General features: G+C 35.6%; 10 protein-coding genes, 1 long non-coding RNA gene and 2 pseudogenes across 16 annotated transcripts; 4 read left to right on the forward strand and 9 right to left on the reverse strand.

The window, feature by feature from the left end:
• Window positions 1-1,186: 1,186 nt before the first annotated feature.
• Window positions 1,187-7,880, reverse strand: LOC145558759 (uncharacterized). Its single transcript, XR_014092608.1, has 2 exons — window positions 6,715-7,880; window positions 1,187-1,454 (listed from the first exon to the last, which is right to left on the reverse strand). It is a non-coding gene; the product is annotated as an uncharacterized LOC145558759 (long non-coding RNA).
• Window positions 7,881-28,471: 20,591 nt separating this feature from the next.
• On the forward strand, window positions 28,472-30,149 carry LOC145557945 (AAA-ATPase At2g18190 pseudogene; annotated as a pseudogene).
• Window positions 30,150-30,665: 516 nt separating this feature from the next.
• Window positions 30,666-32,402, reverse strand: LOC145557946 (F-box protein At5g51380-like). Its single transcript, XM_081619119.1, has one exon. The coding sequence runs from the start codon at window positions 32,400-32,402 to the stop codon at window positions 30,666-30,668; it is 1,737 nt and encodes a 578-aa protein (XP_081475245.1).
• A 1,294-nt stretch (window positions 32,403-33,696) lies between these two features.
• On the reverse strand, window positions 33,697-35,784 carry LOC145560154 (uncharacterized). Its single transcript, XM_081621416.1, has 3 exons — window positions 35,561-35,784; window positions 34,437-34,480; window positions 33,697-34,352 (listed from the first exon to the last, which is right to left on the reverse strand). The coding sequence occupies exons 1-3, from the start codon at window positions 35,699-35,701 to the stop codon at window positions 34,010-34,012; spliced, it is 528 nt and encodes a 175-aa protein (XP_081477542.1). The 5' UTR covers window positions 35,702-35,784; the 3' UTR covers window positions 33,697-34,009.
• A 1,904-nt stretch (window positions 35,785-37,688) lies between these two features.
• On the reverse strand, window positions 37,689-44,917 carry LOC145558761 (uncharacterized). Its single transcript, XM_081620093.1, has 10 exons — window positions 44,504-44,917; window positions 42,704-42,769; window positions 42,258-42,438; window positions 41,664-41,860; window positions 41,404-41,454; window positions 41,221-41,312; window positions 39,529-39,647; window positions 39,299-39,393; window positions 39,065-39,169; window positions 37,689-38,014 (listed from the first exon to the last, which is right to left on the reverse strand). Exons 1-10 carry the CDS (start codon window positions 44,852-44,854, stop codon window positions 37,877-37,879), a joined length of 1,395 nt encoding a protein of 464 aa, XP_081476219.1. The 5' UTR covers window positions 44,855-44,917; the 3' UTR covers window positions 37,689-37,876.
• Window positions 44,918-47,411: 2,494 nt separating this feature from the next.
• LOC145558760 (F-box protein SKIP2-like) lies at window positions 47,412-52,353 on the reverse strand. The gene is made up of 3 exons (XM_081620092.1): window positions 52,260-52,353; window positions 51,805-51,917; window positions 47,412-49,331 (listed from the first exon to the last, which is right to left on the reverse strand). The coding sequence occupies exons 2-3, from the start codon at window positions 51,853-51,855 to the stop codon at window positions 47,562-47,564; spliced, it is 1,821 nt and encodes a 606-aa protein (XP_081476218.1). The 5' UTR covers window positions 51,856-51,917; window positions 52,260-52,353; the 3' UTR covers window positions 47,412-47,561.
• Window positions 52,354-64,893: 12,540 nt separating this feature from the next.
• On the forward strand, window positions 64,894-65,625 carry LOC145557947 (uncharacterized). The gene has a single exon (XM_081619120.1). It carries the CDS (start codon window positions 64,894-64,896, stop codon window positions 65,623-65,625), a length of 732 nt encoding a protein of 243 aa, XP_081475246.1.
• Window positions 65,626-70,760: 5,135 nt separating this feature from the next.
• Window positions 70,761-72,515, reverse strand: LOC145557948 (F-box/LRR-repeat protein 14-like). Its single transcript, XM_081619121.1, has one exon. It carries the CDS (start codon window positions 72,513-72,515, stop codon window positions 70,761-70,763), a length of 1,755 nt encoding a protein of 584 aa, XP_081475247.1.
• Window positions 72,516-73,334: 819 nt separating this feature from the next.
• LOC145560156 (uncharacterized) lies at window positions 73,335-76,083 on the reverse strand. 2 transcript variants are annotated; one of them, XM_081621419.1, is made up of 2 exons: window positions 75,946-76,083; window positions 73,335-75,292 (listed from the first exon to the last, which is right to left on the reverse strand). In XM_081621419.1, the coding sequence occupies exon 2, from the start codon at window positions 75,288-75,290 to the stop codon at window positions 73,443-73,445; it is 1,848 nt and encodes a 615-aa protein (XP_081477545.1). In that variant the 5' UTR covers window positions 75,291-75,292; window positions 75,946-76,083; the 3' UTR covers window positions 73,335-73,442. The 2 variants fall into 2 exon arrangements, with proteins under 2 accessions (XP_081477545.1, XP_081477544.1); XM_081621418.1 differs by having other exon boundaries at window positions 73,335-75,296.
• A 1,377-nt stretch (window positions 76,084-77,460) lies between these two features.
• Window positions 77,461-79,161, forward strand: LOC145557949 (F-box protein At5g51380-like). The gene has a single exon (XM_081619122.1). It carries the CDS (start codon window positions 77,461-77,463, stop codon window positions 79,159-79,161), a length of 1,701 nt encoding a protein of 566 aa, XP_081475248.1.
• An 807-nt stretch (window positions 79,162-79,968) lies between these two features.
• LOC145557950 (F-box/LRR-repeat protein 14-like) lies at window positions 79,969-81,738 on the reverse strand. The gene has a single exon (XM_081619123.1). It carries the CDS (start codon window positions 81,736-81,738, stop codon window positions 79,969-79,971), a length of 1,770 nt encoding a protein of 589 aa, XP_081475249.1.
• A 3,243-nt stretch (window positions 81,739-84,981) lies between these two features.
• On the reverse strand, window positions 84,982-93,786 carry LOC145558762 (protein TOPLESS-like). Of its 4 annotated transcripts, none has more exons than XM_081620094.1 (27): window positions 93,569-93,786; window positions 92,937-93,078; window positions 92,600-92,779; window positions 92,393-92,506; window positions 92,150-92,308; window positions 91,506-91,683; window positions 91,294-91,417; window positions 91,064-91,173; window positions 90,781-90,946; window positions 90,579-90,688; window positions 90,370-90,439; window positions 90,183-90,256; window positions 89,989-90,084; window positions 89,798-89,893; window positions 89,567-89,694; window positions 89,215-89,449; window positions 88,948-89,109; window positions 88,763-88,867; window positions 88,436-88,582; window positions 87,348-87,458; window positions 87,080-87,259; window positions 86,842-86,970; window positions 86,668-86,763; window positions 86,319-86,507; window positions 86,042-86,208; window positions 85,348-85,615; window positions 84,982-85,184 (listed from the first exon to the last, which is right to left on the reverse strand). In XM_081620094.1, the coding sequence occupies exons 2-26, from the start codon at window positions 93,014-93,016 to the stop codon at window positions 85,402-85,404; spliced, it is 3,420 nt and encodes a 1,139-aa protein (XP_081476220.1). In that variant the 5' UTR covers window positions 93,017-93,078; window positions 93,569-93,786; the 3' UTR covers window positions 84,982-85,184; window positions 85,348-85,401. The 4 variants fall into 4 exon arrangements, with proteins under 4 accessions (XP_081476220.1, XP_081476221.1, XP_081476223.1 ...); XM_081620095.1 differs by having other exon boundaries at window positions 93,557-93,786; XM_081620097.1 differs by having other exon boundaries at window positions 93,667-93,784.
• Window positions 93,787-133,901: 40,115 nt separating this feature from the next.
• LOC145557951 (transcription factor bHLH25 pseudogene) lies at window positions 133,902-134,885 on the forward strand (annotated as a pseudogene). The gene is made up of 2 exons (XR_014092342.1): window positions 133,902-134,189; window positions 134,451-134,885. The product of XR_014092342.1 is annotated as a transcription factor bHLH25 pseudogene (transcript).
• Window positions 134,886-136,627: the final 1,742 nt, after the last annotated feature.

The following is a 136,627-nucleotide window of genomic DNA, read 5'->3' on the forward strand; positions in this document are numbered from 1 at the left end:
TGGCGTGGACGCGTGGTGGTCGCTCTAATCGTACTTGTAGATTGTACTACTATAGACCTATAGTAGTCTAGTTCCCTAATAGGAGGCTAAAAGGATAAATTCTGTTTTCTTTTGGGGCTTTTAATAAGGTTTTTGGTCGTAGGTCTTAAGTAAAATTCATACGAAACCTTTTGTTTGATTTAAACTTTTGACATGCAATTTTAAAAGATGATTAGTGAAGATAAACAAGCGATTTTATCAAAATAATTTTAGTATGTGAATTAGAGTAGGGTTTGGTATAATGTGTAAATATTATTTTGAATAATTTATGTATTCATATTATATATCTCAATCTCTAAACGCGTGAACAAGACTGTGTTACAAGTAAATAAAAATGTAGGAAGTATTTTCAATGGAATATCATTTCTTTATACGAGTATTGAAAATGTTTTGCACCACCAATCAGAGAGGAAATTTAGTCTAGGATCATCATAAAAACTAACCAATTTTCAAATTACAAAAACAACAGGTAGCTGAAGCCTATACAACAAAAATAGGCGGGGGGAGGAGGGGAATTGGAAATATTAAAAACCTTTAAACAAAGAGCCAATTTACAATTTACAAACAGTCATGAAGCAAATCAGGTACAGTTGGGATTTTAGGCAAAATCCCTTACGAGGACCGTGCGGTAGAGTTCGGGTTGCCGTTGCAAAGTACATCATGTTATGAGATGGTTGCCTTTTGGTTAGGGAACCAGGATTGGTTTTAAACTCTCATAAATAATGTATAGACAAAGTAGATTTGTTCGGATTTGGTTTTAAACTCTATCATAAACAATGTGTGGACAAAGTAGAGTAATCCGGCCGTAACTGAGTTCATGGAATACAGTTATACTGCTGCTCAAGATGCTCGGGACTCTTATAGTTTACCTTAGACAGACCAGACACAGAAACTTATCCACAAGAAAACATCAGAGGGTTAATTACTGTGTTCTTGTCTTCTTAACATCTGTTAATTCTTTCCTTCTTCCAAATTGGCACGCTAATTACATGGTAGCTCTATAATTACACTCAGAGTAGCAGCAGACAAAGGTGTGGAACATTTAGGTTCAACACAAGCAACCAAAGAGCATTTCCCACAGATTCATACTGTAATACTTAACAGAAAGAAATGAAATCCTGGATAAAATGCAGATGAACAGCAAGCATAAAAGTTTAACACATACATGTTTATACATTAAGATACTAGTTTGCAAGAAATAAAATTACACTCAAAAGGCAATCGTTGATAGAAACCTAGTACATTCTACTAATATATAACCATGCTAAGATACCTCATAAAACACAAGCTAAGATTCTTTACTCTGCCCATTATCTTCATTCTCATCATCCTAAATTAAACTCTTTTAAGGCACGAAGAAACCATGTCAGACAGGCTGTTTAGCATGAAAGGCGAACTTACCAAATTCTTCATAGCTGCAAGGCACAAAAGAAATCAAATCAGACAGGTGATCTTTTAACTCGCTGTAGCTGCTAGTTAGCTAGTCTGCTACATTGTAAGCTAAGTTGACTGATTTCGTAATTATAATAAATATGCATACATAACCTGCATGTATGATACATAATGAAATCTAACTAGTTCTCTTATCATAAACAAAACAAAACTAAAAGATTTCATCCCTCCAATAAGTGTAGATAACTTATGTAGCTATTTTAAACAAGTGAAGAATCACCATCTCACTTGTGAAGAATCAAGAGTTACGACACATCAAGATTGGCTAGTACATTACCAAAGCACCCAAACAACTTATATAAGAGAAGTACTTGCATTAAAAACCCTTATGCAATGTCCGATTCACCAAGCATCGAGTAGATAACAGTGGTATAAATAGTAAGGAAAAGAGAAGTAAGATATCTGCAAGTTTTAAACAACTAACAGGCAATCTATATTCTATAGTGTAAATATTGGGCACCTAAAGGAAAAAAATACTTAAAGATATGGATTGCCACCTTAGAGCTACTTGACTCGGTCATTATAGGAGTTCCATTTAACACCTAAAACTATTGTTCCTTGTAGGTTGTCATCCGAAAATTGCCCAGAAAGAACAATAAATTTTAAGAACAGGTTATAGTATTGATGTTAAAATCCTCTCATGTTCTATTAAAGCGGGATAATACCATAAAAGAATTGCTGCCAGGGTCAGCAGATTAAAAAAAAATAAATAAGAGTGGCCTTTAAAGTTGGGAACATGGCGTACCCACAGAGAGCTTAATTTGTGGTTAATTTTATACAGTAAGCTTCTACAAAGTACATATACCAGGTGAATTTGAGATTATGGATCATTGCACCTGTTATTTCATGCTGGTTTTCTCAGAGGATTTATAACATAGTCAATCAATCAATCAATCAATCAATCAAAGCCTTAATCCCAAAAGTGGGGTCGGCTAACATGAACCAAATTTGATTATTCCGTGTAGTCATCAACATAAATCTTTCTCCTCCATCCCTTACGATCCAAAACTTCATCCTCACGTAAATCCATGCACTTCATATCCTTCCTCACTCCTTCCAACCAAGTCATCTTTGGTCTCCCTCTTCCTCGTTTAATCCCTCCATGGTCCCACTCTTCCACTCTTCGCACCGGTGCACCCTCGGGTCTCCGTCTTACATGTCCAAACCAACGCAGACGATTTTCCCTTAATTTATCTACAATGCCCGCCACACCTACTTTCTTGCGAATAACCTCATTTCTGATTTTATCTCTTAAAGTGTTTCCACACATCCACCTTAACATGCGCATTTCCGTAACCTCCATCTTTTTAATATGCTCTTTCTTAGAAGCCCAACATTCTGTACCATAGAGCAACACTGGTCTTATGGCAGTCCTGTAGAATTTTCCCTTCAACTTTAAGGGAATGCTGCGGTCGCATAGCACTCCCGTGGCCGCTCTCCATTTAAGCCACCCTGACTTAATCCTGTGGGTCACGTCTTGATCAATGTCACCATTCTTCTGGATGATCGACCCTAGGTACTTAAAACATTCACTCATGGTCAAATCCTTTCCATCCAAACTCACCACTTCATTGCTTGTCCCCCTCTGAGTGCCAAAACGACATACCAAATATTCAGTCTTACTCCGACTTAGCTTAAACCCTCTAGATTCCAACCTTTGCCTCCATTGCTCCAACTTGACATTAACCCCATCCTTAGTCTCATCCACCAAAACGATATCATCTGCGAACAGCATACACCATGGAACCTCATCTTGAATTGGTCTAGTTAATTCGTCTAGAACCGTTGCAAAAAGAAAAGGGCTTAATGCAGACCCTTGATGCAATCCGATTGTAATAGGGAAATCTTTTGTCAACCCTCCGCATGTCCTCACATTTGTTGACACATCCCGATACATATCCTTAACTAGGTCTACATACCTTCGTGGGATACCTTTCTTCAACATTGCCCACCAAAGTATCTCTCTTGGCACCTTGTCATATGCCTTCTCTAAATCAATAAAGACCATATGAAGATCTTTCTTCTTTACCCTATAAAACTCCATCATTTGTCTTATCAAATGGATTGCCTCCATAGTAGATCTCCCAGGCATAAAACCAAATTGGTTATCTGAAATGCTTGTGCATGCCCTCAACCTTTGTTCAATCACCCTTTCCCACAACTTCATAGTATGGCTCATAAGCTTAATTCCTCGATAGTTAGAACAATCTTGAGCGTCTCCTTTGTTTTTATAAACCGGGACCAAGGTGCTCTTCCTCCAATCTTGTGGGATCCTTGTAGCCGTCCATATCTTGTTGAAAAGGTTTGTTAACCAATCAATACCAATCTTACCCAAACACCTCCACACCTCTATCGGTACCCCATCAGGGCCAACCGCCTTCTTAGGTTTCATCTTCCTCAGTGCAATCTCCACCTCTACTCTCCTAATCCTTCGCACATACTCCATGTTGATTTCTTCATCACTCATAGAGGTATCTCCTATCACAACTCCATTACTTCCATTAAATAATTCATCGAAGTACCCCTTCCACCTGTCCTTGATGCCCTCCTCTTGCACTAGGACCATTTGGTTCTTATCTTTGACACACTTCACCATGCCAATATCCTTCCTTGCCTCTTGTCTTCTCTTTGCCATCTTATAAATGATCCTTTCTCCCTCCTTGGAATCAAGCTTTTCATAAACCTCCTGATATGCCTTTTCTTTTGCTTGGCGAACAGCTGCCTTTGCCTTACTCTTAGCCTCCTTATACGCTGCAAAGGTTTCATCACTCCTACATTTTCCTAAGGCTTGATAGCATTCCCTTTTTTGCTTAATTACTGCTTTCACCTCTTCATTCCACCACGAAGTATCTCTCTGTACCGAAGTTCTTCCCCTTACTTCCCCTAAGACCTCTTTGGCCACTCTTAGGAAACAGTTCTTCATTCGTAACCAGGTCATGTCCGGATCCACCTCTCCATCCCAATCCGCTTCTTCAATTACCTTTTCTGTAAAAACCTTAGCTTTTGCATCCCTTAGGGTCCACCATCTTATCCTTGGTTCTTCTTGTCTAACTTTTTTCTTCGCCTTCTCTTTCAGACGAATAGTCATTACCAATAGCCGGTGTTGGGTGACCACACTCTCCCCTGGGATAACCTTACAGTTTATGCAACTTTGTCTATCTATGCTCCTTGTGAGCAGGAAGTCTATTTGAGTTGCATTTGCTCCATTCCGAAAAGTTATCAAGTGTGAATCCCTCTTCTTAAACCAAGTATTAGCCAAAATTAAATCATATGATTGGGCAAAATCCATAATAGCTTCACCACCGGCGTCCCTCTGCCCATACCCAAAGCCTCCATGGACACTCTCATAGCCATCTCGGCTCGCCCCAACGTGCCCATTTAGATCCCCTCCAATATATAACTTCTCTGAGTGGTGGACACCCTGCACCACCTCGTCTAGGTCCTCCCAAAATTGTCGTTTCTCTTCTGCATCTAAACCCACTTGGGGAGCATAAGCACTGATAACATTCACAATCTCCTTGCCACATAGCAACTTCAGCCTTATCAACCTATCGTTCTTCCGATAGACCTCGATCACCTCTTTTGCCAACCTCTCATCGAGAACCACACCAACTCCGTTCCTAGCTCCACCATTCCTTGTTCTGTGGCTCGTTTCTTGCCCAACATACCATACCTTATACCCCAAAACCAAGCCTCGAGCTCCTTCTCCTGTCCATCTTGTCTCTTGGAGGCACATGATGTTCACGCGTCGTCTTTTCATTACTTCTACCAATTCTGCTGATTTTCCCGTAAGAGACCCCACATTCCAAGAACCAATCCGCAAACTAAATTCTTTTCTCCCACGCTCCCTCCTGATCCCAACTCCAAGTCCTTGATTATTTGACACCACAATTGGGCAATATGGCGCGTCGCTTCTGGGCGACGACCTAGCAACCCTTACATACTTATCACTGCACCCGGGTCTGGGAAGTGCAGCGCGTCGCTCAGTAGGGAACGCCCCAATGGCACGCCCTTGCTCATTTGACACCACACTCGGGCAATGTGGCGCGTCGCTTCTGGGCGACGACCTAGCAACCCTTGCATACTTATCACTACACCCGGGTCTAGGAAGTGCAGCGCGTCGCTGAGTAGGGAACGCCCCCACGAAAATATCTGTTTGGCTCATGTCATGGGATGTGACGAAGTTTTATACTGGCTGTCACTGGCCTACCGTAACCCTCCTCCTTTATCCAGGCTTGGGACTGGCAGCGGGAAACCCACTGGCGGAGTTAGAGGATTTATAACATAGTGCTTGCAGAAAAAGGAAAATCCTAGTTGTTTGTCTCTAGAATGATTTAATGAGAAAAATGGAGGATAATGCTCTATCTAAGGGAGCGTGTGGTTAGTGTATTTTTTGGATTGGAAACGGATTCGATTAAACCAATACCGTTACTGTGTCTTTGGTTAGAACACATAGTTTAGTTTGTTACCTCTCAAAAACTTGGGGTAACAAATACCCTTACCCTCTTCTTCACACATACCTTTTTCATGGTTAAACCAAACAAATGAAAATGTAATAGTTAAATGATTCTTTTCCCCCTTCTTATTTGTTTCCTTTCCACTCTGTTTCCATTTTCCAAACCAAACGCCCCCTAAGAGTTACTTTACCTCAACCAAGCTAGAATATTTGATTCTTGCAGGTGTCTGATAGTATCCTCCAATTCTATTGGAGCTGGAAGACAAGCGGATAGGAGGAACATAATAAAAGAGGACTATCGAATTAAACGGTCAAAGGGAATATTCATATAATGAGCAGATAGAAGATTGAACCAACAAGTACAGAGCTTGACACAGAATTCTCTGCTCAAGATATACATGACTCCTAGAATAATGTTGCCAAAGAATAGGTACAGGGAGTTAATTAATTGTTGACAAGAGCTTAACCACATACAGCATTTTTTTTAAAAACTTTGTTTGTCATTACAAGACAAGGTTTCGCCCATTACCCACCTCAACGTAAAAGCACAATTCAAAAGTTCATAATTAATTTTACGAACCCTATCATAAGTTCATAACACAAGTACACAACCAAAGATAAAGTCCAAGTTATCAAGCAAAATAGTAGTGGATGGATACCATCACCAACCATCATAAAAGCAAAGGCAAATCATACATAAGCAACAAAGCATAATATAAAAGGCCAATGCTAATAACAACATAACAATAGGAGGAAATGTTAATTACCAAAATGAGTGTGTTCCCTTGTCTCCGTTGGCCTTAGAAAGGCGAAACTAAGCTTTCAATATATCTTTTTGATTGAACAATGCTGTCATCATTATCGAAAGCAATACCCCCTTGAGACATCTGTGGAGTCTCCCGAGTCGGGTCGAATACCCTGAGTTTCCCCTCAGTGTGTAGCAAACACTTGCCATTCTCAGAGAAACCAAAGTATTTCACATTACTATGATTGACAGAAAACAATTTCTCCAAAGAAGTCACATCACTAGGATCCTTCAACATCCAAACATCATCTAATTTAAGATTAGCAGTAGTACAAAGCAACAACAAGCACCCTCCCAACTCCGACAAACCAACACATCTATAGATATTCAACCAATCCATCCGCGGCAATTCCTTCATCTGTTCTGTACTCAAATCAAACTCAATTATAGAATCCCGAAATTCAAGCAACATGTAAATAGTTTCATTGACCAATACAACCTCCTCAATCTCATCTGATACCACACGAATACCACACGAATATCTAACGAGTTAATCTGTCTCCAATTTCCAGCACTCAAAGAAAACACATAAAATTGAACATAATCACCTTCAAAAGACGAAAACCCACCAAAGATTTTATAGTCATCCGTTGATGATTCATAGTAAAAAACAAAAGAGTGGACGGAACTTACATATAAACCCTCAGGGATCATGATCTTTCGATAGCGGCGAGTAGCCGGGTTACCGATAAATAACGCCTCCCCCTCACCGGACTGCTGCTGTACTTGCAAAGACACAAGGCCATTACAAGAACCCAAAATATGGAAGGATTTAACTGGACTATTACACACATCTTCTAATTCCAATTCAACAAAATGGTTAAGCTTGTAATTGTTGTTTTCATCGTAATCTAATAAGTAAAATTCTTCTCCTGATGCACGATTTTGGCCAGCAAGTACGATTAATTTGGGGGGTGGAGAGGAGAGTTGAAGGTGGGTTTTTGCAAATTGAGGGGAGGAAATAGTGGAAAGCCATGATTTGGAAACAGATTTGAAGCGAAGTAAGGATTTAACTGGGAGTTTTGGGAGGATTTTTTCGAAAATTAGATGGTTTGGAAGAGTATTGTTCATGGTGTTCAGTTTCTCTGTTTTACACTGTAAAATGGAGGGTTTTGTAGTGAAATTGGATGGAATTGATTATTTGAAGTTGGATTAGAGAAGCGATGATTTTAAGGAAGAACAAGGGTCAAGTACTCTAGTAGTGTAGTACAGATAGTACAGTAGTACTCCCTAGTCCCTAATCCCTACTCATACTTAGAGTTGTCAAAAGTTTACCCGACTCGAAATACCGAATCAAACCTGATTATTAACCAACCCATCTTAATCCGAAAAAATAGTGACCCAAACCCGACCTGAAACCAACCCTAGACCCGAGTATGTGAGACCCGAACATAAACTGACCTTGAGATGACCCGACTCGAATGTAACCCGTAAATTATTGACCTGAACCAAACCTGTTTTAACCCGACTTGTTACTAACCTGACCTGAATTCAACTCGACCCAATCCTAACTCAACCCGAATTTAACCCAACCTGTAACAAACCCGACTTGTTATTGACCTGAGCCAAATTCTACCCGACTTGTTATCAACCCGACCTGAATTTTACCAGACCTATTACTAACCCGACCCAAAAATTCAACCCGTCTGTTACTAACCCGACTCGAAATCAATACGACTTGTTATTGACACGACTTAAATTCAACCCAAATTATTCCTGACCCGATTTCAACTCACCTTAAATGCAATTTAAACCACCTTATTATTGTTGATCAAAGCATTTTGTCTTGGGAGACCAAGTCGGTCTAGGCCAGCAAAAAAAACGGAGCATCATCCTCATATTTAAGAGTTAAATATAGTATATATTTGTTGTATGGTCAAAGGAAATAATTATCTTCCTAAATTATAAACTATAGCTCCCTAGTATACTGCCATATATATTATAGCCAAAGGAAATAGTTAGCTTGATAAAAATGATAATTATCTATATATAGTTAGTTGAACTCGAATATGACCTGACTTGGAAATGACCCGACCTGATTGTAACTTGCAAATTATTGACTTGAACATAACTTGACTTGACTCCGAGAATGACCCGACTTGGAAATGACCCAACCTGATTATAACCCACAAATTATTGACTTGAACTGAACCCGACTTGAACCCGAGAATGACCCAATAACCTGATTATAACCTGCAAATTATTGACTTGAACAGAACCCGACTCAAACCCGACCTGATTCTAACCCGCAAATTATTGACTTGAACCAAACCCAACTCGAACCCGAGAATTACCCTAACTCGTTTTAACGTGTGAAAACCCGAATTAAGCCCGACTTATTGTTCACCCGACCCGAATGTAACCTGACCTGTTATTAACTCGACCCAAACCCGTTATATAAGAAGTATGACCTGACTCAAGCATGACCCAACCCAAACCCGGCCCGCATAGGTTATGGAATTAATCTGAATTGACCCGACCGGAGTTGACCTAACACACTCTTACCGACCCAAACCCGACCCGTTTACCCGAATTGACAACTCTACCTGAAACCTCAAAAATTTCTTAAAAAGCGTGGATATTAGCCTTCAATTTTGGAATTTTTTGACTTTTTTTCACCCGGAAAAAAAAAATTGCCAAAATGTTTGTCATGTTCCCTAATACCCTGTGGGAGTTTAATTGGTTGGGTGGAACCATCCAATTTGCCTTAAAATGACCAATTTACCAGTTTACAACTTGCACCGATTTCATTAACTCAAGTTTACCACGAACATTTATGACAACATATAATGATCACATATGGATCCAAACGGCATTATATGACCCCGAGATGTATCCCCTAAAATCTCAATGCTATTCGACACGGGGCCCCGAAACATTCTAAATTTCTCAAAAGGCGTGGATATTAGCCTTCAATTTTGGAATTTTTTGACTTTTTTCACTCGGATATAAAAATTGCTGAAATGTTTACCATGGAACCAAATACCCTCCGGGAGTCCAACTGGGTGGGTGGAACCATCCAATTTGCCTTTAAACAACCAATTTACCGGTTTACAACTTACACCGATTTTACTAATTCAAGCCTACCACGAACATTTATGACAACAAATAATAATTCAAATATGGTTCCAAACAACATTATATGACCGTACCCCAAGATGCATTCCCTAAAATCTCATTTCTTTTCGACACCGTGGTCCCTAATACCCCCAGGGAATCCAATTGGGTAGGTGGAACCATCCAATTTGTCTTTAAGCGGCCAATTTACATGTTTACAACTTGCACCGATTTTGTTAACTCAAGCCTACCACTAACATCTATGACAACATATAATGATCATATATAGTTCCAAACAGAATTATATGACCCTCAAATGTATTCCCTAAATTCTCAAGACTTTGCGACATTGGGCCCCGAAACCTCCAAAATTTCTCAAAAAACGTGGACATTAGCCTTCAATTTTGGAAATTTTTTACTTTTTTTTGCCAGAAAATAAAAATTGCCGAAATGTTTACCATGGTCCCTAATACCCTCCGGTAATCCAATTGGGTGGGCAGAACCATCCAATTTGCCTTTAAACGACCAATTTACCGGTTTACAATGCAACTTTCACCGATTTCATTAACTCAAACCTACCACGAACATTTATGACAACAAATAGTGATCATATATGGTTCTAAACGACATTATATGACCCCGAGATGTATTGTCTAGAATCTCAAGACTTTTCGATACCAAGCCCCGAAACTTCTAAAATTTCTCAAAAAGCGCAGATATTAGCCTTCAATTTTGAAATATTTGACTTTTTTTCCGCCCGAAAATAATAATTGCCGAAATGTTTACTATGGTCCCTAATACTATCTGGGAGTCCCATTGGGTGGGTGGAACCATTCGATTTGCCTTTAAACGACCAATTTACCTGTTTACAACTTGCACCGATTTCATTAAATCAAGTCTACCACGAACATTTATGACAACAAATAATGATCATATATGGTTCCAAATAGAATTATATGGCCCCGAGATATATCCCCTTCAATTTAAAGATTTTTCGACACCGGGCCTCGAAATCTTCAAAATTTCTCAAAAAGCATGGATATTAGTCTTCAATTTTGGAATTTTTTAACTTTTTTTTCGCCCGGAAATAAAAATTGCCAAAGTGTTTACCATGGTCCCAAATACCCTCCGGGAGTCCAATTGGGTTGATGGAACCATCCAATTTGCCTTTAAATGACCAATTTAATTACCGGTTTACAACTTGCACGAATTTCATTAACTCAAGCCTATTACGAACATTTATGACAACATATAATGATCATATATGGTCCCGAATGGCATTATATGACCCGAGATGTATCCCCTAAAATATTAATACTTTTCTACACCGGGCCCTGAAACCTCCAAAATTTCTCAAAAAGCGTGGATATTAGCCTTCAATTTTTAAAATTTTTGTTTTTTTTTTTCGTCCGGATCTAAAAATTGCCGAAATGTTTACCATGGTCCCTAATACCCCCCGGGAGTCTAATTGGGTGGGTGGAACCATCCAATTTGTCTTTATACGACAAATTTACTGATTTACAACTTGCACCGATTTCATTAATTCAAGCGTACCACGAACATTTATGACAACAAATAATGATCATATATGGTTCCAAATGGCATTATATGATTCCGAGATGTATCCCATAGAATTTCAAGACTTTTCGACACCGGACCCTGGAACTTCCAAAAATTTACAAAAAAACGTGGATAAGCCTTCAATTTTGGAATTTTTTTTTACTTTTTTTGGCCCGAAAATAAAAATTGCCGAAATGTTTAGCGTGGTCCCTAATACCCACCGGGAGTCTGTGTGTGTGGAACCATTCAATTTGCTTTTAAACGAAATATATATATATATATATATATATATATATATATATATATATATATATATATATATATATATATATATATATATATATATATATATATATATATATTTATATATATGAAAATAATTAGCTTGATAAAAATGATAATTATCTATTTATAGTTAGTTGAACCCGAATATGACCTGACTTGGAAATGACCCAACCTGATTGTAACCTGCAAATTATTGACTTAAACATGACCCGACTTGAATCCGAGAATGACCTGACTTGGAAATGACCCAACCTGATTATAACCCGCAAATTATTGACTTGAACCGAACCTGACTTGAACCCGAGAATGACCCAACTAGAAAATGACCCGACCTGATTGTAATCTGCAAATTATTGACTTGAACTGAACCCGACTCAAACACGAGAATGCCCCGACCTGATTTTAACTCGCAAATTATTGACTTGAACCGAACCCGACTCAAACCCCGGCCCAGAATTACCCTAACCCGTTTTAACCCGTGAAAACCTGAATTAAACCCGATCCGAATGTAACCCGACCTATTATTAACCCGACCCAAACCCGATCAGAAGTATGACCCGACTCAAGCATGACCCAACCCAAACCCGACCCGTATAGGTTATGGATAATCTGAATTGACCCAAACTGAAGAAACCCGACCCACTCTTACCCGACCCAAACCCGACTCGTTTACCCGAATTGACAGCTCTACTCCTACTCGCCTTATATTGGCATACGGGTAAAGCCCGTAAAGGTATATTGTTAGGGAGTACAATATTAAGAATATACTCAATCCGTTTCAAAATAACTACACAATCGTGAAAAATTTCACCACACACTCGGGTTTACCATGAGCATGGTACACTCGGTCATAATACAAGGTTATTAAAAATTGCTGAAAGAACATTGCGTACAAATTAAAGTACATGAGTTAAAAAAAAAAATTCAAAACAATTCCCTCCTGATTTAAGGTATTGATTTGTTATTTATATTCTCTGATTCATGAAATTGATTTATTATTTACATTTTATATATTAATAGAATACTTTTGGTGAATAGAAGTTTATTTTTTTTGTTAACAGAGAGAGATTGAATTGATATAGAGAGAGAAACCATGGTAAATTTTGGATTTCGAAGTGATTCAATGTTATAACAGAGTTCATTTTATCATTCCAATATAATCTCTTAATGATGTAATTGATTAATTCGTTGTTGAGAGAAAAGATATTTTTTTTAATTTTTTTTCCTTGTTTTCGTGCTATTTTCTGAGGTTGAAGACAATGTTCTTTGTATTATGATAAATGTTATTTTATCATTTCTTGATACATATTCTTTTTTTTTTATAGGAATGTAATATGTTCATTAAATCAGATCAATATGTTCTTTGCATACGAAGTTTATGTTCTTTACATTATAAACATTGTACGTACTTTAATATATGTAGATAAAAAAATGTTCTTTGTTGGGTTTCATTCATACAAGTCAAGTTCTTTTAACTTAGGGCTTGTTTGGCATCATTTTCGGTTTTTAGTTTCCTATTTTTTAAAAACTAAAAACCAAAAACAGGAAACAAGAAAAAAGTGTTTCCACTTTTTTGTTATCAGTTTTCAAAATTATTATGATTCTAATAAGTTTAAACAATTTTTGATTCATTATGTGACATATATCATATACTTTTATACAACAAAAAACCAAAAAACAGAAAACCACAGCAATGTCAAACGAACCCTTAGATAATATGTTCTTTTATATTAATTTGCGTTTGCTTTAAACCTTGTTTTATTTTGGGTATTATATATATATATATATTTTATGATTGCGCTCTCTTGTTTTATCCTTTATATTTTTTTTGGTAACGGTGAAAAAATATGAATAATTTTTAATTTAAATAAACTATATTGAAAAATGAAATTTTAAATTTTGAATTTTTGAAAGTTAATTTGAAAATGAAATCTTGAATTATTTTTGGTAGAAAATAATCTTAGATAAATTCTGGAAAACCAATATTTTGAAATAATTTGACACTAAATGCATGGTAAAAATCAATTAGTAACTATCTATTACCATTTCATAACTTACCATGTTCTTTATATTTCAATTATGTGTTCTTTTATAATTTAATGATGCTCTTTACATTTATAAGCTATGTTCTTTCTTCTTTGATCCGAGTGTATCATGCTCATGGTACACCCGGGTGTACGAACCAACCATTTCACAATCGTACAATTGTTTTTGGTGAAGGTTAGAGAGGGGCACCACATAGGTGGAGGGAGGGGGGTCAAATCAAGATTTATGTAAATTTTTTTTTAAAAGGTTAATTTTCCTCAAAAGAAAAACAAATGTTAATTAAATTATTCTAGCCGAAAAATTGTATGTCATTGATTTTTTGTAGCCACAAAAAAAGTTCGCGTTTTAGGAGTCATTTTAGATTTTATAGTATATATTGAGTTTTCTTGTTAAAAAAAAAAGTCTAGATTGAGGGCATGTTCTGTTCCGTTGAAATTCAGTTCAGTTCAGTTCAGTTCAGCTCAGCTCTTAATTTTTGTCTAATGATATTGCTAATGATATAAAGCCAAATTTCATTCTTTTAAGCTCTTATTACAACGACCACAACAACAAAAACAACAACAACAACAAAAACAACAACAACAACAACAACAACAACAACAACAACAACAACAACAACAATAATAATAATAATAATAATAATAAAATAATAATAATAATAGTAATAATAATAATAATAATAATAATAATAATAATAATAATAATAATAATAATAATAATAATAATAATAATAATAATAATAATAACAACAACAACAACAATAATAATATTGATACAATTCATTGTTCAAATGGTTCTATTTTTTTGATACATATTTCTCTTTATTTGGGGTTAGAGCATCTTTAATTCTTTATTTGTAAGATTTGTTATTAATTAAAGGAAAAGAGAGTGGGTTAGGGTGTTGGGCCGTAGCAAATTTTAGCTTTTCTTGTTGGTTCTTTTTTTTTTTTTTTTATTTTATATATATATATATATATATATATATATATATATATATATATATATATATATATATATTAGTTTTTTAAAAATTTGTTTAAATGGGTTAGATACATGTAAGTGTTTTGTGTTCTTTTGTCCTAATACTATTTTATTTTTAAATTAAATAGTATATGTGTTTAAAATGTTTAGAGGTTTCAAGTTTTTAATATATTTTCCATACATTTTATAATATATTTTCCATACATTTTATAATTATAATTATATAGTATATTTTTCGTAAATATTTTAATATGTACATTTGTATATACACATATGTATAGTAATAAATAATCAAAAAATAATCAAAGATCACTAATCCGTAGTTAAAAATCACTAATAAATAAGTTCAGTTCAGTTCGGTTCAGTTCAGTTCAGCTGAGTTCAGTCAATTGGAACAGGCCCTGAGTTCTGTTTGGGCCAAGTCCATTGTCTTAGGCCCATTGACCTGAAATTACGAAAATACCCCTCCATGATCCAGCCCATCATTAGTCAGAGTAAAGTACATATTTATCCCTAATTTGTCTAATTAAGTACAACTTCTGCCACCTGAAAGTACTTCTATAAATAGCTCTCCAATCATTAATGATGGTAACTTTTTCCTAACTCTCTAACCTTCTCTCTCTACTTTCTCTCTCTAAAATATTCTTTCTCTCTCTACTTTCTCTCTCTAGAAAGTACATTCACTGACTTAAGCATCAGAGGGGTTTTCCCGGGTCACACCCCCGAGGCAGTTAACCTTCTCTCTTTTGCAAGCCTAGGTCTCGGACAACAAGACATAGTTGAGGAGAATTCGGACATTCATTGGACCTAGTTCTAGGACATCTTGATGTCATTACCCGAACACTGAGCAATATTCTGAAAAACAAGTTTGAAATTTAACAAAAAAAATTATTTAAGGGCATGGTAGACTACAACTATATTGCTGTCCTAACCAAACACAACTTTTTGAGTTTTTGATCCAATGACTAATTAAGGTGCTTGAAATAAGGAAACCTACCAAGAAAATAGTCATTACAATTTACAACGGCTAGTCAAGGAGGTCGAAATGAAGGAGGTAGAATAATTAGACGTTTCTTCTTGATTACATGATTAATGTTAGGTCGTTATACATACAGTTTTGTCCACTTTTAGGTTTGTAACACAAATACAGAATGCAAGAAGAAAGGCATTTTTTAAAGCTAGGCTACCAAGGCTGCAGCAAGTGTGGTACGGTAAGCATTGCCAGGAAAGCAGTTTAACTTTCAAATGCCGTTACTGCTCAAAGCAGGGATGCACATTAGCAATCAGGCATCACATAACTTATCCAAGTATATTAATCAGTTTCAACCAACTTTATTCGCTCACTTTACCTTTGATTATAAGCAATAATGGTACTGGGACTCTCCGCTTAACTGCATTCGTCTAGGATTGTGAAAAGATCCCAGCCTTGCTGACTCCAGATCGAGGTTGTTGAAAACGCAACTGTTAGATTTTGGGAAAACTCCTCAAATTGGAGTGTGTACCATTGATCACTTTATATAATGTTACAAGCCTATTCCTAATCACGTTAGGAATCTAATAAGATAATTATACAAAATATATACAAATATATCCGACAAATATTATCTAGAAAATAATATCTATCACACCCCCACAGTCGAAGCGGTAGGAGGGCGTACGCAGAGACTGGATCTGAAGTCTAAAAATAGCTCCCTTGATAAGCCCTTAGTGAAGATGTCCGCAAACTGAAATCGTGAAGGCACATGTAGAACCCGAACTTCACCCAACGCAACCTTTTCCCGAACAAAGTGGATGTCCAATTCCACATGATTGGTGCGTTGGTGATGGACCGGGTTGCTAGAGAGATAGATTGCGCTGACATTATCACAATAAACAATAGTAGCCTGTCGAAGGGGACAATGAAGCTCCAATAATAAATTACGAAGCCAACAAGCTTCAGAAACCACGTTCGCAACGCCTCGATATTCCGCCTCTGCACTTGATTTAGACAAAGTAGGCTGACGCTTTGCTGACCAAGAAACGAGGTTGTCCCCAAGAAAACAACAATAACCCGATGTGGAACGACGGGTGTCGGGACAACCTCCCCAGTCAGCGTCAGTATAAGTAATCAAGCGAGTAGGAGCTGAAGGATATAAATGTAAGCTGTGATCAATAGTACCCTGAATATAACGCAGAATGCGTTTTAACGCATCAAAATGCGGCTCCCTGGGATCATGCATAAATAAACACACCTGTTGTACCACATAAGCAATATCTGGACGAGTGAAAGTGAGATACTGAAGTGCTCCTGCAAGACTGCGATACAAAGTAGGATCCCGGAACGGAGAACCCGAATTGGCACTAAGTTTAGACTTAGTGTCGACTGGTGTGGCGGCAGGTTTACAGGAACTCATACCTGCGCGCTCTAATATTTCATGTGCATACTTCTGCTGAGACAATAACATATAGTTGGGTGTGCGAGTAACCGCAATCCCCAAAAAATAACTCAATGGCCTTAGGTCGGACATAGGAAATTCCATCTGTAAACTAGAAATAATTTCCGTGCGCAACCTGTCAAAAGAAGTGACTAGAATAATATCATCAACATAAAGCAGTAAATATGCCAAGTCATTCCCTTGCCGAAAAGTGAAAAGAGAAGTGTCACTCTTAGCAATGACGAACCCCAACTTGATCAAAAAATTCGCAAAACGTTGATACCAAGCCCGAGGGGCTTGTTTCAAACCATATAGAGCCTTGCGAAGACGACATACATAGTCAGGCTTACTCCGATCATAGAAACCAGGAGGTTAATGCATATAAACTGTTTCCTGTAAGTCACCATGCAAAAAAGCATTTTTAACATCTAACTGATGAATGGACCACTTTTTAGCCATGGCTAAATTGAGTATTGTGCGAATAGTTGCTGATTTAACAACCGGACTAAATGTCTCATCACAATCAACTCCAATTTCCTGCGACCTGCCATCACATACAAGACGAGCTTTGTGCCTTTCAAGGCCACCATTAGACTTGTATTTATGCTTAAAAAGCCACATGCAATTAACCACATTCACCCCCATAGGTCTAGGTACCAAATCCCAAGTTCCCGTTTTAATTAAAGCACTATATTCATCAAACATCGCGGCATTCCAATTATGGTCTTGCAGAGCTTGTTTGTGATTTTTGGGTAATGGGGATTTATGCTCAATGGTCAAATGGGCATATTTTGGATTTGGTTTAGAAATGCCATGACGAGATCTCGTCTGCATTTGAGGTGAGGAAAGAAGGTTGGGTCTAAAAAGCATGGCAGATTGGCGATTTGAGGTGGAAGGAGGTGGGCTAGAAGTGTTGTGATGTGAATGGGCCGAAAAAGGGGAAGGAAGCCCAGCAGAAGGGGGGGTTCGGCCTTGGGCCGCTGGTGGTCCAGCGTCTGCTGGACGCGGGCTGCCATGGTCTGGACGTACTAATCTACTATCCCTAGCCTTAAGCTTCCAGCCGGACTCCATTTTACCTTGTATTAGTTGCTGATGTTTTAGCCTAAGCTTTGGAACTACACCTCTTTTACTCATACATAAAACCACAGTCTAGCTGCAAATAATGCCTGTTGTTAGAAATACTAGATGTAAGCCCGTGCGATGCACGGTTTTTAAATATTTCATTTTGTATATTTTTTTTGTAATTTCTTAATATTTTTTGTTTTTATTTTCTATTCTATTATTTTAACATTAATTTAAGGTAAAATATTTTGTTAAGTTTTAAATTATTCCTATTCAAATTTTACGTATATAGAACTTGAATTTATAAATTGAAATAAATATTATCTCATTCATCGGATAGTTAGATAAAATCATTAAATCAAAATATATTTTTTAATTTCTAATTATTTGGTAAAATAATATAAATCCTAATGTAAAAGATAATAAAAAAGATAATTTTGTTTTTTTTTTTCATAATTTAAATCTTAAATTACTATTTTTTTTGTTTTCAATTCTCAAATTTCATTTGTTAATTTTTTCTTAAATAGCGATGAAAATTTAAATTCTAAATTAATATATAAATCTAATTTTTCATTGGTCGAAATATTACTTGCTTATGTGGCGTGCGATGCACGAATTGTTATATACATTTTGTATATAAATATTTTTTTGGTGATCTCTTAATTTTTTTTTTTTTGCATTATAAGTTTTAAAATTTTGTATGGAAATATCATATCATCGTATATTTACATAAAAACATTAACATCAAATGATAGTTTATATTTTTTTAAATATCAAAATATAATATTTAGTTTTTAAATAATATAAATCCCAATATCTAAAGATAATTGTTAGCTTTGTAACAAATAAAAATGATAAAATTTAGTGTTCTTAAATAATTAAAATCTTAATAAATTGCTATTCGTCGTTTTTACTTACGTGGCAAAAATTTAAAATTTTATTCGTCACTTTTGTTTAAGTGGCGGGTGATTTTTTTAATTCTAAAATAAAATAGATATCTAATTTTTAATTGGTCGAAAATATACATTTTCTTATGTGGCGCTCCCAATGCTCTCCAAAAATGCCTACTTACGAGAAAATACAAGTTTATCAATATGATAAACAAAATTTGTTTATCAAATGGCAAAATTGTAAAAACTTTTTATTAAATATGGATCTCACTGTTATTGATATATTTACGAAAATGCCATAATAACTGGGTATTTATGTTTTTTTATTTACTCCCTTCGTTTCAATATGATAGTCCCATATGGAATCAATCACATAAAATAAGAAAAGGTGAATATTTGGAATCTAGCATTAAAGTAAAAAACAATTCATAAATAGTTTGCCTTATTTAATTTTTTTTAAGGAAAGCATTAGTCATAATTGCATAAATCAAAGGAATAATTTATTTACATAGAGTCATGTTATTAATTCACAATCAATTAATATAACCACTCATAATTTATTATGTATAAAATAGGAAATAAAAACTAAGTTAACAGTGGAATACATTCAATATGGGCAGATCTTTTCGAAACGCCCAAAATAGTATATGAGACTAACAAATTGAAACGGAGGGAATACCATTTTGCCATTTGATAAATAAATTTTGTTTATCAAATTGATTAACTGGGGCTTCCTCATTACGAGAAAATAAAAATGAGGTCCATTGATCTATTAGGACTATTGTGGTTAGATTAGATATAATTATATATTCCTAGACCCAAGTGTATGTATCTCTACCTACACCCCCAACTACCTCCATTATCTACGCCCATCAAAAATGACATGTTTCAAAAAATCAACGAGACCGCGCACAAATAACGATCCAACGTACAATGATTCCTCCCAAAATCTACTCCCACTGCTCTACCTCAGCAACCCAGTCGACGCCGGAGTACTTTGAATCCGCATCGCCGGCAGTGGCCGAGATGAATGTTCGTCTGCTTCACTTAGAAGTGTGTAATTTAATGAAGCATTTTAATGAAAAATTATTCAATTAACCTCAAATCTCTTTTATTTTTCCCGTGAATTTTTCTTCCTTTAAATTTTTAATCTCTAAGATAGTGAGATACTTTCTCTTTCTAATTAATTGGTATCATAAGTATAGTTAACCTTCTTTTTCTTTCACATTATCAAGAAAGAGGGGAGAGAAGATTATTTGTAGTGATTCTCAAATGAAAAAAAAAAATAAATAAATAAAAATTAAGTAGTACTTCGTATTTATTTTAATTATTATTAAAAAAAAATCTATTATGAATGTTCAATTTAGATAGGCTTTATGTTCATTTTTAGAAAGATTAATATTCTACTTATAGTAACTAAAATTAAAGAAAAATTATCTATTATAAATGTTAAATTTAGATAGGCTTTATGCTCCTTTACATATTATGTTTTTTTTTTTTTGAAAAACATTTACATATTATGTTGATCATGTCAGTTTTTATACTTTTTCATGTTCATTTTTATGTATGTATTGTTTCATTTTATGTACTTATTCATGTATTATGTTTCATGCATATCATATACGTTTTATGTACTCTAGTTTGTTTTCTATTCTTTCTTCTGATACATTAAGAATTCCCCTCATGAGGAGGGCGTTCTAATGTTTACTTCTTCTTACCTTCTAAAAAAAATAAATAAATAAATATAAATATACAAAGTATATATGTAGAGGGCAAAATATTCAAATTTAATAAAATTAAACTGCTTAAATACAACTTATAAATAAATTTTATTGTCTTATCAAAGTCTTGTGCTCATGTAGCCAATGTAGGTACTTTAAGTTCATTTTGATATAAATATATGTTATCTTGACCATGTACTTAAAAGAGAATGAATCTCCCTATCTCTTTATTCATTCTCTTAAGTACATTGTCAAGATATTGATAGATGTTATTTTGAATTTAAAGTAGATGTTTATTCGGATATATATTGCAATGTTCAATCCCATTATTTAGATGCATTGCATGGTCAAGATATATATTATTAACTTTCTTTTGAATTTCATAAATCCCTAAAGATTCTAATAATGTTCATTTATATATTAGTATATGATCATTCACATATTAGTAGACGATCATAATTAGAATTTTGATAAATGTCCATATTTTTCCATCTTTTTTATTTTATATATTTTCTGTATATTTAATAAGGAATTTCAATATAATAACAATTTGTAAATTCCTATATTACATGGAAGTAAGTGCGTAATTTTTATAATTATAACTGAATTATATTTTAAGAATGTAAGAATGTTCCAAAATTATAACATAATTCAATTAAAATTGTTAGTCTATCATAAATGTTCATTTTAAAATTTAAACTTGTTATTATGTGATTTTGGGCTAGTAAATATAATCTATCATGCAATAATGTACATTTTTAGATGGAATTCATGTTCATTAATATATGATCATTTTCACATTAATATATGTTCAATTACATTTGATACATGTTCATTATTCTCCTTGCATTACTTAGCTGGTTCAATCTCATATTGAATATTCATTATTATTTGAAATTTAATACTACTCAATCTCTTATTAAAAGATGTTCATTTATATTTTAATAATTGTTCATTCTCATATTGAATTGTGTTTATTTTTTAACAATGTGTTCATATTTGTATACAAAAATGAACAATTACGTGTACAAAAATGAACAATTACAAATACGTACTAATACTTCTATGGTCATTTACATGAAACATATTGAATATTGAATTTGCCATCATGAGCATCTATCACTACCCCACAAAAGTTTTCAATAATAACTTAATTAGTGCAAATAAATATAAATTTAATACATTTTTTTCATCTATAATAATGCTGCACAATTAAATGTTCAATTATAAATCATTATATGCTCATTTAAAAAAAAAATCATTTGTTCAATTAGAAATAAGTACATGTTCATTTATAATAAGCATTAAATTGTTCATTTACAAAATATTATATGCACACTTATAAAAACTATGAACGATGTATTGTAGGAAAAAACAGTAACTTTTTTTTTTTTTTTCCAACTATTATTGTTACGTGGCCTTGAAGCTTTAATTTATCTCTCCTAGTAATCCTACACTCCTACGTCCTACCACAAGAATTCATGAAAGGAGTCAACTGCATACCCAACCACAATCCTTATTACACTATAAGAAAATTAGATCCTAGTTATTCACTCTAAGAATTTTATCATCACTTTCTTCAATCGAAGGGGGCACCTCAAAGCTACCACCTCTGACAACCAAACACATCTTCAAGTGAAAAATTTGTAGATTAGATAGGAGGTAGTAGAATTGGACTTAAAGCCATTTCGTTTGAGTGACGTATTCCATACAGTCTAATTTGCCAGAAAACTTTGTGGCTTCTAATTAATAGGAACAAGGGAAGCAGGTGTCTTTAAGTCACTTGATCATCATGTTTAAGCCATATAGTTTGAACCGCCGAAAGAACGTATTGATCATCAGAGTAAAAAAAAGCATATTCATTCCAATTAAAAAAAAGGAACATATAGAACAGAAAAATAATAAAAGAACATTTATAAGAATCCGATCCATTAAACATCATCTTCAACCTTAGAAAATTACACAAATGCATAAATAATGCAAGAACTAGATTTAATTGAAAATTACATTTTTTTTTTCAATAATAAATCCATTAATTGTGATTAATAAACAAATAATATAATAATCTAAAAATCATCATCATCAACACCAAAATTATGAAATTTAAATACAATTACCTTCTCATTTAGTTACATATCATCAATCATTTCACATTCATTCTAAAAAAATCATTCTCGTAAGCATTATTAGCAAATCTTCAATCGAAATCATCACAAATTCACCATGCATGCATTGCATTTTCTCAATTCTCACTGTGCAAAATTATTTCTCTAAACAATTTTTCCCCATATATATTTCAAAAATTGAATTATACTTCTTTTTTCTTTTTTTTTTTAAATGCGTCACTTGAGTTTTTACACTTATTGATACACAACATTAACCATCAATATTTTTAATTAGATTTTAGTAAAACTATTTTTAAAAAATTATATGAAAGTAAACAGTGTAACATACAAATCCAACCATATATTACATGATTATGTTAATAAAGTATATAGTAGTTAAAAAATTAAATAAGTAAAAAATAACGTATTAATATATTTTTTTTCATGTAAAAATAAATTTACACCCGGGTCACCTTGGTGTGCATTAAAATTTCCAAACATCAAGAGTATTCAATGGTTGTGTAGTCATGCATCATCTTTATTTTCAGGTTTCATGGCTAGTGATCTAATATATACTATTTATTTTTATTTTTTTAATTGCAACACTTGCCAATGTATTTTTTATACAATTAATAGTTTTAAATATATTTAAGTAAAAATAATAAGTTTATTTTTGAATGTTTATATGTTGAGACAATTCTAAGGGTCTATTCTAATTTACTAAAGTGGGCTGAACTGAACTGATTGGATCTGAAATGAACTGATTGGATCTGAAATGAACTGAATAGAGCTAAAATAAATTGTTTAAGAGATAAGAAAATTAGGTGAATTGCAATGAATTGATTGGAGCTGAACTAAACTACACTGAAATAAAGTGAAGTGAACAGAATTGAACTGAAATTAAGCTAAAGAGAACATGCCATAACTAGACTCATATAATTATGTTTTTCCTAACGTATAAATCACAAAAGACGGTCAAAAGGGATTGTCTAAATAATACTCGTACATAATAATGTGATTAAAGTTCAACACGTATCAAAAAATGAGAGAGATGTGCCTGGACTATCTCACTATCCTCCTTGCACCAATTGTTTCAATGTCATTACTCCGTATTATATAACCCACCAAGCTACATATTAGAAGTTAATATTTACAATATTAGAAGTATAATATAGGATAATTTGTCAATTACTACCGCACATTTAAAAAGTTGTGAATTACTACCGCAAAAATTTTTAAAATGTTGTGATTACTACCAAACCCCTATTAAACCCAACTATGACGTCATTATATATATATATATATATATATATATATATATATATATATATATATATATATATATATATATATATATATAGAAATTATTTCTCATGAGCGCATTTTCGTGAATTTTTCATTGTTGTGGGCTCTACAATTGAATAAAGTTGTTGGTTTATTTACGAAAATGCCATAGGCTCCACAGTTTTCTCATTTTATTTCTCACTATGAGAAAGTGATGCATCTCCTACTTAAATCTATCGAACCCCAACTTCTATTTTTATTTCCAATTTTTTTTTTTTTTTTTATACATACTATACATTTTAGTAATTATTTTTTGAATAAACTTTCAGTCAAATGTATGCATGTCCAAAATCAGGTTGTTAATTAATAATTAAGGAGCACAACTATAATGTACTTGTACTAGCACATTGCTTGACATAAAAAAAAGTCACTCGATTTATTATTTTGCTAATCTTTTAGGGGGAATTTTTCAATATTAATGCGTAAAATAAAGGTTCGGTTTTAATTTTAGTTTTGAATGTACTTAAACAACTATGTGCTACTACGCTATTCCGATCATAATTAAAAATCCTGAATCCGCTACTGGACGTGTTAGTGTGTTACATGAGTAAGGTACTACTCCCTCCTTTTTTAAATTATTGCTCCACTTTCCATTTGCGGCCATTTTTAAATACTTGCTTTATTTCCTTATTTAAAAAGCTTTTACAATATTTAATCAATTTCTCTCATCTAGTGGTCCCAACATATATTCTCTATCCTCCAAGGCTCCAATTCTCTCCACTACTTTTGCTTTCTATAATTTTTTATTCTTCTACCAACCCCACTACCTCCATACCCTTATTATACTTTATCTAAGTTTTCCTATAACTCCGCGCATGAAAAAATAGAGCAAGTATTTAAAAACGGAGGGAGTAATACTTAGGTTTTTCTAGGATAAACATATACTTCCTATGATAAAGGCATATGACATAAGATGTACTAGTAGTTATTAGTCTAGTGGGGTATCTGTAAGGCATAAGGTACTAATTAATTTAAGAAGATAAATATCGTATGGAATTATGAAGGCGACAAAAAATTGTTATTACCAGAAATTAAATAATTAAATAAAAGATCATAAGTCGTCTATGGAAATGGCAAGGCTTGCATGCTTGCAATCTAATTATCAGCATGTCGATGTCATAGTATTAGTTACAACCTCCATAATATAATTATGTGGAACAAAATGATGAATATTTAAATATTAATCACAAAATGCATGAGTTTAAGGTTTCGTCAAAAAAAAATGCACCGGTAGATTGTCAGTTAGGTTGAGGAGCTAGCGCACCAACCTAAGCTTCTATAAATAACAAAGATAATGAAGGCAATTAAAGCATTGTTTAGCTAATAAATCTAAATACAAATAAAAGACTATTTTGTTTCAGAAAAAAAAAAAAAAATCTTTTTATTTGGGTTCGAGTTATAATGATGAAGGTCTCACCCAAATTCTTTGTTCATGCTATTTTAGTAATGATAGTCATGTGGTGTGCTGCAACAGGTTACTATTATATATACGAGTAGTAAAATTCTTTAAATTTATATGTATTATGCATATAATATTGTTTAACTCATTGATTCAACAACAAACTAGGCTTTTTATATAATAATAGAAATGTTAAAAAAAAAAATCCGACTTTTCAATCAACCAATCACCATGTACAAGTGTACAACCTAAAATCTTTTTTCCTCAATTCTACATAATCTATATTTCATGCATATCATTAGCATAGATACATTATAGTTCCATATCTCATTTATGAATTTATAATTTTTGCATTCATGAACAAAAAAAAACTTTATTAGACATGCTACATGCATTAGACACGCACTTTTTATAAACGAACCGCGTATTAATTTTATTTATTTACTATTGTTTTTCATATTTATGTAGCTCTAGCACTTGGAAACCAGAAACAACATTCTAATGTATTAGAGACTTTTGGGGGCGAAAACAAGAGAATTGCAACAATAATGTCGTCGCCTTCTATGGAAAAAGATTTGATGTGTGCAGCCGTAGGCGCGTATTGTAACCCTACATTTGGACCTGGTTGTTGCCCTGGTAGCACATGCGCGAATCCGGTACCTCTTACAGGTGGTGTGTGTGTGCAGCAGCAACTAGTAAACCTATAATTGATTAAGGTATCATCTGCGCGATTATATTCCTTAGATTTCAGCTAGCTCTATGTATGTTCAACTTTAAGAAAAAAAAAAATTATGTTCAACTGTTAAATACGAAAGCTAAATCAGGCCAAATTATTGTATAAGAATTGCAATTAAGGTTGTAATATACAGTTATTGATGAATTGTTGTTAACTTGTGTTTGAATTGGTTGAGGGGTATAATTGTCTTTTAAAGTATCAGTGGAGGGGTATATGCATCTTTTTATGTACTAGTTGAGGGGTACATGTGTAATTTCCTCACCAAACAGTAAAAGCAAAAAACAAACAGTAATTGGACAGCTCACCAAAAGTACTGAATAAATGACCTTGCTTTTTCAATATATTTACAAAAATGCCATCAAATTAACAAAAATTCGTTTATCTGGCAAATTAACTTGTGTTTTACCTTGAGTATATTGATTGATCAGGTATTGCCTTCTTCTTTAAATTTCATTAAAAGTGAATTTAGTATGAGATCAAATTTACTACAGTATTATTATTATTTTTTTTTTAAGTGCGTATGACCTCATTTTGACACACCACACCCCTTATTACTGACATCCCTTAGGCAAATTTGAGTTAGTTGCCAGTTTTGCGACTTTCCTCCAATTGGAAACTGCTAACTCCAAATAGCAGTATTGTGCTTTAAAAAAAAAATATTGATTTATGCCCAAACAATAACGTGGACGCGGTAAATTGGGAAATTATAAAAGAGTATGTAATCGTATTTATGGATTTGGCATTGCAACTCTTCTTAGCATTTTAGGGAAAGTGTTTAATCCATAAAGTCTCATTCACCATCATTTAGTGGTCTTGTTTGGCAATTGGATGCAGGCAGTTGGATGTTGACTGTCAGCTGGTTTAACTGGCTGTTTGACTTTTTATTAGTCTTAAACATGTTTGGTAAAATTGGTTGTTTAGATGTTATTAGTTACTTAGGTAGCCAAAAGTCAAAAGCTAATCCAAGTAGCTTTTTCATTTTGGCTTAAAAGCCAGCTTTTCAGCTGACTGAAAAACCCATTTACCAAACATAAATTTTGGATATTTGACCAAATGAAAAAGCCAAAAGCCAATCAAAAAGCCAATAAAAAACAATTTACCAAACAAGCCCATTATTTTATTCACTTTTTATAAACCAAATTTCATAACTAATTATTGTTTTGTTTTGGAAATTATTTTATTCACCATCATCTATTATTTTATTCATTTTTTTAAAGTATTTTTTTTTTAATTACTACCTTGTTTATTTATTTAATTTTAATCAACCAATAAGGCAATAACCCACTATGGAGTATATATAATTCCTATCTTACTTCTTTTATTCAGTCACTTAGAGATGATGGAAGGAGTACAATTCACAGCTTCTGACCTGGCATCAAATTAGACACAGCCTTAGCCCTTAGGAAATTTGATGATGTCCATCACCGATAAGTTTGTTAGACATATGGGAGATAAGAAACTATATTTGTATGACCAACTCAACCCAAAACTTTCTCACATTTAAAATGTGGATGTAACATACACCCTCCGCATAATACTCCACTTGAAAGTAGGGTGGATAAGATTTGAATCTGTGAATTTTGTGTCACGATGGCACCAATAGTATGTTAGTGGACCAACTCAACCTAAATATACTCTATCATTTTTATCATATAATTTTCATATTGATATTATAATATAAATATTTTTTAAAAAAATATTTTTAATTAATGCTAAGAAATGATTTGCTAATGAATACGAGTACTACCTACTGCCCACCAAATTATCCTCCTCTCCTTGTACTCCTATTTTGGTAACTACTTTTCCTTGATCTCCAAGCCCTTTTTTCTAAAAAAAAATTATTATTATTTAATTTTATTTACAAGAGCTTGGCCTCCAAGTATTTGCTTAAATTAACTTTCTAAAAATCTTATCATATATTCCCCTAAATTTATCTTAGTTTTAGGTTTCCACAAAAAAAAACAAATTGGTGCCTCCTCAGTCCCTTACTAAGGCGGTTTAACACACACTCTATAAATACAAGTTGTTTCTTCATTTTTTCAAGAAATACAGCTAGTGTTACTAGCTTTCTTTTCCTCCCTTTCTTTTCCTCCAATTTCTACCCTTTCGACTGAAATCTCTCCGATATTTTAAAAATCGGAGAGAATATCATCACTAGAAAAACCCTAAAAATTCCTATCCTGGCTTAAATCATGGAAACTACATTTAATGTAGGTTCTATATTCGGGTACTATGCCTCTTTTTCGGCTTTTTTAACCCTAAGCCAACAATCTTACAATCAATTTGTCCCTCAACAAATACGTGAATACATTAATGAGAAAGTCTTGAATTGGTTCAAGAAACCATCAATTTTAGACCCCAAGATTTTTACATTAGTTGTTCGAGAGTGCTACAAAAACGAAGGCTACAATTGTAGCAACGGTGTATACAGGGCTTGTGAAGCATACCTTGCCAACAAGCTCAAGCCTTTATCGACACAACTCGAGGGATGTCGTAGGGACGAGGACCACGGGCACGACGTGTACTACCACCTATCGCAAGGGGAAGAGTATGTCGAGTATGTAAAATTAGACGAAAATAATGTAAATGTAAAATTACATTGGGAGTTTTCTTGCAAGAATGATAAAGGAGAGAAAGAACAGCAGATTAATGCCTCTAATGTCCATAAATCCTTTTTGTTGAGTTTCGATCCTCAATACAAGGATATAATTCTCGGTAGCTATATTCCCTCGGTCGTGATGAAGAGTTACGACACCATGATCGAGATGAGTAAGGATATTTTTCTGTACACGTATCAAGGCGGGATGTCATCGAGACATTGGCACCCCGTGTCGTTTAAACACCCCTTCACATTCGATGCTTTGGCGTTGGATCCGGAGTTGAAGAAGTCGATTGTAGATGATCTCGATAGGTTTATAAAGAGGAAGGAGTTTTATAAAAAGAGTGGGAGAGCTTGGAAGCGAGGGTACTTGCTGTATGGACCTCCCGGGACTGGCAAATCTAGTTTGATTGCAGCTATCGCGAATTACCTTAAGTTTAGTATCTACGACTTACAGCTTTCTGGCATCGAAAAAGATGCTACCTTAAGGAATTTGATGATGTCCATTACCAATAAGTCTATACTTGTGATCGAGGATATCGACTGTGCCACAGGGTTGTCGAAGAAGGCTCCTCTTACAAGGGAAAATCATGAGTACAATGGTTATACTTCTGATGAGTACGATTACAATGAATACGATAATGATGATAGCATTAAAGTTCAACCAGGAGGTGAGCCTACTTCCAATGATGTAGCCGAAGTTAGCAACACTTTATCGCTTTCAGGGCTATTGAACTTTATCGATGGATTGTGGTCTAGTTGCGGAGATGAGCGGATCATCATCTTGACAACGAATTATAAGGAAAGGTTAGACCCGGCATTGTTGCGTCCAGGACGTATGGATATGCACATTCACATGTCTTACTTGAGAATGCCGGGGTTCCGGATCCTGGCTTCCAACTACCTTGGCCTATCAGGGGAGCATCCTTTGTTTTCGAAGATTGAGGAACTACTAAATACAACAGATGTGAGTCCTGCTGAAGCCGCGGAGGAGCTTATAAGGAGTGAAGATCCTGATATTGCCCTTGCCGGAGTTGTTAAAATGTTAAAGCAGAAGAAATCAGATCAAAGCTCTCAAAAACAGAAGAAAAGAAAGAAGAAGAGAAATAAGAAGGGTAGAAAGGCAATGAAAAGGGAGAAAGTAGATGCAAATGTAAACAATAATGATGAATTAACTAGTCAAGTAGTAGAGGGTTGAATTTCGCGGTATTATTGTAATTTAACTCATTGAAATATGCCTAATAAAACATTAAAACTCGATTTCAGCAGAAATTTGATTTTCCGAGGTAGTATATACAAGTAATGACCGGATTTGAGCCCTGAATGCTAATTTTAGATTAAGCGAGATGACCAAATTTTCGACTTTTTAAACAGGCAAAGCATGGACTGTGTGAACATTTAGACAGTAAGAGACATTATTGATAAAATTCTATATTTTAGGATCTTGCGGGTAAAGAGCACATGGAACAGAGGAAAAGCAGCAACTTATAATCACACATTACTCTATATTTTAGGATCTTGCGGGTAAAGAGCACATGGAACAGAAACAATTTTTACACTAATCTATAAGAAATAATATAGACATATGAGATCATGTTACATTTGTCGCGTAAATAAAACATTCAGATACAGGGAATTGCAATAATAATCTACTAGTGTACTTATTACAATAAACTCAAATTAAAACTACACAAATTACATTCAATCAGATTCTTCAAGGTGGGTTTGGATCCTTGAGGACAAGACAGCCTTGCTGCAGGAAGAGTTTCTGGTTTTCGTCATCTGGGTATATGCGAGATGATGACACCAGTTTTCTCAAGGATGGTCTGTTTGTCACTATCCATGCTATTATACTGATATCCAAATTCCAACAGGAACTTATGCTCAAGTATCTCAGTTGTTTACACGATTTCACCACTTCCTTTACTCCTTTTTCTGTCACTAGAAGGCAAAACTCTAGATCCAGGTGAATCAATCTGGGGCACACCCTCCCTAACTTGGTAAGCAATTTATCATTTATATCTCTAAATGAATACTTCAAAATCAGCTTCTCTAACACTGGCAACTCCATGTCTTTTGCAGTTAAATCCTCGATAATACCATGGGATCCTCCTATATCCAGTTTCACAAGCTTCTTGTTGCACTCTAGTATATCAGGAACATTCAGTTTATCATGGCGTACGAATTTACAATGACTTAGGTCGAGCTTCTCCACTTCGGGAAATATGGTAAGAAGCCTTTTCAGAACTGTAAGGCTAAAGTCATGATGAAATGCTAGGTTCAAGTACTTTACTGCACGGTTCTTCATCAGGCCATCATAATTGTATTCTTCTGTTCCGAGGCTTGAACCAGTCATCGCAAAATGGCACAGACGAGGGCATCTTTGTGTGATCATAACAAAAGCTGAATCAGATAGATTGGAACAATTAAAGAGCTTAATTGATGTCAGGTTTTGGAGAAAACAGGACAAGTACTCTATATGCTCATTTGTGAGGAATTTTGCTCCCATGAATCCCCCCAAGTCTAAAGACTTGAGAGATTGAGAAGTTTTCAGCAGGAGCCTTGAGATCCCAGTAAACGTGTAGCTTTCGCAATCTATTACAGCCAAGTCGGTAAAAGAAATTTGTGCTTTTGCTATAGAAAAGAGAAACTCATCCGATATGTCAACGTCGTAGAGCCTTAGAGATCGTAAGTTGGCTAGGAAATTAGAAGAGTCATTGACTCCAAACGTATCAATCTTAAGATCTTTATATATGTAAAATAATTTCAAATGATGGCTATTGTTAACCAGGAATGATATCCCTTCTACTGTCACTTTATTATACTGATAAATTTTAATATGCTCGAGTAATGGACAGTTTTTTGACAGAGAAACAAGGGACTTATCTGTTATAAATGCTCTGTTCGAAAGGTCTATCTTACGTATTCTTTTGAGCTTGGATGACATGTAATCCACCCCTTCATCAGTCACAGTAGTAGTATACTCTCCTTCATGATCGATATAAAGTTCTTCAAGATTAGGAAACGAGTCTGCTATTCTGGCAAGATCAACATCTCCACGTCCACCTGAATATTTGAGTACTTTCAGATTCTTCATGTTTGAACTCAGCTCCTCATACCAAACTGCTTGTTTATATTGATCGTGTGACAAAGCAATCAACTCTTCCAAGTCCAAACCTGACCGTGCAATCAAAGTAACAGCTTCATTCAGGTCTCCTCTAAAGTTACAAAACTGTATCTTTTTAAGGTTGGAAAATCGCTGCATTAGCCTAGAGATGGTTGAGATTGGTGTATAATCTGAGAACTTTATGCTAACTCGTAAGGAATTGTTGATTGATAGGAATCTCTTGCAGACTAAAGAGATTGATTCTTGGTCCCTTTTATGATGGAGACGATCAAAGATCATCTCCCAGCATTCATCGAGCAAATCTTTGCTTTCTTCTTCTTCCATTTTGATCTGCACTAATGGATGGAATTGAATCAGATTATTAGCAACATGAGACAAGATATTATCAAGCCACTGCATTTTGGTTTCCTTTACATAACAATGTAATCTTTATATGCACCAAAAAAAAAAAAAAAAAAAAAAAACAAACAAACAATGTGATCTTTTCGAATTTGACTGGTTTTATGTACAAAACAAGGTTATTATCAAGCCAGTGCATTTTTTATTTTTTTTAACATATATATTATGCTTTGACATAGTTTCTAATAGTGATTGATCACCTAAATCTGAATACAAAAATCCCCTTTAAAAACTTACTCAGTCCTGAAGTTTAAATTACTTGATTTTTGCTCAACTACACACAACGTGATAGGCTAATAGCATTCAGCCATTCATATGTAGATTCAATAAGCTACGAGATGGGATTCATTCAAAGACCAGCTGAGCATTATTAATGGTGATTGAATTTATGTACCAATGCTATCACCCAATAATGTCAGTATTTTTGCTGAGCAATAATAAGTGAACTGAACTTCACAAGAACAGAGTAACTTTTTTTTGCAGTAAATTTCTGTAACCAGATTTAGGTGATCAATCCACCGAGTATTTGAAACTATGTTAATGTATAGTATATTAAAAAGTAAAAATGCACCGGCTTGATATATGATAACCTTGCTTTGTAAATAAAACCAAAGTGTCAAAACTAAGATCAAATCACATTGTTATGTAAAGAAAACCAAGTCAAATCTCGAAAAGATCAGATCATGTTTTTATGTAAAGAAAACTAGTCAAAACTTGAAATGATCAAATCACATTGTTATGTACAGGAAACAAGTCAAAACTCGAAAAGGTCAATCATGTTATTGAAAGCATAGTGTTAAATTCGAAAAGATCAAATTGTTTATGCAAAGGAAACCAAAATCAATCAAATAACACTACAATTTTTCCCAGAATTGCATTCACATTAACTCATCCAACTCAAGTATTACACCAGGAATATGATATTTGTGTTGCTAAAACACAACTAGTGTATTAGAACTGGTAAGAAAAATGACAATTGATTCTACTTTATCTTACATACTAGACTTTCAGTTGATTATATGGCACTCCTTACCCAAAATCTTTTCTAAGCACGGTGCACGTAAATCTTAGGCGCTCGCTCTCTTATGCTTCTCTGCATTGACAGACTTGTGGTGCTCTGTTTTTCCTCTGTCTCAACAAGGTCTTCATATAGTGAAAGAAATTTTATAATTTTAAGTTTGTTGAACATATAAAATCAAGTTAAGGACATAATCATGAATTTGTCAATATGTTCTGTTTCTTGGACTTCCATTTCAAGGGAAATCATTTCCAATGTAAAAATTATGAACTAAATGAATTAACATAAAACAGATCTAACGAACGCCTAATACAGAGAACTTTGATCATTATCAAAGGACATAGATGAATCTTCCCCCATCTACATAAACAAACTTTAAACTATCATGAAGACATTGAAACTAATTTTGTCTACCGAAATCCTAAATAGAGACCAAAGACCCAAAAGCCCCACCAATGACAATAACTAGAGAAGAAAGGGAAGAAAGGGGGAGAGTAAATACAAACATTCCATCTCACTTCTTTTTTTTCTGCGGCGGTTGCTGCTTTTCATCATCATCGTCTTCTTCTTCATCGTCATCATCTTCATCATCATCGTCACCATCGTCATCATCGGAGTCGTCATCATCGTCATCATCATCACTACTGTCCGCACCACCGTTTGCCGTATCCTCTTCAGGATCTCCATCATCATCACTCTCCTCACCTCCTGAGAAGTCCTCATCATCATCGTCGTCATCATCACCACCATCACCATCATCATCATCATCATCTTCTTCATCGTCGTTTTCTGAATCACTGGCATCCTTGGCCTCACCTTCAGCTTTCGTTACTTCGTAAACGTCAGACAAAGAAATCCTGCCAATTCAGAGTAATCACCGGTCAACTAATATTCCACACAGTACAACAGAAATTAAAAAAATGTGGAAGGTAAGTAAATACCATTTGTTCTTGAAAAGATCACTGTCTGCAAGATGTTCTGCAGTCTGTAATGGTAGAGTAACAGGAGAAAAATCAGATTTAGCATAGAAAACTTAACATGATTCACTATTCTTACATAGCTAGTACCTAAAAGAAGGGGAAAAAAATCAATAATCCAAGTCAACAAGACCAACAAAGGGCAGATTGATTAATTGAAACATGCTCAAACATTATGCTTCTTAGAACTGTACACTATTTAAGTAAAAACAATCTCTCAACTCGAATATGAACCAAACCAAAGCACACCATCCAGTGCATCCACCAAAATCTCAACTATGTAAGTGTTTTTCTCCCAAAAATTGATCTCAATCATATAGAAAGAACTCGAAATTGAACACGTATTATAGGAAGTTCAACAAAGCCAAAGCACACCAGCCAGTGCATTTACCTACATCTTAATTTTTCCCATATGATGTATGAATACATCTTATATGTCACAGAACCAAGACGCAAAAAACCGACTAAACCTAAATATAAAGGCTCAAATGCAACATGACTAGACTAGCAAACACCATCATTGCCAAAACAAAACTGCACAATTGGGAAAATTACAATGAACCCATTTTCAGGAACATCAGTCAAAGGTCAAATAATTGGAAATTAAGATAAACTCAACAAAGTGTCAAAAATCTTCGCACAAAAGTCAGCTACTATAATTGATAAAAAATCAATAATGACCATTTTAATCCAAAATTAGAACCCAATTCTGAAATTTAAAAGAAACCCATTTGCAATTACTGGCTAAAATACAAATTCAACAACAAAATACCCTCAAAAACACAATAAAGTTCATAAATTGACACATTTTATTCATATGCTTAACAAAGCATTGAACTTTTTCACCCAAATGCCAACTGCAAACAGTAAATAAGCAGGTTGAACATCAAACAAAAAATTGAAATCAATTCCACATTTTCCTTAATCACAAAAATGCACTAAACCCAAAAAAGAACTCAATTCTGAAATTAAAAGATACCCAATTGCAATTACTCACTATAAACAAAAACCCAGAACAAAATAGCCTAAAGAAACCCAAATTCTAGCAAATATTAATAAAAAAAAATGAAAAGGGTTGAGAAAATTACCAAACAAAGGAGAAGAAATCTCTGGAGAAAGGCAAGAGATTGAAGAGAAGCAAGAAAAAGTTCAACCTTGAGAAAATCCATCAAAGAGGAGACAGAAGCCTCCATTGAAGCAGAGCAACTGAGAAGCAAGTGTGTGTCCATATTGAAGTGGAGTTAAAGAGAGAAAAAGAGACAAAGATTGAGATTGGTCAAAGGGAAGAAAGTGAGACTAGGGAAGAGTTAAGAATCAGGGGAATTCAGGGTTTTTAGGGTTTTAAGATTGTCTGGGCCGGGTCAACTATATCTACAGTGATTGGCCAATGGCATGTGTCATAGACTCATAGCCCATAGGTACTGTAATACACTAATACGTATCAATTTTGTTTTTGTTTCTCTCTTTTTCTTTTTTATTTTTGTAAGAAGCGATTGTTACATTGTTACATGTAGTCATGTACCGAGTGGATAACGGGAATAAGCAGTGACATACTCCCTCCATATCTTATTATGGTACTTGCTTCATTTCGGAATTTTAGTAAGAGTAGTAAAAATTACTCCGTAATAAAGTATGATGAAAATGATGGGGTTAGTTGAAAGATTAAAACAATCTATAAAAACAAAAGTGAGTATAGTAAGAGGAGAGATAATATGAAAAAAAATATTTATATAGTTATGATAAAACCACTTGTGCCCGTTGTGGGAAGGAAAATAGTAAAATATTGTAATTTTTTTCGAAAAAAAATAATTAAGTAATAAAATACGGCTAAAAAAAAAGTAGAGCAAGTAATGAATTTTAAAGAGAGCAACAATTTATATACTCTAGGGGGCACAATCTATTATAGAAATACTAAGGGTCTGTTCTCATACGTTTATTTTCAGTTCAATTCAGCTCTAATAAGTTCAGTTCCTAATTTCCTTATCTTATAAAATACTTTCTCCGTTTCTTTTTAGTTGACATGTTTCTTTAGTCACGTTTGTCAATGCACTTACTCAATCATTAATATCTTTAATTATTGATAAACAAAAATTATGAAAAGTTGATATTTTGAAAGTATATAATGTGACAAATCTAACAAGATCCCACATAACTATATTTTTCATTACGTATAAAGCACAAAACACGGTCAAGGGGAGGTGTGTGAATAGTGCTAAAGTCAAAACATGTCAACTAAATAAAAACGGAGGTAGTATTCATTTCAGTTCAGCTCTAATAAATTAATTTCAATTTAGTTCAGCTGAGTTCAGTCGATGAGAACAAGCCCTAAATCGATTTTAAAAAATTACTGGTATATCCTACTTAATTATTGTATAAAAATATCATTGTTGGGAAAATTTTTTATTAAGGTGGAAAAGTTTTTTTTTTTTTTTTTTTTTTTGACAAGACGAGCTAAAAAACAACGAAAAAACTCAAAAGGAAAAAAAAAAGTAGAAGGACCACAACAACAGACGACGCTGACGAGCTTGAGTTGCCAACCAATGAGCCGGGACCACCCACTGACGAGGAACCTTCCGAATTACACAAGAAGAAAACCGAGCAACTAAATCCTTGATGTCCTGAAGCAGCCATAAACAAGAAATATCCCGACACCCCTTGTTAGTAAGGAAAGGTAACAAGGTAGAGCAGTCCGTATAGATCAGCAGACGGCGAAAACCATGACGATCAGCAGCCTTCAGGGCCCACAAACAGGCTTGCAACTCTGACTGAAAGGCCGAAGATGAAATGAAAGCTCTAGCACCGCCACCAAGAACTGTATCAGAATGTGGATATCTAAAAATCCAACCAGCCCCTGCTGCATGATCTTGGGAATTATAAGCACCATCGAACACAAGACAGATATCAGCAGGAGAATCTGAAGAGCCCGTGAGATAACATGACGAAAGACGAGCAAGCTGTCTAATAGGATAAGAGACAACCCCGGACAAACGAGCAGAGGCCTTAAAATCCTCGGCCGCAGAACTCCGAGAAACCCAGTCTTGCATAATATGAAGAATGAGACTAGGAGAAATAACAGCCTGGCGAAAGACCTTGTGATACATGGACGAGCTATGTTATTTTTCGCAATCACCATACTGTTTTCCATTTACCTACACAGCAAATGAATCCCCTACCAGTAACATGCAAACCATTTATCAGAAATAACGATAATGAAAATGAATTTATGAACGACATGATCTTATTAAATATCAAAAATGAAATAGTCACAAACTCACAATTTTCTTGAAATTTGAAGTGTAACTTCCCTAGTAACAATGAACTCAGAGATATAATGTTACAACAAACAATGACAATCTAATGGGCCTATGTATAGTTTTCTTATGTATTTTCTAAAATACATTACATCACAATAAACAAGTTTTGAATCCCTTTTCAAGTTCCTGGCCATCCAAGTTCTTTCCAATGAATACAATTTTGTTGATCCTTGGTTCATCGGGTCCCCATGGACGATCTGGTGAACCTTGGAATATATCATGAACTCCCTGGAGAAAGAAGAAATTAACAGCCATTCAGAGATACAGCAATATAATAAAAAATATATATACAACTAAAGGTGTGATTGGCATCATGGCCATTTATAAATCGCTCAACTTGCAGTCTTGCACACATCATTAACAATGAGTCAATAAATCAATAACTAGTTTTTTTTTTTGAAACAATAAATAATAAGTTTTGTTAACTGCTGGAGTAAAGATTAGATCAAATAAAGAAGCAAATTTTAAAGATTGTGTTACACTGAGAAAACATATTCCACATCATCCATTGGTATCACGTGTATAACTAGAACGCATGAACAAAATGGGGAAAATAGAGATGAAAACTCTGGTGTTCCATGCAGATCTTTCAATCAATAAAAACTTGTAGTGCTTAAAACCAATATTTAGCAATCAATACTCCTTATGAAAGCCTTAAGGGCTTACAAGCCTAGAAGCTACCAAGAGAATCAATACAAGAAAATTGGGATGGGATCAAGGAGGTAAGCATTGGTGAAATAAGAATGTCAATTCTGTTTCATCAAGGAGTTGAACTCGGTAAAACTGTGAAAGTAATAAAGTTCTAATTGGTGGTAGCCTAACAGTACGAGGGGAGGAATAATAAAGCATAAGAAACCATGTTGATAACAAATAAATTGTAGTGGGCACTGGAAGTGTTACTGGACTAATAAAGAAAAGTTAGATTTTAGGGCCCATAATGTATGCATCAGGACTCGAGCTTTAAAAAAAAAATGATTCTTTTGACACATTGAATGGGAAAGGATAAATTAAGAATGGACTGAGCTTAACAAAAATTTATGAAGCCATTTGGTTGATATAAACCCAGCCCCTAGAGATATTTCAGAGAAGTCAAGAAGATTCTCCTAAAGGGCTTCACCAATTTGACCTTCTAGGCAAGAAATTCTACTCTATATAATTTCCCTATGCAAACAATAAGTTGAGATAGGTCTTCTAACAAAAGAGCAGGGATTAGTTTGCCATGAGCAGAATAATAAATGGATGTAGCCTTTCAAATGACAGTGTGGAAGGGCTTCATACCTGAAATACAAATCTTTCATCCATACCCTCAACAGACAAAAGACCTTTCATCCTATATATGTCTTCGCTTCTTTCCAGTAATAGAGTACCTAGCCACATGTTTGCCTGAAATTTAAGACAGCAGTTCTTAGACAAACTCAAGAGTGAATAAGCAACCAGAACTGCATTGATAAAATCACAGAAAAGAAGAACGTCAGCATAATGGCTGAAAGTTGCTAAACCCACAAACCTAACCTTATCAAGGTCCAGGCTCCCTTCACAAACAATGCTGACAGAAGAAACTCCCGGATCATGTGTGTGATCATGGGAATGATGATCATGATGATGTTCTGCAGTTAGTGACAAAATTGATTCATACAAATGAGACATTGTTATAACATAATCGATTTCTATTATGAGGAACAGAGTCCCGGATATTAAATGACATAGTAACAAATAAAGTCAGAAAAATTATCAACATTTACCATGCTCGTGTTCATGTTTGTGTTCATGCTTGTGCTCGTGGTGATGTTCATGGTCATGATCATGATCATGACATTCATGATCTTCTTTCGAGCTTTCTTCTGTAACTGCACTCTCTATCCTGTCAATTATTTGACAAAAAATCAGCTTCTATAGACCAGATTAATCATGCATTTCCAACAGAAATCTTTTTATACCTTCTTGATATGAATTTATTACCCTCATTCATTTTTCACTTCTTGAGATAAGACTTTTTAGGATTTTGTATATGTATGTGCCTTAAATGAAACTTTTACACTTTGTTTGGATAGGAAGAAATGGAAGGAAAAGAAGAGAAGAGAAATGGAGGGGGACAAAATCTCTTGTTTGGGTAAAAGATTGGGGGAAGGAAGGGGAAGGAGAGGGAGGGATCCATTTTCCCTCTCTCTTTAAAAACCATAATCTCTCCAAAATTGGAGAGATTTGGAGGGAAAATGGAGCTCACCTCCCCCTCCCTTTCTTTTCCCTTCCCTTCCTCCATTTTCCCTCCCCTTCTTTTCCTTCCTTCTTTGCTATCCAAACAAAGCGTTAAAGCATGATTGTTAAACATTAACTCCTACTTATATTCCAATATATATATACACCTCACAAAGTTCTCTCCTACCCTCTCTCTGATGTTGAACACCTCCCCCCCCCCCCCCCCCCACCCCACCCACACACACACACCAAAAAAAAAAAAAAAAAACTACCAATCACCTGCCATAAATCACTCTCTACCCACACAACTGCACCACCAGTAAATTAGTTTACTTCTTGCAGGTTGTTTGGATAGGCACAACATTCTCCAAGTAAATAGATCTACTGCATGAGGTATAATGACTAAAACTGGAACCTTGCATCAAGTACATAGATCTACTTACAATAGCTTATACAATGTTATTGGTTCTCCCCTCTCGCACCAACCCAAATTTTTTTTTTTAATGATATTAGCAAAAGAATCATTGGATGCATGTAGTACCAAGTTATTGCCAAATAAAAAGGATAATTGGCGATATTGAAGGTTGTGTTCAGACTTTTTTTTTAGCATATTGTAATTATTTTTTTACCAAAATTAGATCTAAAAATGAACTTTAATACGGAGTACTATAAATAATCCAAAGTTTTTGACATAATAAATTCACTACTATAGATAATATTAATTATAAAGGTCGAATTGTGACATATGACTATTTAGAGGTACTTTAAAAATTATAAATATCACTAATCTAGCTCATTTCAAAACATAATCAAGTAGCTTAAAAACTGTATCACAGTGTTATTTAACTTCCTTTTGACAACTTGCTATTTAGTTGTCAAATTATGGTGAGGTTTGTCAAAATGTGAATGATACAAACTTAAGCCATCTATTTGTGAGGTCTTCCTTCCCCCAATCACATTAATGCTTTAATATCCTAGTAGATTATTTGCAATTCCACATATATGTCTAATCTAATATCTCTTGCAGCATTTGCATTGTCATGATGACTAGAAATTTAACTTAAAAATCATACAAATACCTTTGACTTGAGAATCACCACAATACGAAGTTCATGGTATAAACCATTCTTATCATTAAACACTAAGAAAAGTACAACTTTGAAGAATTCCTTAAATAGTTAGAATTTTTTTAAAGAAAAAATCACATTATATGTAAAAATTCAGGGAAAGAGCATCACCTTTCTAAGTCAAAACCTCCAATACCAAGAACATAATCTAGTTCAACATTTCCGAACTGTGTTTGCTTTAAATTAGCCATACGATTTATTTTCTGCACAAACCACAATCAACAGTCCCATTATAAGTTTGAAATTTATCTAAGATAAAGATAAGGCACTTATGATGTTATAAAAGAGACAAACCCTTATTCGTTGTATCAAAGAATCAATATCTGGTTCATTGACAAGATCAGTCTGTGAAACAACTCATAGTTAGAAGAATATCAAAACAAGCAACTAAGCAAGACAATTGCAAGTTTCAATTATTTTGATATAACAAACAAAAGGCAGATAAAAAATAATGGGGAAACAAATTCAAAATTCTTTCAAATGCTTTTGCGGTATGTAAACAAATTTAACACACACTCAAGGAATTATATTAATTTTTAAAAAGACAATTATACCTTATTTACTATTATACGATCAGCATAGGCAATTTGCTCTATAGCCTCATTTACTACTCCATCAGGCTTAACCTCATCTAAGTGTAATGTCGCATGTTTAGCATCAACCAAAGTGACAACACCATCTAGCTTCACATCATTAAAGATAACATCTTCCGCATAAAATGTTTGAATGATAGGAGCGGGGTTTGCTAAGCCTGCAAATCAACACAATCATAATGTAATCAAGAAAAATACATTGCTTAGCCCATCATATTGCTTAGAAACAGCCAATTTTTTTTTTCTTTTCTTTTTTTTTTTTTTTTTTTTTTTTTGAAACAACAACTTGACCTATGGACAGGATAAGCATTATTAGCTATTATCTTTCTGTACAATTAAAAAATTTAATTTTAGCTTATAAAAACAACCCTTAGGGCTAGCATTCCCACAAGTCAAAACATGTAGCATTGGTTCAGTCTAAATCCAAAGGCACAAGTCCTCCCTTTATTTCTCCACCCACCAACCACTAATTAGACATAGATAGTTAACGACTTTATGGAAAACTGTACAATCACTATAACACAAATTTTTATATACTTAATAAATTACAGGTACCTGTAGTCTCAATTACAATATGATCAAAATTCCCTCTCTTCTTATCTACTAATTCTCCAATCATCCTCACTAGATCACCCCTCACTGTGCAGCATAAACATCCGTTATTGAGCATAATAATGTCTTCAGCTCCAATAGATTTAGCAGCAACCAAGGAACCATCAATGTCTACTTCACCATACTGACATTCAAAAGGATCATCAGAGGGGAAGAGATCAAAACATATTAGTACTTGATAGCCCAAACTCCAAAGTGTATCATTTACAAGAAATACTCTTGATCTACCAAAATTGAAGCTGAGTTTCAATTAAGAATATATATTTATTGACATTCATTAGACAAGCATTACACAAATTTGGAATAATTCTATTTCCACAAAAGATTTTGGAGATTCAAATATCATACATTTACTATAGCAATCTAGAATGAAAAGTTGAAAAACATACCTCGTTTTCAATTACTGCAATACGCTTTCCATGATCAGCAGTCAATATATGGTTCAACAATGTAGTCTGTCAATAAAAATGTAAATCAATTTCAGAAAGAAAGCATACATAGTGAATCCACAAAACAAGACCCGATCTGAAACAATCAAAATCATGATCTAGCTCAAAGCTTCATGGACTTCAAGGTAAAACATATGCAGAATAAATGTATACATGGCTACAGGCACTTATCAAACTAGTAGTAAATCGATGGTACAATGCACTCCAAACACTATTACCTTGTTACCTATATACAAAATTTAAAGCCAAAATTTGAAAACCTCGACCTATATGTGTTGATCAAATTCTTGACAAATAGTTTTGAGAAATAAACTTTAAAAGTCTAACTTGTAATCTACTTTTTGTGCAATATAAAAGGTTAAACATTGCTGTTGAAGACCACTAAAAATTGAAAGTAGGAAGATAAATCATTGATATAGTTACATACATTCCACTCATATAAACCAAAAAAAAAATAAAAAATTAAGGAACCAACAATTCTGTATAATAGATTGATTAATAAGATTTATCCATAGATATATAGATTACAAATTTACAACTATATTTACATTGAGATAACCATAAATTCCAACATAAAAGGTATTCCCTAATCCAATCAGAAGCTACAACAATAGTGCTTCCATAAGACTCTCTATGATAAGATATATTTGACTTTTATTTACTCCACACTAGATATGGAGAGGCTTATATAAGTATCCTTTATGCAAGGGGCGACCTATCAATGATCATTTGAATATGGGGTGCTTATTAATGACAATGAGGTAGTTTTGACTGTCTTACTAAATAATCCTGTCACTAATTAACTAGATCCAAAGTTACAACTTCACACCAAATGTGCTACATGAATGATTAGTTCAACACTGTCATCTCGAATAACATAATTACTTAAAGAACTTACCTTTTTTCCATAAGAGACAATACTTAATAAAAATTTATCTAATTAATCAGCAAACTAATCAAATTGAAACTTACAAGTGTATAAATATAAACTTAACCAATTCAACTAACAAAAAACGAGCAGATTGAAACAAACTAGTAGTATATTAATTAAAATTAACAAACCCAATTGCAAGTTAAGCATTAGTACTTCAAGAATCTAAACATACCAATTCAATTAGAATTTAAGCAATTTAAAACAAAACATTACCATGAAAAATATAAGCCTTAACAAATTCAATTAGCAAAATAATCAAACCGAAACTAAACATAGTACTACATCTGTGAATTTAAATTTCACCAGTTCAATTAGCAAATTAATCTTAACTTATCCGATTCAATTAGTAATTTTAGCACATTAAAACTAATCAAAACTATGAAAAATATAAGGCTTAGCCAATTCAATTAGCAAATTAATCAAACTGATACTGACTAACTATAGTATGTGAATTGAAACTAACTAATATATGAATTTAAACTTAACCAATTCGATTACCAATTTAAGCAAAGAAACTAACTAATACTGTAAAATCTAAACTTAAACGATTCAATTAGTAATTTAAGCAAATTAATCAGTACTATGAAAAATATAAGCCTTAACCAATTCAATCAGCAAAACAATTAAACTGAAACTAATTATAGTATGTGAATTTAAACTTCACGAATTCAATTACTAAATTTAAACCCAAACCAATTCAATTAGCAAAACTAACAAGTATGTGAATTTGAATTTAAAATTAACCAATTCAATTAGTAAATTAAAACTTAAACAAATACATTAAGCAAAATACTCAATTGAATTACCTTTCCGGAGCCCAAAAATCCGGTAATAATAGTAGCAGGAATACGATTATCCGGAGGAATTTTGGTAACAACATCATCTTCTTCCGTAAACTCCGCCGTCGACGACGAAGCAGCGACGGAAAAACTGCGGAGATTCCGACGGAATACCGGCGATTTGGAGGAGAGAGAAAGTGGTAAAAAACGGTGGCGAAGATTGAAGGAGAGAGAAGTTGTGGTAGAGTGATAAGGTTTATGGTGAAAAGGGGTGAGAGGAAATTGGGGCTTTCGAAGAGGGTGGTGGAAAGTATGCCTAGTAGCTAGGGTTATGAAGGTTGAAGCTTTGGCAATGTCGATAGAGAGATATGACGCCATTGTTGATAGGAACAAAAACTGGTGTGGTTAGTGTTGTTGAATGGGGGTTTATGAGTTTTATTTGATGGAAGAACCAAGAGTTTTTTTTTTTTTTTTTTACAATTATTTTATTTTATTTTTTTTTTTTTTTTTTTTTTTTTTTTTAAGTTTAAGAACCAAGGAATGATTTCCCATAATATTGTTGAAATAAAAATAAATTCCCATAATACATTGATTTAAAAATAAATTCCCTACATAGTGTCCACGTAGGATCGTTTTTTTTGCTTTAGGTTCAAGTTAAAACCGTTAATGGTGATAGCGGTTTTTAAAAAAGAGACCGCCTCTAACAATAACAGGTCTCTTTGCGTCCTTGGTTAATTCACAAGGCGCACGCTACAGGAAAATTATTTCAAAGAGACCGCCTTTCAATACAACAGGTCTCTTTGTGTTAGCCCACAACAAGAAAAGAGAGCGCTGGCAATTACACTTATAACTTCAAAGAAACCGCCTTTCAATAAAAACAGGTCTCTTTGACTTTATTTTACAAAAATTGCAAAACCGCTAATACCGTTAGCGGTTTTAAGTTGAACCGAAAACCAATCCTACGTGGACACTACTTTGGGAATTTGTTTTTAAAACGAAGCATAATGGGAATTAATTTCTATTTTAACAATATTAAGGGAAATCGTTCAGAACCAAGAGTTATTCATCAAGCAAAACCCACATAAAAAAACTTTTTGTTTTTTACACGGGTGGAAAAATACAAGTTAATAATCCCTTTATTAAGATAAGTTGTTTATTATACATATCATTGTTACGAGTTACTCTATACACGTTTACAATGTTAATTTATTTATAACTAGGCCCCTTTTGTATGCCATTGAAAATATTCTAACACACTCAACAATTCAACATAAGAGTTACTCTAAAGAAAGAAAAAAAAAAGGGTTTTTCTATATAGTAACCCTGTTTTTTTTCACTTTTTTACGTTGTGCCCCAACATATATCACTTTCTACACTGTAACCCCAACATATTTTTTGTTTTCATATGGTAACCTTGCCGCTAAAAAATTCCGTTAGTGGGGCCCACTCTCCATTATTAATATTTTTTATTGTTTTGCGCGTTGAAAAATACTGCGTCAAGGGCTATTTTGGCTTAAGGGTCCAAATTGAGCCCAGATTTGGCAAAAAATATCGTAAATGCCTCGTTTTATGTGTTAAAATGTGAACACATATATCGAGACATTTCTTAATAAGAAAAACGAGGCATTTACGTTATTTTTTTGCCAAATCTGAGCTCAATTTGGACCCATAAGTGCCAAAATAGCCCTTGAAACCTTTGACGAAGTATTTTTCAACGCGCAAATCGATAAAAAATATTAATAATGAAGAGTGGGCCCCACTAACGGAATTTTTTAACGGCAAGATAACGGAAAGGTTACCGTATGGAAACAAAAAATATATTGGGGTTACAGTGTAGAAAGTAATATATGTTAGGGCACAACGTAGAAAAGTGAAAAAAACAGGGTTACTATATAAAAAAACCCAAAAAAAAAAAGTGTAACCCAAAAGTAGCAAATAGGGATATAATACAAGCCTACTTTAATTCCTCTTAACTTTTTCTAGTAAAGACTCAAAACTTCAAGGCCTCAAATTCTAACCAAACTTGACTTTTGTTGACTTTTGACAAATAAATCTTCTACAATTTTCTAACATGCTAAAAATTAAGTAATTAACTAAACTAAAGGCCTGTTCTCATTGAACTGAACTAAACTGAATTGAAATGAATATTTTATAAGAGAAGAAAATTAGGAGCTGAACTGAACTGAACTGAATTTCAACGTAAGAGAACAGGCCCTAACTATCCTCTTAGGATATCTCCAATGTTAAAAATAGGTCAACTATTTTTTTTTTTTTTTAAAAACAAAAAAAATAGGTTAACTTAACAACCCCAAACATGCGCAAATAATTGATACTCTATATTTTATTTTAAAGTTTCAATTTGAGTAAAATATTTGAAGAACAGATTTATATACTTATGAATGAGAGTTCAGACCACATAACCAATTTACCAAGGTTATTGACACAGGACCTTCTGTTGTGATGACCTTATAACAAACGATATGAAATGTGAATCACATGGATGGAGGGTAATAGAATTAAGATACTGTTTTCGGGTTTTGCTATTCTCCTGATCGAACTCCTAAATGTGCTGGCCAGGGGCAAAACAATCAGAATTAGTCTCTCTGAACTTCTCAAATTCATGAATTACTAGTACAGATTGCGCCATTTGAAGCCAAGTAAAAACAATCTGAAATCTCTCTTCTCGAGTCCTGCAAACTGAGTGCAAATGACATTATAAAGTTCAGTTGATTGATGACACCTACATATACTATTGATTCATCTGATAAATGTATTGTGATACTCATTTGGTTAATACTCGTGAGTAAATTTAATTTAATCTAACAATTGTATATTTTGATGGATATCTTCCTCAAGTAAACTACATTTCTAACTTAAAAATTAACAGGATTATCCTCAAAATTAAAACCAAGGCACAGCAATTTCAACAGCAGAATTTAAGAATTGATCGAGAATCTCATACAATGATACAAATCTTGATCATGAAAGCGGAAATCAAACATTCAGACACAGTAAATTGCAACAACAATCTACTAGTGTACTTACTAGAGTTATTTCAATAAACGCAATTAAAAATAACAACACACTAAGTAAGACCGAAAAAAATATACTGATTTCTAGGAATGTAGTTTGGATCCTTGAGGACAAAACAGCCTTGCTGCAGGAAGAGTTTCTGGTTTTCGTCGTCTGGGTAGTTGCAAGATGATGACACCAGTTTCCTCAAGGATGGTCTGTTTGCAACTATCCATGGTATTATGTTAATACCCACTTTTTCACAGCAACTTAAGCTCAAGTATCTCAGTCGTTTACACAATTTCACCACTTCCTTTATCCCTTCTTCTGTCACTTCGCTACAATAAGACAGATCAAGGTGCATCAATCCGGGGCATATCCTCCCGAACTTTATAAGAAGTATATCATTTATCACTGAAGATTTCAAAATCAACTTCTCTAACACTGACGACTCCAACTCCATGTATTCTCCAGTGATGTTACAGGATTCAGTTAAATCCAATTCCACAAGTCTCCTGCTGCACTCTAGAATATCAGGAATATTCAGTTGATCATCATCGGGTATAAATTGACACTTGTGTAACTTGAGCTTCTCCACTCCAGGACATATATTAAGAAGCCTTTTCAGAGCTGTAGGCCTAAATTCATCATGAGATGATAGGTCCAAGTACTTCATTGCACGGTTCTTCTGCATTAGGCCATCATAATTGTATTCTTCTCTTCCGAGGCTTGAACCAGTCATCACAAAATGGCACAGACGAGGGCATCTTTGAGTGATCATAACAAAAGCTGAATCAGATAGATTGGAACAACCAATGAGCTTAATTGATGTCAGGTTTTGGAGAAAAGAGGACAAATACTCTATATGCTCATTTGTGAGGAATTCTGCTACCATGAATCTCTCCAACTCTAAGGAATTCAGAGATTGAGAAGAGTGTTGTAAGAGCTTTGAGAGCCCAGCAAATGTGTAACCTCTACAATAACATAGAGCCAAGTTGGTAAGATGAATCCGTGCTTCTGTTATAGAAAACAGAAACTCATCCGATATGTCTACATATTCAAGCCTTAGAGATCTTAAGTTGGTAGGGAAATTAGAAGAGCCGTTGACTCCAAATGAATCAATATTCAAAGATTTACATATATATAATAATTTTAGATTATGGCTATTGTTAACAAGGAATGAAATTCCTTTTTGTGTGATAAAATTATAATTACTAATTTTAACATGCTCTAGTAATGGACAGTTTTTTGATAGAGAAACAAGGGACTTATCTGAAATATGCTCTTTCCTCCAAAGGTCAACTTTGCGTAATCCATTGAGGTTGGATGACATATGATCCATCCCTTCATCAGTCATATTCAATCTATCTTTCCCGATATACATTTCTTCGAGTTTAGGGAACAATTCTGCTACTCTGACAAAATCAGCATCTCCTTCTCCACCAGTAATCTTGAGTACTTTCAGATTCTTCATGTTTGAACCCAGCTCCTCTAACCAAACTGCTCCTTGACTTTGCCTATCTGACAAAGCTGACAACTCTTCCAAGTCCAACCCGGACCTTGAAATCGCAACAACAGCTTCATTCAGGTCTCCTCTGAAGTCATTGCAGAACTTTATCTTCTTAAGATTGGAGAATCTTTGCAGCAGCTTAGGGATAATTGAGTTTGGTGTATGATCTGAGAGATTTATACAAAGTCGTAAGGAATTGGAGATTGACAGGAATCTCTTGCAGACTAAAGTGATTGATTCTTGGTCACTTTCATGCTTGAGACGATTAAAGATCATCTCCCAGCATTCGTCTAACAATTCTTTGCTTCCGTCTTCTTCTTCCATTTCCATCTGCTGCACTAATGGATGGAATCAGATCAGATCATTAACAACATGAGAAAATGTATTGCTTTTGACTTGGTTTCCTTTACATAACAATTTGGTTTGATCTTTTCAAGTTGTGACTTATTACAATGTGATCTGATCTTTTTGAGCATTGACTTGGTTTCCTCTACATATAACAATTTGATCTGACTTTAAGATTTTGACGGGATTTCTTTAAATAAACAAGGTTATCAACTTATAATTTTAGTATATTTTTATTTTTTAATATGCTGTGCATTGACATAATTTTGACGGGATTTCTTTAAATAAACAAGGTTATCAACTTATAATTTATTTCTTTAAATAAACAAGGTTATCAACTTATAATTTTAGTATATTTTTATTTTTTAATATGCTGTGCATTGACATAGTTTCCATTACGTGCATTGATCACCTAAATGTGGTTACTAAAATTTCCTGAAAAAAAAATAAATTCTTGTAGTATTTGTTTGCTTCCTTTGACTTTTTGCATTCTTTGAAACACCTTTTAACATGATTATTTCCATCTTTATGTGCAAATATTATAAAAAATTATATCAATATCTATATCTATCTATACTTAGTATTTAAAAAAGCAAACCAAAAGAGACATATGTCATCATTCTATTACACTTCCCTAACTTCTTTTTCAACCCAACGTGCCACATGTCATTTTACCTTTATTATTTTAATTATACAATTTTTCTAAATTCTTTCATCAAACACTTCATCTTCATCTCCCCTTTTTAATTCAACATTTTTATTTTGTATCTTTGATTTTAGTCCCTCCATCTTCTTATTTACTGGTATTTTCTCACTCATTTCTCAATGTAATTTTCTATGAACAAGCCGTGCATTGCACGGGCCAGAAGGCTAGTTCTTAAATTACATGTTAAACCGAATCACGTGATTATTATTTCTTATAGATCAGTGTCATTTTGTTTGTGTTCCATGCGCTTTTTACCTGCAAGATCCTACAATATATGTACTCGTAGTATGTAGTATTGTACTACTGCGTGATTTCAGTTGCTGCTTTTTCCTCTGTTTTAACCCCTCGGCCTAAGTTGTTAGAGCTTAAATGCTACAAAGTACTTGCTACCATAATAGAGATTATTGGAAAAACAATGTTGAGGTACGTTATACTTTACTGGAAACCATAATATAGTTGTTGTCTTAGCGTTTAGAGTTTGTTACTCAGTGATCCTCCTAATGATCTTATATCAAACGGGCTGTAAGAGTGCGTACTAATGACATGAATAATACTCAAACTCGGAAATGAATATGAATGGAGGATAATGAAATTAAGATTCTGTTTTTCGAGTTTTGCTATTCTCAGACGAACTCCTAAGTGTGCTGGCCTGGGGGAAAACAAACAATATTGCATTAAATTCTCGAAATGATTATCTTGAAATACAAGATTATCTTAAAAATACAAACCCAGGCAAGGTACTGTACGCATCAGAATAAAAGAAATGGGAGTAGTCTCATCATACAAATCTTGATCAAGAAAGTGAAAATTGAACATTCAATTTGGACACAGTAAATTGTAATAACAATCAAATACAATTTCAAACTATCACATGTAACACAAATGCTTATCTCCTAGGGCTTTACCAATTTGACCTTCTAGGCAAGAACTTCTACTCTAGATTACTCCCTTCGTTTTAAGATACTTGCTCCATTACTCCATGCACGGAGTTTTACGATTTGTTTGGATAACAAAGAAGGAAGGGGAGGGGAAAAGAATGAAGGGAAGAGAAAGGGAAGGGAAGGGAAGGTGAGCTCTATTTTCCCTCTAAATCTCTCTAATTTTGGATGGATTAAGCTTATTAAAGATGGATCTCTCCCTCTCTTTCCCTTTCCTTCACCAATCTTGTACCCAAACAAGAGAATTTGTCTCTCTTCCTTACTATTCTCTTCTTTTCCTTCTATCCAAACAAAGTTGCTAGGAGAATTTGGATAAAGTAAGAGCAAAAAAAAAAAAAAAAAAAAAAAAAGGACAGAGAAAGAGATTGGATGGAATTGTCGGCTACTAGAGGAGAGAGAATATAGAGGTTGGATGAGAATTAAAACCCTACCCTGAATAAACTACTCGTATATGACGCATTCAGCATACTGTATTAAATTATAAAAAATAAAAATAAAAAACCACTAACTCACGGGTCAGCGGGTACCCGCCACCCTCACCGGTCGGCCCATGACCCGACCCGAAGACATGATCATTTTACCGGGTCGGGTACCCTACCCGGATAATTTCAAAAAAAAATTAAAATACCCGGTAAAATCAGTCGGGTCAGCAGGTCAATCGGGTCGGGTATTTTTGAACACCCCTAATGCAAACAAGTTGATATATGATTGCTATTAGGAGATAGGTCTTTTAACAACAGAGCGGGGATTAGTTTGCCATGAGGAGAATAATAAATGGATGTACCCTTTCAAATGACAGTGTGGAAGGGCTTCATACCTGAAATACAAATCTTTCATCCATACCCTCAACAGACAAAAGACCTTTCATGGGTTCATCCTATATATGTCTTCGCTTCTTTCCAGTAATAGAGTACCTAGCCACATGTTCTCCTGAAATTTAAGACAGCAGCTCTTAGACAAACTTGAAAGTGAAAAGGCAACCAGAACTGCATTGATAAAATCACAGAAAAGAAGAACGTCAGCATCTATGTTATTCGGACTCTTCCATTTACCTCACGTATCCGTGTCGACACGACACGTGTCAGACACCGACACCGACACCGACACCGACACTTGGACACTTCATTTTTAACTAAAAACACAACTTTTTCCTAGAAAATGGACGAGTCCGATGCTTGGACACCCGTGTCTAATTTAATTTGACACTTCATCCGAGTCCAAGTAACATAGGTCAGCATAATGGCTGATAATTGCTAAACCCTCAAAACTAACCTTATCAAGGTCCAAGCTCCCTTCACAAACAATGCTGACAGAAGAAACTCCCGGATCATGTGTGTGATCATGTGAATGATGATCATGATGATGTTCTGCATTTAGTGACAAAATTGATTCATACAAATGAGACATTATCCTAATCGATTTCTATGTTAATACAAATGGTACAGGGGTCCAGGATATTACAAGACTTAATAACAGATAAAGGAAGAAAAATTATGAGCATTTACCATGCTCGTGTTCATGTTTGTGTTCATGCTTGTGCTCGTGGTGATGTTCATGGTCATGATTATGATCATGATCATGACATTCATGATCTTCTTTCGAACTTTCTTCTGTAACTGCACTCTCTATCCTGTCAATTATTTGACAAAAATCAGCTTCTAAAAACCAAAATAATCATGCATTTCCAACAGAAATCTTTTTATATCTTCTTGATATGAATTTATTACCCTCAATTCATTTTTCCCTTCTTGAAATCAAGACTTTTTAGGATTTTGTATATCTATGTGCCTTAAACGAAACTTTTAAAGCATGATTGTTAAACATTAACCTCCTACTTATATATATATATATATATATATATATAACACCTCACAAAGTTCTCTTCTAACCTCTCTCTGAAATTGAACACCTCCCTCCCATAAACTACCAATGCTACCGGTCACCGGCCATAAATCACTCTCTAACCATACAACTGCCACAACCAATTAGCCACCCGTAAAGTAATTTACTTCATGCAGGTTGTTTGGATAGAAATCTACTTCGACCTACTTGCATGAGGTATACAGAATCAAATATCTCTTGCAGCATTCGCAATGTCAAGATGACTAGAAATTTAACTTAAAAATCATACAGATACCTGAATTGACAATCACCACAATACAAAGTTGATGGTATAAACCATTCTTATCACAGTTAGAAAATTTTCTTTAAAAATATCACATTACATGCAAAAATTCAGGGAAAGAGCATCACCTTTCTAAGTCAAAACCTCCAATACCAAGAACATAATCTAGGTCAACATTTCCGAACTGTGTTCCCTTTAAATTAGCCATACGATTTATTTTCTGCAGAAATGACAATCAACAGTCCCATCATAATTTCGAAATTTATCTGACATAGATAAAGACAAGGCACTAAAGATGTTATAAAAGAGACAAACCCTTATTCGTTGTATCAAAAAATCAATATCTGGTTCGTTGACAAGATCAGTCTGTGGAAAAACTCATAGTTAGAACTTAGAAGAATATTAAAACAACTAACTAAGCAAGATAAGTGCAAGAATCAACTATTTTGATATAACAAACAAAAGGCAGATAAAAATCATGGGGATACAAATTCAAAAAAATTTCAAATGCTTTGGCGGTATGTAAGCAAATTTAACACACTCAAGGAATTATATTAATTTTCAAAAAAACAATTATACCTTATTCACTATTATACGATCAGCATAGGCAATTTGCTCTATAGCCTCATTCACGACTCCATCAGGCTTAACCTCATCTAAGTGTAACGTCGCATGTTTAGCATCAACCAAAGTGACAACACCAGGCCATCTAGCTTCACATCATTAAAGATTACATCTTCCGCATAAAAAGTTTGAATGATGGGAGTAAGCCTGCAAATCAACACAATCATAATGTAATCTAGAAAAATACATTGCCTAACCCATCATATTGCAAATTAGGAAGGGGCGAAGGGCCACTTTTTTTTGCAGTGTTTGAAACAACCACTTGACCTATGGATAGGATAAACATTATTAGCCATAATCTTTCTGTACAATTAAAGCAATTTTAATTTAAGCTTCTAAATAATCACCCTTAGGGCTAGCATTCCCACAAGTCAAAACATGTAGTATTGGTTCAGTCTTAATCCGAAGGCATACGTCCTCCCTTTATCCCTCCACCCAGGCACCCACCAACCACCAACCGGACATAGATAATTAGCGACTTTATGGAAAATTGTACAAACACTATAACATTAATTTTTATATACTTAGTAAATTACAAATACCTGTAGTCTCAATCACAATATGATCAGAATGTCCTCTCTTCTTATCTACTAATTCTCCAATCATCCTCACTAGATCACCCCTCACTGTGCAGCATAAACACCCGTTATTGAGCATAATAATGTCTTCAGCTCCAATAGATTTAGCAGCAACCAAAGAACCATCAATGTCTACTTCACCATACTGCCATTCAAAAGGATCATCAGAGGGAAAGAGATCAAAATAATTTAGTACTTGATAGCCCAAAGTGTATCATTTACAAGAAATACACTAGATCTACAAAAATTGAAGCTGAGTTTCAGTTAAGAACATACATTTATTGACATTCATTAGACAAGCACTACACAAATTTGGAATAATTCTATTTCCAAAAAAGATTTTGGTGATTCAAATATCATACATTTAGTATAGCAATCTACAATGATAGTTGAAAAACATACCTCATTTTCAATTACTGCAATACGCTTCCCATGATCAGCAGTCAATATATGGTTCAACAATGTAGTCTGTCAATAAAAATGTAAATCAATTTCAGAAAGAAACCATAAATAGTGAATCCACAAAACAAGACCCAATGTGGAACAATCAAAATCATGGTCTAGCTCAAAGCTTTATGCATTACAAGGTAAAACATACCCAGGATAAATGTATACATGGCTACAGGAGAACTAAAGCTTTACAGGAAGGTTGATGGTTCAATGCCACACTATTATTACCTTAACTTGTTACCTATACACAAAATTTAAAGCCAAAATTTGAAAACCTCAACCTATATGTGTTGATCAAAATCTTGACAAATAGTTTTGAGAAATAAACTTTCAATGTCTAACTTGTACTCTACTTTCTGTACAATATAAAAGGTTAAACATTGCTGTTGAAGACCACTAAAAATTGAAAGTAAGAAGACAACTCATTGATATAGTTACACACATTCCACTCGTATGAACCCAAAAAAAAAAAAAAGAGACCAACAATTCTGTATAAAAGGCTGATTACTAAGATCAATCCATAAATATAAAGATTACAAATTTACAATACTATGTTTATATTGACATCACCATAAATTTCAACAAATAAGGTATTTCTAAATCCAATTAGAAGCTAAAATAATATTACTTCCATAAGACTGATATACGATAAGATATTTGAGTTTTATTTACTCGATATGGAGTGGCTTATGGAAGTATACTTTACGCAAAGAGGCAGTCTTTAATATGATCATATGAATATGGGGTAATTATTAATAACAATGGGGTAGTTTTGACCATCTTACTATATAATCCTGTCACTAATTAACTAAATTCAAAGTTACAACTTCACACCAAAGCTGCTAGATGAATGATTAGTTCAGGACTGCCATCTCGAAAAGCATAATTACTTAAGAACTTACCTTTTTCCCATAAAAGGCAATACTTAATAAAACTTTATCTATTCAATCAGCAAAAAAATCAAAATAAAACTTACAAGTCTATAATATAAACTATACCAATTCAACTAGCAAAATCAGCAAATTGAAACAAACTAGTAGTATATGAATTTAACATTAACCAATCCAATTAGCAAGTTAAGCAAATTAAGACTAACTACTACTACAAGAATCTAAACATATCAATTCAATTAACAATTTAAGCAATTTAAAACAAATCAGTACTATGAAAAATATAAGCCTACGTATGTGAATTATATAAGCCTTAACCAATTCAATTAGCAAAATAATCAAACCGAAACTAACTATAGTACTACGTATGTGAATTTAAATTTCACCAATTCAATTAGCAAAATAATCTAAACTTGTACGATTCAATTAGTAATACTACCTCCGTTACATATTATTTGCAACGATTTGACATAAAGTAGAGAGAACAAATGTCTAATCGTTGCAAATAATATGTAACGGAGGTAGTAAATAAAACTCATCAGAATTATAAAAAAACATAAGGCTTAACCGATTCAAATAGAAAAATAATCAAACTGATACTGACTAACTATAGTATATGAATTGAAACTAACTAATACTACTATGAATTTAAACTTAACCAATTCATTTACCAATTTAAGCAAATTGAAACTGACTAATACTATAAAATCTAAACTTAACTGATTCAATTGGTAATTTAAGCAAATTAAAACCAATCAGACAATCAGTACTATGAAAAAATATAAGCCTTACACTGATACTAACTATAGTAAGTGAATTAAAACTTCACCAATTCAATCAGCAAATTTAAACTCAAACGGTCAAACCAATTCAATTAGCAATTTGAAACTAACAAGTATGTGAATTTGAATTTAAAATTAAACAATTCAAATAGCAAATTAAAACTTAAACAAATTCAACAAGCAAAATACTCAATTAAATTACCTTTCCGGAGTCCAAAAATCCGGAGATAATAGTTGCAGGAACACGATTATCCGGAGGAAATTTGGTGACAACATCATCTTCTTCCGTAAACTCCGCAGAAGCCGCCGTCGACGAAGAAGCTGTGACGGAAAAACTGCGGAGATCCCGACGGAATTCCGGCGATTTGGAGGAGAGAAAGTGGAGAATTATAATCCTTTTTTTTCTATGCTCCTTCAAATTTATATAATTTACTGGAGTGTTCCCGTGCAAAATGCATAGGATATATATGTCACAATGTAGGAAGTTTTTTTTTTAAAGGAAAATTGTGGAACTTATACTAGTGTGTTTTTTGTACGCTACAACTAGGGCTGTACACCGGTCCAAAACCTGACCGGACCTGACCCGGACCTGAATGGACCGGGACCTAAATTCTTGATTTTTAAGGACCGGAGACCGGACCTGAATCAACAGGTCTGGTTCCGATCCAGACCTGAAAAATCAGGTCTGGTCCGGGTTTGGACCTGAATAGACCTGATTAGTTTTTTTTTTTGATTTTTTTTTAAATAATATGAAAGTGCTGACCTGTTTAGACCTGTTTGGACCTGATTGGACCTGTTTGGACCTGTTTATGGGCCTATTTAAACTTATTAATTAAAAAAAAAGTAGTTTTACCGGTTTCAGGTCCGGACCTGAAAGTTCCGGGTCTTACCCGGACCGGACCTGAAACCCGGAATCCTTGAATTTCAAGGACAAGGACCGGGACCGGACCTGAATCTACAGGTCCGGATCAGGTCCGGTCCCAACAGGTCCGGTTCAGGTCGGTTTTCAGGTCCGGGCCAGTTTTTGTACACCCCTAGCTACAACATCATAACCTGTATTATATTGAAATGGTAAATCCTTATTATACTTTTTGAGTAACCTTGAAATAACAAAGTAACCCCTGAAACACTGAAAGCATAACACCTATATTATTAACTAAGTAAGCTCTATATTTGTAACGGGTTAACCATTATAACACGAACCGAGTAATTTCATTAAGTGGCCAGCTATAAGTTAAGATTGAAATTTTCAAGAATTGGGATAATACAAAATTAAAAAATGAAAAATGCAATTATAATATAAATTACTTCCAATATTGTGTTATAAAAAAATTAGTGTGTATATTTGTAATATTAAGTAAAGTGGGTAGTTCCCTCAAAAATTTTAAAGTAAAGTGGGTAGTTTATATATTAACTTTTTTATAAGATGAAAAAACATAATAAATATGCTTGTAGTTGAATGTTGTTAAAAAATGTGCAATTATATATGGAGATATATATTGTATTGTAAAAGTTAAAGTGATTTATTTATTTATTTATTTATTTTTATCTAAAATTTAGAGAAGTTGAAGAGAAGTGGAAGTTATTGACAACCCAAAAGAAAAAAAAAAAAGAAGAAGAAGAAGATTGCACCAAATTGTATGATTCGGGTTTTTGAGTGATGTGGTTAAGTGTTGGAAAAAAAACTCTACAATTATATATTAGATGTTATTTTAATATGGCAAATGCTAAAAAACGCTCCGGGACGTTAGATAAGCTAGTTAAAAGTATAAATATTAAATTAAAATTAAGATTAATTACACCGATTGACTCGTGATTTTGTCATGCTTTTTCAAATTAATACCACTTTAGGTAAGATTTTAAATGTTTATCCAACGCCCCGGGGGTGTTCGTTAAATATATATATATATATATATATATATATATATATATATATATATAATTATTTTAAAAAATTCAAACAAACTGTGCATCGCACGAGGTTCATGTAGTTTATGTTATTTTGATGTGAACCTCTTATTATTTCAATTTATATATATCTTATTTTTAAAATTTGTACATGTTATTTTAATAAATGCATTTTTTTTATGCATGATGTTGAAGTAAATAAGTGAATAACATATTATTTTAGCAAAATAACACAAGGTTTTAAGCAAAATACCATAAGACTTAGGCAAAATAACTTAAGGGTATGAGATTAGGGCTTGCGAAGAGGGTGGTGGAAAGTATGCCTAGTGATAGAGTGATAAGGTTTATGGTGAAAAGGGGTGAGAGGAAATTAGGGCTTGCGAAGAGGGTGGTGGAAAGTATGCCTAGTAGTTAGGGTTATAAAGGTTGAAGCTTTGGCAGTGTCGATTGAGAGATATAACGCCATTGTTGATAGGAACAAAAGCTGGTGTGGTGACTGGTGAGTGTTGTTGAATGGGGTTTATGAGGTTTTGCTCTTTCTCTTTTCTTCTTTAGTAATTAGGGATCACCTTCACACCTCGGGGTGTGGAGTCCGTGGGAGCTAATTAAGTTTAGAGATAGTGCTTCGTTTTCTTTTTAGAGCATCCTATTAGGTGTTTTTTTATTTTTCCCTTTTGAATGTAGGAAGATAAACTGGATGATCCTGATCTACATATGGAGGAGGTTCAACTGAGTGTTGATAATATAAGTCTAACCCTATGTTGGATCATATATCTTCTGTTATACATTCTGATGTTAACTTGCTTGATAAGGATAGTACCAAGACCTCTAAGCCTATATCTTTTAGAGAAACTGTGATTGGATCTAGTCAATGGTTTCCTCTAACTGCTGAGGCGACGTTAAGGTGAGAAGATCTTGAAATATCTTCACCAGAATCTGATTTAGGGCCTGTTCATATTTATTGAACTGAACTGAACTGATTGGAGCTGAACTGAACTGAACTGAACTTATTGGAGCTGAACTGAACTGAACTGAAAAATCAAAATGCATAAAACTGAACTGAACTGATTAGAGCTGAACTGAACTGAACTAAACTGAACTGAACTGAACTGAATTGATTGGAGTTGAACTGAACTGAACTGAATTGGACTGAACTGAACTGGACTGAAAATAAGTAAATATGAACAGACCCTTAGCAGTTATCTTTTTCTAAGGAGATCTTGACCAAACTTCGATCTCCTTTGAAGTTATCTCTCAGGGGCAAATGTTTGGGTATCAACATCCGACCATCCTTCATGGATGCTAGGGCAAGAATTATGTGGAAAGTTAAGGGTGGTCTGGAAACAATTGATATAGGTAGCAACATCTATCTCAAGATGATTATGAAAGAGCTCTTTATGGAGGACCTGGTTCATTTACAATCACTATCTGGTTCTTTCACTAGTAGAAAAAATGCTATTTGTAACTGGCGAAATTGACACAAGACCTTCTTTTGTTATGATCTTATAACAAACGATATGAAATGTGAATCACATGGATGGTTTGTAATAGAATTAAGATTCTGTTTTCGGGTTTTGCTATTCTCCTGATCGAACTCCTAAATGTGCTGGCCAGGGGCAAAACAATCAATATTGCATTCTTTGCATCAGAATTAGTCTCTCTGAACTTCTCAAATTAATGAATTACTAGTACAGGATTGCGCCATTTGAAGCCAAGTAAAAAAAAAAAAAAAAAAAATCTGAAATCTCTCTTCTTGAGTCCTGCAAACTGAGTGCAAATGACATTAAAAAGTCCAGTTGATTGATGACCTACATGTACTATTGATTTATCTGATAAATGTATTGTGAATTTGTGATACTCATTTGGTTAATACTAGCGAGTTTTCTTAATTTAATCTAACAACTGTATATTCTGATGGATATCTTCCTGTATGTCTAAAGTAAACTACATTTCTAACATAAAAATCAACAAGACTATCCTCAAATTTAAGACCAAGGCACAGCAATGTTAACAGCAGAAATTAAGAATTGGGCTAGAATCTCATACAACGATACAAATCTTGATCATGAAAGCGGAAATTAAACATTCAGACACAGTAAATTGCAACAACAATCTACTAGTGTACTTATTAGAGTTATTTCAATAAACATAATTACAAATTACAAACATATTACGTAAGACCAAATAAAATATACTTATCGCAAGGATAGGTTGGATCCTTGAGGACAAAACAGCCTTGCTGCTGGAAGAGTTTCTGGTTTTCGTCGTCTGGGTAGTTGGGAGATGATGACATCAGTTTCCTCAAGGATGGTCTGTTTGCAACTATCCATGGTATCACATTGATATCCACTTTTTTACAGCAACTTATGCTCAAGTATCTCAGTCGTGTACACGATTTAACCACTTCCTTTATCCCTTCTTCTGTCACTGCACCACAATCCGCCAGATCAAGGTGCATCAATCCGGGGCATATCCTCCCCAACTTTATAAGATGTATATCATTTATCTTTGAATGTTGCAAAATCAACTTCTCTAACACTGACGACTCCAACTCCATGCATTCTACAGTGATGTTACGAGATATAGTTAAATCCAATTCCACAAGTCTCCTGCTGCACTCTAGAATATCTGGAATATTCAGTTGATCATCACCGGGTAGGAATTGACAATTGTGTAACTTGAGCTTCTCAACTTCAGGACATATATTAAGAAGCTTTTTCAAAACTGTAGACCTAAATTCATCATGATATGATAGGTCTAAGAACTTTATTGCACGGTTCTTCTTCATTAGGCCATTATAATTGTATTCTTCTCTTCCGAGGCTTGAATCAGTCATTGCAAAATGGCACAAACGAGGGCATCTTTGTGTAATCATAACAAAAGCTGAATCAGATAGCATGGGACAATGAAAGAGCATAATTGATGTCAGGTTTTGGAGAAAAGAGGAAAAGGACTCTATATGCTCATTTGTGAGGAATTCTGCTACCGTGAATCCCTCCAACTCTAAAGAATTCAGAGATTGAGAAGAGTGTTGTAAGAGATTTGAGATCCTAGTAAATGTGTAACCTCTACAATAACGTAGAGCCAAGTCGGTAAGATGAATACGTGCTTCTATTATAGAAAACAGAAACGCATCCGAAATCTCTACATATTCAAGCCTTAGAGATCGTAAGTTGGTAAGGAAATTAGAAGAGCCGTTGACTCCAAATGAATCAATCTTCAAATCATGATTTATGTATAATGACTTGAGATGATGGCTATTGTTAACTAGGAATGAAATTCCTTCTTGTGTGATAGGATTATCACTATGAATTTTAACATGCTCTAGTAATGGACAGTTTTTTGATAGAGAAACAAGGGACTTATCTGAAATATATACTAATCCCAAAAGGTCAACCTTGCGTAATCCATTGAGCTTGGATGACAAATGATCCATCACTTCATCAGTCATATTCGGTCTGTCATCGTCGATGTACAATTCTTCGAGTTTAGGGAACAATTCTGCTACTCTGACAAAATCAGCAGCTTCTCCTTCTGGACCACTAAACTTGAGTACTTTCATATTCTTCATGTTTGAACTCAGCTCCTCTAACCAAACTGGTCCTTGACTTTCGCTATCTGACAAAGCCAACAACTCTTCCAAGTCCAACCCGGACCTTGCAATCGCAACAATAGCTTCATTCAGGTCTCCGATGAAGTCATAGCAGAACTTTATCTTCTTAAGATTGGAGAATCTTTGAAGCAGCTTAGGGATAATTGAGTTTGGTGTAAGATCTGAGAGATTTATACAAAGTCGTAAGGAATTGGAGATTGACAGGAATCTCTTGCAGACTAAAGTGATTGATTCTTGGTCACTTTCATGCTTGAGACGATTAAAGATCATCTCCCAGCATTCGTCTAACAATTCTTTGCTTCCGTCTTCTTCTTCCATTTCCATCTGCTGCACTAATGGATGGAATCAGATCAGATCATTAACAACATGAGAAAATGTATTGCTTTTGACTTGGTTTCCCTTACATAACAATTTGATTTGATCTTTTCAAGTAGTGACTTATTACGATGTGATTTGATCTTTTTGAGCTTTGACTTGGTTTCTTTTACATATAACAATTTCATCTGATTTTAATATTTTGACTGGTTTTCTTTATAAAAAAAACAAGGTTATCAACTTGTAATTTCAGTATATTTTTATTTTTTAATATGCTGTGCATTGACATAGTTTCTAATACGTGCATTGATCACCTAAATATGGTTACTAAAATCTGAAAAAAAAAAAAAAAAAAAACAAAAAAAAAAAACTTGTATTTGTTTGCTTCCTTTGACTTTTTGCGTTCTTTGGAACACGTTATAACATGATTGTTTCCAGTTTTATAAGCAAGGCTGGCCCTTATGGTGTGCAGCCAGTGCGGCCGCACAGGGCCCAAATTTAATTGGGGCCTCAAGTGGTAAAATGCATAGATAATATGTGCTGCATTAGATATATCTACATAATAATTGTGGCTTAGTGGTAATGAATTCTAGTGTATTGTTGGAGACAGTGGATCGAAACCCAGTAGCAACTTTTGTATTTTTTTTTCCTTTTATTTTTTCCTTTTATTCCAAAGCATTCTTTTTCCAAAGCATTCCCACTAAAAGCCTTAATTTTCAATATTTTAGCAAAATGTAAGTGACAATATCCTTTATATTTCATTTTTGATGATTATAACATTTATATATTTGTTTTTTAAAGGGCGGGAAAAATAGAGATTTTGTTTTCTAGTATAAAAAACAAGCTGAGTAGAGAAATTTCATGTAGTACCAAATTATATACTTCATACTTGCACAGGGCCTCCAAAAAGGTTGGGACGGCCCTGTTTATAAGTGCAAATATTATAAAAAAAATTATATCAATATTCTTAAATTAGACGTTAAACTTCTTTTTTTTTTTTAAAAAAAAAAAAAATTATACGTTAAATTGAATCTTACATGATCTCACGTGATTATATTATTTCTTATAGATCAGTGTCATTTTGTTTACGTTCCATGCGCTTTAACCTGCGAGATCCTAATATACATACTCGTAGTATGTAGTATTGTACTAACGTGTTATTTGAGTTGCTGCTTATTCCTCTGTTTTTACCCCTTGGCCTAAGTTGTTACTTGTTAGAGCTTAAATGCTACAAAGTACTTGCTACCATAATAGAGATTATTGCTATTCAAAAAAAAAAAATAATAATAGAGATTATTGGAAATACAATGTTGAGGTATTTTATGAAAGCATAATAGATATATAGTTGTTGTCTTAGCGTTTAGAGTTTGTTACTCACTGATCCTCCTAATGACTTTATATCAAACGGGCTGTACGAGTGCGTACTAATGACATGAATAATACTCGAACTCAAACATGAAAAATGAATGGAGGATAATGAAATTTAAGATTCTGTTTTCGGGTTTTGCTATTCTCCAGACGAACTCCTAAGTGTGCTGGCGTGGGGAAAACAAACAATATTGTATTATATTCTCGAAATGATTATCTTGAAATACAAGCTTATCTTAAAAATACAAACCAAGGCAAGGTACTGTACATATCAGAATAATAGAAATGGGAGTGTCTCATCATACAAATCTTGATCAAGAAAGTGAGAATTGAACAATCAATTTGGACACAGTAAATTGCAATACTCCCTCCGTTTAATTACCCAAACCCTAATTAATCTAATCAATTCACTTCGTTTTAGGTTAGATTGTAGAAATTATAACCTAATTTACGATTTTTTTTGTAAATGACATCAAATTTTAGAGATGAAATTGAAAGAGGGGAGTAGAAGAAAGGGAAATCGAGGGAAGAATGAGACAAAGTGGTGGGATTTTCAAAACTTTTGAAAAAAACTAGGTGGTAAAATTCAAAAAAAAAAAAAATAAAATTGAGGTGATATTTTCAATTTTGACAGGTAATTATCAAAATTTTTTAAGAATTATTTATTCTTGTCTCACTTATTAATTCCCTAATCCCTATCTTTATCCTCTATCCTTATCCCTCCTATTCCTATCCCTCCAACCAACCAAATGCCCCGTTATTCCCGTCTTCCATCCATCTACACAAACACTCTTTTAAGGCCGGTTCTCATACTTTTAGGTGAGTTTTGTTCAGCTAAGTTCAATCGAGAAAAGGCCCTTATATCATCAATTATGTCCAATTTCAAAACAAAAAACCCCATTTTCATTGAAAGAGAGAAAATGAGCAGAACCAACAAAACACTTCCAAACCATCTATATTCGAAAAAATCCTCCCAAAACTCCCAGTTAAATCCTTACTTCGCTTCAAATCTGTTTCCAAATCATGGCTTTCCACTATTTCCTCCCCTGAATTCAACAAATCCCACCTCCAATTCTTCTCTTCACCCCCTAAATTAATCGTACTTGCTGGCCAAAGTCGAGTAGTAGGAGAAGAATTCTACTTGTTAAATCATGACGAAAACAACAACTACGAGCTTAAGCATTTCGTTGAATTGAAATTTGAAGATGGGTGTGATACTCCAGTCAAATACTTCAATCTTGTGGGTTCTTGTAATGGCCTTGTGTGTTTGCATGTACAACAACGGTGAGGAGGCGTTCATTATCGGCAACCCGGCTACTCGCCGTTATCGGAAGATCATGATTCCTGAGGGTGTATATGTAAGTTCGTTCTACGGTTTTGTGTTTTACTACGAATTATCAAACGATGACTATAAAATATTTGGTGGGTTTTCGCCTTATGATGGTGGTTGTGTTCAATTTTATGTGTTTTCTTTGAGTGCTGGAAATTGGAGTCGGATTTGTGTTTTAGATAATCTTGTGAAATGGGAAGAGCTTGAGGAGGTTGTGTTGATTAATGAAAGTGTTTACATTTTGGTTGAATCGCGGAATCCTATATTTGGGTTTGATTTGAGTACAGAACAGCTTAAGGAATTGCCGCGGATGAATTGGCTGGATAACTATGGTGGTGTGCGTTTGTCCAAGTTGGGAGGGTGCTTGTTGTTGCTTTGTACTACTGCTAATTTTAAGATAGATGATGTTTGGATGTTGAAGGATCCCAGTGATGTTAATTCTTTGGAGATATTGTTTTCTGTCAATCACAGTAATGTGAAATACTATGGTTTCTCTGAGACTGGCAAGTGTTTGCTACACACTGAGGGGAAACTCAGGGTATTCGATCCGACTCGGGAGACTCCACAGATGTCTCAAGGGGGTATTGCTTTCGATAATGGTGACAGCATTGTTCAATCAACAAGTTATGTTGAAAGCTTAGTTTCGCCTTTCTAAAGCCAAGATTAATTAAGGTAACAGAGAGAAGGGGATACAATCATTTTGGTAGTTAAAATTACTCTTATTAGCATGCTTGATTGCTTTGTATGCTTGATGGTTGATATTCATCCACAATTATGTTGTTTGAAGTCTTTGTTTTGTGCTGTGATAGGGTATTAGGGTTAGTATGTTGGTTATGATTTATGCTTTTATGTTGAGGTGGTGAGTAATGGGTGAAAACTTGTTCTATAGATCTATGATGACAAGTAAAAGTTATACTGGTATTTCATTTGGTATGCTCTTGTCGATAATCAATTGCCTCCCTGCTATTCTCTAGCGAAAATTATTCTAGGAGTCTTTGGCACCTTGAGCAGAGAATTTTGTGTCAACTAATGGTTCAATCTTCCATCAGCCCATTTATATGAACATGTACATTAACCATTTTGTTCCATATCTTCCAGCTCCAATAGGATAAATTAGAGGGTTAGTATTATATATATACTATCAGACATCTTCTGCTAGAATTAAAAAAATCAGCTTGAAACTTCCCATATGAAGAAATTTAGAGTATAATCAGACTCCATCCGCAATTATTTTGTTTGGTGATTTGGACTAAATCTTTGTTTGTGTTATGATGGTATTAGTATAATTAGTTATGAACTTATGATTTATGCTTTTATGGTAAGGTGGGTAATAAAAGAATGTTTGTCTGTTAATGACAAGCAGTTAATTTCATTATTCTTTGGCAACATTATTCTAGGAGTCATGTGCATCTTGAGCAGAGAATTTTGTGTCCAGCTCTGTAATTGTTGGTTCAATCTTCCATCTACTAAAATTACACTTCGATGTCTTCCGGCTCCAATAGGATAAATTAGAGGGTTACTATTATACCACTATACTATCAGACACCTGCAAGAACAAAAATTTCAGCTTGAAACTTCCCATGTTTAGCTTGGTTGAAGCAAAGTAAACTCTTAGCATTTACCACCATTTTTCCGGATTAAATTCATTCTAGAGACCACAGCTAGGATTTTCCCCTCATTTTGCAACCAACATGAACAAACAGTTGATCCATTATCTCAATTCCCGTGTCATATGTACTCTGTTGGAAGCTTACTGCATAGAGTTAACCACAAATTAAGGCAAATGATATTCTGTAGGTTAGCCAAGTTCCAACTCTAAATGCCACTTTATTTTCTGGTAACATTGTCTGCAATTCTTTTGGGGTATTATCCTGCTTCAATATAGGACATGAGAAAATTTTAACATCAAGAATATAACTTCTTTGTAAAAATTGTTGTTCTTTTGGGCAATGCTTTTGGATTACCAGTTTACAACCCATAATTAGCTGAAGTAAAGCAGCTATAAGTTGGTCCACAAATCTAAGAAATAGTCCATTAGGTGCCCAATATTTACACTATAGATTGCCTGTTTGTTGTTTGAAACCTGCAAATTTCTACCTTCCATTTCCCTTACTTTCTATATTGTGTTTTCTACTTGATGCTTGGTGAATTGGACATTGCATAAGGGTTTTTAATAGAAGTACTTTTCTTATATAAGTTTTTGGGTGCTTTGGTTATCTACTAGCCAATCTTGATATAAAAGAAATGGAAGTAGTCTCATCATACAAATCTTGATCATGAAAGTGAAAATTAAACATTCATTTTGGACACAGTAAGTTGCAATAACAATCAAACACAATTTCAAACTATTACAAATAACACAAAAGCTTATCTCCTTTAGGGATGAAACTTGGATCCTTGAGGACAAGACAGCCTCGTTGCAGGAAGAGTTTATGGGTTTTGTCGTCTGGGTAGCAACGAGATGATGACAGCAGTTTTTTCAAGGATGGTCTGTTTGTCACTATCCATGGTATCACATTGATATCCACATTTTCACAGCAACTTATGCTCAAGTATATCAGTCGTTTACACGATTTCACTACTTCCTTTACCCCTTCTGCAGTCACTTCACTGCAACGCGTTAAATCCAGGTGAATCAATCTGGGGCTTATCTTCCCCAACTTCTTAAGAGATATATCATCTATCATTGAAATTTTTACAATCAATTTCTCTAACACTGACGACTCCAACTCCGTGTCTTTTACAGTGATAGGATGGGATCCGGTTAAATTCAGTTCCACAAGGCTCCTGTTGCACTCTAGAATATCAGGAACATTCAGTTGATCATCAGGTAGGAAAAAACAATCTTGTAGCTTGAGCTTCTCCACTTCGGGACATATGTTAAGAAGCCTTTTCAGAGCAGTAGGCCTAACTTCACGATGAGATGATAGGTCCAAGTACTTTATTGCACGGTTCTCCTCCATTAGGCCATCATAATTGTGTTCTTCTTTTCCGAGGCTTGAACCAGTCATCACAAAATAGCACAGACGAGGGCATCTTTGTGTGATCATAACAAAAGCTGAATCAGATAGCTTGGAACAATTAAAGAGAGTGATTGATGTCAGGTTTTGGAGAAAAGACGACATGTAATCTATATGCTCATTTGTGAGGAATTTTACTCCCCTGGACCCCCCCAACTCTAAAGATTTCAGAGATTGAGAAGAGTGTTGTAGGAGCCTTGAGATCCCGGTGAAAGTGTAGCTTTTGCAATTCATCAGAGCCAAGTCGGTAAGATGAATCCGTGCTTCTATTATAGAAAAGAGGAAATCATCCGGTATGTCTACATGTTGGAGCTTTAGAGATTGTAAGTTGGTTAGGAAATGAGCCGAGCCTTTGACTCCAAATGTTTCAATCTTAAGATAATTACATATGTCTAATAAGTTCAAATGGTGGCTATTGGTAACAAGGAATGAAATTCCTTCTTGTGTCACAGAATTACAATTTTGAATTTCAATTTGCTCTAGTAATGGACAGTTTTTTGACAGAGAAATAAGGGACTTATCTGAAATTCGTGATTTATGCGAAAGGTCTATCTTGCGTAATCTCTTGAGCTTGGATGACATATAATCTATCCCTTCATCGGTCACAGAAATAAAATGTGGTGCTTCATCCTCGATATGAAGTTCCTCGAGTTGTGGGAACGTGTCTGCTACTCTGACAAAATCAGCATCTCCTTCTGCACCAGTAAACTTGAGTACTTTCAGATTCTTCATGTTTGAACCCAGCTCCTCTAACCAAAATTTTGGATAACTTCGACGATATGACAAAGCAATCAACTCTTCCAAGTCCAACCCAGACCGTGCAATTTCAAGAATAGCTTCATAAGTTTCTCCTTTGAAGTTACAAACCTTTATCTTCTTAAGATTGGAGAATCTTTCCAGCAGCCTACAGAGGATTGTGATTGGTGTATTACTTGAGAAGTTTATGCTGACTCGCCGGGAATTAGTGATTTTGAGGAATCTCTTGCAGACTAAGGTGAATGATTGTTGATAGCTTGCATGATCAAGACGATTATAGATCATCTCCCAGCAATCGTCGAGCAATTCTTTTCTTTCTTCTTCTTCTTTTTCCATTTCTATCTGCTTAAATGGGATCAGATTATATAAAATTTGCAACATTGAGAATGTATTGCTTTAGGCTTGGTTTAAATACAATGCAATTTGATCATTGACTAATTTTCTTTTCCAAAACAACATGATCTGATCTTTTCAAGTTAAGTTTTGACTTGGTTTCCCTTACATAACTATGTGATTTGATCATTTAAAGTTTGGACTAGTTTTCTTTACAAAACAACGTGATCTGATGTTTTCGAGTTTTGACTTGATTTCCTTTACATAATAATGTGATTTGATCTTTTCAAGTTTTGATTGGTTTTCTTTACAAAACAACATGAACTGATCTTTTCGAGTTTTGACTTAGCTTTCCTTTACATAATAATATGATTTGATCATTTCAAGTTTTAACTGGTTTTCTTTACAAAACAACTTGGTCTGATTTTTCGAGTTTTGACTAAGTTTTTTTTTGTTTTTTTTTTTTTTTGTTTTTTTAACACTTGACTTAGTTTCTTTACTTAACGATGGGATATGATCATTTCAAGTTTTGACAGGTTTCCTCTACATAGCAATGCAATCTGATCTTTTCAACTTTTGACTGATTTTCTTTCCAAAACAAGGTAATCAAGCCATTGAATTTATATGCATTTACAAAATTTACAGCAAAAAAGAAAGGATAATTTGTCCTTCTGAAGTTCAGTTCACTTGATTATTGCTCTGAAACACATTACATGATTGGCTAATAGCATTCGTATATAAATTCAATCAGCTATTATAAGATAGGATTTGCTTGATGATGAAATGTATTATTAACAGTGTCATTATTGAGACCTACTTAGTAAGTTAGAATATGTATATCCCAATATAGAAAAATTTAGCTTAACACTATGCTTTAAAAAATTATAAGTTTCAATAATAACAAGCGACCTATAAATGCTCATTCGTTCACGTTTGGGCATATGATACACAATTATACACGTGTAGTTGAAAACATCTGTTTTCTACGTCTCCATTTGTTTGTTCTTTTTGACTTTTCAGTTTTCGAGACTAAAAGCATGAATAGAGCCATATGCACATTTTAAATCATGAATATCTCCAATGTTATACGCAAAAATATTATTAAAAAACCAATATTCTTACATTACACAATTAAACAAATTTAACAAGATCTCCCATATCTATGTTATTTCTTATCGATTAGTGTCAATCTGTTTATGTTCCATGAATTCTATACCTGCAAGATCTTATGACATACAATAATGAATGATTTCAGTTGCTGCTTTTCCTCTGCTTTTAGATCTTGGCCTGATTAAGTTGTTAGAACTTAATTGCTACTTGCTACCATATTAGACACTTCATATTAGATATTGTTAGAACTTTACATTGGCTTAACTATGTATATAGTTACTGTCTTATATATTTATAGTTTAGAGTATGTTACTCACTGATCCTCCCCGGCGATGAGTTTTTCTGCTCCTGAGTGTCAAGACTGTTTCTGTTTCTAACTCCGGTGCACTATAATCAACAGGTTTATCCTCAACTTTAAATCAAGGCGAGGTAATACAGCAGAATAAAAGGAATGGAGTATTATTAACATATCATACAGATCATTTATTATTATATACATTCAGACACAGTAAATTGCAATACAATCTACTAGTGTACTTATTATTTATATACATAATTCCACTCTAAAAATCTATGACATGTTACACATAAACTCATCTTCATTATTTAAGGGGTAGTTTGGATCCTTGAGGACAAGACAGCCTTGCTGCAGAAAGAGTTTTTGATTTTCGTCGTTTGGGTAGTTGCGAGATGATGACACCAATTCTCTCAAGGATGGTCCGTTTGCAACTATCCATGGTATTATGTTAATACCCACTTTTTCACAGCGACTTAAGCTCAAGTATCTCAGTCGTTTACACGATTTTACCACTTCCTTTACCCCTGCTTCTGTCACTTCACTGCAGTACGACAGATCCAGATGAATTAATCTGGGGCATATCCTCCCCAACTTTGTAAGAAATATATCATTTATCAATGAAACTTTCACTATCAATTTCTCCAACACTGACAACTCCAACTCCATGTCTTTTGCAGTGATATGATGGGATCCAGTAAATTTCAGTTCCAAAAGGCTCCTGTTGCACTCTAGAATATCAAAAACATTCAGTTGATCATTGGGTAGGAGATAACAACCGTGTAGCTTGAGCTTCTCTACTTCGGGACATATGTTAAGAAGCCTTTTCAGAGCTATAGGCTTAAATTCCTGATGAGATGATAGGTCCAAGTACTTTATGGCACGGTTCTTAATTAGGCCATCATAGTTGTACTCATCATCTCTAACGAAGCTTGAACCAGTCATCACAAAATAGCATAGACGAGGGCATCTTTGTGTGATCACAACAAAAGCTGAATCAGATAGATTGGAACAATTACAGAGTTTGATTGATGTCAGGTTTTGGAGAAAAGACGACAAGTACTCTACATGCTCATTTGTGAGGAACTCTACTCTCCCCAACTCTAAAGATTTCAAAGATTGAGAAGAGTGTTGTAGGAGCCTTGAGATCCCAGTAAAAGTGTAGCTCATGCAATCTAATAGAGCCAAGTCAGTAAGATGAATCCGTGCTTCTATTATAGAAAAGAGAAACTCATCCGGTATGTCTACATATTGAAGCCTTAGAGATCGTAAGTTGGTTAGGATATTAGTAGAGCCTTCGACTCCAAATGAATCAATCTTAAGATGTTTACATATGTATAATAAGTTCAAGTGATGGCAGTTGTTAACAAGGAATGAAATTCCTTCTTGTGTCACAGAATTACAGTCATGAATTTCAATTTGCTCGAGTAATGGACAGTTTCTTGACAGAGAAATAAGGGACTTATCTGAAACCCGTGATTTATTTGAAAGGTCTATCTTGTGTAATCTCTTAAGCTTGGATGACACATAATCCATCCCTTTATCAGTCACAGAAATGATATACGGTGCTTCATCCTTGATATATAGTCCCTCAAGCTGTGGGAACGCGTCTGCTACTCTGACAAAATCAGCATCTCCTTCTCCACCAGTAAACTTGAGTACTTTCAGACTCTTCATGTTTGAACTCAGCTCCTCTAACCAAACTTCTGGATGACTTCGACAATCTGACAAAGCAACCAACTCTTCCAAGTCCAACCCAGACCGTGCAATAGCAAGAATAGCTTCATTCATGTCTCCTCTGAAGTTACAGACCTGTAACTTCTTAAGGTTCAAGAATCTTTTCAGTAGCCTACAGAGGACTGTGATTGGTGTATAACCTGATAACTTTAAGCTAACTCGTAAGGAATCGGAGATTGAAAGAAAACTCTTGCAGACTAAAGTGATTGATTCTTGGTCACTTTCATGTTTGAGACGATTAAAGATTATCTCCCAGCATTCGTCAGGCAATTCTTTGCTTGCTTCCTCTTCCATTTCCATATGCTCTAATGAGTACAATCAGATTATTAGCAGCATGAGAAAATGCATTGCTTTTGACTTGCTTTCCTTTACAATATATAACAATGTGATCTTTTCAAGTTTTGACTAGTCTTCTTTACAAAACAAGGTTATGAATGCAAGCCATTGCTTTTTTTTTTTTCTTTGTTATATCTAGTTTTCATTGTTATATCTATATAATATGCTTTGACATAGTTTCGAAACGTGATTGATCACCTAAATCTTGATATAAATATTCCCTAAACAATTTACTTTGTCCTTCTAAAGTTGAATTTCCTTAATATATAGATTTGATCAGCTATGAGATAGGATTTGTTCAAAGATGATTAACGATGTCATTATTGAGGCTTACATAATTTATCTCAATATAGAAAGAATAAATGGAAATTCTCAATGGTAAACTCCTATTTTTCTGAAAGTCAGAAATGGTGACATAAATGCTACATGCTACCATATTAGATATTATTGAAAAAACAATATTGTTGAGGTTGTTTATACAATACTGGAAACCTAAACTCTAAGTTCGCTTGACTGTATATATAGTTGTTGTCTTAGCGTTTAGAGTATGTTACTCACTGATCCTCCTCGGCGATGAGTATTTCTGCTCCTGAGTCCTGAGTGCTGAGATTGTTTCTATTTCTGACTATGGTGCACTATTACATATTGGAAGTTCCCATCTAGTTACTTTTTTAGTAAATTACATTTTTAACTTAGAAATCAACAGGTTTATCCACAACTTCAAACCAAGGCGAGGTAACACAACAGAATAAAAGAAAGAATAAATGGAGTATTATCAATATATTATATAGATTATGATCATGAAAGGGGAAATTAAACATTCAGACACGGTTAATGGCAATAAAAATCGACTAGTGTACTTATAATTAAAAATACAATTTCAAACTATGGCAGATTACATGAAAACTCATCTTCATAATTAAAAAGGTAGTTTGGATCCTTGAGGACAAGACAACCTTGCTGCAGGAAGAGTTTCTGGTTTTCGTCGTCTGGATAATCACGAGATGATGACACCAGTTTTCTCAAGGATGGTCTATTTGTCACTATCCATGGTATTATATTGAAATTCACTTTTTCACAGCAACTTATGCTCAAGTATCTTAGTCGTTTACACAATTTCACCACTTCCTTTACCCCTTCTTCTGTCACTTTGTCGCAATCCTCCAGATCCAGGTGAATCAACCTGGGGCAGATACTCCCCAACTTGGTAAGCAATTTATCGTTTATCCCTGAAAATGTTGCAATCAACTTCTCTAACGCTGACACCTCCAACTCCATGTCATTTCCGGTTAAATCATCCTTGATACGATGGGATCCTGTTAAATCAAGTTTCACAAGCTTCCTGTTGCATTGTAGGACATCGGGAACATTCAGTTTATCATGGCTTAGAAATAAGCAATGACTTAGATTGAGCTTCTCCACTTCAGGACACATGTTAAGAAGCCTTTTCAGAACTGTAGGGCTAAAGTCATGATGAGATGATAGGTCCAAGTACTTTATTGCACAATTTTTCTTCATTAGGCCATCATAATTGTATTCTTCTTTTCCCAGGCTTGAACCAGTCATCGAAAAATGGCATAGAAGAGGGCATTTTTGTGTGATTATAACAAAAGCTGAATCAGATAGCTTGGAACAATTAAAGAGCGTGATTGATGTCAAGTTTTGGAGAAAAGACAACAAGTACTCTATGTGCTCATTTGTGAGGAATTCTAATTCCCTGAACCCCCCCAACTCTAAAGATTTCAGAGTTTGAGAAGTGTGCAGTAGGAGCCTTGAGATCCCCGTAAATGTATAACCTTCACAATCTGTTAGATCCAAGTCGGTAAGATGAATTCGTGCTTCTGTTATGGAAACAAGAAATTCATCTGATATGTCTACATTTTGGAGCTTTAGAGATTGTAAGTTTGTTGGAAAATGATTAGTAGAGCCTTTAACTCCAAATGAATCAATCTTACAATATTTACATATATATAACATGTTCAAATGATGGCTGTTGTTAACAAGGAATGAAATTCCTTCTTCTGTCACAGAATTACAATCATTAATTTCAATTTGCTCGAGTAATGGACAGTTTTTTGACAGAGAAACAAGGGACTTATCTGAAATATGTGTTTTGTTCGAAAGGTCTATCTTGCGTAATCTCTTAAGCTTGGATGACATATAATCCATCCCTTCATCGGTCACAACAATATTACTTTCTCCTTCATGCTCGATATACAGTTCTTCGAGCTTAGGAAATGAGTCTGCTACTCTGATAAGATCAGCATCTCCCCGTCCACCATTAAACTTGAGTACTTTCATATTGCTCATGTTTGAACCCAGCTCCTCTAACCAAACTGCTCGTTGCTTGAATGATTCCAGATCGAGATTCATTATGTCTGAACCCAGCTCCTTTAACCAAATTACTCGTTGAATGTGAATATCAGACAAAGCCAACAACTCTTCCAAGTCCAACCCGGATCGTGCAATCGCAACAACAGCTTTATTCATGTCTCCTCTGAAGTTACAGAACTGTATCTTCTTAAGGTTTGAAAATCGTTGCAGCAGCCTAGGAAGGATTGAGATTGGTGTATAATCTGAGAGTTTTATGCTAACTCGTAAGGAATTGGTGATTGACAGGAATCTCTTGCAGACTAAAGTGATTGCTTCTTTGTCACTTTTATGCTGGAGACGATCAAAGATCATTTCCCAGCAATCGTCGAGCAATTCTTTTCTTTCTTCTTCTTGTTCCATTTCTATCTGCCCAAATGAGATCAGATCAGATTATTTGCAACACTGAGAATGTATTGCTTTAAATAACAATGCAATTCGATCATTGACTGGTTTTCTTTCCAAAACAACGTGACATGATCTTTTCAAGCTAAGTTTTGACTTGGTTGCCTTTACATAACAATGTCATTTGATCATTTCAACTTTGGATTGATTTTCTTAACAAAACAACATGAACTGATCTTTTCGAGATTTGACTTAATTTCCTTTACATAATAATGTGATTTGATCTTTACAAGTTTTAACTGTTTTTTTTACAAAACAACTTGTTCTGATCTTTCGAGTTTTAACTTGGTTTCCTTTACACAACAATGTGATCTGAACTTTTCAAGTTTTTACACTGGTTTTATTTACAGACAAGGTTATCAAGTCAGTGTATTGCAAAAATCTGTAAATTATTCAATACTTGATTAATTTATTCCAGAAACCCAGCAAATTCAAAATCTGAACACATACAAATTGAATTATCTATCAATCAAATTAACTTTGAGTTGATTACATTGCTCGATTAGTAAGAAAATTTCGACCTAACTTTTATAATTTCTGGATTCATACATCAGATAATATTGAATAGAAGCAATTGAGAATTAGAATAAAAATTGAGTAATGAATTTCATACCAACAGATTGAAATTCGCCGGAGATTAAAGCATGGATGGTGACGCAGAGGTGCCTGAGTAGCTCAGCGGGCGATGGCACCACCGAGAGCCACCGTTACAGGTTATTTTAACTAGAGCAAAAAGGTGGAGTTTTTTTTCATGAATGAATGAATTGGTTTTGACTTTTAAGCATTAAAAACAGGAAATTAAAATGTCTCCTTAAAAGCCTGTTCACTCCAGCTTAATTTCAGTTCAATTCAATTCAGCTCCTAATTTTCTTTTCTCATAAAATATTCATTTCAGTTCAGTTGAATTTCCATCAGTTCAATTCAGATCAACTTCAATCAGTTCAGTGAATGTAAACAGCCCTAAGTCCATTAGGAATCGTGGTGGAAAGCATCTCATGTCCAACCTTTCCGGGTTTAAAAGTGTTATTTGAACGCTAAATTTAAGGCTATAATATACAGAGAACGAAATTGGACATTATAAACATTTCGAGACTTTGTGTTGAAAACTCAAATTATGATAAGGGTAGGGGATGAATCATGAGGTCATGCAATGTTATTTGGAACTAACATGATCACTAATCGATTGGTAGTTTGGCACAGGGTGATATTTAAGTTGCTCAAAAGAAGCATTTATAATTTTATATAACAGACTAAATTGAGAGATAAAGTGATGGTTTCTAGTTTTTAAACACCAAAATCGCCTCTTGGGGTCTCATGGGTTTTATGGGAAAATCCTCATTTTTTCCTTTTCAAGCATTGACATAGTTTCAAATACACTGTAGATTGATCACCTAAATCTGGTTACAAAAAAAAAAAAAAAAAAAAAAACATCCTTATGAAATTTAGTTCACTAAATTATTGTTCGGCAAATTAAAATACGTGACATATATAATTGGCTGATAGCACATCATATCACTAATAAATAAAATCGGTCTCTGAAATGGGTATTCAAGGCAAAGCTCGGAGGCACTTATTAGTTCGTGTATAAATTCGATCTGCTGTGAGATAGCATTAATTCGTTTAAAGACGTGCATAGTGTTAAGTTTATTTATTTATTTTTCTATATTGGGACATACTAATAAGTAGGTCTCAATAATGACACCATTAATAAATAATAGTGCTTGTATTTGAATGAATCTATAATAAAGCAGGTCTATTTGTATATGAACGAATACTATTAGCCTATCACGTTGTGTGTAGTTGAACAAAAATCAAGTAAATTAAACTTCAGGACTGAGCAACTTTTTTAAGGGGATTTTTGTTCAGATTTAGGTGATCAATCACTAATAGAAACTATGTCAAAACATAATATATATGTTAAAACATAAATGCACTGCCTTGATAATAACCTTGTTTTGTACATAATTATAAAACCAGTCAAATTTGAAAAGATCACATTATTTATTTTTTATTTTATTTTGTGCACAAATAGATCACATTGTTATGTTAAGGAAATCAAAGTCAAAAGCAATATCTTTTCTCATGTTGCTAATAATCTGATCCGATTCCATCCATTAGTGCGGACAAAATGGAAGAAGAAGAAAGCAAAGAGATGCTTGATCAATGCTGGGGGATGATCTTTGATTGTCTCCGTCATAAAAGTGACCAAGAAACAATCACTTTAGTCTGCAAGAGATTCCTGTCAATCGCCAATTCCTTACGAGTTAGCATAAAGTTCTCAGATTATACACCAATCTCAACCATCTCTAGGCTGCTGCAACGATTCTCCAACCTTAAGAAGATACAGTTCTGTAACTTTAGAGGAGACCTGAATGAAGCTGTTGTTTTGATTGCACGGTCAGGGTTAGACTTGGAAGAGTTGATTGCTTTGTCACGCGATCAATATAAACAAGCAGTTTGGTATGAGGAGGTGGGTTCAAACATGAAGAATCTGAAAGTACTCAAATATTCAGGTGGACGTGGAGATGTTGATCTTGTCAGAATAGCAGACTCGTTTCCTAATCTTGAAGAACTTTATATCGATCATGAAGAAGTCACTGATGAAGGGGTGGATTACATGTCATCCAAGCTCAAAAGATTACGCAAGATAGACCTTTCTAACAGAGCATTTATAACAGATAATTCCCTTGTTTCTCTGTCAAAAAACTGTCCATTACTCGAGCATATTAAAATTTATCAGTATAATAAAGTGACAGTAGAAGGGATATCATTCCTGGTTAACAATAGCCATCATTTGAAATTATTTTACATACTTAAAGATCTTAAGATTGATACATTTGGAGTTAATGGCTCTTCTAATTTCCTAGCCAACTTACGATCTCTAAGGCTCCAAGATGTTGACATATCGGATAAGTTTCTCTTTTCTATAGCAGAAGCACGACTATCTCTTACCGACTTGGCTGTAATAGATTGCAAAATCTACACGTTTACCGGGATCTCAAGGCTCCTGCTGCAAACATCTCAATCTTTGAAGTCTTTAGACTTGGGAGTAAAATTCCTCACAAATGAGCATATAGAGTACTTGTCCTGTTTTCTCCAAAACCTGACATCAATTAAGCTCTTTAATTGTTCCAATCTATCTGATTCAGCTTTTGTTATGATCACACAAAGATGCCCTCGTCTGTGCCATTTTGCGATGACTGGTTCAAGCCTCGGAACAGAAGAATACAATTATGATGGCCTAATGAAGAACCGTGCAATAAAGTACTTGGACCTAGCATTTCATCGTGACTTTAGCCTTACAGTTCTGAAAAGGCTTCTTAACATATTTCCCGAAGTGGAGAAGCTCGACCTAAGTCGTTGTGAATTCGTACGCCATGATAAACTGAATGTTCCTGATATACTAGAGTGCAACAAGAAGCTTGTGGAACTGAATTTAAGAGGATGCCTTGGTATCAAGTATTTAACTGCAAAAGACATGGAGTTGTCAGTGTTAGAGAAGCTGATCTTGAAGTTTTCAGATTTAAATGATGAAATGCTTATAAACTTCGGGAGGATGTGCCCCAGATTGATTCACCTGGATCTGGAGTTTTGCCTTCATGTGACAGAAGAAGGGGTAAAGGAAGTGGTGAAATCGTGTAAACAACTGAGATACTTGACCATAAGTTCCTGTTGGAATTTGGATATCAATATAATACCATGGATAGTGAGAAACAGACCATCATTGAGAAAACTGGTGTCATCATCTTGCAAATACCCAGATGACGAAAACCAGAAACTCTTTCTGCAGCAAGGCTGTCTAGTCCTCAAGGATCCAAAGCGTATCTGAATGTTTTATATCCGCTTTCATGATCAAATTCTGTATGACATTTTTATTTTATTTTTGACGAGATGTATGATATATTGATAATACTCCATTTCTTTTATTTTGTTATGTTACCTACTTAGTACTTACCTCGCCTTGGTTTGAAGGTTGAGGATAAACCTGTTGATTTTTAAGTTACAAATGTAATTAACTCCTCTCGACATGGAGCTTCCAATTGGTATCAAACTGACATTAAAATGAATCTAACACGATCTCAAATGAGGGTTATTTCTTATAGATTAGTAGTAATGTGTGATTATAAGTTGCTGCTTTTCCTCTGTTTTTAGCCCTTGGCCTAAGTTGTTAGAAGTTCAATGCTACTTGCTACCATATTAGATATTGAAAAAACAATGTTCATCAGTTGGTTAATACTTTGGAAGCCTTAACTTTAGGTTGTTTATAGACATATAGTTTTTGTCTTAACGTTTAGAGTATGTTCTTTCTTATCCTCCTCGGTCATGAGTATTTTACTCCTGAATTCCGAGACTGATTCTGTTTCTGAATCCATCCGGTGCATGATTAATTACTGATTGAAAGTTCCTTGTCTAGTTACTTTCTTGAGGAAATTACATTTCACACTTAAAAATTCAACAGTTTTATCCTCTACTTTAAACCAAGGTGAGGTAATAGCTGTAACACAGCAGAATAAAAGAAAGGGAGCATCATACAGATTTTGATCATGAAAGCAGAAAAGAAACATTCAAATTCAGTAAATTGTGATAACAATCTACTAGTGTACTTATTACAATATAAACAATTTCAGACTATAACTTATAATGCATAGTGGTCAACATATGAATCATATGAGTATTCTAAACCCTTAAGGACAAGACAGCCTCTCTGCAAGAAGAGTTTCTGGTATTCGTCGTTTGGGTACTTATTAGATGGTGAGACCAGTTTTCTCAAGGATGGACTGTTAATAACTATCCATGCTATTATGCTGAAATCCACATTTTTACAAGAACTAATGCTCAAGTATCTCAGTCGTTTACACAATTTCACCACTTCCTTAACCCCTTCATCTGTCACTCTTCTGCAGCCCTCAAGATCGAGGTGAATCAATCTAGGGCTGATCATCCCTAACTTTGTAAGAAAATCATCGCCTATCCATGAATTCTTAGCTATCAACTCTTCTAACATTGAGGATTCCATGCTTTTTCTGGAATATTTCAGATGATGTGATCTACTTAAATCCAATTTCACAAGGCGCCTGTTGCACTCTAGAATATCATAAACATTCAGACAATCAGATTGTAGGAAAGAACAATCGCGCAGCTTTAGCTTCTCCACTCCAGGACAGATGGTAAGAAGCCTTTTCAGAACTGAATGGCTAAAGTTTTGATGTGATGACAGGTCCAAGTGCTTTATTGCAGAGTTTTTCTTCTCTAGGCCATCATAATTGTAATTTTCTCTTCTGATGCTTGAATTGGTCATTTTAAAATGGTATAGAAGAGGGCATGTTTGTGTGATCATAACAAAAGCGGAATCAGATAGCTTGGAACAGTCAATGAGCTTAATTGATGTCAAGTTTTGGAGAAAAGGGGACAAGTACTCTATATGCTCATTTGTCAGGAATTCAACTTCCCCCAACATCAAAGATTTCAGAGATTGAGAAGTGTACTGTAGGAGCCTTAAAAACCCGGTAAATGTGTAGTTTTTGCAATATGAGAGAGCCAAGTCAGTAAGTGGAATTCGCGCTTCTACTAAAGACATTAGAAACTCATCCGATATGTCTACCCATTGGAGCCTTAGTGATCGTAAGTTGGTTAGAAGATTAGTACAGCCTTTGGCTCCGAATGATCCAATCTTAATATATGCAAATAAGTGTAAGGAATTTAAATGATGGCTATTGTTTATAAGAAATGAAATACCACTTTCTGTCACAGAATAACAATAACGAAGTTTAATCTGCTCTAGTAATGCACAATTTTTTGACAGCGAAACAAGGGACTTATCTGATATATATGGTTTAGGCTGTTTCTCCGAAATATCTATTTTGCGTAATTTCTTGAGCTTGGATGACAGATACTCTATCCCTTCACCAGTCACAACAATGGTACGATAATCACCTCTACTACGACAGTCCCCAATCTGCAGCTCCTCGAGCTCAGGGAACGAGTCTGCTACTCTGACAAGATCAGCATCTCCCTGTATACTTGCAAACCTCAGTACTTTCAGATTCTGCATCTTTGAACCTAGCTCCTCCAACCAAATAGCTGGTTGTCTTCGATCATGTGACACATCCAACAACTCTTCTAGGTCCAACCCTGACCTTGCAATCGCAACAACGGCTTCATTCAGGTCTCCTGAAAAGTTACAGAACCGTATCTTCTTAAGGTTTGAGAATCGTTGCAGCAGCCTAGAGATAGTTGAGATTGGTGTACAATCTGAGAACTTTATACTATCTCGTAAAGAATTGGTAATTGACAGGAACCTCTTGCAAACTAATGTGATTGATTCTCGGTCACTTTCATGCTCAAGACGATCAAAGATCATCTCCCAGCATTCGTCGAGCAATTCTTTGCTTTCTTCTTCTTCCATTTCCATCTGCTCTAACGGGGTCAAATCAGATTATTAGCAACATCAAAACATGCATTGCTTTTGACTTGGTTTCATTTTTTTATATACTATGCTTTGACATGGTTTCGATTACGTGATTGATCACCTAAATCTGGATACAAAAAAATCCCTTAACAAGTTACTCGGTCTTCTGAAGATTCATTAATATATAGAGTTGATCAACTATGAGATATGATTTGTTCAAAGATGATTTAACGGTGTCATTATTAAGACCTACTTAGTTTATCCCGATATAGAAAAAATAAAATAAATAAATTAACTCAACACTATGCTTTCAATAGTAATAAGTGACCTATATTGTTCATTTGTTCACGTGTGCGCGTTTGGTACACTCATACAAGTGTAGTAGACAAAAGGCAAAAATCAGTTTTCTAACGTACTCTCTCTGTCTCCATTTGTTTGCTTCCTTTTAGATCTCACCTAACTATATTTTTTCTTATAGATTATTGTCAAATTGTTTCCGTTCCATGTGCTCTATATCTGTGAGGTCCTATATATAGTAATGTGTGATTTCAGTTTCTGCTTTTCCTCTGTTTTTAGCTCTTTGCCTAAGTTGTTAAAATTTTAAGGGAAATTCCAAGTTTATCTTCATGATTAACGTTTTTTGTCAATCTAAGGGTATTTATGGTATTTCCCCTACATTAGTTGAGGATATTCTTGTCAATTCCTTGTGCTGATTGGATAAACTTGGAATGACTAAGCTTCCAGCATGTGCAAGCCGAAGCCTTGTTCATATTGCCAGCTATGCAATATAATGACGTTAACAACTAAGTTCAAAGCCCCAAATCCCCACCCTCCTTCTCTCTCCTCTCTCTCAAAGTCCCAACAATGGCGGGTGTGTAGTAGCTCCGGTGATGGAGGGTGTAGCGGTGACAATGAAACTGAAATTAGTGCTGGGCGACAACTAGCTATGACTCCGGCAACGGGTGGTGGTGTTCGTACTTAAATCGATCTCTCATCCGCCAACGTCGGCAAGAATTATGTCCTAGAGCTTCTTGAAAAAGCTCCCTAGGTTAGTCATTTCAAGGAAAAATGGTCACCTTTAACCTTTGGGGTTAATCAAGCCCTTAATTTCACCTTTTCTTCTTAGGGTTTTCGTTTAATTCGGCGGCAAAGCCGCCGGAAATGGTGGTATTGATGGTGTCGGTGGTCGGTTTATTAGTTGCAGCTTGGAGATGATGAAGATTGTGGTATGGTAGCTTCAATGGAGGAAGCAGCTTGAACATTACTATTGTTACCGTTAATAAACGGAGTTAGGATCTAGGCTTGCGTTCTTGGTGATTAAGCGGCTGACGAAGCACAAGTATGAGCTGGCTAGTATGAGTAAGCACTAGATTAACAAAATATGTTAATCATGAAGATCAACTGGGCAAGCCCCAAATTTTAATGCTACTTGCTAGTTGCTACCAATTTAGATATAACAACTGAAAGCCTTAACTTCACGTTGGCATGACTATATATATAGTAGTAGTCTTTATTTTTAGAGTACGTTACTCACTGATCCTCCTCGGCGATGAGTATTTCTGTACCTGAGTGCCGAAACTGATTCTGTTTAGACTCAATCCGGTGCACTATAAATTACCGGAAGTTCCATGTCTAAGCTAGCTACTTTCTTGAGTAAATTACATTCTAATTTAAAAAAAAAAACAACAGGTTTATCCTCTACTTCAAACTAAGGTGAGTCAACAGTCGTAACACAGCAGAATAAAAGTAATGAAGTATCATACAGATCTTGATTATGAAAGCAGAAAATAAACATTCAGAAGCAGTAAAAGGTTGGAGAATCGTGTTGCAGCAGCCTAGAGATGGTTGAGATTGGTGTATAATCTGAGTACTTCTATGCTAACTCGTAGAGAATTGATAATCGACAGGAATCTCTTGCATCTTGCAGACTAAAGTGAGTTATTCTCGGTCGCTTTCATGCTCGAGACAATCAAAGATCATCTCCCAGCATTCATCAAGCAGTTACTTGCAACATGAAAATGTATTGCTTTTGTGATATTTTGAGTGGTTTTTCTTACGAAATAATCTTATCAAGCCAAGAGCTTTTTTCTTTGTAATATACTACAATTTGACATAGTGTGACATACGCGGGTTGATCACAAAAAAATTACTCCGTCTTCTAAAGTTCAATTCTCCTGATTTTTGCTCAACAAAAACACATTAGACATGACGTGATAGGTTGGTAGAATTCGTAAAAACAAAAGTTCAATCGGCTATGAGACATATTTGTTTAAAGACATGTATTACTCTGTATTAATACTTTCAATAATTTATTAATCTTAGACTTGTGAATTTTTAATTAGACTTGTGAATTTTTAATGATAAGTATAACATTAATGACAAGTTCACAAAAGGAAGCAAAACATGTTATTTTACAAACAGATTATTATTGTATTCCCAAAGGACGTTATTGTCCAATCAAGTATATTTCGTAAAAGGCAATAATGTGACTTACTTACATGCTTATTGTCATTAAGTGTGTCCTTTGGGAGTTGGATTAATTGAATACCAGTGTTTGAAACTTGCAAATGTAAGGCAAAGAAGAGTGCAGTTGGCTAAAAGTCAACGCAACATCGATTCAACTTAAAAATATTGGATCAGGTGAGTAGAAGTTACGGTTCCCACAATATGTATAAAATAAACGGAACATATCTATGCATAATGTGGGATAGTCTCAAAAAATAATTATTTAATCTAAACGGGTCATGTTCGGTTTTGTTTCGTGTAGTGTTGACTTCGTGTCCTACTCTCAATAACTATATGTTAATGTCATGCTGATTCCAATTGTGTTGCAACACCATGTTGGTTCCTATATTGAGGATGAATCAAGGGCGGGCACACAACTACACAAGGGCACCAAGATCTTAAATCGAACTCGGGTGGAAGACCAAACTCAAGAGGTCGACTCCTATTAACCCTCTCCAGTCCCGCCCATATTCGCCCATCTCAAATTTTATGAGAGAATAATAAAACGTCACCATGAACAAATAAGGAAAATAAAACCCTATTTCTAGTCGCTCCAAGGTGAATATGGATAATGGATTCATAAAACTCGCATATCAACTAAAATGGAAGTATATTTGGTTTATTGTTTTAGGTTCAAGGAATAAATATATCTGAAGAATGAGCATCTGCCTGTTAAATTGGTTAAACGAGAGAACTTATCAAACACACCACAATACAGTAGAAACTAAAACCAAATCAAGAAAGAGAATAAAATTTTGATTCTTCAAAATATATTTCATCATTAACACAAAAGAGAACACCTGAGAATAGGTACTCCTACTGTATATACCATATGTTGCTCTGACCCAAACATGTTTAATCTCTAAACGAACTTGAGTAAATACATATACCTTAACTGCACAATCGAACTTGAGTAAATACATAGCCAGAGCCTAAACCTGCATACAGTTGAAACAGCAAAAGGATCAAGATCATCTTCTTTGACAGCAAAAATAGACTGATAGTCTGAGAGATGATTCACATTCACTCTCGCCCCAGAAAATAGGAAATAGTGTGTCGATCTAATCAACAGACATGGAAGCTCAAGAGTAATGACCATACCTAGATAGAAAATAAGCCAGCAAACAACTAACTCCTGCTCTGCAACTTCACGCATCATCTTTGTTGTTGATCAGAACCCGATGGTCCTACTGAAGGTGTAGTTGGCCCACTGCCTGCTGATCCATTTTCCATTGGAGGGGGTACACCCCATTTTCCTTCAGATTCAAGTGGCTCGAATACATGAACACCACCATCCGAAAGTCCTACCGCAAACTGATTTGCTTCTTGCGGATGTGCAGCGATGACAAGCGGATGGACATTAGAGCTACTGCAATACAATAATTACAGAATAATTAGATGTATAACAGCAATTTGCTAAATCATACTAGAGCATCTCAAGAAACTTGATGTCGCAATTAAAGCACTCAATAGCAAAATCTTAATTTTGAAATCTATTTTGATGACCACCTTCTCACAATCTCACATGCCTCCCAACCCCCAATCTTCCCCTTATTGGTGTTGAAAAAGGCATGTAAAAGTATATCAACCAAATAAGAAAGTTCCATAACTCATCATCGTACACACTACTACCAAATAGGTGCATGGAGGGCTAATTTTCTTCACCAGCACTAATTTCAAAATCAACAATACAGATTCTTAAACTCTTTCATAGAATGAAAAGTTGCTTGTTATCATCTCTCAGCAAAGAAATGCTATTCCAACTGTCAACACTGCTAAACAAGTAAATATGTACCTGACATTGGCTGGAAGATATGCAGAAGGATTAATTCGACATCTTAGTCTGAGATTTGCAGCACTGAACACACAAACAGTTGCATCCAAGAAGCTGGCGTATACCAGTTGACTATCACAAGAAAATGTTGCATGGGAGATTGGAGCAGAAGATTCACGTGGAACCCACTGAAAAACAGATAATAAATTTTTAAAAAAAAAAAAAGAAAAAAACATTAGTGCAAAGCATCATAAGTAAAGACTTGAAGCCATCGTTTCATGCTTGGAAGATGACACACCTGCTTAACACATTCTAATTGTTTTGTTTCAAAAATTGCCAGCTGAGTTTCATGCACAACAAGGAAATGTATTTGGTCTTGATGAAATTGGACACGTGTATCTGATGGTGCTGTCGGTGCCCTTCCTGCAGGAAGCTGCAGAAACTTTGACCTTTGCTTTTCCCAGTTATCTGAGCCCCATACACATATCTAGACATCACAATAAAATCAAAAGATAGTGATGAGCAAAGAGGCAGTACAAATTCATAGATGGTTCCAGTCACCCTAACCGTCCCATACAAAAAGCACATACAAAGATAATCCATGTACTAGTAATTCAGGAGGATAGAAACTCTTTAGTATTACATACCTGAGCATCGGCACCAGATGAGACCAGAACATTTAACGAATGCGAGAAGGCCAAACCAGTTATTCTTTTTGAGTGACCTTTCAGCTTGCTTTTAACCTGCACCAAATAAGGAGATCGTCAGTGTCAATTTTGAACTAAGTTATCTGCAAATATTACCATAAAATTGCAAGATACCTCATCTACTCTAACGTTATATATCTGAATAGTAGAATCATCCATGCCAATAGCAATTATATTGTTATCTTGAGGATGGAAAGCAAGAAATGTTGCTGCTGGTGGTGGAGGCATAAAGACCGTCATTGTCTGCACTCAAATGAAAATTAGAAAAAAAAAATATACAGTGATAAAGCGCAAAATAAAACAAAAGATATTCAATAACAAGCCGGAACGTAGACTATGTGCCATTGGTTACCTTAAAAGTCATCATGTTGAAAAGGGAAATCTTCCCTCCGGATGCAGACATTACATACGAATCATTCTTGGACAAAGCAAAGCAAGGAACAGCCTCTTCAGGACTTGCATCAGAGATATCATTTGTCATCAAAATACCACTAGAGGGTTGCCAGAGCTGAGGTGGAACATTAGCTGATGCCTAAACAGACATATTAAGGTTACATATAGGACATTTTCATGCAACCAGCAAAAGAAAGTTACATAGGTGGTGTATATTACAAGCATACCTTCCCACTTGCGTTACGTTCATTCCTCTGCCATTTCCAAAGCAAATGAATTGCATTTGAAGCTAATGCCAAGATAGCATTACCTGAGTTTGTATAGATCAGTCTAGAAATCTGCATCACGATGCAATAAATTAAAAAAAACTCAGTGAACGTAGCTCATTGTATACCCTTTTTTGAAAGAACATAAAAACGAATTAATACTGTCAGAAGTTCATAGCATAAGCAGCAACAATGTTGTTCTGAGTTTCGCATCCTCCAAATTACATCCAAATATCTATAAAGCTACAAGTTGAGCAGACATGCTATATACAACATTCACAGTTTTCACACCCTATTTGAACTGTTGTAGACATATATGCAAAACCTAGAGATAAAAAGGCAAGGATCTCAAAGCTTTTAAATTTTGAAGAGTATCCCTGCCTCCAGAGTCCAGACTTTAAATAATCTTCAAGTGATAAAGAGTCCAGGAAAACTTTCACAGGTCTCGACATCAGCGATCCAGAAGCAGACTAAGTAGTCCAATGCAATTATGCAGGTTCACCTCCAAACTTAGGCCACGTACAACTTCACATTCAAAGATTCCCTGTAAACTTTCCACAGTTCAACAGTGTCTGGTTGCATGCCTTTGTTCAGATATGGTCACTAGTCAAAGTCCCTAATTCTCAAGAAGCGTCTCCTTCAATGCATCAGCCATCCAATATGTAATTTCATAATGCCTCCCCTCTTTCCCCCCCCCCCCCCCCCTTCTTTTAAAAATAAAAAATATCCAATGGAAGAGATCTATTTTAATACATATAATGTCTTAAAGCTGATGAACTAGCTTGAAATAAGCAAATAATGATTACTCATGGGAAGCAGAAACACTATTGCCTTCCATCTTTGAATTAAAGCAACTGAGGACTCTCACACATCAACCAAAAGCCTCCTAAAGGCTTATAGTAAGCTGATTAACAGCTTAAAAACTAGTGAAAGAGCAACAAGAATTTCCAGATAGCAAAGAGATCTGCTACAAGGCTTATTCAAGTAGATAGGGAGCATATCTCAGAGATCTTGTCTAATCTCTATAAAATAAATGTTAATAAGTATACCTTAGCTGCTCTCATGTGTTCAGGGAGTCGCAATGAACGGCACTGAGCTGGTTCACTGATTTCACAAAGCTTCCAGATCTTTGATTTGTCATTAGTTTCCTCAAGAATTCGCGATTTTACATCTCCCATGCTTCTAGCATCTCCATTCTGTACAGAGCAATTGTAGCTTTGTAAACAGACAATAAAGTGCTCAAGCACTGAACTAGCCTCCACAAACCAATAATTAAAAAGTGCAAAGGGGGAAAAAAAAGATTTGCTACAAAGCTATGGTAAGCGTATCTATACTCAAAGCAAATTAAATGTAGCTCAAACACGTTAGAAACATACCATTCCACCCATGGAAATCATAGGGGCACTTCTGTCGGGGAGCCCAGAACTAGTAGCAGCTGCAGCTGCTGCAGCGGCAGCAGCAGAAATGGGATTGATTGAAGGCTGCAAGAGAAGTCAAATATTAGCTATGAGGTTCCCCAACAGTAGTTACATGCAACAGAAAATAAATCTCTAACTGTAACCTTTGTCAAAGATTCAGATGCTCTGGAGGAATCATATGAAAGATTTTCATATGTCCGTAAAAGCCGGAGGCCATCAGAATTAGCCACAATTTTTATTCCATTTTCACTTGCAGAGATTGCTAAAAGTGTACCATCTTTGTTGAAGCGGATACGTGGACTTGCCTTCAAAAAAAAAAAAAAAAACATTGATAGTAACATTAGTAAGTTAGCAAGGGACATGCAATAAATCACATAATCTAATCTTCACAACTGCAACAGACAACTTACTGGAAGTCCTCCATCAGCATCAATGGAAGTCAACAGCTGCACATTGTCCATATCCCAGAACTTAATAGAAAAATCATCACCGGCAGCCAAATATCGATTCTTAGTCGTATCAAACTGAACAACACCTAGCGATCTTTTCCGAAACCCTTGATAGGTTCGCTTCACAGCACCTTCACTCTCATTCCATTCAACAATATGTGACTCACCATCTTTACTGGTACCACATGAAAAAAGCCTGCAGTGACCAACAAAAAATAATATGAAATCAAATAAAAACAAGAAAAAGGGCAGAATTATGTTAAGCAGATACAAATCAAACAGAAACAATACTACAACATTCTAGTGGATCTACCTGGTCCCGTCTTGACTATAAGCCATGGTTGTGCACCAGCGGCCTGGAGCATCATAATCGACGCGAGAGCCCAGATTGTCATACAACCAAGCTTTAATCTTTCCATCGACAGCAGTTGAAAAAATAAACTGCTCCATAAACATGCAAAATCAAGGCACCTTAACATCACAAAATCATACAAGCAAAAAAAATAATCATATATATAACACCGAAGATTATTATGGTAGCAACCTGTATGTTCTCTTTATAATGTGGGCACACCGAGTAAACAGGAGCCTCATGGCCTTCAAATGTATATTGCTTTGAACCGGTAGCAGCATCCCACACCTACATATAATAATAAAATAAGGACAAGTATGGATTAAATATTCATAAATGTGGCTAAAAAAGGCAAGCAAGGATATAGAAGATGAAAAACGAACTTTAATGGTCTTGTCATCCCCACACGTGATAACACAGAGTTGTTTATTAGGAGTAGAAAAGGCAATATCGTTCACTCCTCCAACATGAGCATCAATCTGCATTCAAAAACATGTTTAGCACATCAAAATTTGAACAGTGAAAAAAAAAATCATAGCCATCATCTTTCACTCAGGATTCTGGCTGTTCTATATACCTCTAAATGTTGTCGTACATCTTCATTACCATGATATGAATATATTTGTACAATGTGCCTTGAGTATGCAACCCCTATCACACAAATAAATACAAGAAAAAGATAAATATATCAACTAAAGGATATACTTCATACAATTTAGCAACACATAACTCATAATAGAAACTATAAATTCTCTAAAGCTCACCAAACAAGGATCCATCAGGGCTCCAAATCACACGGTTAACAGAAACGGCAGGATCTTTGACTAGAGCTGACTAAAAAGCAAGGAAAAAAAGAGAAATTATACAAGAATTAAAAGCAAGGTGACAGCAATTAACAAGTCAACCACTCAACCATAGAGATTATTTATAGAGCAGGGGATTCTACATGTGATGCAAATCAGAAAATGAATACCTGCAGAGGCATTGAGCACGTACTAAGCTCCCAAACTTTAAAGTTTCTTAAGACCAGCCTTTCACGGGAGCCAACTTCCCATAATGCTATGTCTCCGACATTTGTGCCAACTGAAAGAAAAACAAAAGAGTGGCACAAGTCAGTCATCCAGAACAAATCATCAAACAAATCCATAATGTGAAAGAAATGGACAGAGACTAACCCAGAAGTAGTGTCAGCTGAACAGGATGAAAATCCATACTCATAGGAGAAGACCCCTGATTCAAAGTCCTAACAACACTTTTGGGCAAATCATCAGGTGCATTGAATGGCTGAGTATGACCATGGCCAGGAAATGACACTGGCAGTACATTCACAGGAAGATTAACCTGCACCAAAGAAAGCAAATTTGATTTTTAAGAAAAAAGCATATTCTGACAAATTTAATTTCCTAATTCAAATTACAGAAGAAACAATGAATACATATTATAATATAGTTTAAAGACCTCATCAGATATTCCTATCGGTCTTGTTCTCTTGGCAACATGATCAGAGTCTCCAGATGGATAATCCATGGAAGAATTTGTAGGAGGAGTCCTTGGATGCTTCAATGCAGCTAGGAGGACATCAAGAAATATAACATTCATAAGGATTAACAAATTATCAAATGCCAGTAAAAGGGTACCGGAATTTTCCACCAAATTCAACAAAACATTAAAGGTATCTACAACAATACCAGGCATTGACGGAGCACCAAGCCCAATAGGTCCACCAGATACAGCGGGATGAGTTACAGTAGAAGGATTGGACATCCATCCAGCAAGAGGGGCTGGCACTTGAGCAGGTGTTGGCTGAAAAGGCTGTAGGCGTATGCAGAAATATTGTCATGATCATGGATCAGTCCAGGAAAAATCATATACAACAAATCATCAAAACCACTATACCCACCCCATGTGCACCCAAAGGTGGAAAGCCTCCTGCTTTTGGCAATGAGCCTAATAGAGGATTATTAGCCGGCGATGGAGCACGAGCACCATTTGGTTGTCCACAAGAGTGATCCACAAACAGCGTCTTGATATCTGGATTCGGCCTAGGGTTTTTACACAGTTGATGCTGCCAATTCAAGCTGCAATTGAAAGTCAATTAAACAAGAGTTTAATTGTTGATGCTGATAGTATAGGTCATCCAAGTGAGGACAGACTAATGGAGTGAAGCAATAGAAGCATAAACTACATTTAAGCCAAGTAAAAGTATGCTGCTCAATGACAGAAATATATTCTTCAGCAGCCACATAAAGCTTTGTTACAGTTTCTTGTTGTCAACCATCCGTTTTTCGAAAACAATCATGCTTTAAATTTGCAGTCTCTCACTCTCTCCACTGCAATTACATTTGTAAATGGTGATTAACTGCTACATTGTCATTCTCAAGATGACATGGTACAAAAATCACTATAGCTACGAATGCTACATGACCAATTTTAACAGTTGTACTTTACGACAACGACAAAGCAACATGGCAGAGCCTAAAAATCATCATAAATACTCAAATCCAGCAAATCACAGAACAAAATCTATCCGCATTAATGTTGTACCTCTGATTGATCAGGGTTCGCAACCTAGAATTCTTAAGATTCGGAAATTGCAATTTGTCACGAAACAAGGGATTGGCTTCAATTAGCTTCTTGAGTTCAACCAACATTATTGCCCTTGCAGATTTTGTATCTCCATATTTAGACAACTGCTCATTCTCTCTGTGAACAAAACGCAATCAATTCAATGCCATAGTTCCAAAATCATATAACATATAGAAACTACTCACCACACAGTATTAATACCTGAAATTCTCCAATGTCAACAGTTGAGTAATTTCCTTAAACAACTCTTCATTAAATGAAGCAAAAACCTTCAAATCCTTGACAAGTATATCCACTGCCTTCGATCGATCATGCCTGCAACAAAACCCAATCGACCACATTTCACATAAACACCAGTAATATCACAATTGCAATCAACTAAACTTCAAATGTAACATAAAAACTCACTTGTCCAGTGCCTCTAAGTACTTTTGCTTTCGGATTTCGAAGAATATCTTCATTGAGTATCGGTTATCATCAACTTTCGTAAACCCCGAAAGATACCTCTCAACCTCATCCCAATTACCATTATGCACCTCATCCTCAAAATACTTCATATTAAAGAAAAACCCAGATTCCTGTTCAAGCCTAATTATATTCATAGGCAAAAATCATAACCCATTTCAATTTAATCATCATAAACATAATTAACAATAAAGCAACCAAATTCATAGCAAAATCATTTCTGTAAATATGAAAAATGGTGTAAAAAATAAAAAAAATAAAAAAAAAAAAAAAAACTTACTTGTGAACAGTTTCCTTAAACTTTTCTTCATCTAAAAACTGTAAAATCAGGAAAACAAGTTCTCTACTTAGAGATGACATCTTAAACTGCTCTTTCGTTTTTCCGCCCAGAAATTCCGTTATCTCCTCAAATTTCTCCAGATCTGTAAAACCCCAAATCAGAAAAATGGGTAAATTAAATTTTAAAAAATAAATAAAACCATCATAATATCTACCAGAAATAAACAATTATTACAGTAAACAAATAAAAAATAATCCCAAAAAAAATTAAGAAAATAAAAATTGCAAAAAAATAAATAACCAAGACGAACAGTTAGCAGATTAGATTTGGGATTTATTTATTTTTTACTTTACCTAAACGACATTTTTCAAAAATCGCCGACAACCCAGAAAAAAGAGGAGAGAGAAAATTAAAAATTAGGGTTCTTAAAGATCACCAAAATTAAAGCTGCTTTCATAGCTTAAACCCTATCAAAAATCAAAGATGCCAAAATCCCAAACTGGGTTTTTTTAGTTTTTTTTTTTACTTTAATCAAAAACAAAATTACATAAAATAAAAAGTACTCCTTTAAAAAAAAAAATTAATTTTAAAAAAAAAATTGAAACTTGAAGAACACAGACCTAAAATCTTACCAACAGCAGAAGAAGAGATCCATACAAATCCCAAAAACAAAAATTAAAAATAAAAAAAGAAAAAATTGGTGAGAAATTCTCCTTCTATTACAACTTACTTTCTCTCTCTACTTACAACTTTCTCTCTCTAAAAATGGGGTTTAGACTTCTAGAGAGAGAAAATGAAAAAAATAATGATGGATGAAGAGAGAGAAAATAAAAAGGATGGGGGATGGATGAGTTTGTTTTTGCAGGAAAATAATGTTTTTGTGGATTTTTATATGAGGAGACAGAAAGCTTTGATAAGATAAGTAATTCTACTTATCTGATAAGTGAACCTTATTCTACGATTACTTATTATGTGATACGATAAGTCAATTTGGTTATAATTAAATGTGGAATATTTTTATTTATTTTAGGTGGGGCCCACTTGGTTTTTTTTTTAAAAAAAAAAGGAAATAAAATTGATTGACGAGTTATAAAATTGACGAGATTATAAAAAATAAAAAAAAAAAAAAAAATGACGAGTTTATCGGCGCGGAATCTTTAAGGTGATGAAAGAACAGGCTGTGTGGATTTTAATTTTTTGAGTAGTGCGGAGAAATGATTCTGTACAATCAACCACACTGTAAGTGGTACAGTAACAAGCAACTGCTCCAGTAGACTCGTACTTTGAAATTTTTTTTCTTTTAGTTTAAATTTATTATTGTCAAAATTTAATGGATGTAGAATACTTACGGAGTACTCGTTTTGTTTTACTCCCACCGTTTACTGTTGATATTGTTTTATGGACAATTTTTACGAGAATTAATAAACATAAATAAGTAGTAAAAGTACATTAGAAAAATAAATAAATAAGTAAAAGTACATTAGAAAAATAAATTTATATTGAGTATGCAAAAAGGTAGAGAGACAAAGTGATAAAAGTATATGAAAAAACAAAATTTACATGGAAAAATTAAATTTGCACAAATATTGTTGCAAATTGAATGAAATTTTGGTAAAAAAAATTATTATTAATGTTAGTTGAAAAATGTAAATGGGGTGAACATTTTGGGACTAAAATATAATCAAAAGAAATATTCAATAAAAAAATTGGAGAGATTATATTAATTGCAATATTTTGTTTCACAGAAAAAGATATATTATTTGCAATATTTTACTCTTAAGTATTACAGAGAACTCCGTATTTTGGTAATGATCTACTACTCCGTGTCATTTAATTTATCTCTCTCCTACTATTCTCATTTGCATAAAAATTTTAATTTTTTCTGCTTTTATCAATCTCACAACTTCACAAGTGCTTTACTTTTTGGTAGTAAGTGGAGTGATGTAGGACCTGTTCATATTTACTTAATTTCAGTTCAGTTCAGCTCTTAATTTCTCTCTCATAAAATATTCATTTCAGCTCAACTCAGTTCAGTTCAATCCAGTTCAGTTCAGCTCAACTCAGTTCAGTTCAATCCAGTTCAGTTCAGCTCCAATCATTTCAGTTCTGTTCAGTTCAGCATAGTTCAGTAAATGTGAACAGGCCCGTACTCTGTATCAAATAGTATAAAACCTTTTTCTTAGAAACTACGGAGTACTCCTTAATTTGGAACAAACGAGAAGAAAAAAAAAATACGAATTATATGAAAATTAATATATACTCCGTAATTGATTTTTAAAAAGGTGGATTGATATCTTAGTATAATGTTCAATTTGCCAAATTTATTTTGCTTGATTTCTAATAATTATATTTGGATACTAAATACTAAATCATCATGATTTCCTCCATTTTATGTGCAAGATTTATCATATCATAATTCGTTTGATTTCTTACTATATGGTTCATATTTTTTTTCTTTGATTAATTTATTTTATTTTATTGAAAGCTAGATATACATAATAATAATAATAATAATAATAATAAATAAATAAATAAGGCTCATCTTATCTAAATGCATCAAACTAAAGGTAATAGGAAAAGTTAATGTTTACAATTATAAAAAAATCTATACGTTGGAGGCTATTCGTTCTATAACGACCAATTGAGGCTACATATATAATATGTAACCTAGCCTAATGGCTTCTTGGTAGACGTATTTGGACCTCGAGGTCTAAAATTGTTGTAGGAGAATGCAGAATCTTGACATCCACCATTTGTAACTCGAACTCTCATGGGCACGTAGAGCTTCTCTTCTTCAATCAATTCAGTTCCTAATTTCCTTCTTCCATAAAATATTCATTTTAGTTTAGCTTCAATCAACTCAGTTCAGTAAATCATAACAAACCAGTATTATGATCTTGCAAAATATTTATAACAATTATCACCTTCTATAGTAATATGGGCAATGATAAAAAAAAATTCGCTAGCAACAATCTATTACAAAGAGCAATAACTTCAGCTACGGGAGGGCTACATGATCAGTTGATCACGAATTACCATAGTCACTATTGTGGAGTTCATTATTTATTTATTTACAACAGATCCATCAATATCTACGTAGTAGTTTCAATATCCTCGAAGGAGGCAAAAAGACTTGCGTGGACCTGGTCCACAATAATATTATTGTGGACCCGAGGTCTATACACACGCAACTGACTTTATATTGAACATAGTGACCATTATTTTTAACATAGTAACCTTATTTTTTACCTAGTAACCTTTATTAAAACTACTACAACGTTTAATAATATTGTGAACTTGAAATACGACGCTATTACCCTAATTTTAACATAGTGGCCTTTATTATTCATATTGATCAGTATATAAAATATTTCATTACAAAAATAACCATTTAGGCCTATATATTACCAAAATGATTTTTATTTCAATATAGTGACCTTTTTTTTAATTATAGTGACCCTTTTTTTTATTAATAAAACAACCATACTTTCTCTAATGTTAGTGGTCCACAATAAATTAGTGTGAACCAGGTCCATCTAAGAATTAGGAGGGTCCAAATGTACCGGGCCCCATTATATAATACATTTTTAATCTTTCCTAAAATAAACAATACTAATTTTACACATTTACCCCATAAGCCTATAATACATGCACTCAGTTCTTGTTTTCTTCAACTTAAAATAATATGTAGTAATATTTAGTAAAATTAATTTTTTTCAACAAAAATAATTTCGTTCAGTAAAAATAAGTTTTAATTAGTAGATTCAAAGAACAAATAAAAGAGAATAAGTAAAATTAATCCCGATTCAGTACAAATAATGTATATTCAATAAAAATATAAACCCAATAAATTTATTTTCAATTAATCAAAAATATGGGAACAAAACAAGCTAAACACTCGTAATTATATACTTTCAATGCAACTATTCTAGCATTTTAATATATTCCCCGGGTAAAAGTTCGAGCAAAATAATCCAAACCCTAATCCCTCGGTGGTTTTTCTGGTGCTTAATTACTCCGTATAAGTAAGCAAAATAAACTCATTAGTCTATCATAATTGATCAAAACAAAGTGGTACAAATTCCTAGGCAAATCTAACGGTTGATAAGCATTTTAAGATAAAATTAGATATTAATTGGGAGATCAAAATGGGTTGTATTGGTGGGATTATAAATCCTGAAAAGTGGAGCCAAAAGAATCCGAGTGAGGCGTAGGGAGTACCGAAGCAAGGTCACATAGACTATAGAATAAAGTACGGTTTTAGGGAAAAAGACGTCTATATCATAAGCCTTACGTGTTTCTTTAAATTGGTCCATGAATATCATTCGTTTATGTTTTACACTTTCTCACTATGTCTTTTGTGTGTGGGTTTTTATATATTAGTGTTCTGTTTTTTACACAAAACTCTATTATACATTCGAATCATGGTGTACGTATGTTGTATTTATATTTTTTATTCCGGGGTATTAAGAAAATTAAATATGAGTTTATGCTAAACTTCTATATGTGATATAGTTTAGTTAGAGGCAACTAAATTTATGTATATGATATGGTTCAATTAGAGACCGACGTGTCTAAGAGTATCTTTTTTACGTATCTAGTATTCTCACTATATAATTAACAACTATGTGTACCATCATAACTTTGGATTACAACACTTGTTACTCCTACGGTCCCCTATCAACCTCTCAAACTGAGTCTCAGTTACCACTATCTTCATAGATTCAAATTTTAACAGCTATAAATTTGTTCCAATTTAATTGTCGTATCAGTGCACCGTCTTTGCACCGAGTTTTGGCTTATCACAGTATCTTACAAGAAATGTAGGTGTGACAAGAGAAAGTGGAAGAAAATTTAAATTGAATAATGAGAAAGGACCCTAGCCTAGTTTTGAACTTTGATGGTGAAAGTAGGAAAAAGAAGATAAAATTGTAAATAGTTCGTGCCATAGGAAACTTTTGTTGAATTGAGAAGTAAATAATATTAATATTCATATTACACACTAATCAATTTACCTTTGACCTAAGCAAGTCGCATAAGCTATAACAGTGCTACACAATGAATTACTTCGTGGTATTAATCTATTATATTAGTTGCATTTTTTTTGTAAAAGTTTAGATTGTACATTCAATTCGCCACAATAAGACTACCTTGAATGTACGTAACAATTGAAACTTTTGACCAAACTCATTGAGTCATTTCATGACCTTTTAAAAATAAGAGTAATAAATTTTCATTCATTTAAATTAAATATGGACATGTATAAATTTGACCATTAATATTTATAATTATATTATAGCATGAAATATTAAATTTTTTTTGATATAATTAATTTGTATATTAAGAATAATAAAAAAAAAATTAAATAATGTAAAAGTCAAATTAATAGAATTTAATTTGCATGTGTAAATTTATGCAATGTGATCAATACAATTACTACTTACCACGTACAACCCTTTATTGGGTGGAAGTAGCTATCTAATTTTACTAATACTTTATTATTCTTTTTTTTTTTTTTTTGAAGGAAAGCCTCAAAGGCTATTAATTCTCATTCATAGAAATATCAGAATCCACAAGAGGGACTATAGTGGTAGGGAAACTAGACAACCAAACATACCTACCAACTTCCCATGGCTTGCAGTGAGCAAGTTCGTGGGCTACTTTATTACTATTTCTATGAACAAAACCCCAAGTAACAGCAGCAAAACTACTAGCAACATGATAGATATCATCAAAAATAATATGAAGGGAACTACTCCCTCTTTCTCTTGATGAGAGTGAGTTAATCAGGCCCTGGCAATCGCTTTCCACCATCACACAACGAAACCCATACTCTGCAGCAACCTTAAGCCCCAACAACACTGCCTTTGCTTCGGCAACATCAGGGAGCCATTTATCCTCAAGCCTCCATGCAGCAGCAAGCTTCACAATCCCATTACAGTCACGCACAACAGCCCCAACAGAGGCCCCTCTACCTTCCGCAGAACCCGCATCAACATTGAGCTTCACAAAATCACCACTTGGAGGTTTCCAAATCTGGCGAGTTCTAGCTCTGACGGTACTTTCTTTCTCCTCAGGTTGCAGCTCAGCCATTAGCTTATTAACATATGCAACCGAAGCTTTGGGATCACAGCTCTTGCCTTCAAACAGCCATTTGTTTCTTGCTGTCCAAATCTCCCAACACAAAGCCATAAACATACCATGATCTCTGCTTGGCATCCTCTCCAGACAAGAGAAGGCCATTTCCTTAAAATTGCTGCAGATACCTCGCGTTTCAGTATGCAATTCACACTCTTCCCAGATCAATCTCGCTGAAATGCAGTCCCTTAAACAATGCAATTCCGTCTCCTCCGCAGTTTTACAGAGAGTACAAGTGGGATCTTTATCAGGCATTCTTTTACTTAAACCCCTCATTGTTGGCAACGCCCCACAACAAGCCCTCCAGAAAAAGAGTTTAATTCTGGGCAGAGTATTAACATTCCATACCTTACTCCAAATATTCGAAGGGGAAGAAGAAGCAGCTTCATCATCAACACTACAATCGCCATAAATAGCATGATAAGCTGTCTTAACAGTATAATCCCCACTCTTATGTAAATCCCAACACACCGAGTCCTTAGGCAGACGAAAACTAATCGGGACACTTAAAATACGATCCTTTTCAAATGGCAAGAAAATGGACTCAATTAGAGGAACATTCCAAGTAGCAGCAGAGAGATGAATCAAGTCGCACACCCGCATATCTTCCGGCCAATTGCCTCTAGGTGATAAAACCTTTCTAGTTTGGGTTCCTGGAATCCAAGGACTCTTCCAAACCGATATATCAATGCCATCGCCAACTCTCCATCTTATCCCACGATTCACCACCCATTTAGCCCCCCAAATGCCTCTCCAAGTGTAGCTCGGCAAATTTCCCAACTCTGATCTAAGAAAATCACCATTAGGAAAATAACGAGCCTTCAAAATTCTTGCTACCAAGCTGTCCGGATATTGCACAAGCCGCCACCCCTGCTTTCCCAACAATGCTGCATTAAAGTATTTAAAATCTCTAAAACCCAACCCGCCCTTCACTTTTGGCTCACAAAGTTTCTTCCAAGCAATCCAATGGATCTTTCGCTCACCCTGCTTTTGCCCCCACCAAAAGTTTGCCACCAACGATCTCAACTCATCACAAAAAGAAGAAGGGAATTTAAACACACTCATCGCATAGGTAGGGATCGATTGGGCCACTGCCTTAATCAAAACTTCCCGACCCGCCTTAGATAAAATTCCCCCTTTCCAACCTTGAAGTCGCTTCCACAACTTCTCTCTCACACCCTTCGTAAGCACCCTCTTCGATCTTCCCACTACAGTTGGTAAACCGAGGTACTTATCATGAATATCTACCAATTTCACCCCTAACAAACTCGCTAAATTCCTCCGTCTTCCCTCATCCACCCCTCTACTAAAAGAAACAGTAGTCTTCTCCAAATTCACCTTTTGCCCTGACGCCTCTTCATAAACTCGCAGCACCTCTTTAATAGCATGTACCTCCGCCTCATTTGCTCTCGAAAAGATAATGGTGTCGTCTGCAAAAAGCAAATGTGAAACAGAAGGAGCCGACGGAGCCACCCTAATACCCCTCAGACTACCATTTTCCACCGCCCTATTCAACAAGCCCGACAATGCCTCAGCACACAAGATAAATAAATATGGGGAAAGAGGATCACCTTGCCGTAAACCCCTACTAGGAGTAAACTCCCCCGAAGGTGCCCTGTTTATCAAAACCCCTACTAATACTTTATTATTCTATTCTTTCTTTCTTTTAGGTTTAACTTATACTTTACCCAAAAAGTTTTAAAAAATTAAAGTAAAACCACTAGCAAGTAGCAATCTCAATGGATACCAAGTTACCAACATAGAAACTTGGCCCCAAATAGAAAGATAAAGCAAAAAATATAATTAAAATAAAAATAAATAAATAATTTTTTCTAATGAATAAAAAATAAATTCAAAATTCAAGTATTTACTCATTAGATAAGAAGAAAAAAAAAAAGTTTCTCCTCCTTTAATAATGGGGAATCGATGACTTTTTTCCAACATATAAGTATGGAAATTAAATTTTGAAGATTTATTACACTTCACTCGCTTCAATTGATCGTGAACCATTCAAGTCAAGAGGAGCTTTAAGAATTGGGCATGTGACCATCGATGAAAGGTGGACCATGAAAGAGACAGGTGCCCTAATTGGAGAATAAATAATGAACACGACTTTCATCGTACCCTCTTCTTTTTTTAATTTAATTTTATTGGTAAGATTAGTATTTATGGACTAATAATGTGCATTTCACTATATTAATAAGTATTTTTCATTATTTTTAATTATAAAACTATAGATACTTGGTTTAAATTATGTTTGAAGCTCTGAACTTACTTTTCTAATTTAGTTTAATTTTTTTTTTTTTTTTTTTTTTTAAAACATGAGGTAGTAATAAGTAAAAATAAGGTGAATTAAACATTACAATAGCTTTATTTTATCTTGTCTTTCCTATAATCAAATTTTCTTGAAAGATAAATCATATCATCGTATCGAATCATTGGTTTTTTGAGTGGTAAGATTGTTCAATAAGTTTAAATTAAAATAGTAAAATAAATTAAGTTAGTAAATAAATATGGAGCATTAAGTTCAAAATAGTTGAATTAATAATACAAGTTCAACAAAAACAATTTAAGTTCAATAGATATAATCATGTCAAGAAACATTGTTGTAGACTTAATTGTAGTGAGAATAATTTATAGATTTTAGTAAAATGACCAAAATTGTACCAAGGTTAGATGGAGTGGTATTTTGGCAAATTAAATGGAGCATATTGTCAAAGACACACATTCGTTGCTCCTCAGATACCTAATTTAATAGTTGAAACTAGTTTTTTGGCCTGGGTGCTGCTCCGGATCATTGTATGTATATATATAAAAAAAATACTATATTTAAAAAAGTAAAATACATTCGTGGTTTTATAAAAACAATATCGACCATTTGTTGATTCATTATTTAATATGAAGTAACCTAAATGTTATATCGTATCAATTTATTTTACTTGTAAAAGGGATTTTTTTTTCCCAGCTATATATCATAAAAAAATGTATCTTCAAGTAACATATTTCGTGGTTAAGGTAAATATTATATCGTATCAATTTGTTTTACTTGTTAAAGGGATTTCTTTTTCCAGCTATATATCATTAAAATTCCTTCTAGTAACAAATTTCGTGGTTTAAAGAAAAAACCTTAATTTATATTTGGGTTACACATTTTAATATGTACTTAAACATAAGTATATAACATATACTTAATGTTGAGTAATGGAAAGAAATGAAATTAATTTTATAATTATATTGTTGTCAAAATATACACATATAAGTTGGCAATTAAAAATTTTGAATTATTGAACATGAGTAACTCTTTTTAATACAACTTAAATATTATAAGGTTTGTAATGGGAGTGATGGTTAAAGTTTAACTTAAATGAAGATGAGGTCATGGGTTTAAATACCATTGCTAACAAATTATTAATTTTTTGTGTGGAAACATCGATGACTGGTAATAGTAGGTGACAGAGCAACACGTTGCGAGATTGACAACGCATGGCAACATTACGATGTTTGCCTTTGAGTTTTAATAATATATATTGATATTGATATGATGTTGATATTGATATATTGATATTGATATAAATCATATTTATTGAAAGGCAAATCGATCACGTAGCGGATTAATAACATCGCTAATGTAGATCACTCAGTTAGTAACTACTACGTATTTTTTTTTTTTTTTTGGTGTTTAGAGCTAGAGCCACAAAGGCGGATGATGAGAATCGATCCTAGGATCACCTGGGACCGGGAGGGAAGCTCTAACCACTTGAGCTATCCCTCACTCTCCTACTACGTATATGGATGGCAAGGAGTATTCAATTTTTCAATTCTTACCTTTTATACAAAATAATGAAATAGAAATAAGATGGCAAGGAGATGCACCGCGGAATGACCGAATGACGTTCTTAGGGATTGTTTGGTTACACAAAGAAAATGGGGGAAGTGGAAAATCATGGGAATTTGAAAATACATGAATTGTTTGGTTGACAATAAAATGTGTAAATGAGGGAATTGCAAATTCATGGGAATTGTGACTTCCCACAATATATGGGAAGTTAATTACCTAACCCCCCCTAGGAAGTTAATTACCTAACCCCCCCTAGGTAAGTTAAACTTCCCATGATTTGCAACTTCCCTCATGTCAACCAAACAACTTTATACAATTCCCATGATTTTGATGTAGGAATTTAATTTCCGTAAAATACAAATTGCTATGGGAAGTAATTTCCCATAGCAACCAAACGACACCTTAGATTTTTTTACATTCCTTAAAACAGGATCAGATTATTACTCCCTTTTTTCAAAGGTTGCTCTATTCTCAATTTTTTATCTTATCAAAAGTTGTATTGAATGTCCTCTGGGTGAGCTCCGGTAACTTGAGTATCATGATCCGTAAAGGTTTGTCGGCCAATTTTGTACCTACACATTTAACGTGAATTAGCTAACCCAGGGGATTATCCAGGGATAACCGCTCTGATGTTAAGGTTAGCAATTGATGAGAAGGTGTTTGAGAGAGAGAGAGTGTGTGTGTTAAAGAGATAAAGATTGTACCTTAATAATGAATTATGTTTGGGTATTTATAGAAAAATAACGAAACTAGTGCAGCACCTATCGACATAGGTGGCAAGTGGACTTCATATATAGGCAACAGGTGTCTACATGGTCAAAAGCAGCTCTTCACGTGGCTATAATTAGCCCGATCCGTTATGGAGAGTATACTGATAGCAATAATAGTAAGGAATTAACAGCGTAACGTGGTTTTATGGACAAGATCATAACGGTGTCAACACTATCCTATAGAACAGGTAATTTAAAGTTGCTTTCTTAACATAATGTGTGAGAAAATAAAATAGAGAAAATGAGAAAATTTAGGACATGCATACAACCATACTTGCTAATTTTTAAAATATAAATGAGACAATTTTATAAGAATGAGGTTTTTTTTTTTTTTTTTTTTTTTTTTTCGAGTCAATAAGAAAAACGAGGGTAATCGACTAATCGTTAAAGGGCAAAATTTATATTACCTACAAATTGACAAAAAGGGTAAAAGACTAAAAGTTAGTTAATTAATTAAAGGATAATGTTATATGTAGCCATAAGGGCTATATGTAAACATTAAATATATTCTTGAAAATTGTAAAAAAATTAGGAATTCATGACAAAAACACGTGTAAATCAGTGATATTAGTGTTTATATTTTGTTGATTTCTTAACTTTTTACGATTTTCAAGTGTAAATTTAATGCTTATATGTAGCCCTAAGGGCTATGTATAACATTTTCCTTAATTAAATTGAGCCAAAACTGACGATTGAAGACCCATTAAGGCCATTATGGATTGATTGAATTCCATGTCGTAGGTGAGGTTATTAAATGTAGTAAAAACAATTTCCCAAATAATAAAGAATGTGTTAATAAGAAGACATTTCATTTATTACCAAGTATAAAGAAAAGAAGGAAAATGTATTTTGTAGTAATAGAGTAGTTGCCTATTCTTTTGAGCTTTTTGACGGAGTAGAATAGGTGTTAGCATAGTAAAATAAATTTCAGCAAAGCAGAGCAGAGTAGCTTTTAAAAACAAGAGGAAGTTGTAATGCACAACAGCTATGCAAAACTAATTTACATAACAAACTTTTTCACCTGAACTTAAATTAATTATACTGAATGAACAAAATTGTCACTAATATGTCCTTCGTATTTGATTGTGCATAACATTAAGTTATGCCTAATACTCGTAGGTAGGGATGACAATCCAGTCCGGATCCGATCCTACTTCGCCCCGATCCGAGGAAAAAAAATCCGCTTCGAAACCGAGAAAAATCAATCTGAGTCCAAACTCGTTAAAATATTCCGACTCCGAGTCGAAGGAGGGTCGGAGACGGATCCTACAAAAAATCCCAGAAAAAAATTCGACTCCGACAAATGTTCGACTTTGACGAATTATCTAACTCTTACTCCGATGGATCGTGGATTTGGGTGTGAATTGCAAAGGTCCAAATAGCCCAATTTCTCAAAGTATATTGAATAACCGGAAAAAAATAACTCGGAGTCAAATCGGAGTCGAAGGTCGGATATTGAAGTCGGATCAGAGTCGGAATTAGCTTCCGACTTCCTGTAGGGTCGGAGTCGGATTTAGGTCTTATTTAGTTCACCTTATTTTTACTTGTTTCTAAAAAAAAAAAGTTCAGATCATATCAGAAAAAAAAAGTCCAGATTAGATAAAAAAAAAATAAAAAAAAAAAAGTTCAGATCAGATCATCGTTTTATGTGCAATTTTTTATCACTAAATATCTTTAATTTTGTAATGAAAAAAAAATGAAAAATTACATACTAACAAAATACACATTATTACGAATCTAACAAGATCTCACTTGATACATTTTTTCCTTACCGATTGTCATACACTTAAGGTCAAAGTTTGGTTAAATCAAACAATAAGACCAGATCAGATCAAACCAAACAAGATCAGACCAGATAAGAACATATCAGATAAACAAAAATAAAGTGAATTAAACAAGGTCTTAGCATAATCCTCTTCGAGTCCGACCCGTTGTCATCCCCACTCGTCCAAAAAAAATGCACATAAAAGTACTTGCACATTGCGTTTATTGTCGACACCGCAATATTGATTTATGCCAAAATCTCCATGGGTCCATGCCTCGTTGGTAATGCTTTGTCCTAAGTCCTAAAACTACACCATACGCTAGTACCTTCTTCACATTTTAACCACATAATTATTATTTTCATTTTAACCAGCTTATAAAGTACAAATAATACGTTACCAATGAAAATTCATTACGAGTACTATTTTGGGATTGAAATTACATTACCAGTTACTAATTATTTTATAGGTAATTATAAAATTCGGCTTCATTCACTTTACCTTATTTTTTATAAAAGAAATTATGTTTACTAATTTTCTATTATATTTAATATATATATATATATATATTAAAATTGTATTAAAATTACTTAATTTAATTGAATTGAAATTATTTTTACTTCAAATGAAATTAATTTTAAAAATTGATGAACTTATTTTTACTGAATAATTTTATTATCTTACGATTCAAGACTTTTTTTTTTTTTGTGATATGAACATGTTCTAGTTTAGTTTTTACACTTTCCTTTACTCCATATCATTTGTCTCAAATCCATTTTTACACTTCTATAATTCTATTTTAAAAAGGTCCCACTATTACAAAAATATACTTGTATCCCTAAAAAAAATCATGGTCCCACCATACACTTTCTCGCAAAAAAAAAAAAAAAAGAAGTCTTTTTCACAACCACATTTACGGTACATTTTCATAACAATAGAATAATATTTCACCATCTTATCATCATAACACTATTACGTGCCATAATAAGCGTTAAAATTAATTTGGGATGGACAAAGTAACTTAAATAACACTTTCTTTATTTTTTTTAAGTGCATCACTTTTATTGAGCACTTAATACGCTAATGCAAAACATTGACAATATATACGAGTAGTAGATAGTAACTGAAACAATTCTATCAAGTATCTATATAAGTACATGTCTATACTTTTTCTTATGTATAAATCACTAACGTAATATCGATTAAAACGGATTATATGAATAGTGTAAATTGTCAAATCAGAAGATTTATAAATAACAGGGATAATAAGTGTCTTAAGGTGTGATTACTGTGATACATAAGAAAATAAATAAAAAAAAAAGTTTTTTTTTCTTTATTTCTTAATATTTTTTTTATTATTTGAAAAATGCATGTTATGATATGTGCACAATAATGTGGCCTAAGGCTTAGGTGGTCGAAGCAACAAACTCTAACAAGGATGGTCCCCTAACGGACCATTATTTAAATACCCCCTTTGGGTCGTGTGCAAATTATGCACTAGATCCATGCACTTTTCAGGTTTTATGAACTCCACAACCTCAATTGCCAATATTAATATGCAATTTATTATATAGTTAAGGTATAATACTCTACTATCTATTCAATTATTTGTTTTTTTTTTAATGAATATGAATATATGATGTATGATTGTATGGTCAATGATTCAGTGTTCTCGGCAAAGTTGGGGCATATAATTTAGAGGACCACAGCTAGCTTCTTTTGTTTGAAAATAAAATTCATGTCAAATTATTGATATTGAATTCTTGTGACGTATCAAGACTATCAACTATAGTATTTCTTTCGCTCTTAGTTGTCGCTTTTTTAATCATGGTTTGTTATTAGTGTATAACTTACTGTTTAATTTGTTTATCTTATAAAATTTCTGAGAATATACAATGTGTGACTTATAATTAATTAGAGTTTGTAAATAATGTAAAGTCAAAATGTATACAGTATATTAAATTGAAAATAATTTTTATTTATTTATTTTGTAATTAAGGACCTATATCCTCACTTTTCATTTGTTTTAATATATATATGCGCGTTATACACTTTAAAGGGGAGGGAAAAAAATGCAAAAGGGAAAGAGATCCCCGTCTTTTAATTGTCACTAATTACTTAATTAGCGGGAATTAAACCAAAACTCAATGTTGGAAGACACAATCTTCCTACTAACCATATGGTATTAGAAGACCAAACCAATTACATTCACACCCCCTTACACGGGAGTCTATTGGACTTGTAGTGTAGATGCAACACGGACCCTTCTCATACCCAACGCTTAATATTCCACTTGAAAGTGAGGAGTGGATGAGACCTTTGTGTCATGTCGGCTCCAATAATATATTGAAGGATCGACCAACTCAACCAAAAGTTTAGCGGTGAAATTTACTCTACATTGCAAATGGGGTTTGTTAAATATATACTTCGTACTTCGTTTAGCATAAATGTATAATTGTGTGGCATCTACGGATTGGTTCTATTTGTATACTTGGTGGAATCTAGAGACTAACATATTTTAAATTCATCAACTAACATAGACTTAGGCCCCGTTCTTTAGAGCTGCTTTGCTCTGCTCTGCTTTGCTTTGCTATGCTGAAATCTGCTCTACTCTGTTGAAATCTGCTCTGCTCTGCTCTTCTCTGCTTCAATCTGCTCTGCTCTGCTCTGCTTAAAAATAGTACTTAAAAATAGCTGCTTCAATCTGCTCTGCTCTGCCCTGCTCTGCTCTGCTCTGCCTTGCTCTGCTTCAATCTGCTCTACTCTGCTGAAATCTGCTTTGCTCTGCTCTGCTCTGCCCAGAAGCTCAAAAGAACAGGGCCTTACTGAGTTCTAATAATATAATACTACCTCAATATTTTTTTTATTTTTATTTTTATAATTCAAATCAACTATATTTATAATTAACTAATTACATAGAGACTTCAGAAAATATTATAATAAGTTATGATGTCTTGAAAGTATATGTTAAATCACACAGTGTGATTATAGATTTATATAAGAGTCTATTTTGTTCACCTTATTTCACTTATTTAAGATTTAATAAGTTCGGATTAGTGTAGTTTAGGAAAAATAGGTTCTAATAATATATATATATAAATCATTTAAGATAATATTCAAAGTAAAGCGTGTGCGTGATTAATTTAGTCAAAATGTTGCAACTAAAACAAAGAAGCCAATGAAGTACTACTCATACATATATTTTGCAATCAAATTTAAATAGCATGAGTAAACAATTTTTTTTTAATGTTTAGAGAGTCACAATGACAGGTGAGAGAATCCTGGAACCGAAATAGAAGTTTTAACCACTTGAATTATATCTCACTCTCATGATACGAAGGAAAATGTGAGAGGATTAACCACTTGAATTATATCTCACTCTCATGATACGAAGGAAAATGTGAGAGGATATATTATTTACGACATCTGAAGGAAAATGTGAGAGGATATATTATTTACAGACATCTGAGTATCAAAGGGGAATTGTACAAAGGATATGATAAGAAGCTCTCGAAAAGGCATCAACTTTGGGACAAAGACATTTTTCTAGAGTAAACATTTATTGAGTGCAATGTGAGCAAATACTTTGCGTACACCAATTAGTTAGAGAAAAAGACATGATATGTTGTTAGTTTATCAAATGGTTGACTTAATTATTTGTTCATCCTTATATATTTTTTTCTCTCTCTTTTTATCAAGTTGCTTGTCTTTACTTGAAGGTTGAAGCAAATATAATTGCCTACCAAAAAAAAAACAAAAAAAATGGATAAAGAAATAAAAAGAAAGTCAACACTATAGTTAAAATTTACAACCGAGATTAGTGGATCGAAGGAAGCAAGATAAATATATTGGGAAACATGCATAGGAGGATGATATGTATCACAGTATCAGTGTATCTACTGATTTTTAAATTTTATTATAGTGAAAAATTGTTGATATGTTCTTTTTAATTTTTTTAATTGAGGAAAATATATAATTGGTATGTTTGATGGACTCAAGTTTTATAATTTAAGTGTGTTAATTATTATATTTGATACTACTCATATTAATTAATCTAAAAATGATGATTTAATAATATGAGCTTTAATATGATTATATATATTTTTTTAATTGAGCAGGCAAAATTGTAGGTGAATAAATCATATTTAGTCCACCTTGTTTTTACCAGGGTAAAAATAAGTTTAGAGCAGAAAAAATAAAGTCATATCAGATCTAAAAAAAATAAAAATCGATATGCTGTATTGTTTTTATGTGTAGTTTTTTTAACACTAAATATCTTTATTATGAAAAATTACATTTTAATAAGATACAAATTATTTTGAATCTAACCAGAACATCTAGATATATTTATTCTATTATTCTATATAAACTATTGTACACATAAGGTCAAAATTTGATCAAATCAAATCAGACAAATTCATATCGGATTATATAAGGAAAAATAAGGTTCTCATGTCAACTAAGTAGAAGAGCTAGTTTTGAAAAGAAACCTATAAAGAAGCAAACTGTATGGTTGAAAGAACAACAAAAGGCACATGCATGAAGATGCTTTATGCCTATAAATTTAAAATAATGAAAAGACATATCTAGTTTAAATCAAGAATTCTTATTTATATAATTAATGTAGCAATGAAGAAAAATAAATCATACATAAATTAACTTTTTATGGAGTACATAATTTAAATTACGCTACTCGTACGTACGAGTCTACCACTCATTTTAGATGTCTTAACTAATACAAAAGCACACTAATGTGACATATCACACATACAAGTGCCATATTAATCAAATGATCTTAATGATGTGTTACGTGTTGAAGCTAATATTTTTGAAAACGACCTTTTGCGTTTGTCTTTAGTATAGTATAAGCTTGTTATCATTGATAATGACGTTTAGCATATGGTAGAGTAGAATAATTAACCTAGTATTTTTAAAAGGATATTAAAAGAAAATTATGAAAAAGGAAAAAAAGGCAAAGAAAGCAAAAACAAAAATGGACAACTTGATTGATAGTGGCAACCATTATAGAATTAAATAAAACCTTTAAAATTAATTAAAATTATTTTTATTATTTATTTATTTTTAATTTAAATGGAGTACAAAGAATTGAAAGGAAGACTATTTTTTTACTCGTGCACCTTATCTCATGGTATAACTTTCCCTTGTTTGGCTAAAATTAAGCATGCATGTCGCTGTCAACTTTGTCAGGTTATATTGAACGATAAATTGAAGATTTAATGAGAATAGAAATTACTCATTATGAATTGTAGATAATGATATAATCATTTTCTCGTATAACTGTGTTTATCATTGAAATCGTGAGAAAATGGTAAATTGATGTTGTATGAGAAAATTTCAGATTTCTTGTGACTTTGCGTTGTTGGTTTGCTCTAGTCCATTAATTCTTTGGTTTTTTTTTTTTTTTTTTAGAAATTATAGATTCGTTTTTTGTGATTTTCATTTCAATATTTTGACTTTTCATCTTTATTACTCCTCAGTACAACTTTATGTAATTTTAGCTTCCACCATTATGAATTTTATTTATTTTAAAGAGGGGCTCAATAATAATGATAGAAATTAGTGATACTTGAAAGTGTGATTTCTATCTTCAAATTTAATTTTTAAGTAGTGTCTATTTTCAAATTTAGTAACACATGAATTATACTGTGTATGCGTGCATTGTGTGAGGCTATGTGATGAATCCAAATCATCTTCCATATTTTGTATGCTAAGTAGCTAACCTAGACTTTTTTCTCAAGTTTTCTAGAGTTTAGATTCGATTATCATATTTTTATCAATACTGTATGTGGGAAAACAAATAAACATGTAAATACAAAAGAACTCTAGGGAGTAAGAGATCGATGACAATCCAAAATCATTCTATATGAAATGTTATCTCGCTTGTATGCTTGTGTACGGTGTTAGATTTTTATTGATATCGTGTCATCACATGCATTTCATTTCTAGGGCCTTGAGAAGAGATAACAACTAAATATTAAATCAAAGAAAAAATAAGGAAATTTTGTCTATAACTACCCTAAAGATAGGGTCATTTGTGAACAACTACCCGTTTTTTTTTATTTGTTAAGAACTACTCAAAAGTTAAGAAAAGTTTGGATAACACTACCCATTAACGTTTTCCGTCCAAAAAAACGTTAATGGGGTCCACTTTTTCACTTTTTCCACTTAATTAACTCCCCTAATTACCTTCTCTCTCTTCCTTAATTAACTTCCCCTAATTACCTTCTCCCTTCCCTAATTAACCTCCCCTAATTACCTTCTCCCTCTTCCCTAATTAACTTCCCCTAAACCCTAGAAATTAAAACCCCCAAATTTAGACATCCTATCAATTACAATGACCAATTAGACATCCTACCAACTGCAATGGCCAATTAGTAATTGAAGTGCAATTGAATTCAATCTCAAAGTCAAAATAAGTGAAACCTAGAACTCAATTAAACCCCTAAATCCTAGAAATCAAAACCCCCAAATTTATTTGACCCCATAAACCCTAATTCGAATCCCTAATTTACACCCTAATTATGTTGATTGCGTTCAATTAAAACTTGTATACAAATACAATAAACAATGAATTAAAAGGAAAGTGTGAAACATTACTTGAATAATTGTGAATTTGTGTTCAATTGATTGAGTATAATCTTTTGGATTATAGAGTGAGAATGGAGAGGAAGTTAATTAGGGAGAAGAGAGAAGGTAATTAGGGGAGTTAAATAAGTGGGAAAAGTGAAAAAGTAGGCCCAATAACGTCATAATTGGACAGAAAACGTTAATGGGTAGTGTTACCCAAACGTTTTGTAACTTGTGGGTAGTTCTAAACAAATAAAAAAAAATTGGGTAGTTGTTCACAAATGACCCTATCTTTAGGGTAATTCTAGACAAAATTCCAAAAAATAACATTTATCATAACGTATGTGTATTTAATGCAGCCTGTGAGCTTATGATTGCATACATTAAAAAAAAAAAAAAATGATAAATTACTTTAAAAATGGTTGAATTAACATAATTATTCATAACGTACGTTATACTACTTGTTTCATCTACTACATATATGTTTTTATCCATGTATGGTGAGCAATTGAGCATGGTATGAGAGGAAGGAGGTTCACAAGAGAAATAGAGGTAAATCTATTGAAATCGTGAAATTGGTCATGTATCACCAATAAATTGAGATGGGTCCAAATGGTTGCCGACAATCATAGTTCAAAGAAAACAACCGTGATAATGAGACTCAAGCCCTTTTGTCCTTATACTAACAAAGGTCTGGGGTTACAAATTTTTGACATAAGGTTTTTGTCTCTAATTTTGAGATCACAAACTCCTAAATAAGGAGAGTATAACGTAAATTTTGTTTGTGATTATTAAATTTTAACACAAGGTTTTCCCTACAAAAGATTTACACATTATACACCACTCAAAAAGTATTTTAATACTTACATACAAGCTATAGAGTGAAAATAATTTAACTTAATGACTTGATTAGTGGTGGTACTCAAGACTATTCAAAAAAAAAAAAAAAAATAGTGGTGGTACTCAAGAGCTAGATGTCACCCATGTTAGTGGGGCTGGTCAAGCAGGAGACCCGTTCTAATGACTCCTGATTTGATAGGTGGTGGGATAAAATTCATACCCGCTATAGATGATAGGACGGGGATGGATTTTAAATTGTACTCGCTCCATCTATGCCTTGCCCTACCCCACTTCATACCTATCCTTATCCACATCCATATATTTTTGAAAATTATATATATATATATATATATATATTAATTAAACTAAAGTAGTACGAGTAATAAATAAAATACTTTGTAATAGACTTATAGTCATACAATAAAAGGAAAACTAATGTGTAATATTAAGGGCATGTTCTCATACGTTGAAATTCGGTTTAGTTCAGTTCAGTTCAGCTCAGTTCAGCTCATGTGTAATGATATTACTAATGATATAAAGCCAATTTTCATTCTTTTAAGCTCTTATTACAACGACGATAATAATAATCAATAAATAATTATAATAATAATAATAATAATAATAATAATAATAATAATAATAATAATAATAATAATCAATAAATAATTATAATAATAATAATAATCAATCAATAAATAATAATAATAATAGTATATTTTTCTTAAATATTTTAATATGTATATTTGTATATACACATATGTATAATAATAAATAATCAATAAATAATCAAAGATCACTAATCCGTAGTTAAAAATCACTAATTAATAAGTTCAGTTCAGTTCAGTTCAGTTCAGCTCTGTTCAGTTTAGCTCAATTCAATTCAGTTCAGTTCAGCTCAGTTCAGTTCATTTCAGCTCAATTCAGTTCAGTTCAGTTCAGTTCAGCTGAGTTCGGTCAATGAGAACAAGCCCTAACTTATTAGGTGATTTTTTTTATTGCAATTTATATTATATTTTTTGTAGTATTGTTGCAGTTCGGAGGTGTGAATTAGGTGGGTGAGGATATCTAAGTGGGAGGTGGGGCAGGGATGAGTTTGGAATTGTACTTGCCGAGGCGGAGATGAATTTGGAATTGTATTCATTGGGGCGGGAATGGGATGAGTTTTGGACCCACCACGCGGATGAGAATAGGGATGAGGAGAGATTGTTATATACACCTGAGTGCGTGCATGGTGCACCCCAAGGGTATTTGTTTGCTCATTTGATGATAAAATGAGCAATAATCATCGAAATGAGCAAACAATACCCATGAGTGCTTCTAGAGGGGATGAGAATGTTAGGGTGGGGAAGAGAAGGTCAACATCCGCCTCTTTTCATTGACATCCCTAGCCGAGTTCAAATTCCATTTATCATTGTGACTCTAAAAAAAAAAAATAATAAGGAAAGAAGTAATGGAAGGGTGTAGGTAGACTTGCCTAAACAAGCCATTCAATTAAAAGTCCAATACAATCCATCCTCGAAGTTCATATAAGCCCAAATCATAGTTGTTAAATGAATGTGGTCTAAAATCGTCCGTGGGTCACACAGGTCAAAAGCCTACAAGTCAAAGGCCCAAATGTTTATGGCCCATCCGCCCAAAACAGTCAAAATGTAATTTCAAGAAAAAAACTCAGACCTGGAATTAAAAGATGATTTCACAAAAGATCAAGTTGAGATTAAAAAAAAAAAAAAAGTTACATATAAAATTTTGTATATATTAAATAGTAAAATAGATTAAAATTGGTTGTTAATTATTTTTGACAATTAAATATTTTGAAATATTTCATTTGGGTATCTATGAAATCTGATTGTCAAATTGGAAGAATATATCACAGGTATAAATAGTTTACTTATTGATTTTGCAAGAAAAAAAAAGGCGTAAAAGGCGGAAAAAATTTTCACAAGGTAAAGACAATTATCATGGAACGATTTGCTTTTAGGCCCCGTTCTTTAGAGCTGCCCTGCTATGCTCTGCTAAAAAATAATACTTAATATTGAATTATTATAATAATAATAATTAATATTTAATAGTAATAATAAATAATTAATTTAAAAAAAAAATAATAATAAATAATAAATATTTAATAATAATATTATTATTAAAAATTAATATTTAATAATAATAATAATATTAATAATAATATTAATAATATAAATAATATTTAATATTTAATAATAATAGTAATTATAATAATGATAATAACAGTAATAATAATACTTATAATTAATAATATTAATTATAATAATAGTAATAATTGATTTTTTATAATAAAAATTAATATTTAAAGATAATACTAATTATTAATTTTAATAATAAGGAGGCCGGTGCGTTGCTGAAGCGGATTCAGAGGTTCTCGACGACGCAAGACATAAGGGCTCGTGCTGCCGCTCATATATTCACTAGGGCAGGCTTTGCTATTGCTAGAGGAGTGGGGGCCCAGATTGTATCTCGGCTTCCCACTAATTTATTGTAGGTTATATGACTTTTGTTTTTGAGATATAATAATAATATTAATATAATAATAATAATAATAATAATAATAATAATAATAATAATAATAATAATAATAATCAATATAATAATAATTAATATTTTATAATAAAAATTTAATAATTATAATAATAATGCGATAATATTAATAATAGTAGTAGTAGTAATAATAATAATAATAATAATAATAATAATAATAATAATAATAATAATAATAATAATAATAATAATAATAATAAATTCTCTAGGTTAGGGCGATTAGGGGGGTTCCTCGTTCATTTTCCAGCGGGTTTCCGGCAGCAATTCAGGCATCTTGTGGCGGTGGTTTCCTCTTCCTAGCAGGTCCGGCGAAGATTCTCGGTGGTGGCTCTGTTTTCAGGCGGTTTCAGGCAGAAATTCAGGCGTTAAAGGGGCGATTTTCCAGGCTGTTTGGGTGCAGTTTCGAGTCCTTTTTCTGGCATCATCTCTGGCGTAAGGTGTGATCAGGTGGGCGGTTTTCAGTCAGGGGTATTTCAGGCGGCTTTTGGGTGGATTTCAGGTGGTTTCTCGGGTGGTTTTCAGGCAGCTTTTGGGCGGATTTCAGGCGGCTTTTGTGGGTGGTTTCTTGATCAATTCTCTGGCGAATTATCACGCTGTTTTCCTCGGGTTTTCGGCCTGCTTCAAGCGTCTTTAGGGTGCGTTTATTTTTGGTATTTTTTGGGCTGTTTTGGTCAGTTTTCAAGCTGCGGTTTTGGGTGCGTTTCCGCTGTGTTTTCAAGCGTGGTTTTGCTCTGTTTTTGGGTGCGTTTTGGGTGCAATTTCAAGCTGTTATTGGGTCATTTTGAGGGCAGCTTTTCTCGCGAATATTGGTGTTGTTTTTGGTCAGTTAGAGGAGGTTCTTTGTTGGTTTCTATTTTGGGTTTCGGTGATCAATATTTCCAGCGATTTTCGGTTTTGGGGCTGTTTTGGAGCAGTTTTTGGGTGCTGTTTTGGAGCAGTTTTGGGTGCTGTTTTGGAGCAGTTTTGGGTGCTGTTTTGGAGCAGTTTTGGGTGCAGTTTCTGGTGCAGTTTTTGGTCCAGTTTTGGCAGCTCTTGGGTGCTGTTTTGGAGCTGTTTTGCGGCAGTTTCTGGTGCTCTTTCGGGCGTATTTCAGTTTTGGGTGGTGCAAGTTAGCTATGTCGGCTGCCGTTGTGAAGTTTCATTGTCCCTTTGTGGGTCTTAGTGGTTGTCAAGATGGGAGTGGAAATGGCCTTACTCGACGTTCTCTAATCAAACATCTTAGTGATCGTCATTGTTGTATCGGTGCACGAGATATCACCCGACATTCTCTTACTTCTAATTTGGCTGTTTATAATGAGGCAGAAGTTACTTTTAGGCGTATGGGGATTTGGTTATGTGGAGTTTGCTATAAAACGCACACGGTACGTATTAAGTGTCGTCATCGTGGGGATGAGGATGTGTCACCCCCTGATGAAGGAGATGGTGTTGTTCGTTTTGTGCTTCATAATTTCACCAGGCCGCAATCTTCTTCTTCTCCTGCTCGAGTTGATCGTATGGATGGATTGGTGCAAGATCATAACGGTGGTTTTGATGTGGCCCTCCTTGATTGTTTATTCTCTAAGGGGTTTCGCTCTGTTAAGTCTATCCCTCCCAAGTGTCGTTTGGGGTTTTCTCGGGTTCTGAAAGGTGCTCTTGATAAGGTGATCTCTAAGCCTAATGACATTTCTAATTGGGTCTCTTTGTTGGTGTTACCTCTTTGCATCCTTAAAATCTTTCGCCCGCGGAGTAGTCGTGAGTCTCGGTCTTCGGTACGACGTCGGCATCAAGAAGAGAGTATTTCCCGTGCTATTTGTTCTTGGAGTGTAGCGGGTGGTAATTTGCAGCTTGTGAGGGAAATTTTGGCAGAGGATTCTCCTACTTTGTCGATGGTTGATGATGAGGACATTGATTTGGAAGAGCGTAATATTAAGCAGTGTCGTAGGAAGATTTGCGATGGCCATTACACTGCTGCGGTTCGGGTTCTTTCTTCAGCAGGCGTTGCACCTTATAATGACGCCACTCTTGCAGATTTACAGTCAAAGCACCCTTCATCTCCAGCTCCATCCTTGCCTGATATACCTATTGATCACCTTCATCTCGTTACGACTTCTGCTGTTGTTTTGGATCGGATTAGGAGTTTCCCTCGTGGCACATCATGTGGTAGGGATTGTTTGCGTGCTCAACATCTTATGGATTGCTTGAGTGGTGCGGCTGTGGCAGTATCAGATGAGTTGGTTGACTCTATTACTGGGGTGGTTAATCTCTTTCTAGCTGGGAGATGTCCTATGGAATTAGGAGAGTACATTGCTAGTGCTCCTCTTACGCCACTTGTCAAGCCCGGTGGTGGTATCCGTCCTATTGCTGTGGGTACGGTTTGGCGGCGTCTCGTTTCGAAGGTGGGTGCTGTTATGGTTGGTCAGTCTTTAGGGAGTTACTTTGATGGCCTTCAATTTGGTGTTGGGGTTTCTTCAGGTGGTGAGGCAATTCTTCATGCGGTGAATCGGTTGATTGAGGACCGTGGTTCTGATGTTGGTTTATCTATGTTGTTGGTGGATTTTCAAAATGCCTTCAATCTGGTTGATCGTTCGGTCATGTTTCGTGAGGTACGTCGTCGTTGTCCGGGCATTTCGCGATGGGTAGAATTCTGCTATTCTAATCCAGCCAGGTTGTACTATGGGGACCAAACCTTATGGTCATCTCAAGGGGTGCAGCAGGGTGATCCCCTTGGTCCTTTGCTTTTTTCTTTGGTTTTACAACCCCTGGTGTGTAAAATCAGAGAGACTTTTGATGTATGTCTTCAGGCTTGGTATTTAGATGACGGCACGATTATTGGTGACACTCTGGTGGTAGGGCAAGTTCTGCAGTTGATTATGGAGGAAGGACCTCGTTCTGGGTTATGTCTTAATGTGGAAAAAACTGAAGTTTTCTGGCCTACAGAAGACCCTCGAAGCAGGCTGGTGGGTGTCTTTCCACCTAATATTGCTCGACCTTTGCGTGGTGTTAGGTTGCTTGGAGGCCCCGCTAGTTCCGATTCTGGTTTTAGTGGTGAGCTTGTGATGCAGAGGGTGACCAAGACCATTGCCCTTATGGATAAGGTCGCTATGCTCGATGATCCTCAGTGTGAGCTGTTGTTACTTAGGGCATGTACTGGAGTTTCAAAACTCTACTTTGCATTGCGTACTTGTCCTCCTAGTACTTTTGAGGTGGCTCAGCGCACTTTTGATGCAGCTCTTCGATCTTCCATGGAGCGTATTGTTACTGCTTCGGGGCCGGGGTTTGGTGATTGGCAGTGGCGACTTGCCACCTTACCATTTGCGTTTGGAGGGCTTGGTGTTTATTCTGCAGGTGATGTTCGTCACTATGCTTTTCTTGCTTCTCGGTTACAGTCTGCTGGGTTGCAGACACAACTTCTTCGGCATGCTGGCATTGTTGGTCTTGGACGAGCCTTTGAGGATGCGTTGAGTCTGTTTAATGGAACAGTGGAGTCTGACATTTTGAGTAATCCTAGTGAGGTCGCTGCCCCTAAACTCATGAAGAAATTGGCAGATATATATTTCACAAAGGTTACCGCTTCTGCAGAATCTGCTTATTCTTTAACTCCTCGACAATCAGCATTATGGAAATCACAGCAAGGTGATCACGCCTCTGATTGGCTTCGAGCGGTTCCTATTTCAGGGTTGGGTCAGACGATGAACGCCAAGACTTATCGCTGTGTGTTGTCCTATCGGTTGGGTGTACCATTGTTCTCTATCTCGACGTTGTGCTCTGCTTGTTCGAGGGTTTTTGCTGGAGATATTTTCGGTGATCACGCAGTGTCTTGTGCTGGTATTGTGGGTATTAAACATCGGCATAATGTTGTTCGGGATACCCTTGTTGATGTTTGCTTTCGTTCTGGGATTTCAGCGAGAAAAGAGGTTGACATTGGGTTGGCCGGAGGGAACGACGAGGCCCTCAGACCCGCGGATGTGTTACTTTATTCATGGGATCGTGGTCGCGATGTCTGTGTTGATTTGACAGGGTCTTCTCCTTTGACTCAGTCAGGGCTATCTGACTTCATTCCTGGGCGGGTTGTGGCTGATGCAGCTCATCGGAAGCGGGTTAAGTATGAAGCTCGATGTCAGGCGATTGGATATGGTTTCATTCCCTTCTCCTTTTCTTCTCTTGGGGAATTAGAGAAAGAGGCTGTTGCGTTACTGAAGCGGATTCAAAGGTTCTCGACGACGCAAGACATTGGGGCTCGTGCTGCAGCTCATATCTTCACTAGGGTAGGATTTGCAATAGCTAGAGGAGTGGGGGCCCAGATTGTATCTCGGCTTCCCACTAATTTATTGTAGGTTGTATGGCTTTTGTTTTTGAGATAATAATAATAATAATAATAATAATAATAATAATAATAATAATAATAATAATAATAATAATAATAATAATAATAATAATAATAATAATTTGCTCTACTCTGCTCTACCAAGAAGCTAAATAAAACAGGGCCTTAGTATATGTTAATAGATAGATAAATTGGAAAAGAACTAACACCTTTTTAAATTGAAGTAAAATATTTATATTCCTTCATAATAATAGCTAGCTAGGAGATATAGTTATGTCGGCGGGCATATTAAACATGTCAAACAATAACTTGAAATTTTATAATCCAACTAGATTAAAAAATTAATCCTCTCTTCGCATGCTTAAACATCAATATCGCGAAAAGATTCTGTCCATTAGTCTATTGTATTCTATAAAAATGAAATATACTAGTATAATAAACTAATTATAAAATTTGATACGATCAACCTAAAATGGATCTGTGATGTCTGAAACTATATTTTTATCACTTACTTATGGTTACAAAGCACGCCATTAATATTTTTGATCGTATAATCTCTTATCTTATCGCGATTAATGTTAAACTATTATTTATTGTATTATTTATAATATATAGGTTCTTCTCCTACGCACCAATGCAATATAATATATATAATCATTTGATATGATTTTAATTAGTGGTCTATATATATATCATCACTCATACATCAAAGCTAATTATTACAAATTATATTAGGAAATTTTGACAATTAACACCTATTATTGTTTCCATTTTAGCAATTACCACCTACTATTATTTTTTATTTTTTTAAAAATTACCACCAACTTTTTTCTTGAACACTAAAAGTTCCCACTTACTTGGCTCTCAACCACCTTATGACGTCATATGGGCCCCATATAATACCTTCCCTCCCTTTTTTCCCTTCCATTTCTTATTCTCACTCGATACTTCACTCCCAGGTTCAATTTTTCGCTGAAAGAAATCGAAAAAGCAAACAATATTCAATCAATTATTTGGTTTGGAGAAGTGAATTGCAATGTTTTCGATTTCTTCAACGAAAAATTGAATATGAGAGTGAAGTATCGAGTAAGAAATAAGAAATGGGAGGGAAAAGGGGAGGGAAGGTATTATGTGGGACCCACATGACGTCATAAGGTGGTTGAGAGTCAACGAGAACTTTTGGTCTTTTAAAAAAAAGTTGGTAGTAATTTTTAAAAAAAATAATAATAGGTGGTAATTGTTAAAATGGAAACAGTTCTAGGTGGTAATTGTTAAAATTTCCATTATATTATATTATAATGATGTATTACTCATATGATTTTCAGAATTAAACTTACTCTTAAGTGTTATATTAATTTATTGTGTACTATAAATGTTTTGGATCTACCCTATCTTCTTGACCAAATAACACCAACAAATGAAATAAAATAACCCTTAGCTTATTTTCTTCATACTCAATCTTTGATTTTATTATTTGTCCTAGGGAACAATGGAGTCTCTACAATATAATGCTTGTGTATCATCACATAGCTTCGCGTCTTGCACGAAAGATGACTACGACTATGGTGAAATGGGAATTGTTTAGGGTAAAAATACCCCAGGTACGTGGCCCAATCTCATAGTGACACGTGGCCCAATAAACAGGTGACACGTGGCCCTATGAGAATGTGACACGTGTCCACTGGTCATAGTGACACATGTCAGCCATCTCTAAATGCCCCAATGCTAAAATCAGAAAGAGAAAAGGGCCCTGATGACCTCAGGCCCAAATCCCGAGAAAACCTTGAAAGCCGTAAAACGGCGCCCCTTACGACACGTGGCGACTTCTGATTGCGCAGCCAATCATGTCACGAAATTCTAGGGTATAAACCCTAGAGGGGTACATGTTCTCACCCCTATAAATACCCCAATCATTTATGATGGGAGGGGGATTTGGTGACATAACATAAATACAGAGCATCAAAAAGCTCCAACTTCTCTCTACTTTCTCTCTCTAGCCTTTTCCGTTTCCGTTCACTAACTTGAGCGTCGGAGGCGAATATTCCGTACACCGGAATATTCGTTATTTTGCAGGTGTCCGAGTCTCATTGCCAGCAGAGCGTGACCAGTATCCGAGGGAATCACAAAAAACCCCGAAACATTTGGCGCCGTCTGTGGGGATACTCGTCCGTTATGGCAATAGACGGTCAGGCACCTAATTCTGGACCTCGTCCAGGCGAAGATGGATATGTAGAGGACTTACATACTACCATACACTCAAGCAATCCTTTGACCGCCTCATTTGAAGAGGCCGAACAACCTTCCCCGGCTGCTTTAATGGCCGAGCTGACTAAGCTCCGCAAGGAGTTAGCGGCTGTCCAGCAAAAAGGGGGAGGAAGTATCTCTAAGAAAGCAAACAACAAGACCAATGCAACCGATGCTGGTAATACCCCATTCCGTCGTCCGCACGGAAGATCTCCCCGAGTCCCTCGGACCAATTTCTCTGACCTGCTGGCGAAAACACAGTCGGCTGGGGGGAAGGGCAGACAGCCAAAAAGAGTAGAGGCTGAACCGTCCCAGCGTTTTAAGGATGCAAGGGATTACATTCGGCACAAACAAAGGGAGAGGGCCGCATACTCTGACACGGCCTCTACCCCAACCATGCCGGAGGGAGTCTCCAACCAATCTTTCTCCCAATACACCAACACGGCTGCTTCTAGCAAGAGTCATACTATTACTCCCCGACCAGTTCAGCCGTTGCCATATCAGCCCCCTCAGGTACTCAATGGGTGGATGCAACCAACTCCCCAAGTTTTTGGGCAAAATGGGCCGTATGGTCAGATGTTCGGCCAGACTCCCTACCTGGCTGGAACGTCCGCTCAGCCTCAGCCCATTGACTGGCAGATGCGTTTGTTGAATTTGGGAGATAAGCCGCCTCCGTTTTCGCAAGACATATTAGCATCTCCTCAACCAGCAAAAGTCAAGAGTGTACTAGTGGGTGCCTATGATGGTACGGGCAACCCAGAAGAGCATGTTACCTCGTACAGGAATCTGATGTACTTGCAAAGTGTAGATGATGCTACATGGTGTAGATGCTTTCCGGCCACTCTCAAAGGGGTAGCTCAGGATTGGTTTAACAGCCTCCCAGCCGGGTGCATCAATTGCTTTACCACCCTCAGTTTGTTGTTTGTGGGAAACTTCTCATACAACATCCCACCAAGAAAGACAAGTCTCAACTTGGCTACAATTGTCCAAGAAAAGAATGAAGGACTACGTTCGTATGTCCAAAGGTTTAACCAAGAAAAAGCCCAAATTCATAATCTTCCGGACGAAATGGCTTACTCAGAATTTCTCCGGGGATTAAGGCATAATGGTTTTAAGTTTGATTTGGTAAGAAAAAAGATTCGGTCATACGCAGGTGTGTTGCGGGAAGCCGAAGCCTATATTGAGGCCGCGGATTTTTGTTCGCTCACCAAATCAGAACAGCCGGCCAAGGGGGCTGAGAAGAAACAATCTTCTCGGCAAGACTCGGCCGGTCGAAAGAAAGAAAGAAACAAAAGAAAAGAAATCTGGGTAGCTGATGACCAGCAACCCAAGTCAAAGAAAACCAAGACATACGAGCCTCAGTATGAGTTCAACAAGGATGGGTACTCTATTTTGATGGAGATAAAAGACAAGTTTGAGTTTGAGAAGCCTCAGCCTCTGAGAGGCTCAGCCCAGTACAGGAACAAAAACAAGTATTGTCATTACCACAAGGATGTGGGTCATGACACGAATGAGTGTATCAATTTGAAGAGACTGTTGGATAAGTTGGCCGACAAGGGTCTACTGAAACCCTATGTGACCAAATCCAAATCCACCTTCAAGCGGACAGACAACACGTCCGAGAAAAAGCAACAAAGCGAAAAGAAAAATGACAAGGAAGATGATGGGAATAGCACTGATTCAGGTTTTGTGGCCGTCATATCAGGAGGCTTTGCCTCAGGCGGCCCTACCATGAAAGGAATCAAGCAGGACGCTCGAAACCTGTCAAAGGTGATGCAAATGGACGTTGTTAAAGCCGAGCCATTTCCTGAAGTGATCATAAGTGAAGCTGACCGTGGTGAGGTCAGAGCTTTGCACAATGATCCCATGGTCTTTGTAATGAAAATAGCAAATTTGAAGGTGGGACGGGTATTGATTGATACGGGCAGTTCGGCCGATATCATAAGTCTCTCTGCCTTGAGGAATTTAAGCTTCCCAGAAGATGCTCTCCAAGATATAACTCATCCTTTAGTAGGATTTGGGGGGAATATCATTCATCCAGTCGGACGGATTGACCTTCCCATCCGTTTCGGGCAGAAGGGGGAAGGAAGAGACATGGTCGTCCGTTTCCTTGTGGTAAAAGAGTTGACTGGGTACAACGTAATCCTTGGCCGCCCTACTCTCAATGCAGCCAAGGCGGTCATAGTGCCTCACTTGATGTTGCTCAAGTTTGAAAGGTCAGACGGAAAAATCGGAACAATTCAAGGAAGTCAGAAAATGGCCAAGGAATGTAATCAGCTGGCCGTGAAGCCAACAGCACGCGGCCCAAAGTTGTCCGAGGTAAAGGAGGAAGGAGCCTCACTCCCAGCATACCAGGTCGGCCAGAAGCGTAAGGCGACCAGGACAGAGGAAGCCTAGCAACTAATGACTGTCGGCCGGCCAGATGAGTTGAGGCCCCAGCCGGCCGGCAGCCACCAGGATATAGTGCTTGACTCCAACCACCCAGAACGGACAGTTAGTGTCGGCACTATAGCCTTGGAATTGCTTGGGGATGAGTTAGTGCGGCTGTTAAGAGAATTCAAAGATGTGTTTGCATTTGAAGTTGGTGAAATGCCAGGAATAAGCCCTGACCTGGCCGTGCACAAGTTGGCCGTGAATCCTTTGATAAAGCCTATCCGCCAGAAGAAGAGAAATCACGGAGAAGAAAGGAATCAGGCGGCCGCAGCAGAGGTAAAAAAGCTGCTGGACGCCGGTTTCATTCGGCAATGCTCTTACCCAGATTGGGTGGCCAATGTAGTTCTTGTGAAAAAGCCGAATGGGACTTGGAGGATGTGCGTGGATTACACGGACTTGAACAAGGCGTGTCCTAAGGATAGTTTCCCCTTGCCTAAGATCGACCGCTTGGTTGACTCTACAGCCGGACACGCCCTCATGAGCTTCATGGACGCATACTCCGGATTCCATCAAATTCCTTTGTGGGAAGAAGATCAAGAGAAAACAGCGTTTGTGACCGAGCAGGGGTTGTACTGTTACAAGGTTATGCCATTCGGCCTCAAGAATGCCCCTGCTACATTTCAGAGGCTGGTTAATACAGTCTTCAGAGACCAGATCGGCCGTAACATGGAGGCGTACATTGATGACATGATTGTCAAGTCAAAAGAGCCGGCCGACCATCTCAAGGATCTACGAGAAACGTTCGCCGAACTCAGGCGGCATAAGATAATGTTAAATCCAAAGAAGTGTGTATTTGGTGTTGAGTCCGGCAAGTTTCTCGGATTTTTGATTGATCAACGTGGAATCGAGGCCAACCCTGAAAAAATTCAAGCCGTCCTTGACATGAAGTCTCCAAGAACAGTCAAGGAAGTGCAAAGACTGACCGGTTGTTTAGCAGCCCTTGGAAGATTTTTGTCAAGGTCAGGGGATAAGTGCCGTTACTTTTTTCAAACCATAAAGAAGAAAGCCATGTTCGAGTGGACAGAGGAGGCCGAGGAAGCATTTGTACAGTTGAAAAATCACTTGCATACATTGCCTCGCCTCGTCAGTCCGTTCAAGAATGAGAAACTATACATCTACCTTGCCATCTCTGAACACTCTCTAAGTGCCGTCCTTCTCGCTGAAAGAGACGGCCATCAGGTCCCAGTGTATTTTATCAGCCATGTACTTCACAATGCTGAGCTGAAGTACCCTCCAATTGAAAAATTTGGCCTGGCCTTGTACATGGCATCTAAGAAGCTGCGGCCATATTTTTTAACACATTCAATCGTGGTCTATACAGACCAACCCTTGAAGAAGCCGTTCTCAACTTTGGAGGCAAGCGGCCGCATGCTCAAGTGGGCCTTAGAGCTCAGAGGTTTTGACCTTGTATTTGAGCCAAGGAAGGCAATCAAGGGGCAAGCCTTTGCAGATTTTTTGGCTGAAATGACACGGCCTGATCTTCAGCCGGCCGGGGACCGAGTTTGGAAAGTGTTTGTGGATGGTAGTGCAACAGCGACCGGGTGTGGCGCTGGTATTATATGTGAATCTCCTGAGGGAGACAAGTATGAGTACGCGTTGAGGTTTCAGTTCCAAGCGTCAAACAATGAAGCTGAGTACGAAGCATTGTTGGCCGGCCTAAGGATGTGTAAAGCGGCCGGGGCAACCAAAATTGAAGTATGCTCGGACTCCCGGCTAATAGTCCATCAGGTCAATGGTGGCTTTGAGGCCAGGGAGCCGGCCATGATGAAGTACATGCAGCTAGTTAAAAATGAGGCCGAAGGCCTAGAGCTTTTCTCTCTCAAGCAAGTTCCCCGTTCAGAGAATCATCAAGCGGACGCCCTCTCCAAATTGGCTTCCTCGGCGTCATGTGATACTCCTAGATCAGTGTTTTGGGAGGTAAAGGAAAAAAGGAGCATTGATGCCGAGCCCGTTCATATAATAGATAGAAGTTCAACCTGGATGGACGGAATCATTTCCTACTTAAGGGATGGAATACTTCCGGACGATCCGAAAGAAGGTTGGCTATTGAAGAGGAAGGCGGCCTGGTTTGAGATGAAGGACGGAGAGCTATTCAAAAGAGCCTTTGTGAAGCCTTACCTTAAATGTATAACTCCCGAAAGAGGGCATGATGTGTTGGATGACCTTCATCAGGGGCATTGTGGTTCGCATATTGGAGGCCGAGCCTTAGCTGAAAAGGCGACACAGTTGGGATATTACTGGCCGAGCCTAAAATCGGACGCCATGAAAATGGTGAAAAAATGTGACAAGTGCCAGAAATTTTCAACCCTTATTCATCGTCCAGCAAATAGCCTATCAGCCATCAGTAGTCCACTCCCCTTTGCCAAATGGGGCATGGACATTTTGGGACCGTATACTCCTGCATCCGGCCAGAGACGGTATGTATTGGTGGCAGTAGACTACTTCACCAAATGGGTTGAAGCTGAGGCCGTCCGGGGCATTAAATGGACGGATGTGTCAGCCTTCATTTGGAAAAGCATTATCACTCGGTATGGGGTGCCTCAGTCAATGGTGTTCGACAATGGACCCCAATTTGAGACGCGTCAACTCAAAGAATGGCTGGGCGACCAAGGCATTACCCATTGCTTTGCCTCGGTCGGCCGACCACAAGCCAATGGTCAAGTTGAGGCCTATAACAAGTTGATTGCAAATGGGATCAAGCGCAGGCTTGAAAAAGCAGGCGGCCTATGGGCAGACGAGCTGGTCAATGTACTATGGTCCATACGGACAACAGCAAAGAGTTCTACAGGGGAGACTCCATTCTTTTTGGTCTATGGAGCTGAGGCCGTACTCCCAATTGAAATGTATGAGCCCACTTTGCGGGTAATGCTTTATGATGAATCGGCCAATTGGGAGGCCATGAAGACCGCCCTAGATTTCCTTCCGGAAGCTAGGGGCAATGCGGCGCTTAGGCATGAAATTTATCGCCTAAGGATGACAAGGGCATATAACCGCCGAGTGTCTAAGCGGCCGCTCAAGATGGGGGATCTAGTGTTGAGAAAAATGGAAGCTGTTGGTCGTGCCAATGAGGACGGCAAGTTGACTCCAAACTGGGAGGGACCGTACAGAATCAGGGAAGAAGTCCGAGACGGCACATATCGCCTTGAGGCAATTGATGGCCGTCAGATCCCACGGACATGGAACACTGATAACTTGAAAAGGTATCATGTTTGAGCTTAGTTTCTTTAAGTACTTAGCCAAAAAGCTGTTTATACAGCTAGGTCTACTGACCGAGCCTTGTAATTAAAGCCGTACGGCCACAACAATGTACTTTTGACAAAAATTAATGAAAGTCAGGCATTGTTGAATTGTTTGTTGTTTTTATGTTTAAAGGCCGAGTTAATAAGGAAGCAAGGTTGCTTCCAATAAAGTAACGCGGCCTACCATTCTTTTTGAATGGCCGAGTTAACAAGGAAGCAAAGTTGCTTCCAATGTAGTAACACGACCTATCATTCTTTTTGAATGGCCGAATCAAAAAGGAAGCAAGGTTGCTCCCAATATAGCAACTCGGCCACACACAAAAAAAAAAAAAAAAAAAAAGAAGCTGATTTAATTCAGAGATCAATACGTCCGCCCAAATCTAGGCGGACGATTGAGGCAAGGTATCCCGAACTTGTGTAGAGAACAAGTGTCCTTTATAAGTAGGGCAAGGGCATACCTAGGCATTTAGCCCGGCCAATCAAGGAATCTCTGAGTTGAGATAATACTCAGGATTTCTAGGGTACGTCCGAGCGATAGATTCAACGGACCACTCGTACAATGATAGCCGAACGGCCGATTAAATTAATTCGGTGCTTCACCTAGCCCAAGGGCAATCATTACTATGATTTGATTAACCTGCTAGCCGTCATGCCCTTTTAAGGCATAAAAACTACCAAGTTAATCAAACCACTTAGAAAATGGACTAGGCGAACACCGAATAAAGGGGCATACCCCTAGAAGCGTACGAAAAGGCATAATACTGAGACGTACGGAAAACTTGCAAAAAGCATAAAATTTGCAAAAAATTGCCAAGTATGAAACAGAAGTAAGAGCCGCCATAAGGCGGACAAAGCTTTCATTAATAAGACCGCACAAAGGCGGCCGAAATGCTTACATAACCGCTTGTACAGGCGGCCTCAAAAAAAAAAAAAAAAAAAAAAAAGTACAAAATAAACTAAGTACACAGTAAGCTGAAAAAGAAAAGGAAAGCTGAGCAGACGGCTGCTGGAGGACCTGAGCTCTACTTAGCCGTGTTATCTGTGGCAGGCTCCTCCGCTATCTTGGCGTCCTTGGCCGGGGCAGCCTTCTTGTCCGCCTCCTCCTCCTCCTCATCCCCGTCCTCTCCGGACTCGGGGGAAGTAACTACTAGTTCTGGAGGAGGCATGCCGGCCTTCCTTGCCTCTTCTTTAAGGCAGACGTACTGAAGCCGCTTTTTGAAGCGTTCCTCGTAGTAGGCGGCTTCACCTTCGTCCACCATCAAGTTGAAGGCATCATAGAAGTATGCCTTAAGCCTGTCTTCTGCATTTTGCTCGATGCGGATGACTTCTTCAACGCTGATCGGCCGAGGAGTTTTAAGTTGCTCCTCATAGTCCGCAAGGGACTTCTTTAGGGTTTCCACCTCGGCCTTCAACGCGTCCGCTTCATCTAGCGCAGACTTAAGGTTGGCTTGTGCCATCTTCAGTTCGCTCTTCAGGGCCTCGGACGCCTCGAAGCCCAACCGCCATTTTTCCTTTTCCAGGACGGCCTCGTCCCTCTCAACCCTCATGGCCTCCCTGGCCAAGGACTCCCGTTCGAGTGCCTGGCCCAGTTTGACCAGGTCCTCTGTTTGCCGCGCCGCTTTGTCGGACAGCGCGGTTATTTGGGTCTCAAAGTGTACCCTTTGGACGGCGGCCGTCCCAGTTACAGCGTCCTCAGCTTTCCTGATTTCAATCCAAGCGTTCTTCAACCGTTCATTCTCCTTGTCCTTCCAATCTAGGAAGGCGTTCAAACGGAGGAAGAGCTGCGGACAGAAGGAAGAAACTCAGTCAAAAATATAAAAAGTTGGCTAAGTGTTGGAGAGCAAAAACATAAGGAGATAGAAGTCTACCTCGGCACTGCAGTTCAGCATGGGGCCGAGGAAGCCTTCGTTGATCCCCCGCAGCTTATCACGCTGCGCTTGTGGGACCGCGCGAACCATGGCCTCGCGCATGGCCTTCCTGTCCGCGCCAGTCAGTGACTGGCCGGGTACCCTCAACTGCATCTCCTCTGATATATCTGCGGACGACCGTGTAAGAGAAGTTAGCTGAATTTTACAACAGACTTATAAAAAGTGAGGAAAAAGATGGCTAACCAGTGGAGAAGGTTGGAGGAGAACGGTTGGTGGGAGGAGGCGGTAAAGGAGCTTCCTCCTCTTCCGGACGGCTCCCTTCAGCGTCGCTGGACGGTGGGTTGACCAGCACCGTCCCGATCCAGCGACCGGTCATTTGTTCTGGGGTTAACCTATCCCCACCGTCCGAAGGGACGGACTCCTCACGGACCTGACCAGCAACAGGTTCCGTGGGCTTGGAGGCCCCGCTTTGTGTCAGCCGGGGTTGTTCTCCTTTAGACTGCGTTGTAGCAGTCTGCGACTTTGCCATGGCCGCTGCTTGAGAAGACGTCTTGGAAGCAACCGTCTTTCTCCTCTTGGATGCGTTCGCATCAGGAGTGGACGTGGCCGGCTGCTTCCGCCTGGCCTTCGGGGTGGAAGAGGAGGTCTGCAAAAACACCAAGTCAGAACAATTTGATGACGTCCGTGCGATTTGGGAAAGGAGCTCCCTGTCAGCATGCATGAACGGACATAGAGCGTCCGTGCAAACTCAGGAAGTAGGCTCCTTCCAATATAGCAGAGCGGACGCATTAAGAAATGAGAAATTCAAAAAATAAGCTAAGTGTTTACCTCTTTGAGTTGCTCGTACATCTTGAAGCGAGCCTTGTATCTGGCCAAGTCCACCTCGGACATCTCAACCTCCGCTTTTTGGGCCGAGTCAAGCATAGCGTACGCCTCCGCTGCAAAAACAGAAGGCAAAAGTGTTAGAATATTTTTCTGAAGAATTCTATGTGCGTACAGAAAAGTTTATATATCTAGGTGCCCACCTTGGGGCATGTTCTGGTACAGGCCGTACGCAGACATGAAGATAGGGTCCCTAAGCCAATTGGCAAGTGGAACCCAATGGCTAGGGACCCGTTCAGTTTTGTTGCCCCGCCTGACTCGATTAACTTTGAAGTACTCGAGCTGGTGTTCGTGGCTTGGGTGGATGGGCGGCTTGTCAGGCTTGAGGTCTCCGCGTCCGAGTTGAATAGGCTCTGGACGGCACCTGTTCATGCGGAGGTTGAACTCCGCGTCCTGAGTTTTGATACGGTAGAAACGGTGCTTCCAGTCCCTCCACTTACTGACACGGTCGACCACGACCATGTAATCCCTGGTTGCACTCAAGATAAGCCAACCATCCACCTCCTTTTCCAGCCGAGTGAGTGAGTGCATCTCACAAAAGACCGCAAAGTCTGGTGTAAATTTCTTAGCGATGCACGTCACTAAGTACCCAAAGATGTTCAACCAACTGTTTGGCGTCAGTTGGAAGAGGCCGATGTCATACTCGTCCAGGACAGTCCGGACGAATGGGTGAAGAGGGAAGCGGAGCCCTACATCAAAGGCGGCCCGGTAAACGCAAAACGCTCGTTTGCGCGGCTTCTCCTCATCCCAGATAGCCACAGCAATGGCCTTCCTGGGGACTTGAATCTCGAATCCCTCCCCCAAATGGAGGGACTCCTTATACTTCTCAAAATCTTTCTTTAAAAACTTTAGGGCTGTCTCCCCAATTGTACAGGCGTACGGGTCCCTAAAGTTATCAATGTTGGCGACGGTCTCTTCGGCCGCCTCCTCGCCCTCGGCTGTCTCACCCACGGCCTCTTTTTCAACTTCCTCCTCTTCCACTTGGTGAGAAGGGGCACTCCCAAACTCTGAAGACAGCACTCTGTCCAAATCTGCTGCCTCGGCCGAGCTTCGGCCCCTTGAGCTTGGGACGCCCATCGAAGAAGGAACGTCCTCCTCGACCATTGGACGCTTGCCTTTATCCTTGGCAGCGTCCGCCCCATTTCCCGAAGGAGGGGCGTTGCGAATAGGCAGAGCGGACGGTTCACGGATTGAGATTCCTGTTAAGGGTCTGTCCGCCCCACCCAGTTGAGGCCGAGGTTGAGAAGAAGGGACGGACGAACCAGAAGCGTCCGCCCCCGGGTTGGAAGGGTTGTCCACACAGGCTACCAGTTCAGCCCCATCCATGACTGAATTGGCAAATTGAGGGAACCTAAGTTCCGGAGCGGGTGCGGACGAGGCGCCTTCAGCTCTAAGGCGTTCCTCGAAGGAAGAAGTGACCTCCACGGCCAAGTGATGAGAGCCAGTGGAGGCGGTCGTTGTTTGGGTGGTGGAGTCAGTCTCCACCATTGTACTTGGATCACTAGGGTCATAAGGGACCCTAGGATGAACCAGACTTCCGTCTGGGTTCCTGGCCGCGTTAAGCTCACGCGTACGCATGGTTCTCGCCATTGCCTGTTGGGACAGAGAAGAATAAGTGGGGGTGAGTATGTACGCATCAGACATAGACTCACTCCAGGGAGGAGACAACTCTTCTCCGTCCACTCTAGATTCCTCAGTCCCAGGCGAACGGCCGGCCTCATGAGAAGAGTCGGACGAAGCCGAGTATGGATCCAGAATTGAAGTAAAAGAAAAAGAAAACGAGTAAAAGAGAAGATGTAGACGGCCTACCTCTGTACGTTCTGAAAGTTCTGAAGGTGGTGGTGAAGTTCTTGAAGATTGACCGGAAAACTCAAACTCACGGCGGCGCTCTTGAAGATTAAGGGAAAAATAACTTTCTCTCACTAGAACGCTCTGACTTCTCTCTAGAATTCACAATTGGGTAAAGTGTGAAAATGAGAATTCACCTCCCATATTTATAGAGTGAATTCAGGAGGGCAAAATGGTAAAACCATCTTTCCCGCCTAAACACTCAAACGGTAATTTCTTGAGAAATCACTCGAAGAAAGGGCCAGGACGACGTTAGGGTTCTGTTAACTTGTGAAAGAGACCAGATGAACAATTAACACCTTCAGCACTTAGTCTCCAAAAATTGAGAAAATCTAAGAGGAAAAGCGTCCGCCCAGTTCTCAGACGTACAAAGCATGATTAGAAAGCCAGGAAGTACATCTGAAATCATGGAAGCCCAGATTACCCCAAAGAAGATATATGGCCGTTCTGGTCAGTTAGGAGATCAACTCCTCCCAGAGTACCAGGACGTCCAGTCCCATTAAAGTGGCCGTTCTGGGTGGTCAGGAGATAAGCTCCTCCCAGAGTACCAGAACGTCCAGTCCCATTAAAGTGGCCGTTCTGGTCAGTTAGGAGATCAACTCCTCCCAGAGTACCAGGACGTCCAGTCCCATTAAAGTGGCCGTTCTGGTCAGTTAGGAGATCAACTCCTCCCAGAGTACCAGGACGTCCAGTCCCATTAAAGTGGCCGTTCTGGTCAGTTAGGAGATCAACTCCTCCCAGAGTACCAGGACGTCCAGTCCCATTAAAGTGGCCGTTCTGGTCAGTTAGGAGATCAACTCCTCCCAGAGTACCAGGACGTCCAGTCCCATTAAAGTGGCCGTTCTGGTCAGTTAGGAGATCAACTCCTCCCAGAGTACCAGGACGTCCAGTCCCATTAAAGTGGCCGTTCTGGTCAGTTAGGAGATCAACTCCTCCCAGAGTACCAGGACGTCCGGTCCCACTAAAGTGGCCGTTCTGGTCAGTTAGGAGATCAACTCCTTCCAGAGTACCAGGACGTCCAGAGTGCAAGATCAGAGGAGGCGGCCAGTAAGTGTACGAGCCACCCCCTCTGAGGGGCAAATGTTTAGGGTAAAAATACCCCAGGTACGTGGCCCAATCTCATAGTGACACGTGGCCCAATAAACAGGTGACACGTGGCCCTATGAGAATGTGACACGTGTCCACTGGTCATAGTGACACATGTCAGCCATCTCTAAATGCCCCAATGCTAAAATCAGAAAGAGAAAAGGGCCCTGATGACCTCAGGCCCAAATCCCGAGAAAACCTTGAAAGCCGTAAAACGGCGCCCCTTACGACACGTGGCGACTTCTGATTGCGCAGCCAATCATGTCACGAAATTCTAGGGTATAAACCCTAGAGGGGTACATGTTCTCACCCCTATAAATACCCCAATCATTTATGATGGGAGGGGGATTTGGTGACATAACATAAATACAGAGCATCAAAAAGCTCCAACTTCTCTCTACTTTCTCTCTCTAGCCTTTTCCGTTTCCGTTCACTAACTTGAGCGTCGGAGGCGAATATTCCGTACACCGGAATATTCGTTATTTTGCAGGTGTCCGAGTCTCATTGCCAGCAGAGCGTGACCAGTATCCGAGGGAATCACAAAAAACCCCGAAACAGGAATCGTCGAAACTCCCCGTCTTAGTAGTTTTGAGGTTGCTACTAAGAGACTCAAAAGTAGCAGCTGGAATTTTTCCATTTCGGATGCTTTACGTTCTCCAGCGGTGAAGGATGATAATGTTCCTAAGGCGAACGAAAGTCGTGGGTGTAACAAGAGGACTACTAGATCAATGGATTCAAGATCTAAATTGAATCTTCAATACCATGTTATTGCAGAGCGACGCAGAAGAGACATACTTAGTCAAAGATTAATTGCTCTCTCTGCCCTCATTCCTTGTCTTAAAAAGGTAACAAATTTGACCTCATCGATCTAAATTAGAATGACTAGAATCACCCTACTTTATCGTTTCTTTTAGGCATATTTGCTACTTGAAACTCATAACTTTGATCATTAATAAATCTTTTGCTATTCATTTACGAAAATTGTTATTTTGAAAATAGACACCGAGAAATATCCAACTATAGTATTGACATATCATATATATCAATATATATTAATGAATGCTAGCTAGTTTTAGATTGTTTTTAATTTGTTAATTAATTTATAGATAAACAAAGTATCGGTGCTTGAAGAAGCAGTAAAATATGTGGAACACCTCCAAGAACGCGTTAAAAAGCTAGAAGAGAAAGTGAAACAGCAAAATGTTGAATCAAAGGTGTTAGTGAAGACGATACATTTGGTCATGGATGAAAACTACGGCGATACCAATTCTTTGTCTTCAACAAACAAAGAAGTCGAAGATTTTTTGCACTCCAAGAATGATGCATTTCCAGAAATGAAAGCTAGATTTAGCAACAAAGACGTGTTACTTACAATTTTATGTGAGAATAAACTTGAATTGCTAGGGTGTATATTGAGCGAAATGGAGATGTTGCATTTGACTATCTATGCTAGTAACTTTCTTTCATTTGAGAATTACATGGTCATTACTATATCCGCGCAGGTAACTATTTCGAATCTAAATCTTTTGTCTCGCTTTTAATTAGGGTTATTGTTGAAGAATAAACCTCTCAAATGTCATCATATGTAAGTGTCACCACATGTAAGTGTCTCACATTAGTTGAAGAAGAGAGTTAAACACTTTATAAGGCTAAGGGCTACTCCTCCTATTGCCACATGGTTTTGGGATGGAACATCCTTTGATTTTGTGAAGTGAACTCTCTCTCTTGGTGTACGGGTGCAGCCTAAACCTGCGTTTAACAGTTATCAATAAGATTTCGGATTTTTTCCTCCAAATTATAAAACTTTAATTTAATCATACGTAATTTTTATTTTTATTTTACAAATTTAAATTAGTTATGGGTAAACTTACCTGTATAATACAAGTGTAAAAAAATTTAGACGTATAGTCTTTTAGACCCATCTTAATAACATTATTCGGTAACATTTTTGTTTTAAGTAGGGCAGCTATATAATTCGCACGACAAAGCTAGCTATGCCCATGTCTCGAGAGCTCTTTTGGTTTGGCTTTATGTCACAATTAATGAGGGAAATATGTAAATAAAATTTTTAAGGACATGTAAGCACACTGTTTTTAAGATTTTTTTTTTAAAAAAAAGGACCGTCAACATTAATAAAGGCAAATAAATAAACATTTTACAGAATATAATTGTCCAAACACTATTTATAAGAGTTATCTTAAATTTTTTAAAAGGTATAATATATCATACGTTAAAATAGGCTTTGAAGTTTGTGCAATAAGTAAATATGGAGTAAGACAAATATAACCGAACGAAGTTTTATTCCTCACTAGCTCGTAAGGCATCATTCACTCATTAATAGAGTCGGCTACAATTATTTTAGGATTTGAAACCATAGATTGATACTTGCAATACCTATAATTTATTGGAAACATTGGAATCTCAACATGATCCTATAAAATACTCGTGACATAATGACAATGTATACAGAATACAGATATAAAATACAAGTATGAACAACATTACAGAATAACAGATTGTTGTTAATATTGCACATGCTAATAAATACATTTGGTTGCTCAGTAATTTATATATACTTCGTATATAGTTCAGTGTTGTAGTTAGGGGGAAGAGATATTTATAATGCAGTACATAATTATATGGGGTTATTATTTTTTTTGCAGATGAATGAAAATTTCAGTATGACAGCAAAGGAGCTTGTGACCAAACTAAGGAGGGGTTTTTAGCTGTTATTAAACCACAATCACTAACCAGCTCAATACTCTCTGTCCCATAAAAATAGTGCTCGTCTTTCTTTTTAGGTGTCTTAGAAGTTATAACGTTGCGCTTGTGTTTTAATATTTCTGTTTTTTTTTTTTTTTGGGGATGCAAAAGCATTGTTGTGCCGGCCGTCACTTTCTAAAGGTTACGTTTGTACACATAGGCCTATGTCGGTTCATCAGATGGAGAAATCCTTTAACATATGGTATGGAATCAGAAACTCTTGGGTGGACCTACCTGATCCACAAAAAGTTTAATAAACTTACTGTGGACCAAAAGTCTCACGTGCTAAAATCACTAAGAAAACACGCTGCAATCTTCTCGGTCCAGCCTACTAACAATTAAACCCATAAAACCCCAAACAAAAGAAAAAGCGTTGAAATCTCTTTCTAGACAACTTCATCATCGACGCCATTAACAACTTCATCTCAGAGTTTGAATCTTTTTCTCTCTCCTTCTAATCAATTCTAGGGTTTATAATTTCTCCATCATCAATCAATTTCTACAATATTCATGGCAAATT

The sequence above is a fragment of the Chenopodium album genome, chromosome 9 (assembly GCF_948465745.1).
Source record: "Chenopodium album chromosome 9, dcCheAlbu1.1, whole genome shotgun sequence".
NCBI classification, from domain to species: Eukaryota; Viridiplantae; Streptophyta; class Magnoliopsida; order Caryophyllales; family Amaranthaceae; genus Chenopodium; species Chenopodium album.

What these genes read in the sequence shown, in the direction of transcription:
- LOC145557946 (XM_081619119.1), bottom strand. Translation starts at nt 32,402, where the DNA reads ATGGAAGAAGAAGAAAGCAAAGATTTGCTCGATGAATGCTGGGAGATG.
- LOC145560154 (XM_081621416.1), bottom strand. Translation starts at nt 35,701, where the DNA reads ATGGACACACACTTGCTTCTCAGTTGCTCTGCTTCAATGGAGGCTTCT. An exon ending in GATTTCTTCTCCTTTGTTTG is followed by an intron (nt 34,481 to 35,560) that starts GTAATTTTCTCA and finishes CTACCATTACAG; the next exon opens with ACTGCAGAACATCTTGCAGA. An exon ending in GATCTTTTCAAGAACAAATG is followed by an intron (nt 34,353 to 34,436) that starts GTATTTACTTAC and finishes CTGAATTGGCAG; the next exon opens with GATTTCTTTGTCTGACGTTT.
- LOC145558761 (XM_081620093.1), bottom strand. Translation starts at nt 44,854, where the DNA reads ATGGCGTCATATCTCTCTATCGACATTGCCAAAGCTTCAACCTTCATA. An exon ending in CAAACATGAACACGAGCATG is followed by an intron (nt 39,394 to 39,528) that starts GTAAATGTTGAT and finishes CACTAACTGCAG; the next exon opens with AACATCATCATGATCATCAT. An exon ending in GGAGCCTGGACCTTGATAAG is followed by an intron (nt 39,170 to 39,298) that starts GTTAGGTTTGTG and finishes CTTAAATTTCAG; the next exon opens with GCAAACATGTGGCTAGGTAC.
- LOC145558760 (XM_081620092.1), bottom strand. Translation starts at nt 51,855, where the DNA reads ATGAAAGGTCTTTTGTCTGTTGAGGGTATGGATGAAAGATTTGTATTT. An exon ending in ATGAAAGATTTGTATTTCAG is followed by an intron (nt 49,332 to 51,804) that starts GTATGAAGCCCT and finishes CCATTAGTGCAG; the next exon opens with CAGATGGAAATGGAAGAAGA.
- LOC145557947 (XM_081619120.1), top strand. Translation starts at nt 64,894, where the DNA reads ATGGCCTTGTGTGTTTGCATGTACAACAACGGTGAGGAGGCGTTCATT.
- LOC145557948 (XM_081619121.1), bottom strand. Translation starts at nt 72,515, where the DNA reads ATGGAAGAGGAAGCAAGCAAAGAATTGCCTGACGAATGCTGGGAGATA.
- LOC145560156 (XM_081621419.1), bottom strand. Translation starts at nt 75,290, where the DNA reads ATGGAACAAGAAGAAGAAAGAAAAGAATTGCTCGACGATTGCTGGGAA.
- LOC145557949 (XM_081619122.1), top strand. Translation starts at nt 77,461, where the DNA reads ATGGAAGAAGAAGAAAGCAAAGAGATGCTTGATCAATGCTGGGGGATG.
- LOC145557950 (XM_081619123.1), bottom strand. Translation starts at nt 81,738, where the DNA reads ATGGAAGAAGAAGAAAGCAAAGAATTGCTCGACGAATGCTGGGAGATG.
- LOC145558762 (XM_081620094.1), bottom strand. Translation starts at nt 93,016, where the DNA reads ATGTCATCTCTAAGTAGAGAACTTGTTTTCCTGATTTTACAGTTTTTA. An exon ending in TATAGTCAAGACGGGACCAG is followed by an intron (nt 89,450 to 89,566) that starts GTAGATCCACTA and finishes TGGTCACTGCAG; the next exon opens with GCTTTTTTCATGTGGTACCA. An exon ending in AATTAGAATGTGTTAAGCAG is followed by an intron (nt 86,209 to 86,318) that starts GTGTGTCATCTT and finishes TCTGTTTTTCAG; the next exon opens with TGGGTTCCACGTGAATCTTC.